This window comes from Musca autumnalis, unplaced genomic scaffold (assembly GCF_047663935.1).
Source record: "Musca autumnalis isolate F117 unplaced genomic scaffold, ASM4766393v1 scaffold_1, whole genome shotgun sequence".
Classification (NCBI taxonomy): Eukaryota; Metazoa; Arthropoda; class Insecta; order Diptera; family Muscidae; genus Musca; species Musca autumnalis.
Genome location: NW_027411644.1, coordinates 309,884,382 through 310,028,560, shown reverse-complemented (window position 1 = coordinate 310,028,560; position 144,179 = coordinate 309,884,382). Strand labels below are relative to the sequence as shown.

At 35.7% G+C, this 144,179-nt stretch overlaps 6 protein-coding genes and 2 long non-coding RNA genes across 14 annotated transcripts in view; 4 read left to right on the top strand and 4 right to left on the bottom strand.

Moving 5' to 3' along the window:
• The window catches only part of LOC141389944 (uncharacterized), a 6,283-nt gene extending 3,529 nt beyond the window's left edge, over nucleotides 1–2,754 (top strand). The window contains exons 4-6 of the mRNA XM_073962225.1: nucleotides 1,782–2,186; nucleotides 2,250–2,581; nucleotides 2,649–2,754. Coding sequence (XP_073818326.1) covers nucleotides 1,782–2,186; nucleotides 2,250–2,581; nucleotides 2,649–2,703 — 792 coding nt within the window. The 3' untranslated portion in view covers nucleotides 2,704–2,754. The remainder of the gene's footprint in view (nucleotides 1–1,781; nucleotides 2,187–2,249; nucleotides 2,582–2,648) is intronic.
• Nucleotides 2,755–10,786: 8,032 nt separating this feature from the next.
• Nucleotides 10,787–23,557, top strand: LOC141391431 (uncharacterized). Its single transcript, XM_073964323.1, has 6 exons — nucleotides 10,787–11,411; nucleotides 11,478–11,608; nucleotides 11,676–11,799; nucleotides 22,576–22,980; nucleotides 23,049–23,380; nucleotides 23,448–23,557. The coding sequence occupies exons 1-6, from the start codon at nucleotides 11,259–11,261 to the stop codon at nucleotides 23,500–23,502; spliced, it is 1,200 nt and encodes a 399-aa protein (XP_073820424.1). The 5' UTR covers nucleotides 10,787–11,258; the 3' UTR covers nucleotides 23,503–23,557.
• Nucleotides 23,558–36,165: 12,608 nt separating this feature from the next.
• On the top strand, nucleotides 36,166–37,469 carry LOC141391430 (uncharacterized). The gene is made up of 2 exons (XM_073964322.1): nucleotides 36,166–36,456; nucleotides 37,295–37,469. Exons 1-2 carry the CDS (start codon nucleotides 36,298–36,300, stop codon nucleotides 37,355–37,357), a joined length of 222 nt encoding a protein of 73 aa, XP_073820423.1. The 5' UTR covers nucleotides 36,166–36,297; the 3' UTR covers nucleotides 37,358–37,469.
• A 28,285-nt stretch (nucleotides 37,470–65,754) lies between these two features.
• LOC141389928 (uncharacterized) lies at nucleotides 65,755–71,492 on the bottom strand. Its single transcript, XM_073962203.1, has 2 exons — nucleotides 69,615–71,492; nucleotides 65,755–66,330 (listed from the first exon to the last, which is right to left on the bottom strand). Exon 1 carries the CDS (start codon nucleotides 71,014–71,016, stop codon nucleotides 69,853–69,855), a length of 1,164 nt encoding a protein of 387 aa, XP_073818304.1. The 5' UTR covers nucleotides 71,017–71,492; the 3' UTR covers nucleotides 65,755–66,330; nucleotides 69,615–69,852.
• Nucleotides 71,493–78,489: 6,997 nt separating this feature from the next.
• kri (uracil phosphoribosyltransferase krishah) lies at nucleotides 78,490–81,419 on the bottom strand. The gene is made up of 3 exons (XM_073964321.1): nucleotides 80,937–81,419; nucleotides 79,189–79,549; nucleotides 78,490–79,120 (listed from the first exon to the last, which is right to left on the bottom strand). Exons 1-3 carry the CDS (start codon nucleotides 81,197–81,199, stop codon nucleotides 78,938–78,940), a joined length of 807 nt encoding a protein of 268 aa, XP_073820422.1. The 5' UTR covers nucleotides 81,200–81,419; the 3' UTR covers nucleotides 78,490–78,937.
• A 12,271-nt stretch (nucleotides 81,420–93,690) lies between these two features.
• On the bottom strand, nucleotides 93,691–95,302 carry LOC141389931 (uncharacterized). Its single transcript, XR_012409231.1, has 3 exons — nucleotides 95,190–95,302; nucleotides 94,024–94,104; nucleotides 93,691–93,803 (listed from the first exon to the last, which is right to left on the bottom strand). It is a non-coding gene; the product is annotated as an uncharacterized lncRNA (long non-coding RNA).
• On the top strand, nucleotides 93,790–141,889 carry DPCoAC (dephosphocoenzyme A carrier). 7 transcript variants are annotated; one of them, XM_073962209.1, is made up of 9 exons: nucleotides 93,790–94,243; nucleotides 94,375–94,609; nucleotides 133,274–133,487; nucleotides 133,558–133,672; nucleotides 133,733–133,921; nucleotides 134,084–134,203; nucleotides 134,278–134,423; nucleotides 140,345–140,531; nucleotides 140,620–141,889. In XM_073962209.1, exons 3-9 carry the CDS (start codon nucleotides 133,280–133,282, stop codon nucleotides 140,786–140,788), a joined length of 1,134 nt encoding a protein of 377 aa, XP_073818310.1. In that variant the 5' UTR covers nucleotides 93,790–94,243; nucleotides 94,375–94,609; nucleotides 133,274–133,279; the 3' UTR covers nucleotides 140,789–141,889. The 7 variants fall into 7 exon arrangements, with proteins under 7 accessions (XP_073818310.1, XP_073818311.1, XP_073818305.1 ...); XM_073962204.1 differs by having other exon boundaries at nucleotides 93,806–94,243; nucleotides 94,375–94,615; XM_073962207.1 differs by having other exon boundaries at nucleotides 94,098–94,243; nucleotides 94,332–94,609.
• Nucleotides 141,890–142,185: 296 nt separating this feature from the next.
• Nucleotides 142,186–143,184, bottom strand: LOC141391428 (uncharacterized). The gene is made up of 3 exons (XR_012409647.1): nucleotides 143,144–143,184; nucleotides 142,788–143,092; nucleotides 142,186–142,440 (listed from the first exon to the last, which is right to left on the bottom strand). It is a non-coding gene; the product is annotated as an uncharacterized lncRNA (long non-coding RNA).
• Nucleotides 143,185–144,179: the final 995 nt, after the last annotated feature.

The following is a 144,179-nucleotide window of genomic DNA, read 5'->3' as shown; positions in this document are numbered from 1 at the left end:
TGCTTATGCTGATGATATAGTCATCTTGGGCCGATCTGTAAAATAAGTAACTGATACCTTTATAAAGGTCGAAGGAGAATCTGCTAAAGTGGGTCTGGCGGTAAACGGTGAGAAGACCAAGTTGATGGTGTCGACGCCCAATGCGTCCATTGAGCTCGGACCGACTGTGGAAGTTGATTCCTATAATATTGAGGTAGTAAAAGACTTCGTCTACATCGGCACCTCCGTAAACGCAACAAACGACATCAGTTGTCAAATAAAAAGAATAATTGTATTGGCCAACAGATGCTACTTTGGTTTAAGTAAGCAATTTAAAAGCAAAGCCACATCTCGTCAAACAAAAATAACGCTCTACAAAACACTGACACTACCCGCTGATGTATGGCTCCGAAGCCTGGGTACTTGCGCAAGCAGACATGGCAGTGCTTGGTGTGTTTGAGAGAAAAATTCTTCGAAAGATCTAAGGACCAATCTGCGTTGACGGTAAATATCGACGTCGCAATAACCACGAGCTGTATCTGCTATACAACGACATCAATATTGTTAAACGTATCGGGATGCAGCGATTGCGTTGGCTAGGCCATATCATCAGAATGAACGATGATGAACCCGCTAAAAAGGCGTATAAATACGGACCGCTTGGCGGTGCACGCAGAACTGGCAGGCCAAGGAATAGATGGCGCAAACAAGTGGATGATGAGATGAAAAGGCGCGGTATTCCAGAGTGCGAAGCAACAAATAGAGAGAAATGGAGATCTTTTCTTAGTTCGGCCTAGGGAACAAATGTTCTGTAATGGGCTAGCTAAGTAAGTAAGTAATATAATATGGATCCACGACAACACTATAAGCGAGAATAATGAATAAATGTTTGTAAAACGTGTTTTCTACGCTTCAAAAACATTCTGTTTCTTAACGTTTGTTAAATATTTTGCCAAATAACAGTTTATTATCGATCTTTTCGGCCGTAGTATGTGTGTTCGTTTACTCAAAATTTGTACAAATTGTTTACTCTACAGTACAATGCAAAAGACCTTAGACGATTACAAGAAGTTACTGAACTTGTACAAGACGATTACAAGAAGTTACTGAACTTGTACAAATTGTTGAGTAAACGAACACACCTATTATTATTCATTTTAATAAATGCGAATAGAAGCTTTGTTCCTGTGTGTTTAATATTTTCGGCATTATTACTATTCATTTTAATAAATGCGAATATGAAAAGTCAAACCCCTTTATAAAAATAATATTTTTGTTGTAATTTCCCCATTGACATAACATATTTAAAATTTTACGATACCACTACCTTGGTAATTGTGCCATGGCAGAACCTGCAACATGGTACAATAATACAGGTAGCATTATCAAGCCAGCTGATGGTAACATAATAGGGGTGTCTTTTTACTTACTAAATGTTGCTGAAACATTTTTTTCAGCAACTTTTCCTTTATACAACTGTCAAAATCTGCAACATTAGTAATAATTATTACTAATTATCACGTAAAAAGACACAGCTAATGTGTCAATTGCATTGAATTGATGTCAAATTTTGACATCTTATGTTACCAACAATTGCCGATGCGGCTACCTGTGTATTTGTACCATGACCTGCAAGAATCTAAAATTTTTTACTACGATAACAAATTTTCCTTAATGTTATCGAAAAAATAGTAAGAATTAGTGGATTCTTGCAGTTGTGGAACAGACCAATAATTTTTTTACTTCTATTCCTATTTTCTGAATTTCTTCTTTAATTATGTATGTCAATATATTTTTTGCAGAATATCGATACATACCTCCTCCTGCGCAGCAATACCATCACACGCCTAATTGCAAATTCGAAACATCTACAAACCTATATCTTTATGTTTTGCAGTGCCCTCATACTACAGGGTAAATATTTATATAATCTCAAAGGATTTTGGTTTTTACAACCAAATAACAAGTTGGCAGATTTTGAAAATACGGAGAACGCAAAATGTCAATTACATCCCGAGAGTAGCTGTCAACAACATCTTTGGTATGGTATGCGTAAGTATTTCTTGCTAGGCCTAACACTGGACCTTATCAAAACAATGATGAGCAAAGTAGATGTAACCAAAACACAATCGAAAATGTGGGGAAAAGTTAGAAATTTTCGTGTACGTTCAATGGCCCTGTTGACAAGCTACATTGGTGTCTATAGGGTAAGTATGCAGCAACAAGGATGATTTCCGTTGATTGCAAGTCACACATCTATGTATTTGCAGTTTACCCATTGTTATTTAAATCGAAAATTCCCACATCAAAAGAATTTAAATCACATTCTATCTGGCTTTCTGTCTGGCATCTGTTATAGTTGTTATCCTCAATCGAATTTATTTAGCTATGCCTTGGTACAGGCCATATTCACCATTTGGAATATTATAAGAATTAACAACTTCAATAGTAAACATCAAGTATTGAAGTATTTACTACGCATACCATTTGGCAAAATTCTTTTTCCCATTGGATTGGCCAATATTGTGCACTACGTCTGCTTAAAACCAGAATACTGCAGCCCTTTGGCAATTGCGATAACAAATGGTGTTACCAATCAATAGTGAGTTTTCCGACCGATTGTTTAAAGGGAAATGTATCTAAACAACATCTTGTTTTTTTCATTTCAGCCCAAATGTTATCAGAAAGGAAGTGGCGCTAATGAAACAGAAAACTGAATTTTAGATATTAAAGAAGTGAATAAAAATGAAATACCATTATAATAAAAATCTCCATTAAATCAAGGACATAGAACAACTACGACGAGACATAATGCATGCAACACAAAAAGTGTTTAAGGAACAATGTATGGAAACATTATCCTTTACAGAAACAATAGGTGTGTCTTTTTACTTACTAAATGTTGCTGAAACATTTTTTCAGCAAATTTTCCTTTATACAACTGTCAAAATCTGCAAAGTTATTAATAATTATTAGAGGTAGTTTACACTATAAATCAATGTCATATGACACGAAATAAAAACATTCCATATCTACCCACGGAGGCAATGTGGAGACGTAATTTTATTATATTTTTGTTGGGGTTGACGCACAAAATCTCCAATATTCCACATATTAGTGAATATTTAACGATGGAAAATTTCATGTAATATGACATTTACATATAGTGTAAACTACATGACATCAGCTGTTCTGTATATTAGAATACCCAAAGTGACAACATACATGTGAAAAAGCAGATGGTCTGATGGCTGCCTAATTATTAAGTCAAAAAACACAGCTATTGCATGTTGCAAGTAATTTACAATCGCAATCAAGAAGGAAAATTTCAAGTTATATTCAAGGATCTATTCAAGAAGAATTCTATGTCAATTGGATCGTTAAATTCGGTTAAATACGTACAAAACCTATAAAAGAACAAACTGTTATTTAAACATGTTGTAAAATGACATTATTTTAAATTCAAAAGACATTCACTGATAAATGATAGCATAAAAATGTCCAATCTTGTTATATGTACATATGTATGTCCGTGTTTAGACACACGGAAAAGTAAATTCAGTTTTTAGGCAATAGGGGGTAGGAAAGAGTATTGAGGAGCTCTTTCCTCTCCGCTCTCTCCCAAAAACTCAATTTACTTTCCCGAGAAATTTGCGTGTCTAAACACGGACTATGTCTTTGATACATGTGTTCTACTTTTTTTCACCACACACTCTTTGGGTATACGGCCGTATTTAGGTACGTCCCGGTCATGATACAATAAGAAGGTAGCATTATCAGCCCAGCTGGAGCCCAGCTGATGGTAACATAATGTGTCAGTTGCATTGAATTTATGTCAAATTTTGACATCTTATGTTACCAAAAACGGCAGTTGCTTCTACCTTCTTATTGTATCATGGTCCCGGTCCACACTAGAGTGACTTCATTGAAAAAATTGCATGAAATTATGCGTCTCTAGATCGACTTCCAAAGTAGAGTAAAATCATAAAATTGCTGTAGTGGGGAATTCGATTTAAGAACGCCTAATTTCATGCAATTTTTTAATAAAATTCATGATAGTGTGGACCGGGACTATTGGCCTTAACTTTCAGAAAATACCAGAGATGGGAGTCCGAAATTACAAATTATGTTACCTTCATTATACCCTCCACCATATGGAGGGTATAATGTATATATATTATTGATCAGCATAAAATTCTATGTCGATTTAACCGTGTCCGTCCGTCCGTCTGTCTGTTGAAATCAAGATACAGCTCGCAATTTTAAAGATAGAGAGTCAATATTTGGTACAGTAGTTCTTATTACTTGCAGTATGGTTGGTATTGAAAATGGGATACATCGGTATTCGTTTTGATATAGCCCCCATAGAACGGTACCTCCCGATATTCGGTATTTTGGAGGTTTTAGCTTCATTATCCCACCAAAATGGATGAAATTTGGTATTTAGTTATCGTTGGGTGTATAGAACTTTGCACCTGAAATTTGTTGGTATAGGTTAGGCCTGCTCACACACATACCCAGTCAGCATTTTTTGAAAATTTTAATCAAATTCGAGTCTTTTTTGATCCGACTGCACGATTAAAAAGCTAGAATATGAGCTCATTTTCTGATCATAAATGACTCCTTTGTCGGTAGGAAAACATAACCTCAGGCGACTCTTCTAAACAAATCACAAATGAGTCTTTTTCGAGTCGTATTTCAATCATTTATTGGTGTTTTGTTGATTAATTTCGGACCCTTTTTCGAGTCTTTTTAGAGTCATGTTTATAATCATCTTTAGGGAGTCATTTATGAGTCTTTTTGTTAGACGAAATAAATTAAAAAAATTTTCTTTTTATTCTTCTTTGTTTCTTTCCTTTGTTTTATAGTCTTTTCTGCTTTGTTATGTCTTTTAATTATCCTTTATGTTGCTTTGTGGTTAGTATACTGCTTCTTCATTTCACTTGGCAAAACCTGTTGTGTTGTGTTTGTCTGTACCTTTAATATTATACGTTACATTTATATCAAAATTTTGTAGAAAGTGTATATGAGAATTTTATTTTTTTATTTACAACCAAATAAAAATAAAACAAAGCAATCAGTTTTTAATCACCTAACTGTTCAAAATATGATCAGAGTATACATAATTATAATCACTTTTCAAACACCTGTATGACCCTTTTTTGATTAAGCATTTTTCAATCTTCCAGATGATCAAAATGTGACAATAAATAACAAAAAATTGTCACATTTTAAACACCTCAATGATTTATTTGTGATTGCTACACATTTGTTGTTGTATTTTAAATTGAACTCTTTTTAATCATTACAGGGAGTCACTTTCGAGTCCCTTTCTGATCACACAAGCGACTTAATCAATTTTTGATCACCAAAAGGACTCTAAAAAGACTCCTCAATGTGATTTTTGAAAAAACAGTCTTCTAAATGCTATCTGGGTACAAATAACTTTTGTTATTGTGTTGGTTTTGAAATACACAAATTTCAATGTTTTCATTTTGCCTCTGTAGACTGTGAGAAATATTGTACAAGTTTTTTTATTTTATGTTTCAAACATTAAAGTAGAAGAATTATTTTATTCTGACCAAATATGACTGTTGATGTTATAATTTGTTGCGCCAAAGTGCCATGACATACCAAACACTATAATTTGCCGTAATAATTTTCGGAAAATAAAAATTCGTATTCAGTATCTTCATTCATTTTTTCAGTGTATGCATATAAATTCATAGACAAATTCGAAAACAGAACCTTCCTCATTGAATGTTCAATAGAGACTGATTGGTAATTTTGAAAATATTCAAAACAAAAACAAAAGCTCTCTTTTTAAATTGTATGTGTGAGCAAATTGACATACACCGACAGGCCAAGTGCGCACTTTGAGCAGCCTTGGTATAGGTTCACGCCTTCATATAGCCCCCATAGAACGGTACCTCCCGAGCTTCGGTATTTTGAAGGTTTTAGGTTCATTATCACACCAAAATGTTGAAATTTGGTAATTAGGCGGAGCTAACTAATTATTCCATTCTCTTTCAATTTAATTTTGGTGGAGGGTATAAAAAGTTCGCTCCGGCCGAACTGAATGTTTTCTTACTTGTTTATTCTATCGGAATCAGTAACAAAACTACTGAAAACGATAGGGAACAAAATATTCCACCATTCTGATTACAAAAATGACTTAAAAATCGAAAAATTTGGAAATTAGTGACAGTCACTTTATGGCCCGTTCTTACATCTTGTCTTTAAAGTCCATTTTTGTTATACCTTACTTTAAGAAAAGTAAGGAATGAAGTTCGCATTACAAGGGATTTGTTATTACATCTTTTTCGTTCGCAATCATTTTCTTTCGACATAGTGAAACAGGCCTTAATTCTGCGTGGGTGTTTAGAATGATAATTAATAAATCTCCCTGAGGAAGTTTTGTCTTCTCTTAGAACAACAGCATCAAAGTATGGTAGTTGGAGGTCTGATTCACATTCCATTGTAAATCGTATATGCTTTTGTACATGTTCAGTGTTTTCAGTGTATTATCTATTTGATCTTTCTTTATTATGCAAAATAAGTCATCAACATATTTTATTAATATCCTTGGTTTAACAGGTAGCATTTTCATCGTTTCATCTAGTAACTCTTCCAACACGATATCGGCAATAATTGGTGAGCCCATTGGCATCCCAAGCCCAAATTCTCATTGCCGACAACAAAGACGACGTTCCCCTTGTTTGCGGAGGCAATTAAAGAAAAAAAAAAACCAAAAAGAAAAACAAGACAACAGCAGCATCAATTTCGTTGTAATAAAAATAATTAATCCTTTATTTAAGAAATATTGCTCGTATAAACAATATCTGTACCTTTTGTTTACAAAGTTGTTGTGGACGAATATCCAATAGTAGGTGGACGACTCTTTATTTAGCAAGAGAGAGAATAAAACAAACGATGGACACTGCAAAGTGGCGCCAATTTTTAGTACATTCTCATTAGAATTTGACATCTTTCACTTTGTGCGAAAACACAAAGTTGCACTTCTGCTAAATGGTCAAGTTCTAACAGAAGAAATGAAACATCATAATTTGAGAAGTGAATAGAACTATTTGTAATTAAACACCCTTTATTGAATAGCTCTGTTCCTTTACGTGCAAGAATCTTCAAGTTTTACCACTTTTTACTCGAAAAGCGTTCCTTTACTTTAGACACCAAACAATTCATATGGGAGCAGTTTACAACTTTTACTACATTTGCCGGTTTTACCACTTTCAAAAGTAAAGGAACAGACCAAATGTAATCGCTGAGGGAGAAGAGTTAGACTCCTGTTATACTATGTTTACATTTACGAAATCCACTCGATTTCAACTGTCAATTCCATTGCTCAAACGTCAAATGAAATCGAATCGATTTCAGATGAGTTTTCATTTGACGTATACGCAAAGGAATTGACAGTTGAAATCGAGTGGATTTCGTAAATGTAAACATTGTATTAATTCAGACATTGGACAATAAAGAAACTCAAGAGAAAGTTAGAATAAACTTTATTACACTCATGAATGATCACATGAAAAACACAACGATGAGCAAAACATATCGATTCATACTGGGTACTGTAGGACAAACGACCAAATGTTTAAAACAACATAAAGAAAATACTAATACTAAATTCGGACAAAGGGGGAAAAACTGTAGCGATGCTAAAAACAGACTGTGAGTCAAAAATGAATCAAATTCTAGTGGATACATATATGTACATATAGACGGCTAAGAAAAGATCCAACAACAGGATTGCAAGAAAAGAACAACAGGATGGTGATGAACTTTTTCGAATTAAATGTAATTTCTGAAACGGACAAAAATCGGTTATTACCGATTCCTACCAAATTTTGCAGATGTATTTATATATTTCAAAATAAGCAACCCTGAAGGCAACCCCTTAAATAAATGTTAAGGAGGTATATAATTATGGTCCTTAGTCCATATTTACATTTGGCAAATGTCAGTTTGTCGGTGAGAGAGGGTGCTGAGAGCCAAAGGGTGTTCCATGTGACACAAACTGTCAAAAACATGATAAAAGATTCCATGGAAGATTTCAGCAACGTTTTGCAATTATAAAAATTGGCCATAACTTCTGAACGCATTATGTTTACATTTTGATTCAAATTTGTTCTATTTTAGATGAATTTATGTTTTTCCTGAAAAAAAAAATGTTGGAACGACCATATTATTCAATATCATGGCACAATTACCAAGGTAGTGGTATCACACCAGCTGTTCGAATTTGAAGTGTCAAATCCCTTTATAAAAATTATTTTTGTTGTTATTTCCCCAACAACATAAAGAAAATTTTGAAATAACATATTACAAATATGTCGATGCCACTACATGTTCGATATGCCTTGTTCAATATATATCTTTGACAATTAATTTTCAATAACAACAATGTTTTTTTGTAAATTTGTTAGTTGTTGTAATTCATGCATATACCTTATATAATATTTCATTTAGATATGACTTCATTAGCCGGATTTAGCACATTATCAGATTTTATTTGCTTAATCCAGCCAAAATTTCCCATACAAAAATAAATCCTCGTATTGAGTGGATTTGTTTTAAATCTGGCATAAATCCTCGTATACAACTCTGTTTTTTGCAACATGTTGCTAGAAAATACAACAAGTTGCAAGCTGGCACAAGAAACAAGGTAGATGCATCGGTGAATTGCTACACTAAAAGTAATTTAAAATGTAAAAATTTGTAAACATGGTGGAAAAATTAAATCTGTTTTGATGTACAAAGTTGATTTTAATCAACCAAGACTAATATTTATGATGTCTAAACGATCAAATAATTCGTTTATTTATTTTAGATAGGCAAACTGCGATAAAATAATTCTTTATTTGCTCTCCCTTGTCCCGTATGGGATGTTGTGGAACAATGTTTTTTTTTTTTTTATTTGCTCTTTAGTTAGCATTAGTAGCATAATGTACTAACATTTTCAATATTAAACAATACCTTTGTAATTTGACGTATGTTTTTTGAAACGAATTCAATTTGCAAAAATTCTTTTGACGTTTCACATTCGTTCAGATGGGCTGATGCATCTACCTTGGTAATTGTGCTATGAACAAAAATCAGCTGACTGCCATTTAAATCCTCCAAAATGTATATCTAAATGCAATGAGATTTGTACTGGATTTATTTAATCCTCGACTGAATTTATGGCTAGTCTAATAGGTCATTTAGACATGACATCATTAGCCGGATTTAGCGCAATATCAGGTTTTATTTGCTAAATCAGGCCAAAATCTACCAGATTTCCCATACAAAAATAAATCCTCGTATTGAGTTGATTTGTTTTAAATCCGGCATAAATCCTCGTATACAACTCTGTTTTTTGCAACATGTTGCTAGAAAATACAAAAAGTTGCAAGCTGGCACAAGAAACAAGGTAGATGCATCGGTGAATTGCTACAATAAAAATAATTCAAAATGTCAAAATTTGTAAACAAGGCGGAGAAATTTAATTTGTTTTGATGCGCAAAGTTGATTTTAATCAAACAAGACTAATATTTACGATGTCTAAACGATAAAATAATTCCTTATTTATTTTAGTTATCTTTTTTTAGCATAATGTGCTATCATTTTCAATATTAAACAATAAATTAGTAATTTGGCGCATGTTTTTTGAGACGAATTCAATTTACAACAACTTCTTTTGACGTTTCAAATTCGATCAGATGGGCTGATGCATCTACCTTGATAATTGTGCTATGAACAAAAATCAGCTGACTGCCAGTTAAATCCTCCAAAAGGTGTATCTAAATGCAATGTGATTTGTAACGGATTTATTAAATCCAGTCGAGGATTTATGGCTAGTCTAAATGACCTATAAATGAGCTATAAAGTTGTCTTGACTGCCACTAACGAAGCTATTGGTGTGTCTTTTTACTTACTAAATGTTGCTGAAACAATTTTTTCAGCAACTTTTCCTTTATACAACTGTCAAAATCTGCAACATTAGTAATAATTATTACAAATTATCGAGTACGCAGACACACTTAATTATTACAGATTATCGAGTACGCAGACGCACTTTATATTAGCAGCCTGTTTTTGTAAAAAAATATTTTTCAAACGTATCGTTCGTACAATGGCACAATTACCCAGGTAGTGGCATCGTAAATTTTTGAATATGTTATGTCAAATATTTCTTTATGTTGTTGGGGCTATTACAACAAAAATAATTTTTTTATAAAGGGATTTGACTTTTCATATTCGAACAGCTGGTGTGATGCAACCTGGGTAATTGTGCCATGGTTCGTACTCATTATCCATTATGTTAATTTTTAAAATTTTTTTAATTGTTCGCATTGAAAAATTTGTTCCTTGTGGCAATCCCAAAAAAAAATTTTCAATATACAGACAAATTTTGAAAACAATTTTCAAAAAATGTCAAAATATATTTTGGAAGATGATGATATTTGAACCGTATGGCGGATTTTGTAAATGTATGAGTATCTAAAAATTTCTCCAGATCAATTTCCCATCATATGTATGGTTTGCATTTACGATATCCACTCGATTTCAACTGTCAAATGCATAGTTCAAACGTCAAATGAAATCTCATCTGGATTTCATTTGACGTTTAACCTATGGATTTGACAGTTGAAATCGAGTGGATTTCGTAAATGTAAATTTAGCAATATGCAGCAACAAACAACACAATTTTGAGCTCAAAACGTTGGGCCTCTTTCTATCGTCTTTTTCAGACGTTTTCGTTTTTATTTTTTCGTTATGAAAACCAAATATATGAGGGAAATAAAAAGTTTCTTTTGGTTTTCACACACATACAAACAACATTGGATACAAAAACCAAAATGTGTTTTTGTGTGTTACAAAAACGAACGAATCGGAAAATTTGAGTTACAAAACCGGGCTGTAAATTGTAAAAGAAAAGAAAATAAGTAAAATAATGTACTTAATATATTCTACTTGTTTAGTCAGTCCATGCTTCATAAACGCTATTGTTTTACAATGAAAAATTTACATAAATTCCCAGTTTGTGTTTATGAGAGAGAAAGAGTTCCGGAAAATGAAAACGCCTCACCTTACCACAACAAAGAATTGCAAAAATTATAATTTGCTTGTGTAAATCGAAGCTCAACAATATAATTTGTGCAATTTAAGCTTTATATTAGAAATAAAAACAATTTTGAAAAACATGAAAACACTTTTCAGTCTGCGAGCAACCTTTTCCGAGTTCAGCGAAATTAAATATCGCCTACTATCCAAATATGACAGCATTTAGTAAAGTATTTGACGAATATATGCAAACAAAAACATGTCAAAGTTTTCAAATGCATCCGGAGAGTTGTCCTGTACATTGTCTTAAAGATTTTCCACTATATCTGTTATCCAATTTTAAATATTTTGCTCCTGTTTGTTTGGTAAGATTCAAAATTAGTATTGGATGTGCGTGGAAATATATGTCAGTCTGTCTTCTCTTCGATTAGCTGCCATTGTTGATAAAACTGCGTAACATTAACAAAAAGAAGCTACGTCAAACATTGAAATATTATGCAGAGTGCTCATTGACTGGCACTGCTATCGGTTATACAATTAATGTTTTAATTTGCTCTTTAAGGTAATTGATAATCTATGCATTTTATGTAGAAATAATTATTGTTCTTCTTCTTTTTATTAAATTCAAGGTACATTTTCGGTTCTTTCACCTACTATTCATATGTCTATGTACCCTCACTAATCGGTGGCTGCATGTACAATTTGGGTTCTGAACGTGTGAAAAATTTATTTGAAACAAGTGTCTTTCAGTGTGTAAGTATGAAAAGAAGGGTAAAGAAATACACTAAATTAAGGGGTGAAGGGGGAATTTTCCCATGGTACAATAAGTAAGGTAAAACTAGTTCGAAATAACAATAGCAATTCAACCCTACACGTATGCCCGAAAATTTATTAAACATTCGGTTTTGTTTTCACATTCAAATTCAGTTTGATAAATATCTCCTACAAAGGCTCTGTAAAAAATGATTTCATTCCAATACATTTCGAATTTAATTTAAAAATATTTGTCATACTTTTCAAAACAATACACAAACAAATACCGACTTCACATTGACAAAGGTCGGTCACACTTAGAAAAAAATACTTAGCTGGGAGCTCCGCACGGCATATATTATACATATTATGCATAGCTACTGTATCTTTTTCGTCCATATATAATTCCTTCTGAACGGCAAAAATTTGTTTGTCATTCTTTTTATTTTGTTTTCGTTACTTTTATTGCGAACAAACAAAAAAAGGCTGACTTCTGAAACGTACCAACACATTGCAATTTTCATACATATTTCCTCAAGATATTTCAGTTACCCCCTGATGTATTGTTCATTGTAGTTTTTAAGGCGAAGAACGACACTCAACGGACCGATTGTGGTGAGGTCATAAGACAAAGCCATTTTTGAACTACAGTCAAAAGTATCCACTTGAGTTTATTTCATTAAAAACAAGGCATATTTATTCAAGGTAGAAGTGACAATCAGCTGTATTCTTACTTTTTTTGTAAATTTAGTTTTCAAAATGTAATAGGGTCTACTCATGAAATTTGAAACTTCGAAATTAGCTACCATAAAATTCTTCTTTTCACCGTAACCGTGCAATAACAATGATCTACGACAGTTCTGTATGCTTTATTTATTTATTTATTTTATTTCATTCATGTAATAAAAGGTCTATAAGACCATATAAAATATTACACAGCTTAAATCCAATCCTGAGCGTATACAATTTTCTATTACAAATAAAATTTAATTCATTAATAAAAAAAATACTAAGTACGAATGTAATTGAACATCCAAAATTAGTTATCTTGGCCCCTCAACCATAAAACTATTTTAAAAATACTTAAGTAGATGTCTTAGCAAACAATAACTTAAATACAATGTTCAAAATAGTTTGAAGGAATCAATTCTTAACATGCTGCAAAGTATTGAATGAGTTTTTCTTAAATACATTATTAGTATAGGAAAATATTCTGAGTTCGTGGGGCAACACATTCCAACTCCGTGCAACCCGTACTAAAAAGATCTTGCATAAACATCCTTATAAATTCTTGGTATAATCACTTGTGGGTTTCTAGAATAATGGAAAAACAAAAAATTTCTAGCTACAGACGTAGGCTTGTTACTCTTTATTACATTATAAAATACTAAAAGATTTCGGTAAGAAACGAAGTTATTAAAGGAACAACCCAAAAAAGCGCTTAACATGTTCCGAAATGTGGTATCTTATTGGGATGTTATATACGAAACGTACAACTGCATTAATAATTTTCCGTAACCTAGAAAAGTGGATACCGATACAACCAGATACAATTTCAAAACCATATAGAATATTAGACATCAACAAGGCATGAGCTAATTGTTTTTTAGTATGAAGCGGCATATACAAGTTTGATGCATAGATTTTTCTTAACGAAGCCCAAATTTTTCCAGATAAGATATCAATATAGCTTTGTTCCTTTACTTTTTTAATGGTAAGAGTGGTAAAAGAGAAAAGTGTCAAAATTGTTCAAAATTGCTCTCTCATGAACATTTTTACCAGAAAAGTAAACGAACGGAAAAATGGTAGATCCGGCAGCAATGTCAGAAAAAAAAATAAAAAAAAAACAATTTTCGTCTTGTATTTCACAGTTTTTAATTTAGTGTTGTCAGTGTTCGACTTTTTCTTCGGTCAATCGTCAAACAAAAGTCGAAAAATCAGTTCTGCCATTTTCTACCTGCAGAAATTTTGCTGGTAGCCTGTGGTAGAAGAGAAAGCCATTTTTGCTCTCTCTCCCCTCTCACTCTCTTAAAAATTGCTTCCAGTTTTGCCACTTTTCGTGGTTAAGGAACGCTTTGCAGGTTGAAAATGGTAACAAATGGTTAAAATGGTAACCTCAGGTAATTAAAGGAACACAGCTAATATGATGTATAAATGAGAGTTCATTGTCAAGAACAACACCCAATATTTATATTTTGATTCAAATTTGTTCTATTTTAGAGGATTGTTAAAATGTATTTATGTTTTTCCTGAACAAATTTTTTTAACGACCCTATTATTCAATATTTATCTTTGACAATTAATTTTCAATAACAACAATGTTGTTTTTGTAAATTTGTTAGTTGTTGTAATTCATGCATTTACCTTATATGAATATGCCTTGATTAAAAATACGATTTTTATTCTTTTTATATTTTTACATTAGCGTTGTAACTTAAAATTAATAATAAATTTGGCTTGTTTTATTCGACCTTTATAACTGTTTAAAATGAAATAAATTGATCAAGCCCCAAATTTGAAAAACTCAAAACAATACAAAGAGAACAATTCAACATACAAATAAATTAGAACTGGTTTGTCCCGAGCCACCATGGTAGAACAAAGAAAGTAAAGTAAATACTACACAAACAAAGGAATTTTTTTTTGTTTGTAACGTTAGTGTCACCTGTATATTAAAGCAAAAGAAGGAAATGTCTATAAATTATTGGAATTTAAAAAATATTTTTCCACATTTCATTAAACAAAACAAAGAAATGTCTATAAACGGAATTTATAAAACTAATATTTTTTCACATTTGATTGAATATTTTGAAAAACATGAATGAAAACTCGTTACATTTTCAATTTGAAAGTATCCATATCATTCTACTAAATGGATAATTTCACGCAAAAAATAGAAGTCTTGCAAAAATGTTTAAGGTCGCTAAAAATTCATTGAAAAAGGAGAAGCTGTTTCAAACTTTTGTTTTTGAAATCAAAGAAGCACATGTTTATTAGGGCTTTATTTTTTTCAAATTTAACAAAATATCACACATATTAAAAATATTGTACCGCTTCTATAAGAGGTGTTATAGTGTGCGGCACGTTGTTCGGACTTGGAAGAGGCTTCATATCATTGATATATAAAAGTCTTTACGGGAAATAGTTTTTTTCTGAATGATATATTTTTTCCTCAAAAATTTATATCCCTATTATACATCGAAAATAGAAATCAAAATATAAAATGTCGTATGGAATTTGACACTAACATTACAGCCCAGTTCAGTCAGCTGGGTATTGCTCTTACCTTATATTGTTCTACCATGCCGGGCCACATTAAAGCGATTTTAATGAAATTAGGCGTTTTTAGATGGAGTTCCCCTCTACAGAAATCTCATAAAAGTATTCAAATATGGAACTCGACTTAAGAACGCCTAATTTCGTTAAATTATTTCATTGAAATCTCTCTAGTGTGGACCGGGACTTTGTTAACAAAACTAATATATGTACATTTCCCAGATGTAGTAAAATGGTTATTATCTCTGGGTCCTAAGTTTGCATTACCCATAACCAAAGAAAGATTTCCCCTATTCAAATATGTATATTGTACAAGGAGAAGATATTATACATAGCAACCATGGTATAATAAAATGGATGTAGGCCAGTAGTGGGATTCTGTAACTTTTTATTCTACCGAACTTACTTACTTACTTAGTTGGCCCATTACAGAACATTTGTTCCATAGACCGAACTAAGAAAAGATCTCCATTCCTCTCTGTTTTTCGCTTGACTTTTTGGAATACCGCGCCTTTCCATTTCTTCATCCACTTGTGTGCTCCATCGAAGCTTAGGCCTGCCGATTCTGCGTGCACCGCCATGTGGCATGTATTCATACGCCTTTTTAGCGGGTTCATCATCGCTCATTCTCATGATATGGCCTAGCCAACGTAATCTTTGCATCTCGATAAGTTTAACTATATGCATGTCTTTGTATAGCTTATATAGCTCGTGGTTCATACGACGTCGATATTCACCGTCAACGCAAATCGGCCCGTAGATCTTTCGAAGAATTTTCCTCTCAAACACACCAAGCACTGCCTTATCTGCTTGCGCAAGTACCCATTCTTCGGAGCCATACATTAGCACGGGTAGTATCAGCGTTTTGTATAGTGTTATTTTTGTTTGACGAGATGTGGCTTTGTTTTTAAATTGCTTATTTAATCCATAGTAGCATCTGTTGGCCAATACAATTCTTCTTCTTATTTCACAACTGATGTTGTTTGTTGTGTTTATGGCAGTGCCGAGGTAGACGAAGTCTTTCACTACCTCAAAATTATAGTTACCAACTTCTACGGTTGGTCCGAGCTCTATGGACGCTTTGCGCGTCGACACCATCAATTTGGTCTTTTCGCCGTTTACCGCCAGACCCACTTTCGCAGATTCTGCTTCGACCTTCCTAAAGGTATCAGTTACTTCCTTTACTGATCGTCCCATGATGTCTATGTCATCAGCATAGGCAAGTAACATGTGGCTATTGGTGTAAATTGTGCCATTTCTTTTGACATTTGCATCTCGTATTACCTTTTCCAGCAAAATGTTGAATAGGTCACACGAAAGGCTGTCTCCTTGTCTGAAACCTCTTTTGGTACAAAATTCTTCGGAGAGGTTCTTTCCAATTTTAACTGAGGACCTAGTATCAGTTATAGTCATCTTACAAAGCCGGATGAGCTTTGCGGGAATACCAAATTCAGACATTGCATGGAATACCTTTGATCGGAGGGGACTGTCGAATGCTGCTTTATAATCGACAAAAAGGTGAAATGTGTCGATCTGCATCTCTTGGGTCTTCTCTAGGATTTGCCGCAGGGTAAATATCTGGTCAATGGTGGACTTGCCAGGTCTAAAGCCACATTGGTATGGTCCAATTATCGCGTTGACCATAGGCTTTATTCGTTCGCACAGTATCCCTGACACTATCTTATAGGCAATAGGGAGTAGACTTATGCCCCTATAGTTGGAGCATACAGTCTTATCTCCTTTCTTGTGGACGGGACATAGGATGCTCAGGTTCCAATCGTCGGGTACTCGTTCTTCCTGACAGATGGTGCTAACTAGCTGATGCATACACCTTATCAGCGCGTCGCCTCCGGTTTTAAACAGCTCGGCTGGTAAGCCATCGGCACCTGCTGCTTTATTATTCTTCAGCCGGTTGATTGCTGTTTTTACCTCATCTTGGCCGGGTGGTATACATTCTATACCATCTTCTGGGATTGGATCTGCGGTATCATCGTCTTCGCCACTATTGGATACCAGCAGATTGGAGAAATGTTCCTTCCATATCCTGAGCACGCTATCTGTATCTGTTACCAGATTACCTTGCTGGTCTCTACAGGAGGATGTGCCTGTACCAAAGCCATCTGTTTGATGTTTTGACGTTTCTCTTCTCTCCTTTTCTCCCGATATCTCTCTCGTGCGCTACGCGTTGCTACTGATTGTAAAGTAGCTCTACATGCCGCATTTTTATCTTCGGTAGCAGCACGACACTCCTGGTCATACCATGAATTCCTTTGTGGAGGTCTCTGGAATCCAAGTATGGATTTTGCGGCTGTTTGCATGGAGTGGGCAATATTTTGCCATTGTGTTGTTATGTTATCGAGACAAGGAGTGCTCGCGTTAAGCAATTGGGCTAGTTGAGTGGAATATGCTGTGGCTATCTGTTGTGTTTGCAGCCTATCGATGTCCAACTTCCGCGTTGTGTCTGTTCGTGCTTTATTTGCAAGTTTAGACGGGTACGTACCTTTGCTGCAACAAGATAGTGGTCCGAATCAATGTTTGCGCCTCGGAACGATCGTACATCCAACACGCTGGATGAATGTCTTCCATCTATCACAACATGATCAATTTGATTACTTGTTCTTTGATCTGGGGACAGCCAGGTGCCCTTATGAATATCGAGATGATTAAATCTGGTACTGCTAACTACCATGTTTTTTGCAGCTGCAAAGTCTATCAGCCTCATACCATTGTCAGATGTTTCACTGTGGAGACTGAATTTCCCGACTGTTGGGCCAAAGATATTCTCCTTTCCAATTTTGGCATTAAAATCGCCTAGAATGATTTTAATGTCATGGGCAGGGCAACGGTCATATGTTTCTTCTAAGCGCTCGTAAAATATATCTTTGGTCTGTTCGTCCTTTTCTTCAGTGGGAGCATGAGCGCAAATAAAGCTGATGTTGAAGAATTTAGCTTTTATTCGAATTGCAGCAAGTCTTTCATTCACTGGGGTGAAGCTGGATACCAGATGTTTTAGTCTCCGACTAACTACGAATCCGCAACCAAACTCATGCTTTACGTCATGGCAGCTATAATACAGTGCGTCACCTTTAGGTGTTGTTGTGACGCCTTTCCCAATCCATCGTATTTCCTGTATGGCAGTAATATCGGCCTTGTACTTTTCAAGTACGTCTGCCAATGCGAAGACTGCACCTTCTCTATAAAGAGTGCGAACATTCCAGGTGCAGATTCGCAGATCATGGTCCTTAAAACGTTTGCGGGGTTCGTCAACTTTAGAGGGGTTTGTTTTTCTTTTCTTTCGTTTTTTCATAGTAGGCTGTTTTTTCTAGGGGAGGGTTACTAACCCGACGCCCAAACCCAAGTTTTTAACGTTCTTATGGGTGAACGCGCGGCACATGTTAGCTCACTACCTTTAACGGGTGTTAAAGGCAGTTCCCCAGGTGACACCACGGGGAGGTCAGTGTCCACTTGAGATGAAAGAGGGACCAAGATAAATCCTGGGCTTTGCCATGTTAAAACCGGTCAGGACCGTTCCTTGGTATCTTCCATCCCCTACGTCACCCTATTCTACCGAACCGATATCGTTAATTACCGAAAATGTTAGGTTGAAATACCGAATTCAAATTCAAACAATTGAATTACAACAAAATATGGACTCAAGCTGAAATAAACACAAAGATGTAAAATTCTGCAGTCCAACAATAAAAAACGCCAAAAACAATAATAGGCATCAGCATGGCCTTGTTGACCAATGCGTAATGCAAAAACAACTTTCTCGTTGTTTTTACCCCCGCTTATTGAAGCAACATTCCTATGTTTGCATTCTTTGCGAAGCAAAGACGACATAAAAACAGTGGTGGATATGAAATTCCTTAAGTCCAATTTCGTTCCGTTGAATTCGTTTTACGAAATCCTAGAAACAAATGAAGTGTCCCAGTAGGAAATTGAATCTGCGATGACCATTTCATCAACGAAAAATTTCAAAATTGTCTTTAAACAAGACGGTGTCAACAAATTTGTCACTCTTCCATGTGCGATGTGTGAGATTTTGAACGAAAATGTCTTGTAATGTGCCTTGGTACAAGTTAATGTTCATTCTATCATCCATGAAGACAAATTCGCTTACCTTGTCGCTCAACTTATCGTGCACGAGTTTTGCGACATTTGTGAGAAAATGTCGTCGATGATCGCAAAGGGCTGTCGTCGAGCCGTCTTCAATGGATTGGAGACAACTTTGAAGACACATAGCAGACAACTTCCAACTGGGGTATTTACATCTGTTTTTTGCGTCATTTTCTTACACATACATACGGATACAATAACACATACACATGCACACAATAATTTTAATTCCGAAAAGTAAGAATTTCACAACACTAATGTTTACCAACTAACAGCGTGTTTTTGTAAAAATGCTTGCCTGTCACACGAACCGTTCGTACTAAAACGTATACGTTCAAAATTTGGTTCTTGTAAAATTTTACGAACCATTCGTTTTTATCTGAAAGCTTTCGTCTATTTTATGAAAGCTTTTATATTTCAGGGTTTCCATGATACTTATTTTGTGAATTTTGCATAGGCATCTGCACGTAAAATGTGTTACTTGATGGCAACTGCGATAAACTGATGACAAACAAAAAATAAGAAAAAATGTAATCAAATTTCTCCAAAAATAATTGTGATAATATGAAGAAACGGATGTATATATACGCGTGTGCTTCTATGGAAATAAATAAAATTGCATTCCCTTCCAGTTTTCGTGTGTTTTGTGCCATTTATTACTCAAATTATTTAATTTTCATTCAAAACGATGGGTCTTTTCCATTCGTTTATTTTTGACGTATTCGTTCGTCTGATTTTGTTACGAAAACCAAAAAAATTACGAAAATAAAAAGCTTTCATTTGTTTGTCACACGAATACAAACGTCAACCGCTATGAAAACCAAATTGTGTCTTCGTTCATGAAATCGACGAACGAATGGGCAAAATCTTTTTACAAAAACACGCTGTAATTTGACTTAATTCAATATTAAAAAAATATAACTTTTGGATTTTTTTTAACCATTTATTTACACTTTTGTCATCGTTTGAGAATTTTTGTTTCTCTACAACACTCACAAACAAACAAAGACATCATAAAACAGTTGCATTTTTTTGTTAGTGTTTTCGTGCGTTGTTTAGAATAAATCACGCAGCTATCATCATTTATTTTTGTATGTTAAATGACGCAAAATGTTGCCTGTTTTAGCAAATAAATGACAAAACATCCCTAAAACCTGTTTTTCGTGCTAATGTAAAAAGCACATTAGTTCGACTCAAATTGTAGGGTAAACAGCTTTAGGGCCATACAGCAAATTTCTCATTTTGTTTAATTTGCTAGATAGCTTTATTGACCTGTTTATCGACACCGAGTCGGCGAAAAAGGGAACTGATGAAGTTGTTTGGTGACAACTGAAACTATAGTACGATGCGTCTTTTTTGAACACCTGTTTCTATATGAAGGAGTTGCCAGATCGAAGCAAAATTGAACATGTGTTCATAACAGTTTCCAAAACACTTAACTTTTTTCTGTTTATACCGCGCTTTTTGTGCTAAGCTAAGAAGTTTCCGAACTGCCCTCGTATTTCCTACCCTTCGCCCGCAACTAATCAATTTCAAATCCACTTTAAAATATTTTGTTGTTATTCAAACAATTGAATTACAACAAAATATGGACTCAAGCTGAAATAAACACAAAGATATGAAAATTCTTTTATGTCGGTAGACTTAACGACTCCTTTTTTCCGTCGGTAACTAACCGATGATTTTCGATAATTACCGACATAAAAATCGGCAGAATTTGTACACAGAATAGCATTTACCGACAAATATCGTTAACTATCGACATTTGTCGTTAATTCCTCGGTAGAGAGTTACAGAATCCCACTACAGGTATGAAAATCGCTGAAAAATACAACCCTGTAGCCATGGCTTTAAACGTCAATTGACATGGAACAATAATAAAGGTAGACGTATATGCATAGATAGTCGGTTTTACAAAAGCATATGAAATTCACGGTTTATTTTAAAAGTATTAAATAGAGTAAAAAAATAAAAATCACGAGTTATGCTCCAGAATATTATTGCTAGATAAGTGTTCCAAAAATAGCAAAAGTTGTACCCAAAACTTAAGTCAGCGAAAACAATAATGCCATTCTCTTATCTTCTACTTGAAAAGTTTGACTGATCTAACATCGTGATTGCTGGCATCCGATTTGCACATACGGCGACATGTCAGCTAGAAATTTTAAAACAAATTTCAAAAACAAATGTCAATACTTGACAAATCGTTCATTCGCAAGTATTACTGCAATATCAACAACAACAATCAATAATTTTATTTAGCCACGCGAATAAAATTTCTTGTCCTTGTTTTCAATTTTAGAATATAGTGTTAAAACAGTTTTTTGTTGGAAAAATTCACCGATGCATCTACCTTTATAATTGCATAATGTCAACAACAGTAAAAAATGTCAACCCTGCTTTTGACAGAATAGGCCATAACAAGAAAAAATTGTAATCAGCTGTTAGCTGTGGACTACCTTATAGCTCATTTAGACTAGCCGTAAATCCTCAACCGGATTTAATAAATCCAGTTCAAATCTCATTGCATTTAGATATACCTTTGGATGATTTAAATGACAGTCAGCTGATTTTTTTCATAGCACAATTACCAAGGTAAATGCATTAGCCCACCTGATCGAATTTGAAACGTCGAAAGAACGGGAATTGTCGATACATTGACGGATTACATATAGACAAAAAACGGTTTAAAGCATTTTTTTTAATAAACACATTGGGCCACGGGAATGACAAAAAATAGGGACACAACTAATATGTCTCAAAATCATAATTTAGAAAATAAAATTATATTTACGAAATTAAAATAGCCTTTGTTCATTCTTCTAGAATTACTCGGCGTACGTAATTTATATGTATATTTTGAACTATTAATGAATATCAGTGTTTTTTTTTTTTAGCACAAAACGAGTGGGGATACTTCACGGTAATGATTATTTGCACCTTGCGACCAATTTTTTCATATAAATATGTAGAATAATTTTTTTTTTAATTTTCGAGCCTCGTTTAATGACATTTTGTTTTACTTATTCCGTTTCTAAGAAGAGTTTATTTTTTTTTCAATACTTGCTATTATAGCCTATTGCAGGGTTAACCCAGTGGAAACCCAGTGGGTTTGTTAATCCGGTTATATATAAAAATACTACAACATAATAATTTGCTAAAAATCGATGTTCAACGGCCACCAATCTTAATTTGAAGATTTTTGACGATTTGCCAACACCAATTGACATTTTTACGATTTTTATGAGGATTTTCGGTCAAAAATTGTTTGAGTATTTTGCATGTTTTTGATATGCCTAGATCCAAAATTTGAGTCCAATCTGATAAGAAATAAAACACATGCAAAAATGTGAAGTCTGCTAATAATGTATTTTTTTACAGAATATTGATACATTGTTTCTCATGCGTAACAATATTATTACGCGGCTAATTGCAAATTCGAAACATCTACAAACCTGCATATTTATGTGTTGCAGTGCCGTAATACTACAGGGTAAATATGAATATAATCTAAAAGGATTTTGGTTTTTACAACCAAATCCCAAGTTGGTTGATGTTGAAAACACGGAGAACACAAAATGTCAATTACATCCCGAGAGTAGCTGTCAACAACATCTCTGGTATGGTATGCGTAAATATTTCCTGCTAGGGCTAACACTGGACCTTATCAAAACAATGATGAGCAAAGTAGATGTAACCAAGACACAATCGAAAATGTGGGGAAAAATTCGAAATTTTCGTATACGTTCAATGGCCCTGTTGACAAGCTATATGGGTATCTATAGGGTAAGTATGCAGCAAGAAAGATGATTTTCGTTGATTGCAAGTCACACTAATATGATATATATTTGCAGTTTACCCATTGTTATTTAAATCGAAAATTCCCACATCAAAAGAATTTAAATCAAATTCTATCTGGTTTTTTGTCTGGCATCTGTTATAGTTTTTATCCTCAATCTAGTTTATTTAGCTATGCCTTGGTACAGGCCATATTCACCATTTGGAATATTATAAAACTGGAAAAAATCAACAGTGAAAGTCAAGTATGGAAGTATTTGCTACGCATACCCTTTGCCAAAATTTGTTACCCCATAATCTTGGCAAATATTGTGCACAACGTTTGTTTCAATCCACAATACTGCAGTCCCTTGACATTTGCCATAACAAATGGTGTCGCCAATCAATAGTGAGTACGCGACCTTTAATTTAAATGTATCATAACAATTTTTTCTTTTTTTTTTTTTTAATTTCAGCCCAAATTACATAAAAGACAAAGTGGCGATAATGAAACAGAAAGCTGGATTTTAGATACTAAAAAAACGGAAAAACAGTTAATTAAATTGTCAAGAATTTTAATATAAAATGGCTCTTTTCTTAGTGGTGGGATTCGACTATGACACAAATCTTTAAGGCAAGGGAACACTTTTCGTGTAAAAAGCGGTAAAATCTGAAAGACTGTGGCACGTACAACCTAAAGGCCCCGGCACATACGGCGCGTTGAGCGTTGCATTACAACAACCACATGAAAACTTCAAGAACAAACTTGGCATCACTTACACATTTTTCATGTGGTTGTTGTTTTCAACGCACAACGGACCGTATGTATTTGGGTCATAAGTCCCAATTTACATTAGGCGAGTTTACTTGCGACAGTTTGTAGAAGAGACACGTAAGGGGAATGGAAATGGAAAAAATTGCTCTTACCGGCAATCCTCAGGCAATTCATTTTATATTTTTCGTATTTGACATTATTTTCATTGTTGTGAAAACAAATCTTGTCGGAACAGAATTGCCTTTTATAAACGCAAGAGGCAAGCTTAAAAAGGAACGAGAAAAATTGAGCAAAGTAAACTCGCCTAATGTAAATTAGGCTTTGAATATTTTCTTTGGCATTTTATTTTCGATAACAGCAATGTTGTTTTTGTAAAATCGTGAATTGTAGTTTATGCAACTACCTTCTATAAATATACCTTACATCTACCTTGATAGTAGAAGAGTTTTTATTGGATTTCATTCATGGTGAGGTATGCTAATGCCAAGTTTACACTTGCGCTCCAAAATCCACTGGATTTCACGAAATCCTGAAATACACCCCGGTGTTTACACTTATTTTTTGTTGATTTCAAACATATCACAATGATCAAGGTAGATCCATATGCGCAGCTGATCGAACATGAGTTTTCAAAACAAGTTTTTGTAAATTGAATTAATCATCAAAAATATACGACAATATAGAACTTTACAACTTTGTTTGGAAAATTATCGTAAAATCATCTATATATCGTATTAATTGTCTATAGTACTAACAAATGAACAAATAAAAAAATCATTTTATCGTTGAGACATCATAATAATATATTTTGATAGATAAAAGTTGTGCTCAGAACCTGCACAATATTAGTACTTGCAGTAGTTTTCCCGTTTAGTGCTAAAAATGCGTCCCCGTATTCCGAAATCTAGCAAGACTTGCACTTCTCTTTAAACAAAAATAGCGCCGAATAACACCCTCTTCTCCTGTTTTCTACCATACAATTTTGACCTAGTAGTATTGTAGCTGATACGTTGATTTTGACATTTCTGATGGAGTTTTTGCAATTTCCGTAATTTTTCCGTTCCCGTATTTATTAAGAAATTTGTATGGGGAAGCAATTCGCTCTTTTTTCTAACATTACCATTAAAAAAGTACGGGAACACAATGAAAAATAGCATTGTAACAAAGTAATTTAATATTTTTTCACATTGTTTACAAATTTTGATACAAAAAATTTGTTGCAGTAATTGACCATCTACCTTGTTTATTGTTATACGTGAAAAGTGTTGCAACTTTTGGTACTTTTTTAGGCAAAAGCAGGGTTGTATATCATGTGTACTGTGATTTCGAAGTTGATTTCGCTGAAATCACGAAATGAGATGATTCCATTTTTGTATGCGAAATCATGATAAATTTAGCTTGATTCCGCGCGAAATCACGAAACGACGCATAATATAAACTAAGCATAAGATTACATTTACGAAATCCACTCGATTTAAACTGTCAAATCCATAGCTCAAACGGCAAATGAAATATCATCTGGATTTCGTAAATGTAAACCAAGCAGTAGGCCAGGTATGAAAATAAGTGTTGCCGTTTTGGGCATTTCGGCCCAAATTTGGGCCGAATAAAAAATAATTTTTAATTTTTGGGCCGATGGCATGGTAGAACAAATACAAGGTAAAGTTAATACTACAACAAATACAACTCGAACAACAACCACAAAGGAATTTGTTTTTGTTTGTAACGTTACTGCCAGTTGTATTTGTAAACAAAACAAGGAAATGTCTATAAATTATTGGAATTTAAAAAACTAATAATTTTTCACATTTGGTTGAATATTTTGGAAAACATGAATGAAAATTCGTTACATTTTCAATTTTTATGGTTCCACATCATTCCACTAAATGCATAAATTCTCGCAGAAAGTAGAATTCTTGCAGAAAAGTTTGGGGTCGCTGGAAATTCATAGAAAAAGGAGAAGCTGTTTCAATGTTTTGTTTTAGAAATCAAAGAAGCACATGTTTATTAGGGCTTTATTTTTTTTTAAATTTTAACAAAATACCTCACATATTAACAAACGTTGTATCGCCTCTACAAGCGGTGATTTACTGCGTGGCTTATCGTTCGAACTTGGAGGAGGTTACATATCATTGATATGAAGAAGTCTTTCTGGGAAATGGTTTTTTCCGAATGATATATTTTTTTTTTCTCAAAAAATATATGTCCCTAATGTACATCGAAATAGAAATGAATGTATAAAATGTCATATGAAATTTGACACTAACACTACAACCCAGTTCAGTCAGCTGGGTATTGCTGACACCTTTTCTTGTTCTACCATGGGCCGATGGGCGGCCCAAATCCATTTTGTGCCGTTTTCATGCTAATAATTTTGAACAATATTTTATAAAATATCAAACATTACTGCCTGTTTGTCCCAATTTACATTGGGCGAGTTTACTTGCGGCAATTGTCATTTTTTGGAGGGAAGAGGTGAGGCATATGGTAACCCTTTGCCTCTCAGCACCCTCTCTCACCTACAAACTGACAATTGCCGCAAGTAAACTCGCCTAATGTAAATTGGGACTTTCTGTATGTCGAAAGAAAGAATACTACCAAACTCGGGTGTGTTTTTCAAATTTCTTTTGAAGCAAAAGCAATGGTAAAAGTAAACATATTTCGATAACTAAAGTTTGGACGTGTTTCATTCGCACACTTTTTCGTTTCGACATACAGAAACAGACTGTAACAGCCAGTTTCTGTATGTCGAAAGAAGAATGTGTGCGAATGAAACACGCCCGAACTGTAGTTTTCGAAGTAGTTTTACCTTTACCTTTGCTTTTGCTTCAAAACAAAAAACAAATTTGAAAAACACACAAGAGTTTGGACGTGTTTCTTTCGCACACATTCTTCTTTCGACATACAGAAACAGGCTGTTAGTCTTTGGGCTATTATTACATGCTTACTTTTACGATTGGATGGCATCATACTTAAGTATTTGGTAAAGATTCATGCAATGTGTTCATAAATAAAAAAAAATATGTTTTACCTACATATAATTAACAACCTTAAGAATGAATTTCAAGCAGATAGTTCAGGTTTATCCTATCTATATCCGCATGTCAACTCAAATTGTCTTCTTTTATAAAAAAATAAATAAAAAAAATGAAAAAGAGCATCAATCTATTGACATTGACTACAAAAATAAATCGTACCAGCTCGAAACGTCATAAATATTGGTAGGCACAAAAGTAGACAATTACATTTATGCACTCTTATTTAACAGAAAATGAAAAGTTTAAAATACAATTTCATGGTAGAACAAATACAAGGTAAAGTTAATACTACAACAAATACAACTCGAACAACAACCACAAAGGAATTTGTTTTTGTTTGTAAACCTTAGTGTCAACGTAAATGTAAACAAAACAAGGAAATGTCTATAAATTATTGGAATTTAAAAAACTAATAATTTTTCACATTTGATTGAATATTTTGGGAAACATAAATGAAAACTCGTTAGATTTTCAATTTGAATGTTTCCATATCATTCCACTAAATGCATAATTTCTCGCAGAAAGTAGAATACTTGCAAAAATGTTTCGGGTCGCTGGTAATTCATTGAAAAAAGAGAAGATGTTTCAATCATTTGCTTTTGAAAACAAAAAAGCACATGTTTATTAGGGCTTCATTCTTTTCAAGTTTAAGAAAATACCACACATATTAACAAATATTGTACCGCCTCTATAAGCGGTGTTTTAGTGTGCGGCATGTCGTTCGGACCTGGAGGAGGTTACATGTCAATGATATGAAGCCGTCTTTATGGGAAATAGTTTTTTTTTCTGATGAATAAATTTGTTCTTCAAAAATATATATCCCTAATATACATCGAACATAGAAATAAATACATAAAATGTCGAATGGAATTTGACACTAACACTACAACCCAGTTCAGTCAGCTGGGTATTGCTGCTACCTTTTCTTGTTCTACCATGATACAATTTGCTGTTTTGGAGTTTTATATTAAATCAAATCAAAATAATAAGAGAATAGACTATAAATGTGACCCAAATACCCCCCTTTATTACAACTCTTCTTTTGTTATAGTTTGGATTTTGCGTACAGATTTATAGCGTTTCGGCTAACTTAAAGTTGAATGTAATGATTAAAATTGAAGGAGGATCTTCTTTGTATTAACGTTTAGTGTAAAAATTACACTTCTAATGCATCCAAATTGGTTTTTTGCATTTTCAAATTAACCAATAGTAGAAGAATGGATGTAATAATGGCCCTTAAACTACTAAATACAATAACTCCATATAAGGTAAGCTCAAACGAAGTTTTACCTATTATGAAACACGTATTACATTTTCCCAGACTTGTAGAATGTGACCACGATTTAATAGTAACAGATTGGAATTTGCTAAGACTCGGTGAAACTATACTTTCTTTCATCTCAAAAAACACATCTTATAATAACATTGGAATTTTTGTTGTTAAAAAATAGTGCATATTCTTGAGGTAAATGGCTATCTGCGAAACCATCTTTTTGTAAAAACTTTTTGCGGTGCCAACGATAGCTCGAAAACGGATGGGCCGATCATAGTATATTTTTGTAAGCGTTTTAGGAATCTAGTAAAACAGAATATAAAAAAATATATTTTTAAAAAAAATTTGAGCTGTCAAAGTCAAAATTTCGATTTTAATTACGATTTTAATTAAAAAATTGACTGTTTTTGTCAAAAAATTGGTCAAAATAATTTTTTAATCTGTCTCGCTTAAAGGCAAGCTTTTTATGTATTTAATAAGCTCACGTGAATAATATAATAAGGTTATATGAAGATCGGTCAATACGTTTTAGAGCTATCGTTGGCACCGACTTCAAAAACGCCGTTTCGAGAAACACGCACTTAAAGTTTATATGCTACATTCAAATCACAATAAATTGTTGCCTTCCAATCATTATATCTCAGACAATTTTTTGCGACATACTACCTTTACGTAAAAATGGATAATATTTTTTCGATTTTTCTAAAAGTAATAAAAGGTATCTATGAGAAATGTATATATTTTTTTTTCATTTTTAATGTTGGACAGTTTTAAATCGTTTTGGGCCGTTTTTAGGAAAATTTTGGGCCGAAAAAAGTTTTTCGAACGGCAACACTGATGAAAATCGCTGCAAAATACAACCCTGTAGCCATGGCTTAAAACGTCAAATGACATGGAGGAATAATAAAGGCAGAAATTTATGAAATTTAGAACTTCATTGTTTATTTTAAAAGTACCATATAGAGTTATAGTACGTTTATATATAACCGGATTCAACAAACCCACTGGGTATTAAATGTCAATTCCATTACATATACGTCAAACAAATCCTGATAATGAAGGTTAACCCCCCAAAAGGCTCTAATATAAACAGCATATCTATATTAATAAAAGAGTAAAGTGATTGACTGACTGACTGACAGACTGACTGATTGATTCATCAACGCCCAGACGAAACGGCTGAAGCTAGAATCCTGAAATTTTGGGTGTGGATCACTCTTGGTCCGAATGGGTCAGATAAGGCTGGGTTTTTGGAAATTCGAACTGCAAGGGTACGAAAAGTACTAAAAGGTACTAAATATGGTACCGTTTGTATTTGGCGAACCGGTAGAGCTAGAACTTTGAAATTTGGAATGAAGGTCACTGATGGAGTGTAGGAAAGATGTGCAAAAGGGTTCTTAGAAATTCCAACTATAAGTGTACGAAAAGTACTAAAGTGTACTACATTTGGTACCAATTCGTATTTTGTGAATGGATAAAGGTTAAAGGTTGAATTTTGGTATGAGAATCAAGGTGAAAGGGTACGGTTGACATAAGGAGGTGGTTTAGGAAAAGTATACACATGTGTACGAAAAGTACTAATGGTACTAAATTTGGTACAATTATGATTTGGGCGAAGGGATAGAGCTGGAATCCTGAAATTTTGAATTAAGGCTACTGTTGGAGAGTAGAATGGAAGTAGTCTTGAAAATTCGTACTTATGGGTACGAAAAGTACTAAATGGTACTAAATTTGGTACAATTACGATTAGGGCGAACGGATAGAACTGGAATACTGAAATTTAGAATTAAGGCTGCAGTTGGAGGGTAGAATGGAAGTAGTCTTGAAAATTTGTTCTTATGGGTACGAAAAGTACTAAATGGTACTAAATTCTGTACAATTTGGATTTAGGTTGAACGGATAGAGCTGGAATCCTAAAATTTTTAATTAAGGCTACAGTTGGAGTGGAAAATGGAAGTAGTTTTGAAAATTCGTACTTAAGGGTACGAAAAGTACTAAATTTGGTACAATTTGGATTAAGGTTGAACAGATAGAACTGGAATCCTGAAATTTTGAATTAAGGCTACAGTTGGAGGGTAGAATGGAAGTAGTCTTAAAAATTCTTACTTATGGGTACGAAAAGTACTAAATTTGGCACAATTACGATTTGGGCGAACGGATAGAACTGGAAACGGATAGAAACTGAAACTTTGAATTAAGGCTACAGTTGGAGGGTAGAATGGAAACAGTCTTGAAAATTCTTACTTACGGGTACGAAAAGTACTAAATGGTACTAAATTCTGTACAATTTCGATTTAACTTGAATGGATAGAGCTGGAATCCTGAAACTTTTAATTAAGGCTACAGTTGGAGGGTAGAATGGAAGTAGTTTTGAAAATTCGTACTTACGGGTATGAAAAGTACTAAATTGTACTACATTTGGTACAAATAGCTGTATATCTCTGTTTGGTGATATTGTTTCATCATTTTTAGATGACATCTTTTCAGATAAATAGTATGAGGAACCTTTCTGTCGAACATGCTGTCCTTTTAGCTCAGTTCCTTCCATGTCCCTTTGGTTTTGAACTCAAAAAGTAAAACAAAATGAAATTTTCTAAAAAAATGTTTCACCGAAAATTATATGTAGGTTTCCCATATCCAAGAAATCGATATTGTCTATGTAGGTTTCTCATATCCAAGAAATCGATATTGTCACGTTTTCATTGTCCTATATCAGATTTACAAGTAACTGTATGTTTATGTATTTCGGTAAATTTGGCATAATCTATTAACTATATTTGAAATTCGGATGGTTACGCTTCAGAATTATGGCATCATAAATTCATTGTTGGCTAAAGCTAGAATCCTGAAATTTAGAATTATGATTACTCAACAGAATTTACATGTGGAGGTAGGTTTCGAAATTCGTACTTATGTGTATTAAATTGTACTAAATTTGGTACAATAGTGCTGTTGGAGTACAGGATAGATGTAAGGAGTTAGTTTTGGAAATTCGTACTTATGTATACGTTAAGTACTAAATGGTACTAAATTTGGTACAAATTGAATTTTATTGAACAGATATAGCTGAAATCCTTAAAACTTGAACTAAGATTACTGTTGGAAAGGAGAATATGAAGGATTTCGATAGTTTTGGCAATTCCTACTTATGTTTACAGAAAGTATTAAATGGGCCTAATTTGGAATGATGGTCACTTATGGTGTGCAGGAGGGTTTTCTATAAATGTACGGAAAGTACTAAAATGTACTAAATTTGGTACCATTTGGTATTATGTGAACGGATAGAGCTTAAAACTTGAAAATTGGAATGATAATCAAGTATGAGAATTAGTGTTAATATAAGGAGGTGGTTTGTGTACGATAGAGCGTTAACGGATAGAACTGGAATCCTGAAGTTTGGAATTAGGATTACTGTTGTAGTGTAGGTTTGAGATATGGAGGTAGTTTCGGAAATCCGTTGGTGGAACGAATAGAGCTGAAATCCTGAAATTTGGGTTTAAGTTTACTGTTGGAGTGTAGAATTGGGATATGGAGGGAGTTTTGGAAATTCGAACTAAATGGTACTAAATTTGGAACAATTTGAATTTGGGTGAATGCATAGAGGTGATCATTTGGAAATTCGTACTTATGTGTAGGAAAGGTACTAAATGGTGCTATATTTTGTATTGGTTGTAGGGAAAGTTTTTGAAGTATGTACTATATTATTACGAAAGGTACTAAATGGTACACCCAATACAACGATAGTGTGTGGGGTTGAGATATGGAGGTGGCTATGAAAATTTGTACCATAAAGGTACGAAATTAATACATTGTACAACATTTGGTATTAGGTCTTTCTAAAATTCTGAAATTGTGTAAATGCATGCTATAAGTGTACGAAAAATGCAAAGTAGTACAAAATTTGGAATAATTTTGGTATTAGATGAAGGGATACAACTGGGTCACAGGTGATATGTTTCGTTGGTATGAGGAGAAAATTGGAACTATAAGCGTTGAATGGAATATATCTGGAATTCCGACATTTGGTAATATGGTAACTATTGGTGAGTGATGTTGAGATAATGAGGTCGTTTAAGAACTTTAGGTACTATAATCGTACGGAAAGTAACAAATGGTACTAAATTGGGTACAACTTGGATGAAAGGATGAAGCTGGAATTTTGATATTAGGGTCACTACTGGTGCTTAGGTTTAAATAATTTGCAAAAATCACTAAATTTTGTATAGGGTGAAAGGATAACATTTAAATTCAGAAATTTGGTGTGAGTGTCACTGTTGATGTGTTTGGTATTAATACGAACAAATTTGAATTCGAATCGTCTTACGGAAACCCGTCATAAATGTACGAAAAGTACCATTAGTTTAAGGCATGTTAGGAATCGAATTTTGTAATCCATTTTCTATTAATGTGAACTTTTCGCTAACGAAGTAGCGGGCACATGCTAGTAAAAAATAAAATCACTTCAATTATTCTCCAGAATATTATTGCTAGATAATGGTCTGTTCATTTACTTTAAATATTGGTAAAAGTAGCAAAACTTGTGAACTGCTCTCATATCAATTGTTTGCTTATGGGTACCTTAGACGATATGTTTTTTACATATGAGTTGTCACTTTGCATATACATTTTGTATGGCAGAAGTGACAACTCATATGTAAAAAACATACCGTGTAAAGTACCCCTTATACCCCGGTTACACTATTGAAGGTTAACCCACTGGGTTTAATAGATCCAGTGGGTTAATCTTTGCTGGTTACACTTAGCTTTTCGAGGATATAAACTGTCAGCTGATGTTTGTTTACGTATACATACAAAATAACTAATAAAGTCGTGTGTTAGACTTTTACAATTTCTCGTATGAGATATCGTCCCCTCTTTGCTCATATTGGTATATTTTACACACAGGGATACATTTTTGTATCATGGTATCAATCGTACTTTTTGTTAAAAAAGTGTCTAATGAAAAAAAAATAAATAATTTAATGATTTCCAAACAACTTTAGATTTATTAACTCCATAAAATCTCATGCGACCAATCGTAAACGTGTAAAACACGACAAACTATGTTGCAAAAACAGTTGCAACTTTTGGTACTTTTTGAGTAGAGTTGGATTTTTTTGCACAAATACCGAATACAACACTGTATTTTTGGTGGATTTGTGCCGGATTTAAAATAAACCCACCCATGAGAGGATTTAATTTTTGTGTGGCAAATCTGGTCAGATTCTACCATATTAAGCAAATAAATCCTCATGAAGTGGGTTAACCCGGCAAAAAGCTGTAGTGTAACCGTGCTATTACATCAAGTAAAGGAACACTTTTCGAGTAAAAAGTGGTAAAACTTGAAGATTCTTGCACGTAAAGGAACGGAGCTAAGTGTTCCAAAAATAGCAAAAGTTGTACCCAAAACTTAAGACAGCGAAAACAAAATTGCCATTCTCTTATCTTTTGCTTGAAAAGTTTGGCTGATCTAACATTTGATTGCTGGCATCCGATTTGCTGATACGGCGACATTTCAGCTAGAAATTTTACAATATTTTTAATTTTTCCGTTCCGGTACTTTTAGAACAAATTTCAATAAATGTCAATACTGACTGCATATTAAAAAATCAACAATTTTATTTTGCCATGCGAATAAAACTTCTTGTCCTTGTTTTCAATTTTAAGATATTTTGTTAAAGCAGTTTTTTCTTTGGAAAAATTTACCGATGCATCTACCTTTATAAGTACATAATGTCTACACATGGTACAAATACACAGGTAGGCGCATCGGCAATTGTTGGTAACATAAGATGTCAAAATTTGACATCAATTCAATGCAATTGACACATTATGTTACCATCAGCTGGCTTGATAATGCTACCTGTATTATTGTACCATGTGTCTACAACATCAAAAATGTCAACCCTGCTTTTGATAGAATACATGGTACAAATACACAGGTAGCCGCATCGGCAATTGTTGTTAACATAAGGTGTCAAAATTTGACATCAATTCAATGCAGTTGACACATTATGTTACCATCAGCTGGCTTGATAATGCTACCTGTATTATTGTACCATGTGTCTACAACATCAAAAATGTCAACCCTGCTTTTGATAGAATACATGGTACAAATACACAGGTAGCCGCATCGGCAATTGTTGTTAACATAAGGTGTCAAAATTTGACATCAATTCAATGCAGTTGACACATTATGTTACCATCAGCTGGCATGATAATGCTACCTGTATTATTGTACCATGATAGAATAGGTCTGTACGCATGGCACAATTATGCTATGTTTACATTTACGAAATCCACTCGATTTCATCTGTCAAATCCATAGGTTAAACGTCAAATGAAATCCAATGGATTTCAGATGAGATTTCATTTGACGTTTGAGCTATGGAATTGACAGATGAAATCGAGTGGATTTCGTAAATGTAAACTTAGCATTATAGGCTGTTTATATTATAGCCTTTTGCAGGGTTAACCTTCTTTATGAGGATTTGTTTGACGTATATGTAATGGAAGTGACATTTAAAACCCAGTGGGTTTGTTAAATCCGGTTATATATAAACGTACTGTTACCCAGGTAGTGGCATCGTAAAATTTTGAATATGTTATGTCAAAACTTTCTTTATGTTGTTGGTTAAATTACAACAAAAATAATTTTTTTATAAAGGGATTTGACTTTTCATATTCGATCAGCTGGTGTGATACCACTACCTGGTAGTTCTGCCATGTCTGTACGATAACCCAAAAGTTTTTTTACAAATTTGTAAAAACTTTTACAAAATGCTGTTCGATAACAAACGTGTAAAGTAAAAGAGAGCGAATTTGGAGCCAATAGTGAGAGAATTTTGGAGAGCTTTGGAGAGTTTTGTTTAAAAGTTTTTGCAAGGAAAATTTTTCTTGTAAGAACTTGCAAGTTTGATTTAATTTCGAATGTTTTGTGGCGGACTTCTTGGCAAAAACATAAACAAACGTTTGGTTATTAAAATAAATAGAAATAAAAAAGAGAAAATTATTAAATAAATTATGGAAAAGGATAATGTAAATAAAATAACTTATTTTGTAGTTTGTGGTGACTACTTTTTTATTTTATTTATTTATTTATTTAATCTTTTCCCCCAACTTCTTCTTCTTTAAATCACCTGACTTCTTGCAAGTTTTTATAAATTGCTGTTCGGTAACAATCTGCAAATTTTTAGCTTCGAGAGAGTAAAATTGGTGGAGAGACGTTACTGAGAACTTGCAAGTACTTTTTACTTGCGAAGTTATCGTACAAACCTAATAACATGGCACAATAATAGTCTTATGCCAGAATATGAAAATTTTCATTGAAAACTCTTTGTCAATTTCTTCTAAAATTTCATTGACATTCACACACGTATATGAAATCAAATGAAAATTTTGATATTTCCATTGCTTTACATTGGTTTGAGAGTTACGAATTTAAACACAAAGAATAATTTCCGATTACAGAACCTTGTGTACAGAGTTTCACCCCCTTCACACCTCTTGCCTATAAACTCATTTTCATGTACATGAAAATTTTCATAGTCTGGCATAAGACTTACATGTACAGCGGCAAAAACAGCTGGTTATCACACTAGTTGTCACAATTCATTATTGTGAATAAAAACACATACAAAATGTAAACAAGCAATTCACAATAATACATTATTGTGAACAAATATGACGTTTGGTATGATTCATGGTGGAATAAGAAGGTGTTACATCAACTCATACCAAACGTCAAATTTGGTCACAATAATATATTATTGTGAATTGCTTGTTTACATTTTGTATGTGTTTTTATTCACAATAATGAATTTTGACAACTAGTGTGATAACCAGCTGTTTTGCCGCTGTACCTGTATTATGCTTGGTTTACATTTACGAAATCCACTCGATTTCAACTGTCAATTCCATAGGTTGACAGTTGAAATCGAGTGGATTTCATAAATGTAAACTTAGCATTATTGTGCCATGGTATGATTTGATGTAACACCTTCTTATTCCACCATGTAGAATAGCAAATAACAAGAAAAAATTGTAATCAGCTGTTAGCTGTGGCCTACCTATACATTATTGTACCATGGCTCCACTGTTGTCAGTGTTACATGTGAAAAAAAAACAACAACAACCCAAACAAAACCATATGTTTTCGCGTAATCAGCAAAAATTGACGGCAAAACGAAAAAAAAATAAAAACTGTTTAAAAAATTATTAAAGAAATAAAAACAAACAAAATGAAACCTCCAAAGCCAAATCCAAGTTTTGTATCACGTAATCTGGTCACAATTGTAATGGTACCTACAATTATAGCAGCTCATTGGGGTTGGAATGCAATGCAAAATAACCGCTCTTTGGTTCAGGAACATGAACAAATTGATCTTCCTGTGGTGACGGTAAGTTAATTTTAAAGAAGGCCGGCTCTATGACTCCGTGGATCGATATGGTTACCACATTGTCTGAGTACTAAAATGTAAACGTTTTCTTGCAGAAGTCCATACTTCTCAAGATGTGAGTCTTGGCTTAAATTTCCTTTAGCGGCACCTAAGGTAGGGAGACCACATTTTCACTACAGGTAGTCTTGAATCCCCGGTTGAAGGCCGGTTACTTAGAGAAAAATTTACAATTTAAAATAAATTTTGTTTCCATTCCCGAGATTTGCACCTGTCCATAGGAGAGCGTCTTAAATCCCCGGCCAAAGGCCGGCTATTTAGGTCACAATTTACAATTTAAAAGATACCTATTTATTGCACAATAGGGGGTTCGGGGGGACAAGACCAGTAATAACAAATTTTTCATACAACTCGAGTTTAGTAAATATGTGTAACTTAAGTCCAATTTAGGGTCTTTGAGGAAATTTCGAGGCCTTTATCTCGGGGAGTATACATTTCCGGGACAAATGTTATATACCGTTGGAATCAGGACTACCTGTGGTGAAACGTGGTCTTCCTAACTTAGGTGCCGCTAAAGGAATTTTGTTCCCCATTCAATATGTAGAAACGTCGAATGTGGAGAACTCTATTTCCAATCAAAACAAATTAAGCATCCAAGATTACCCCATCATTTGAAACCGTCTGTTAAAAGTTTACCTATTAAATAATTTTTGGCAACTACTCAGGGGACTCAATTCCTGTTTCGTAGTATGACAATAGATTATAGTTGGTCACATGCTTTCATGAATACAATATTATTATCTGTTACATGATGCAAAATAATTTTTATTAATTTTTTCAGTTTGCAAAGTTTGTTATGAGAAAACTAAGTGGAGCTGAGGATGCGACTACTAAGAAGGAATAACTGTTAACTGTGGCAGTGTTTTCTAGTTTTTAAGTTGGTTTTGCAATGTAAATATATAATTTATATGTATATGTTTTATTAGCTAAATAAATTGTAATTCGTTCTAAAAAGATGTGATTAGATTTTGTAACTGAATATTATTTAAAAAGGCCCATTTAGAATTTCAAAACTAAAAAAATTGCAGAAACCGCATTTCAATTTGTCTATGTTATTCCAACTTTCTAAATTAAAACTAATAATACACAAAAAATACAAATCGTCACCTGAAATGCCCAAAGACGTAACCCTCAACGTAACCCTTTGAGAGTTACGTCTTTGGGCATTTCAGGTGACGAAATACACTACCTATGCACATTGGGCCCAATGGCAGGTTTCTGAGGCAAAAAGTCTAGTTTTGAAGTCATATATTTGTATAAATTAGTAACGGGATTAGATTCTTAACACTTTGAGCCACTTAGAAACAAAATCATTTCAACCTGGCAACGCTTCGTGGTCACATACCGAGCTGTCAAAGATATTGCATGTTACTTTGTAAAATTTTATAAAAATTTATCCAACGAAGAACAAATTTGTTTCGCTCGGCAATTAAAAACCGCTGATTTAATAAACAGTTTTTTTAATGGATAAAACGTGTAAAGGTATATAAATTAATATTCTGATTAAGAAATAAAAGAAGTTAGATTTGGTAAGGAATATTTGAAGTAGACTTGTGGTGTATTTTTTGTGTAGTTCGTATTGTAGTTTAAATAGTTTTTGGAATAAAACTCGCGGTATTGCGACGTATTGTCGAAACTATATATATCTGATAGAAGGTAATAGTGAGTACTATATGTGTAAAAAAATTTCATGTCCGTATGGATCCGAATACTTATAGAAAATTACTTACAGATAGCGTGACACTTAAAAATGTGGATATTTTAATTTATTAGACTGGGTTGGGACTGGACGATGCTCAATATGACACAAGTCGCCAAATTTTATAGTAATCTTATCCGAGTTACACCAAGCATTGAAATCTTCAATATTCTAGATCTTTAAATTTAATAACTGGTACTACAAACACCTACTAAATTTCAAGATCTTAACCTGTAATTATAAAGTTTTCAAATAACGGACGCGATCGCGGTTTTCTACTTCCAAAACATAAATTAATGATAGAGGTCACAATTACTATTGTTTTGTATACCAATGCGTCTAATAATCTCTGAGATTTCGCGTTTGGCTAAAACTTGTTGTGGGGGAGGTCCCCCATCCCCTCCATTTTTCGGTATAAAAAGTACCTTACGATCTATTCTCAGACCTTATGAATCTACAAACAAAATTTTATCAAATTCGGTACAACCATTTCAGAAGATTTATATTTCGAACATCATGGTATACCTGAAAAGGTTTCTATATATATGTAGATATATATCTGAACCGATCAGAGCCAAATTTTCAGGACCTGATTCTAACCTGAACAGGATTTACCATATAAAATTTTAAGGCGATCGGATGCAAATTGTGACCTTTGTGGGGCTTAAAAATAAAATCGGATTAAATCGGATGAAACATATACATGAAAACTATATCTATATCTGAACCGATTCTTACCAAATTTTGCAGAAGTACTTTTATGCCCATTAAAAACATTGGAACGAAATTTGGTAGCTCTAGCTGCTTCCAGTGACTTGTTGCCTCAAAAACCTGTCATTGGGCCCAATGTGCTATGCAAGTAATGTCCTGACAATTCTAGTCTTATCCTTTCTAAGTTCAAGTAAGCAGTTCTACGACTCGATATTACCGGAAAGATAAGAAAAGCGGTTTGGCAATTGAGAAATATTAGATCCGTGTAGAAGTTGTAGCAACGCATACATGTTTGTTCGTGTATTATTTCAGTTATCAAGTTCCTATGTATCCAGACTCAAGAATTCTGCCACCTGGACTGGTGGCGTCCATAAAGAATGAGGAGACAGGTGAGTGGGCTTAGCTGGGCAGTTGAATAAATGCAGAGTATCGTGTGGTCCCAATCCACATGCCGGACATATGTTGGGTATCGTGGCGTCAATTCTGGCCCAATACAAATTGAGGCGGCTGCATCGTCCGGATCTTAACTGAGCTAAAACCACTCGTGTTTGCCTTGGCAGCTGGCGTTCTTCTGCTGCGATGGATGGGGGATGGTTTCCAAGTATGGCATTCACACTGTATCTTCGTACTGCTTGCGAAACCATGTTGGTGTGAATGCGATTCAAGCCTGCCTGATAGGCTCGTTGATCTAGCGGTTCTCTTTTATACCTTTGGACCTCTCTCTCTCTCTAGATCATGAAGGTCTCTCCTGACGTGCCTGGGTGAGAGGAGCCTGTCCATTAAATCGTGACAGGGATGCTCACTGCGGTAACACCCAAGCAGGTACTGCATCGATAACATCTTATTTTGCTGACGCAACGGTAAAACCTTAGCCTCCTCATGAAGATGGTCCACTGGTGTCGTGAGGAGGCACCCTGTTGCAGTCCTCAGGGCGGCATTCTGGCAGGTTTGAATCTTCTTCCACTACGATGCGCTAACCTTTGCGGACCACGCTGGCGCCGCATAGCTTACCACAGATCGGCCTATTGCATTGTAGGTGGTCAACAAGGTTTCTTAACAGCACCCCAAGTGCTGCCGGCCAACGACTTGAGAACCTTGTTCCTACTTCTGATCTTATTGCAAATAGCTGTGGCATGCGCGGACGAATTGAACATGCTATCGAACGTTACACCCAGTATTTTAGGGTAGTTAGTGGTCGGAATCAGTGCACCATCGACCAATATGTTCAGTGGGAGCCTCATCTCAGGCGTCCATGTGGTGAACAGCGTGGCTGTGGATTTAGCGGCGGATATTTTCATATTCCTCAGATGGAAGAACTCACTAGGTCAGATATGTAGACATTTAACCTATCACATATGTCATCGACGATAGGACCCGATGCCAAAATCGTACAATCATCAGCATACATCACGATCTCTATGCCGTCTGGAGGGTTTGGAATTTCAGAAAGGTAGAGGTTAAACAGTTCCCTCCTTGGGGAACTCCCTGTTTCACTCTGCGAGTTTTGGACTTCTTGTTTCTGAATTCTACAAATGACTGGCGTCCACACATATAGTTGATTACCCAACGTTTCAAACATGGCTGGAGATTAGTTTTCTCTATATCCTCGAACAGCTTGGCATGGTTGACGGTATCGAAGACCTTCGATAGGCCAAGAGCCACCATGACTGTTCGGTCGCACGGCCTTTTCTGGTTCAGTCCTCTACTGATATGTGTGGATATGGCGTCTAATGCTGTTGTAGTACTATGCATTTTCCGAAATCCATGTTGATTTTGGGCAACTGGAAAACACCTTCTCATCGTGGGGAGGAGTAGCGCCTCTAGGATCTTTGCTACAATGTTCCGGTATCCAAAAGAAAATGATTTTGTTTTGTGCAGCATGTTAACAATTGCTTTGTTCCAGAACCTGCAAGAAGCTACTGTTTTTTACTACGATAGCATTTTTTCCTTTATGTTATCGAAAAAGACAGTAAAAATTAGTAGATTCTTGCAGTACTGGAACAGACCATATCTCTGTTCCAGAACCTGCAAGAAGCTACTATTTTTTACTACGATAACATTTTTTCCTTTATGTTATCGGAAAAAATAGTAAAAATTAGTAGATTCTTGCGGTTCTGGAACAGACCCCATATATTTGAGTGTCAATAGTGCCGTCTGACTGCCGAGAAGCATCACTCTGGCTACCACTTAAATTGAACGGCATCAGTTCCGTATTTGAAAAATTGCTAGAATTCCGCTTAGAAGATGCTGTAGAGCAGATTTAACTGATATACATCGTGCTCGTCGTAAAATTGACCTGTATCAGCTCCAAAGTCTAAAAATTGCTAGAATTCCGTTATGAAGTCGCTTCAGACCTGATTGAACTTATATATACATCGGCCCAAGTGTCCTCTTTAATTTTGGATATATAGATGGTCAAGCTTGTGGAAGTGGCCTTCAATGGGACAAGTCTCCCCTACTTCGATTCATGATCTTAACCACTCTGAAGTTGAGTATCGCTGAAATGTAATCCCTGACCAATGCATAGCCCTAACCGTAAAGGCCTACGTACATAAGCTGTCTTGACTGGTTGCCTTACTTGCTTCTCATAAAAGAATAAAAAAGAAAAGGGCAACCCAGTTCGAAATTTGCTCGGCCTCCTTTATTCTTTTATTTTTATTATGTCAAACATGAAGCAGGAAAGCAAGGCACCCAGGTAAAGCAGCTTATGTACCCAGGCCTTAATATTTTCCCATAGCCTTTGGGCGTTCCTGAATGTTGCTGTCCCTAGATTATCAAGGATTAAGCCGAGATATCTTGCTTATCTGGAAAGGCTCAATGATATAACTAATAAAACCAGTATTGAAAAACCAGCGTGTTTTGCTCCCTTAGACGATTTTAGGCTAAAGGAGTGAGTACATAAGCTGCCTTGCTTGCTTCTGATAAAAGAATAAAAAAGAAAAGAGCAACCAAGTTCGAAATTTGCTCGGCCTTCTTTTATTTTTATTATGTCAGAAATGCAGCAGGAAAGCAAGGCAATCAGGCAAGGCAGCATAGTCCATATTTACATTAGGCAATTTTCCTTGCGGCAATTGTCAGCCTGTAGGTGAGAGAGGGTGTTGAGAGGCAAAGGGTTACCATATGCCTCACCTCCGTCTCCATCAAACTGACAATTGCCGCAAGGAAAATTGCCTAATATAAATATGGACTTATGTACGCAGGCCTTAAAGAGGGTATATACACTTTGATACAACCAAACAATGTGCCTCATTGAAATAATGGGTTTAGACCATTGTTGTCATTTTGACGATTTTTTGGCCCAAAATTTGAAAATGACGATTTTATGACCAGAAATGACGATTTTTCACGTTAGCCAAAATTTCATGAAACTATATTTTAACCAAAATTTAATGAAAGAATTTAAAGAAAACAATATTGCAAACTAGATTTCATTAGCTTTTTTAATGTTCTTAGCAATTTCCAGCCAGATTGGCTATATCTAGGTACATATATAGAATACAGGTATTTTAAACTTTATTGTCTCACATTCGAATTATATGTATCAGTTCAAAATTTTCGTTGAGGATTGTTAATGGATGAAAATCGTATATTTCATTGTGAAAAATGTTTAAGTCCAGCTTTCTACGCTCTTTAAGAGGTAAGTTAGTCAGTCATGACCGAAATACGTGGAGATTGACCATATTCTTAGTATGATATTGTGGTACAATATTTTCCACAACTCCAGGGAATAATAAAGACGTATACAAATGGAAAAGTAACTTGTTATGGCAGAATGTTGAGGATGTCGTCCATTGTGTTGACAGAGGTCGTGATAACGTTTCTGTTCACAGAGCAGAAAATTAGGATTTTTATTTACCAAGGATCCGGAGAACATTTGACATTCGATTAATTGCCGCAAATAGGGATCAATAATTTCGAGCACTTCTACGCGTATTACCATATTTAATGTTTAAGGGATTATCATGGGCCACTTCCAAACCAATATATCCATTGTCTTGGTGATGGCTAAATCATGTGGAAATGAAATTATTAATTTCTTGCTCTAATTCAGCCTGAGGCTATACTCTATCTTACCTGTATTTTTGCCTCCACAGACATCGTCCTTGGTTTCTGCATACCGTAAAAATAGATGGGATACCTTGTTTAACGGGGAACTATTGTGCGGTACGAAGGAAAAATTAAAAGCAGTTCAACTTTCCGAAAATGTGATGTTACAAAACTGAACAAAAGGATTCACTGTCGCTGTCTATATTAGTACATTTGTCATAAATTATACAATAGCATAAAATAAAGGAGACAATACAGTTGATTTGCCTGTTTTAAAATAATACTGAAATTCCTTAAATATTGTTGGTGTTGAAATGATTTTTGATGCGACATCGAACCTGTTACTAACGAAGGTATTATGTTTCTGCTGAAAGTAATACTGAAAGTTCCAGCACTTAAACTATGAAATGAAACTAATGAGGTACTTTAAGTAGAGAATTTTTACAGACAATACATTTTCAAACAAATTCAACCATTTACATAGAAGAAGTAAATTTAAAACAGTGATGTTATTTACACAGTCTTACATAAGTATACGTACGCCCCATAAATCTCGGGTTTTAGAAAAAGTAATGATATTTATGAAATTCCATGTACACAGGTTTATTTCGTCTCACTAATAAACAATATTTAATACAACAAAAGTATATTCCATAATATAAATAACGGTAAATTTTACAAAAACCAAAAAATGATACTTACAAAAGTATACATACGCCCCAAGGAAATATGACTATTATCGTACAATTTATGGAAGTAGCAGCAAAATTTATACATTTTATTGTTTTGGCGAATGTGTCTGGGTGTCCGAGATATATTTTAGAGAGAAAAAAAATAATTTTTGGGTGTTAAGTGCCGTTATTTAATGCCAAACTTCTTGTATAGCTCGTTAAAGCGGACCCTTGCTGATTTCTTTCCGTTTTAGGTATTTGAGTATACAAAAGCCACAATATTAGTGTCAGATTATAGATTTTGAGATCCTAGAAAGCTTTTTAGTTGACCTTGTGCATAACACACCTTCCTGGGTGTCGATAAATTCACATTTTTCTTTAATCAATTGGTGTCCAAGGATTATATAACACCATATTAAAACACAATTCAAGTTCTTCTGTATGTAATTTGAGCCAAGAATTCCGAGGAATCTATTAACTTCCTGAGATATCCTAGGAAAAATGTGAATTTATCGACATCTAGGAAGGTGTGTTATGCACAAGGTCAACTAAAAAGCTTTCTAGGATCTCAAAATCTATAATCTGACACTAATATTGTGGCTTTTGTATACTCAAATACCTAAAACGGAAAGAAATCAGCAAGGGTCCGCTTTAACGAGCTATACAAGAAGTTTGGCATTGAATAACGGCACTTAACACCCAAAAATTATTTTTTTTCTCTCTAAAATATATCTCGGACACCCAGACACATTCGCCAAAACAATAAAATGTATAAATTTTGCTGCTACCTCCATAAATTGTACGATAATCGTCATATTTCCTTGGGGCGTATGTATACTTTTGTAAGTATCATTTTTTGGTTTTTGTAAAATTTACCGTTATTTATATTATGGAATATACTTTTGTTGTATTAAATATTGTTTATTAGTGAGACGAAATAAACCTGTGTACTTGGAATTTCATAAATATCATTACTTTTTCTAAAACCCGAGATTTATGGGGCGTACGTATATTTATGTAAGAATGTGTACATCGAAAATCATACAAGTTATAACAGAAACCAGCCATTTAATCTTTCATCCGCTGAATATAATGAGAGGAATAGATATCTTCAGTGTTATACAACAAATTAGAGCAACAAACCAGAATAATATTGTTTATGCGTTCATACTTTTGAAGTGATGAAATTATGCAATGTTTTGCTATTTGTAACCTTGTAACTTCATTGGTGTCAATTCAGTGAACACTTATTTAAGGTTCAAAAATGTACAAATTACGTCATAATGTAAATGTGCATTGTACAAATATAAATGCAAAATTCGCTCATTTATCCAAACATATTGGCTACCATAATTGCTGTTGAGGTATTTTTGTTTCACAAGTATTTAAAAGCCTTTGAGAGTTAGGAAACCCACTATTATTGCAATATTAGCCAATTTAGAAAATAATTAACATATTATAACCAGCCAATATACATAAAGCTTTTATAATTTTGAGATAGTTTCTTACGAAATATACTCACAAATTCAAATTTAGTAATGTTATTAATTATTTACAATTAATCAGAACAACGGGTAGTTCATCAATACATTCCACAAATGAACTGTATACATTCCACAATAACTGTTCTGAAACAGGCATTCCTCAAAATGAAAATGTATTTATTCAAAACTAATACATGGTTTTATCAGACTTCTTACACCAGCAACGAAAACAAAAAACTGTAAACGGGAAAGCACGAAAAAGTCCGTATGGAAACTTATCTTGTCATCCGATGAACATAGAGGATTTTTTGTATCATCATGTCAACCAAGAAATAGGACGTTTGGTAACTGTTTGTACGCAAAGTATATATATAACGTAAGTGAATGTACAACGTAAATTAATGCTTGTAGAAACAACTATTCTATTCAGAGTAATAATTCTCACAGGGAATTTGTCCTCCTTAAAGAAAAGATGTAAATCCAAGGATTCATTATATTGTAATACTGCGTTATATCTCCTCTTAGAGTACTTAAATTGTTCGAACGTAAAATTTATTGGCAAACGGCCTGTTAACTGATGACCAAAATCCTCGATGGTGAAATGAGTGGAGCATGTTGCCAACCGAACATTTTCATCATTTTCTAACATGTACAGCAATTGTTTGATACATGCAATAAAGCATGCTCTTCCTGGACAGGCTACTCTGTCAAAAATGTAAGAAAACTATTTAAAACAGATATTTTTCCTCCGACAAAATGCCTATTTTCTTTGAATATAAGATTCATCAAAGGTATTGATTGTGTAATAACTTCTATTGCAGCATTTATTGATGGATTATTGTTTGTATTAATTCTTCTTAATTCCTGAATAACAGTATCACTCAAAACTTGTTGGTATTTTTCGATAGAAACATACTTATATTGATAATAGTCTTTTAAATACATTGTGGTTGTAACGGACTTTATTTTATCTGAATCGGCCATGACATTGGAATAATATACGTTTTTAGTAAGCAATGCTTTTATGAAGTTGTGAAACTGATGGATTATATCGAATGCGTACCGCATTCTGTAGCCGGTACTACCTCTAAAGCTTCCACAGTTAAAATGGTAGGACGCAATAATTGTACATGAATCGGTGCGCAATCACACACCATTAGCACGACTTGTGCATTTAAATTTGTTGCCGCATTGTATATTGTGGCCAAAATTTGTGCAAGTCCGTCCCTAGTATTGTTTGCCATAGCATCAATACCAATAAAAATTTTCCAATCACTGTGAAGGCCACTTAATAGAAATATATAAGCTTCTTTGCGATTCTGACATCTGAAGCCATCAAAAGAAAGCACGCATAGCCCTTTCATGTTCGGGTTTTTGCGCTAAAATGTTAGTATAAGTATAAGTTCTGTTACTCTGTCGTTGAAAGACAGTAGAACATTTGAGAATTGTCTTTCTAACATTTCAACTGGTGGGAGATCAAATGGCTGCATATTCTGTTTTGCGATGTATTTTTTTCTTGATGTTAATAGGAGTAGCATCATTGATTTTATTTCTTCTTCACTGTAACTAGAAAGAATGTTCGAAGAATTAATGTTTGCGCAAATTCTACCACCACTATGTATTTGTACCTCTTGCGCAGATTCTGCATCCTCGGTTGCAACTTCGGATGCAGAATCTGCATCCTCTGCTGCGGAAGCTGCAACTTCGACTGCAGATTCTGCATGCTCTGCTGCAGGATGCAGAATCTACAACCACTGCTGCATGTACTGCAACCTCGGGTGCTCGCGCATAGTTATGTTCATTATAAATAAGGGAAATGTCAACATTACTTGTTTCAGCAGAAACATAATCTTGATAGAACTCCAAAAAGTCTTCTTGAAAAATCGTTTCAGGACTTCTCATATAAGGTAATTCTTCATTATTTATTTCTATGCCGTTATCCTCAGCATAGACAACTGGCATTTCAATATGATTGTGTCCTTCATTATTTATGTGTTGAGAAATTTCTGGCAAAGTTGGGACAGCGCCATAGATAACCTTTTTTGTTATTTTAGAAATATCAACATTACGAAAATGCCTTGAACAAATGTTTTTAAATTGATTTTCCCGATGTACGGTGCCATATTTGTCCATTAACAATGGTATCCACTCTTTTTTTACTTTATGCATAGTCCCATATTGCATTGGCTCTTTGGACACGCAATTTGAGACGCAGCAAGAGCGGTATGTTCCCTGTTGAATATAAATAATGTTATAACATTTGTTTCAATTTTATCTACAGTGAATCACAGTCAAAAGTATCCACTTCAGTTTCTTTCATTAAAACTGCGATTGCTAAGAATTCATTCCTTTTTATATTTTTACATTAGTGTCTTAACTTAAATATAATAAAATAAAATTAACGAAATTCAGGTAAATTTAGATAAAAATGGTTAAACAACATCGATTTCTACCTCACAGTGAAAAGTATGCACTCTAAAAGTTTCATGAAACAAAAAGGATTTTTTAGTGTTTCAGCCCTTGGTATGACTTCCTTTCTTAACCTTTGCAGCTTTTAACCTTTTTGGCAAAGATTTAACTAAGTTTTCGGGGCAAAAAATATCGGAATTTCTCCCCATTCTTCTTGCAAGGCATATTTCAGGGTTCCTACAGTCAACCAAAAAAGTCTACATACACCCTATAAATCTCGGGTTTTAAGGGTAAGGAAGCATTTTTATGAAAATCCAAGTTCATAGTTCTATTTCATATCCCTAATAAACGATACTACATACAACAAAAATATATTCCATAATACGAATAACGGTAAATTCTATAAAAATTAAAAAAACAATAGGGAAAAAGTGTACATACACCCAATGAAATATTAAGATTACCGTAAAATTTATGAAATAAGCAATAAAAATGTTACATTTTATTGCTTTATAGAATGTCTCTCGTTGTTTATGATATATTTTAGACAAAATAGGAACATATTTGTGGATTAATTGCCGTTATTTAATGTCAGACTTCGCGTATAGCTCGTTAAGGTGGAACCTTGCAGATTTCTTTGAGTTTTTCAGTCTAGTAGTTTATGAAACCCCAGAAAATACAGTGGGACTAATAATTTTAGGATCCAAGAGCGCTATGAAGTTTTTCTTGTGGATAATATATGCTCCTGAGCTTCGCTAAGTATACGAACACCTGAGTTTTCTCATAAATTTTATAGTTTTACAACATTCCAAGGGGCACATTACATGAAGAAGCGTACGAATTACCTTGTAATAAGGTCTGATACAATCCTCGAGCATCCAGTGAATCAGCAATTTAAAAGTATCAGACATTTATAGCGCTTCAAGTGACCCTAACGATCATAATACGAGAGCATACTAGTTAACAGTGTAAATTTCATACAAATTTCATGCACTCTTTGGTGGTGTTTTTATTTTGATGCTTTGGAAACTTTAGGAGCGGGTTTGTATAATAATGTTGTACATTTCTGATTGAGTTAAGGTCCAAAAATTTATTACAAGGTAATTCCAAGGTTCTTGCTTGTAATTTGACCCTTGGAATGCTGTGAAAACTGTAAAATTTATGAAAAACTCAGGAATTCGCATATTTAGCAAAGCTCAGGAGCATATATTATTCATAAGAACAACTTCAAAGCGCTCTAGGATCTCAAAATAATTAGTCCCACTCTATTTCCTGGGGTTTCATAAACAACCAGACTGAAAAACTCAATGAAATCTGCAAGGGTCCGCCTTAACGACCTATACGCGAAGTCTGACCTTAAAAAACGTCAATTAAAGTACAAATATGTTCCTATTTTGTCTAAAATATATCATAGACAACCACAGACATTCGATAAAGCAATAAAATGTAAAATTTGTATTGCTTAATCCATAAATTTTACGGTAATCATAATATTGGGTGTATGTACACTTTTTCCCTATTAATTTTTTAATTTTGATAGAATTTACCATTATTCGTATTATGGAATACATTTTTGTTGTATGTAATATCGTTTATTAGGGATATGAAATAGAACTATGTACTTGGATTTTCATAAAAATGCTTCCTTACCCTTAAAACTCGAGATTTATAGGGTGTGTGTAGACTTTTTTGGTTGACTGTGTACTTTAGATGTTACGATTTTTTTATAGTTTTCTCCAAAATACTCCATAAAGTATCTATAGGATTCAAATCCGGGGATCGGGGAGGTGTTTGAATCACTTTTGGCCAGTTACATAGCATCCATTTTGAAAAAATACATATATGATTTGTGCTTACTAAAAACGTATATTATTCCAATGTCATGACCGATTCAGATAAAGTCAGTTACAACCACAATGTATTTAAAAGACTATTATCAATACAAGTATGTTTCTATCGAAAAATACCAACAAGTTTTGAGTGATACTGTTTTTCAGGAATTAAGAAGAATTAAGACAAACAATAATCCATCAATAAATTCTGCAAAAGAGGTTATTACACAATCAATACCTTTGATGAATCTTATATTCAGGGAAAATATCTGTTTTAAATAGTTTCCTTACATTTTTGTCAGACGTAGCTTGTCCAGGAACAGAATGCTTTATTGCATGTGTCAAACAATTGCTGTACATGTTAGAAAATTATGAAAATGTTCGGTTGGCAACATGCTCCACTCATTTCACCATCGAGGATTTTGGTCATCAGATAACAGGCCGTTTGCCACTAAATTTTACGTTCGAACAATTTAAGTACTCTAAGAGGAGATATAACGCAGTATTACAATATAATGAATCCTTGGATTTACGTCTTTTCTTTAAAGAGGACAAATTCCCTGTATGAATTATTCCTCTGAATAGAAGAGCTGTTTCTTCAAGCATTAATTTAAGTTGTATATTCACTTACGTTATATATACACTTTGCGTACAAAAAGGTTGACACGATGATACAAAAAATCCTCTATGTTCATCGGATGAGATGATAAGTTTCCATACGGACTTTTTCGTGCTTTCCCGTTTACAGCAATGTTTTTGTTGCTATCAAGCATTTTATTCATGAAAGAATGTCTGGTGTAAGAAGTCTGATAAAATCATGTATTACTTTCGAATAAATACATTTTAATTTTGTGGAATGCCTGTTTCAGAACAGTTATTGCATTTAAAATAACTTCATTCGTGGAATGTATAGATGAACTACCCGTTGTTCTGATCAATTGTAAATAATTGATAACATTACTAAATTTGAATTTGTGAGTATATTCATAAGAAACTATCTCAAAATTATAAAAGCTTTATGTATGTATATTGGCTGGTTATAATATTTCCATTATTTTCTAAATTGGCTAATATTGCAATAATATTAGGTTTCCTAACTGTCAAAGGCTTTTAAAAACTTGTGAAACAAATATACACTCCGGTTCATCTGAATAGAACCAGCCAATATTTGTCTGCAAATACCGTTATATCTGCCGAAAGGAGAGGAATTGTAAATTATAATTTTGTGGACATGTAGAGTATATAGTAGCTGATATTTTCAATACCTAACATGTTTCACATATGCGTCATAACGGTACTTTTTACTCGCTTTATGAAAAAATGTCAAAATATTAGCATTTTTTAATGGTTCACCAGGATAGAACCACCCTAAGAATTTACACAAATCCTTTGTTAGATGTGGTAAACTTTAACTTTATAATTATAAATAAATGCCGTGAGTGTTAATTGCTATCAAATATTGTGCAAAAAATTGTATTAGGGTCTTGAAATTTGATGAAAATCGATGCTTAAAGCACCAAAAAATATTTTTATGAAGAAATCGGTAGAAACAATTTATAAAGACAAAATTTTATACTGAATTATGTTCAAAATTTTCTATACTACAATAAAATTACAAAAAGTCACATTTGATAGGTTTATGAGTCCGAAACAGAGGAAATATAGTAATGATAACTCAACATTCCACCTTTCCAATCCAAAATTTGTTATTTTATCTCAGGAAAGTGAATGCAAATCGATGAGTTCCACCCAGTTTCGTTGGCTGTGGACATCTACAGGTCCAAAAAATAAAGAAAATTCCACCGCCGAACGCTCCATGTCAGCATCCCCTTGTGCCCCTTGGAATATTGTAAAAACTATAACATTTATGAGAAAACTCAGGAGTTCGTATATTTAGCGAAGCTCAGGAGCATATATTATCCACAAGAAAAACTTCATAGCGCTCTTGGATCCTAAAATTATTAGTCCCACTGTATTTTCTGGGGTTTCATAAACTACTAGACTGAAAAACTCAAAGAAATCTGAAAGGTTCCACCTTAACGAGCTATACGCGAAGTCTGACATTAAATAACGGCAATTAATCCACAAATATGTTCCTATTTTGTCTAAAATATATCATAAACAACGAGAGACATTCGATAAAGTAATAAAATGTAAAATTTTTATTGCTTATTTCATAAATTTTACGGTAATCTTAATATTTCATTGGGTGTATGTGTACACTTTTTCCCTATTATTTTTTAATTTTTATAGAATTTACCGTTATTCGTATTATGGAATATATGTTTTATGTAATATCGTTTATTAGGGATATGAAATAGAACTATGTACTTGGATTTTCATAAAAATGCTTCCTTACCCTTAAAACCCGAGATTTATGGGGTGTATGTAGACTTTTTTGGTTGACTGTAGGAACCCTGAAATATGCCTTGCAAGTAGAATGGGGAGAAATTCCGATATTTTGCCCCGAAAACTTAGTTAAATCTTTGCCAAAAAGGTTAAAAGTTGCAAAGGATAAGAAAGGAAGTCATACCAAGGGCTGAAACCCTAAAAAATCCTTTTTGTGTCATGAAACTTTTAGAGTGCATACTTTTCATTGTGAGGTAGAAATCGATGTTTAACCATTTTTATTTTTTATCTAAATTTACCTGAATTTCGTTAATTTTATTTTATTATATTTAAGTTAAGACACTAATGTAAAAATATAAAAAGGAATGAAATCGCTATCATTAACGAATTCTTAGCAATCGCAGTTTTAATGAAAGAAACTGAAGTGGATACTTTTGACTGTGATTCACTGTAGATAAAATTGAAACAAATGTTATAACATTAGCTGTGTTCCCGAACTAAAAAGTTTTTACAATTTTTACGACTTTTACACATTTTACTCGAAAAAGCGTTCCCGTACACAAAAAAGTTGTAAAATGTTCACTTCTCTTTAAACAAAAATGGCGCTGAATGACGCTCTCTTTAAAAACTTTTTACACGACAAATTTGGGCGAGTAAAAAAATAGTAACATGGTTGCCGGCGTCTGATTGGCTGATACGCCGACTTTGACATTTGTTCCAGTTTTTTTGACGTATTTTCCATTTTTCCGTTCCCGAACTATTTCAAAAAACTTGTATGTGAGAACAAATTTTTTGCAGTTCTCTCTTTTACGAGTTTTACTATTAAAAAGTACGGGAACAAAGCTATTATTTATATTCAACAGGGAACATACCGCTCTTGCTGCGTCTCAAATTGCGTCTCCAAAGAGCCAATGCAATATGGGACTATGCATAAAGTAAAAAAAGAGTGGATACCATTGTTAATGGACAAATATGGCACCGTACATCGGGAAAATCAGTTTAAAAGCATTTGTTCAAGGCATTTTCGTAATGTTGATATTTCCCAAATTTAAAAAAAGGTTATCTATGGCGCTGTCCCAACTTTGCCAGAAATTTCTCAACACATAAATAATGAAAGACACAATATTGAAATGCCAGTTGTCTATGCTGAGGATAACGGCATAGAAATAAATAATGAAGAATTACCTTATATGAGAAGTCCTGAAACGATTTTTCAAGAAGACTTTTTGAAGTTCTATCAAGATTATGTTTCTGCTGAAACAAGTAATGTTGACATTTCCCTTATTTATAATGAACATTACTATGCGCGAGCACCCGAGGTTGCAGTACATGCAGCAGTGGTTGCAGATTCTGCATCCTGCAGCAGAGCATGCAGAATCTGCAGCCGAAGTTGCGGATTCTGCAGTCGAAGTTGCAGCTTCCGCAGCAGAGGATGCAGATTTTGCATCCGAAGTTGCAGAATCTGCGCAAGAGGTACAAATACATAGTGGTGGTAGAATTTGCGCAAACATTAATTCTTCGAACATTCTTTCTAGTAACAGTGAAGAAGAAATAAAATCAATGATGCTAATCCTATTAACATCAAGAAAAAAATACATCGCAAAACAGAATATGCAGCCATTTCATCTCCCACCAGTTGAAATGTTAGAAAGACAATTCTCAAATGTTCTACTGTCTTTCAACGACAGAGTAACAGAACTTATACGAAACATTTTAGCGCAAAAACCCGAACATGAAAGGGCTATGCGTGCTTTCTTTTGATGGCTTCAGATGTCAGAATCGCAAAGAAGCTTATACAGTATGCAAAGTTCATATTCGTACACCCCTAAAAAATTAATAAAATCGTTATTAATTCCATATTTTATGTGCAAATATGAAATAATTGATAGAAATTACCATAACGAAGAAAGATTCAAGAATAACAAAACAAATTTTTAATTTATTCCGTCATTTAGATATAGATGGCGCCTGTGTGTGTGGCAAAGTTCGTATTCGTACACCTATAAGCAATATATATTTGCAGTTTTTAAGGATATTCAAAGCAAAATATCGCAAATTTTTGTTCTTTTCTTCTTTTGGAATGCCTCTGATATAGAAATATGTAAAAATAACGGTAATTTTATTAAAATTTTTGCATGAATAAAAAGTCGGACGAATATTTTAAATACTTAAGCAAAATGTGCTAGATATGAATTACTATTGCGATTTATTCCCGAATTTTGGACGAAAATAGCTAATCACCCTTATTACGGTTGGCGTTGTCGTATCCAAAATTGCAAGCTGACGTGTCGTAACGTCTAATTGGTATTATGTATGCTTTTGTACAAAAAAGCAAAAATTTCAATTTTTAAAGAATTCTTTTGGTAACTAACATTATTAGAATTATTAGTAGATCATTTTTAAACTTTTAATTCAGAAGAAAAACTAACCCTACAGTTTTTACAATCAAAATAAGTGTTTGGCGTAGACGTTTTTGTGGTCGTTGGCGTAGTCGTTGTCGTAGGTATATTTTTTGGTACCACGTAACATTTACGACAACGACAATTTTTTCTCATACAAAATTTAAAAAATTTATATTTTTTTAATTGTAAAACAATTCGTTTGAAATCATCTTTTGAGCAAGAACTAAGAAATTTACATTGCTTCAATCGTTATATGAGGACTCTAACAGATTTTCAATAGAAAGTTTGTCATCTGATAAAGACACGAAATTTATCTTATGAAAATGAATCAAAGTAGTAAAATAAGTATTTATTATAGTTATTTTCCAAAATATCTTAATAACCATTGCCAAAAAATTCTTTTGAAATTAATTTGTTTTTATTTTTATATGCTGTCGTTTACAAAATCGGTCACGACTTTTTCCTCGTATTTCAACGCCATACGTAATACCAATTTGTCGTGATACGCCAAACGTAATACCGATTTGTCGTATCAAAAAAAAAATGTTGTATTTAAACCAAGAAATTCGTTTTGGGAATAACAAATGTATTTCTTTCGATTTTTTTAGGATATAAAATGCTATAAAAGACAAAAAATTTCGTTGTATATAATTTTTCATCATATAAAAATGTATCTTACGACTACGCCTACGTCTACGCCTACGACAACGTCTACGACTACGCCAACCGTAATAAGGGTGAATAGTAGTCCTTCTGTAATAATATTTGAGGTCTAATATGAAAATAAATGTGGTCGGCGTTTGGAAATGCAAAGAAACGTAATCCGGGCTTAGGTAAAGTAAACACATTTTTGGTATTTACTTGGTGAAAATCGCAAGTTTCGTTTTATATTTGACATTAAATGTATTGAGGTTTTAGAATACGGTTTCTAAAATCATTTTATGTCAAGACATATCGGAAATTACGAGGAATAATAAATTTTTCAGGAAGAAAATTTCCCCATATATAATGCATTTTTTCAAAAGGTTACCCCACGTTCTTTCCTGGACAATTTACTTCATTCTTTTGACATTTCTGTACTCATTTTGTATCCTTCGGTAAAGAAATATAATTTTCAAGAAGTAAAAACCATTATTTTCGCAATTTTGGAAGCCATAACTCTCGTTCAAAGTAAGCGTAGAATTTCAGTCGTACGCAGACAGTATGTAGACTTGTACAGTTTCATTTTTCTTCATAATTTCTCACAGTTTTCGACATAAAATGATTTGCGAAACCGTATTCTAAAACTTCAATACTTTTTATGTCAAATATAAACCCAAACTTGCGATTTTTACAAGTAAAAAACCAAAAATGTGTTTACTTTAGCTAAGCCCGGATTACGTTTTCTTGCATTTCGAAACGCTAACAACATTTATTTTCATATTAGACCTCGAATATTGTTACAGAAAGGACTGCTATTCGCTATTTTCGTCAAAAATTCGGGAATAAATTGCAATAGTTAATCATATCTAGCACATTTTTCTTAAGTATTTCAAATATTCGTCCGACTTTTTATTCATGCAAAATTTTTTATAAAATTACCGTTTTTACATATTTCTATATCAGAGGCATTCCAAAAGAAGAAAAGAACAAAAATTTTCGGTATTTTGCTTTGAAAATCCTTAAAAACTCCAAATATATAGTGCTTATAGGTGTACGAATACGAACTTTGCCACCCACACAGGCGCCATCTATACCTAAATGACGGAATAAATTAAAAATTTGTTTTATTATTCTTAAATCTTTCATCGTTATGATAATTCCTATCAATTATTTCATATTTGCACATAAAATATGGAATTAATAACGATTTTATTCGTTTTTTAGGGGTGTAGGAATATGAACTTTGCATACTGTATATTTCTATTAAGTGGCCTTCACAGTGATTGGAAAATTTTTATTGGTATTGATGCTATGGCAAACAATACTAGGGACGGACTTGCACAAATTTTGGCCACAATATACAATGCGGCAACAAATTTAAATGCACAAGTCGTGCTAACGGTGTGTGATTGCGCACCGATTCATGTAAAATTATTGCGTCCTACCATTTTAACTGTGGAAGCTTTAGAGGTAGTACCGGCTACAGAATGCGGTACGCATTCGATATAATCCATCAGTTTCACAACTTCATAAAAACATTGCTTACTAAAAACGTATATTATTCCAATGTCATGGCCGATTCAGATAAAATAAAGTCAGTTACAACCACAATGTATTTAAAAGACAATTATCAATACAAGTATGTTTCTATCGAAAAACACCAACAAGTTTTGAGTGATACTGTTATTCAGGAATTAAGAAGAATTAAGACAAACAATAATCCATCAATAAATTCTGCAATAGAGGTTATTACACAATCAATACCTTTGATGAATCTTATATTCAGGGAAAATATCTGTTTTAAATAGTTTCCTTACATTTTTGACAGACGTAGCCTGTCCAGGAACATAAGGCTTTATTGCATGTGTCAAACAATTGCTGTACATGTTAGAAAATTATGAAAATGTTCGGTTGGCAACATGCTCCACTCATTTCACCATCGAGGATTTTGGTCATCAGATAACAGGCCGTTTGCCACTAAATTTTACGTTCGAACAATTTAAGTACTCTAAGAGGAGATATAACTGAGTATTACAATATAATGAATCCTTGGATTTACGTCTTTTCTTTAAGGAGGACAAATTCCCTGTATGAATTATTCCTCTGAATAGAAGAGCTGTTTCTTCAAGCATTAATTTACGTTGTATATTCACTTACGTTATATATACACTTTGCGTACAAAAAGGTTGACACGATGATACAAAAAATCCTCTATGTTCATCGGATGAGAAGATAAGTTTCCATACGGACTTTTTCGTGCTTTCCCGTTTACAGCAATGTTTTTGTTGCTGTCAAGCATTTTATTCATGAAAGAATGTCTGGTGTAAGAAATCTGATAAAATCATGTATTACTTTCGAATAAATACATTTTCATTTTGTGGAATGCCTGTTTCAGAACAGTTATTGCATTTAAAATAGCTTCATTTGTGGAATGTATTGATGAACTACCCGTTGTTCTGATTAATTGTAAATAATTGATAACATTACTAAATTTGAATTTGTGAGTTATTTCATAAGAAACTATCTCAAAATTATAAAAGCTTTAGGTATATTGGCTGGTTATAATATGTTCATTATTTTCTAAATTGGCTAATATTGCAATAATAGTGGGTTTCCTAACTGCCAAAGGCTTTTAAAAACTTGTGAAACAAATATACCTCGCAATTTGAAATTTCTGATCACTTCCCAAAAAGAAAGGAAATACGAAACAAATTCCGCCGTAAATCAAAGTGTTCAAAAATGGAATTCGTTATTCAAGAATTGATTAACGCAATTTTAAACGAAATTGCGTTAGCGGCTGCAGCTGCCTACCAAGGTAAGAAAGTTTTAATATTTTTACATAGATATTTAAGTGATATAATAAGGGATTTCACACATATAAAGGGAAGCAAAAGCAACCTTTTGTAGAACGTGTGAAATACTTTTTTATAACCTACAAGTTGCTACAAGTTGTTGTTGCCAATTCGGAATGATCTCATGCCAGAAAAGGATAAAATGGGGACTATATCAAAACAAAAATTAAATAAAAAATTCAAGTGATTTGCACCGAATAATAAGGTTAAAAATTTCAAAATATCGAAAATCGGGCGGTACCGTTATACATATAGGGCTATATCAAAACGTGATTTAATCCGTTTAATCCGTCCATTTTCAGTACCAAGTAATAGAAACGAGTGTACCAAACTATAAAGCTCTATCTATGGAATTTTCTGTAAGCTGCAGGAATCGTCTGTACCTCTACCGAAGGCAAGTTCCAAAATTTATCCGCTTCTATTGTAAAGCGTGGCCTAAATGAAGTAGAAAATCTGTTAAGTTCAACTGGGCCGAATTTGTATGCCGTTCGGAAAAACTATAAGTTTTAAGAAAAAAAGTTATTTTATAAAAAATGCTTCAAAATGAAAATAAAACTGAATTAAATAAGAAAATTTTAAATTTTCAAAAAAAATCTGAAATTTTCCTTGCGCAATTGTCAGCACCGTTGCGCCACTATCATTTGCGACCCTATATAAAGTATATATATTCTTGATCAGCGTAAAATTCTGAGTCGATCTGTGCACTTCCGTCCGTTTGTGGTAATCACTCTGAGGATGCAGTGGTCGCAGCACTTCTCCCCCAAAAAAATTGTTTATATAGGTCCACGTTTTGGTATAGGCCCCCAATAACCATGCCTCTCGTTTTTCGGTATTTTGAGAGTTTTAGCTACAAGTTGTAGTTGGGTGTTGTTTCAAATCTGTAAAACTGTCTAAAACTAAAATATAAAAAAATATAATAATAATAATAAAATAAATAATAATAATAATTTTATTGTCTTTTCTAGGATAAAGAAAATGTTGAAAATGCTGCCAATAACAAAAAAATAAAGGTGGACAAAAGTTAGGTATGAAATTGGATTATTTTTTATTAACATACATATATATTTATAGCATTTTATTTTACAGCTAAAATGCTAAAATTTAACAAAAAACTACAAAAAGACATTAAGCCAAAAAATGGCTTAATGACTATAAATGAATTAAAGGCGGTTTCGGCGTTGTGGGAAGTGCGAGTTGGATCAATATTCCCAAATCGCTTCTCTGCTAGTGTTGTAGCCAACATATGAGGCAGAAGGCAACAGCGCTCAAGAGGCGAAAGACCTGGTTTGTGACCGGGTTTTACGGGATTACTTTCTGACCAAAATCTCCCAGTCCAAAGAGGAGGGGGCAATGCCAATGGCAAACATGGCGTACTATGCCCTCTACAAACTCCATTGGGAGTGGGAGAATTCGGGGATTGTAATGCCCAAACATTCAACGCAATCCATTCTGCCTCCAAACTGGCAGAGTATACTACCTGCCAGTTTATTGTACAGGGTAAGTATATACTTCGACTTCCCACTATTGTACTACAAATTTGTTCTTTTCTTTTTAGATGCGCAGTGACATCCAATTCACGGAATTCTTATCAAAGTTCCAACATTTTTGCAAACTAACGGTTGGCAACGAGATATTCGAAGCGCAATCGCTTTCGAAAAAAATGCACGCCACATGGCTGCAGCAAAAGCGTGCAACAAAATGTTTAATACCACCTTTACCGAAGGATAAATATACATAGCGATTATGAATCTTCACGTAGGGAGCTGCTCACAAGTGAGTTGCAGTTCACTTTCACCTGCTCGAGCTATTACGATTGGGCAGGGAGGAGCACAAAAAGTGAACAAGGGTTGACAAGTCGGAAAATGGAAAATAATGGCGCGACTTGTGAACCCTTGAAATAATAATTTGTGTTACCATACCGTCATTTTTTGCAAAAATAACTTTGGGATTATTAAATTCTTATTTTTTGCATAAAAAGTAAATAAATTTTCAAATTAATAAACATTTCTAGCAAGAAAAATGTCGGTTATTAAAAATCCACTGTAAAAGAACATGAATATTGGTAAAAGAAAATACAACATTGAAACAACATGGCAACATCTGTAACAGCTGTTCTTTTGTTTTGACAGATATGTGAAAATTGTTTATTTACACTGAAGAATTCGTGAAATTTATTGGAAAATCGTAAAAAAGTGAACAAATGTCGTTTAAAAACGTCATTAAATGGCTAAAATAAGTAAATGTTTAATGTTGCATTTTGGGTGATAACAGAAATGGCAAGTTCTGAGGAATACCAAGGAAATGGAGTGGAAGCTGTACCAGCGATGTTAGGACATCACAGGAGATCAATGATTGGTTCAAATGAGGTTCAGCATTTAGCCAATTCCAAGAATTGTAAATACAATTCGTGAAACATCCGATATTTTCTCCAGTATAAGAACCAATTCTTGAATGCTAAGTATAATTCCTAATGCTTTCTTCAACACTTAAACCAATTTAATGAATTTTAAATACAATTTCAATAAATTTCAATTGTAATTCCAATTTTTTTTGTTCATGGCATATAACAACCGGTACTTAAAATACTATTCCAGGAAATTGCTTGGTGTAGATACCATTCCACTGGGTTATCGACGATGACGTGATTAAGATCTCAAAATGGTTTGGATCTTTTTGGGGCAACGGTCTGGACTTATATTCCATTAAAATATTTGATTCTATTCAAGCTTGAGGGCAAGTGATTGGACATGTCATATTTTTAGCACCAGCACCCATTTTTTCCAAGACTGCGACCCCAAAAGTTCCAAATCGTGTCTCTAGGAACAACAATCGCAGACATGGGTTGCTCCAGATTGGGTCCTTGTATATTTGTGAACCGCTTTATACAGAATGCACCTTTTTGATCTGTCCATACCTGAAAACGGGGAACGCTTTAGTTACAGTACTTGCTTGGGCGTTACCGTGAGAGCCATCACAATCACCATCTAGTAGGTTGGCCCGACACACTAGGTCCATCAAGAATGATCTTCACTTTCTAGAGAGAAAAGCCCAACGATACAGGAGAGAACCCCTTGCTCAACAAGCATTTCAAGTAGGTTTGTATAGCTTTCACATAGTCGCAGTTTCTAATGTAAACAAATATAGTGTGAATAAAGTCCACCACAAACCAGAGTAGTTTTTGCTCAACTATACTCGGGATATTGCAGTCGTCTAAATTCTTATAGGGCAAATGTTGATGGCACCATGCATAGCACTCTTCGTCTTTTAAAGGTGCGATGCCAAACCTAGTCATTTAACTTCAGTGGATAGTTACATCCCATTCTTGGAAATGAAGTTAGACCCAATTTTGTACCAAATTCTGAAAGAATTCAGAGATTCAGACCGAATTCGTAAAGAACTCTGAAAAAATGTTAGCGGTAAATGTCCTAATATTTGTTTTTGTCGAAAACATATTGCGATTAAAAATATAAAGAAACTCTTATCACAATAAGGTAGAATCTATTCCATTTCCAATATTTCAACCATCTTTGATGGTCATCCTCAGGGATTGGCTTTCAAAAACAAGAACATTTGTTTTATGCAACTATAAACAATATGGTAGAAATTTATAATAACAATGATATTTCTTTCTTTTTATAAGAATAAAAACAAAAAAATTTTAATTCTTAAGTTGACCTCAAGCCAAAATTAAAACCAAAGAAAAAAGCGTCCAAAGGTCAACAATAATTATTTTTTGTTGCTTTCAACCTAAAATACAATTAATTATCATTACAGATACAAAATATTCGTATTTTTTAAAATAAATGACCACACTTAAATTTTTTGTTCAACTCACTTTGATTTCGGTAGTGAGAAATTTCAGCACAAATTTGCCTCTTTTTCTCACTTTTTTTACATTTGTAATAGCTAATTTTCTCACGAACGTGAGTTTTGCTTACCCTCTTGTTGTTTATAATAAGGGAAGAGTGAGAACATAACAGCACTCACGGCGATATGATGTTTATAATAGGGGAGGAGGCGAGAAAGAGAAAACTCACGGTGAGATGCCGTTCATAATTGGGCTGATAATCCTTCGTTTTTTTATTATTATTAACATTTTTTGCACCTTATAATATTAATTTAATATATTAAAACATTGTTTGCATAAAACTATTATATTAATATATAATAATATAATTAACATAATTAATTTAATTTTTATAACATATTCCACAGCACTTGAAATTAAAAATGAATTGAATTTTATTTCTTTTCAACATAGTTTACTAAATGGTACTTGATTTGGGTGAGAAGATGTCAATATTATGAGATGGTAAAAGTCAATTGTGGAATATAACTGTGAACTTCGAATAGAATATCTGAATTACAAATAAAATAGAATTTCTGAATTGCAATTAAAATATGTGAATTCCAAACGGAAATTCTGAATTGCAAATAAAATTTCTTAATTTCAAATAGAATTTCTGAATTCCAATTGCTATTTTTGAATTATAGTTGAAAATGGTGTAGAAGTATTTTGGCTGCGCTTTCTGATATAAACACCAAGACTACCCAGTTGGAGAAGAAAAAAAAACACCTGAAAAGTTTATAAGACTTACTTACCTACTTTGGTCTACCATAACAATCGGTTTTAATAATATCCCTGTTCAGTAGAGACACATCACTAGTTACTCTGAAGACATGAAGAAGGACATAGCGTTATTTTTTGATAAAAGAGTAGACAAAACAATGGGAGATTTGTACAGTGGTTGGAGTTGATCAGTATATAGTCAACAAAAAAAGTCTACATACACCCTATAAATCTCGAGTTTTAAGGGTAAGGAAACATTTTTATGAAAATCCAAGTACATAGTTCTATTTCGTATCCCTAAGAAACAAAAATAAAAACAACAAAAATATATTCCATAATACGAATAACGGTAAATTCTATAAAAATTAAAAAATTAATAGAGAAAAAGTGTACATACACCCCACTGAAATATTGATATTACCGTAAAATTTATTTAATAAGCAATACAAATTTTAAATTTTATTGCTTTATCGAACGTCTTTGGTTGTCCATGATATCTTTTAAAGAAAATAGGAACATATTTGTGGATTAATTGTCGTCATTCAAGGTCAGACTTGGCGTATAGCTGGTTAATGCGGACCCTTGCAGATTTTATTGAGCTTTTCAGTCTGGTGCTTTATAAAACCCCAGCAAATATAGTGGTACTAATAATTTTGAGATCCTAGAGCGCTTTAAAAGTTGTCATTGCGGAAAATACATGCTCCTGAGCTTCGCTAAATATACGAATTCCTGATTTTTCTCATAGAGTTCATAGGTTTCACAGCATTCCAAGGGGTTAATTACATGCAGAAGCCTTGGAATTACCTTAAAATAATGGGCCGATTCCGTACAGCGAGGCGAGTCGTGTCGCGTTGCCAGTTGCAATTTTTCCATTACGTATGGCAAAAGTCGCACGACGACGTCAAATTTTGTCGCCGTAATGTTCATTTTCCGGCGACAACAAATTAGCTGTCGCCGTTCATTTTTACTAACGAATAAAAAAAAATAAAAATAACTTGTTATCGACGATTATTTTCTATCGCTGTACGTAGTGCATTTTTTAAATTTTGTCACAGAGACGATAGACGACGCGACATGACTCGCCTCGCTGTACGGAATCGGCCCATAAGGCTGACATAATTGTCGAGCCTTAACTCAATCAGAAATGTACGACATTGTTCTACAAACGCGCTCCTAAAGCTTCCAAAGCATCAAAATAAAAGCACAACCAAAGTATGCATGAAACTTGTATGAAATTTACACTCTTAGCTACTTTGCTCTCCTATTATGATCGTTAGGGTCACTGAAAGCGCTATTAATGTCCGATAATTTTACATTGCCAATTCTATGGATGCTCGAGGATTGTACTAGACCTTATTACAAGGTAATTCCAAGGCTTCTGCATGCAATTTGGCCCTTGCAATGCTGTGAAACCTATAAACTCTAAGAGAAAAGTCAGGAAGTCGTACATTTTACGAAATTCAGGAGCATATAATGTCCACAAGGACAACTTCAAAGCGCTCTAGTATCTCAAAATTATCAGTCCCACTGCATTATCTGGGGGTTTTATAAAGTAACAAACTGAAAAACTCAAAGAAAACTGCAAAAGTCTGATTTCACGAGCTATATTCGAAATTTGACCTTAAATAACGGTAATTAATCCACAAATATGTTCCTATTTTGTCAAAAATATATCGTGGACAGCCTAAGAAGTTCGATAAAGCAATAAAATTTAAAATTTGTATAGATTAGTCCATAAATTTTACGGCAATATCAATATTTCAGTGGGGTGTATGTACACTTTTTCTCCATTATTTTTTTTTTAATTTTTATAGAATTTACCGTTATTCGTATTATGGAATATATTTTTGTTGTATTTAATTTTGTTTATTAGGAATATGAAATAGAACTATGTACTTGGATTTTCATAAAATGTTTCCTTACCCTTTAAACTCGAGATTTATAGGGTGTATGTAGACTTTTTTGGTTGACTTTATTTCGTTTTTTAATTTAAAATGAAAATCTCAAAAATTTGCGTTACTACCCACCCTTTTATTGAACAGGTGCGATATGATAGCCACTGAACTCTCTCTAAATAAATAAAGTTCGCCTTTTCGATAAATAATATTTTAATTTTAATGTTTTTAATATAATTTAATTGTACATATATGTAATTACTATGCCTAATTGTTAATATATATCGGGTCATTGAAATATTTGAAATACTATATTTCACACTCGAATCTTATAAAATATTAAAATTACAACTACGACAAACTACAATAAAAAAAATGTACAATAGTTATCTATGTTCATACACACGGATGTATGTTTGCTTATTTTTTTCGAAACTGTATAAAAATGGTCAACTTAAGCGAGAATTGCATAATTATATTGTTTTTTTTTTTCTTTTTAAGTTACAGATATGTGCCACATAGGGTGTCCAAAAAACCGGTTTTTTGAAACAAAACGTTTTTCGGTTAACCGAAATTTTCGATTTTTTCAAAAACCGGTTTTCGGTTATTAACATTTTCAAAAACCGGTTAACCGGTTTAAACCGGTTTTTTAAATAACTGTAAAATTGCTTATATTTTATAAAAATTGGATTAAAAATAGGTGGAAAGGGGATACTTTATTTATCCCCTTCCGCCTATTTTTGACTTTGTTATATAATTATCTCATAAAATCCATGATATCTGACATTCAACCTTGAAATTGTTATTAGATTGAAATTGTGCTTTAAGAATAGTATAAACTGTTTCTAATATAAAATTATATACCAAAGGACCAAATTTACAATTTACGTCGTCTTGTTTTGTAAGCTTCATATTATTGTGAAATGTCGAAATCAAACATACATACATTTTATTATTATTATTAAATACAGTCAAACTTCTCTATAACGTAGATCTTGGGGACGAAAATGTATATGTTATAAAGCACCTTCATGATAAATAGATGATTTTTCTTTGAAAATTCATATTTTTGGTATAAAGAAGAATCTGTTGTTGGGAATTTTTTCTTTCGACTATATGTGCAGGTTTTGCCTAAATAGGCCGATCATTGACGTCATCAGAAAATCGTTCTTTGAGTAATGAAAATATTGGACTAAATATTCGTTTTAAATTGTAATTACAACAATACATTCTGAATATTATTTAATTTTTAGGACACTGTGCGTCAAAAAGGAATACTCGTGCCCTCAGAGAGAGCTTCTCTCCACTCACACCATTAAAGCTCCCTGAAGTATGCAACAAAAATAACCTGCTGAAAGCTGCTTTAGGACCATTTTATACAAAATACTTTTCACTTTTAAACACATTTGGCATCTAGAAATTTGCCGTATTTTATGTTAGTTGAGTCTATTTTACTTTCAAGAGTAATATTGTAATGAAATAATGAACATTTTACTATTTTTAAAAAACCGGTTAACCGACACAAATAACCGGTTTTTTCGGTTAACCGAAAATCACGATTTTGATAAAAACCGGTTTCGGTTTTTAACGAAAACCCGGGTAACCGGTTAACCGGTTTCGGTTTTGGACACCCTAGTGCCACAGACATCTGTAGCTATATAAAGTAAATGTTTTATACTTTATTTCTATATAGCAAATATTTTTAAATAACGAAAAATACATATGTGTGTCCGTATGTATATAAATATCTATTAAAGTTAAATTCTTTATCAGTACATTAAAATATGTTTATTCATTAATTGTTATTTGTATTAATATCGACTTTTACATGTAGTTCAAGTACACAACAAACTACTTAAAATACATTTAGATATACAGATAAAAACTAGTATGTATTATTAATATGTATGTACAGAGTATTTATTGCTAACTTAATGTAGAATTTTAATTATAAAATTTTAAAATATATTTATATAATTTGTTTGTGTGTGAAGACATTCCTCCTTTCATATTTTAGATCTAAATGGTATTATCCATTACATACAAGTACGTTTGTAAAGAGACATCTACATATGCGCTTATGTATGTATACACACATACACATCTGTATAATAAATGATATTTTTAAAATATGATTTATTACTAAAAAATATATTCGTTGGAGATTTATTGAGAGATACGACGAGTAGTACTACGGATCAAACGATGAAGCCTGACTTTTCTTGGATGATATATGTATAACTAAAACAGACAACTGTAAATAAAAGAACATCAAAATAAGTTATTTATTGAAATTGCGGACAAGGAAATTTGTAATTATGCCTCAATGTATATATATAAAAAAAAAAACAAAAAAAAAAAATAGTCTTCTTTGCCGAAAGTCTAATACTCTCAGCTTGTGAAACCCCGTAACATTAGTAGCCAACCTATCGCGTATTTTCTGAGGCACACATCACCTCTCACTTCACACCTCAAGCATTTTGTTCACCCCATTTAGTCCTATTTTTGCGAAATTCTTGGAGCTAAGATTCATTAGGGTGTTTAAAAAGAAGAGTACATCCTAGTCCGTCCATAAAATACTCGAAAAATAAGCGTAAATGGGGTGATGAACAAATTGCTTGAGGCGCGAAGTGAGAGGTGAAGTGTGTCTCAAAACATACCCGTATACGTATTGGTGGTTATTCTGCATGTAAATTCTTCTCACTTGCTTGTTTAATCTTAAACGGCGGAAAGGCAAAACAACACAAGGGATATTTTCGTTCCCTAACGATTTGAAGTAGGTGGTCGAGCAACGAAGGTATGTATCACAATAGTCGCAAATAAAACCCAACTTTTCATTTCTGCAATTTTAATTATAATGACGAATATAAGGGCTTTGGTTGGGGACTTTCCTAAAGCAAAGTCTGATTATAAAAGTAGCAACTCCCACATTTACAATGATAGGCATGGACTTGCTCATGAAGACATTGAGCCGATCAGCTGATCTTCCTTTCTATTAAAACTTTAGAAATCCTGCTGGACCTTGGGATCAGGGCCAAGCTTTCGAATGCTGTTATAATCTGGTATAAGTGGTTATAAGTTCCGCTCAACACCCTACATCAAAGGCAAATCAGTCGAAACAGCACTAACTGAGGTCCATCCACAATTCACTCATAAATTTTGGTGTTCCCTCTTCACTGGTGTACTGGATTGACGGAATGTTTAGCAGCAGGATAATTAACCCCAAAGTCGGTGAGATTTTCATTCGGAAGTGTCTCACACCACAAAGTAGCCTTCTATCGCCACACGACAATGGCCTTTGAGTGAAGCCATCAAAGGAAAGTCAAAATATTCAACAATCAATGTTTAATGGACACACATGGGACACCTAGGGGCTCTCTTTAAAAGTCAAGTACATCAGCATTAATCAGGACTGCCAATAAACGGCAATTCCACGGCAGCCGGTTCTATGAATCGTGTTCTTTTTTACCATGGGAGTGACAATTTATCTGGGAATGCCTGCTCCGATATTAGTTAGCTTTTAGAGGGCAATAACTGTATCGTGCTAGGGGACTTCAATACAAATAATGAGCTTTTACATTCCGTGCTAGGTAAAGACCAAAGGAGATTGCCACAGCTCGTCATATATTACCAATGTGGCACCATGTTTTATAATTGACGTATCCTGCCAACCCGTCATTTCCTTTCGCCTCCGTAAATAGACCACCCGACTTCATAACCTCTGAACGCCGTACTTTTTCCAAACCATGGTAAAGCTGATTGGCAAGGATTCAGTGAATTTACCAACCACCGCTTCAGACAGCCGTTCATTTCCTCAGATCCTAGGATAGCTGATAGAACTTTCCGGGATATCATCGCTGCCACAGCCGCTCGCTACATACCCAAAATCAGACCATATTTCCCACCACATTTGACGGGAAAGGATTAGGTAGATTATTAAATCGCTTTCGAATCCGGGAAAGAAGGATGATAGAAAGACTGTTACTTTCAACGTGGTGATAGTAACTGACCCGAAGAGGTGTGCGTATAAGAAGAGAACACCGCAGACTTGGATAACATTTGCACTGATGCCGTCCCGCAGGCAGTACGCAGCTTCAGTGTGAATGCCGTATTTTGAGACCACCCCCCATCCATAGAAGAACGCCAACTGTCAAGGAAAACACGAGTGGTGTTAACACAGTTCAGATCCGGGCGATGCAGCCGCCTCAATTCATATTGGGTCCCCGAATTGATGCCACAATACCCAACATAAGCCCTGCATGCGGATTGCGACCACACAACATGCTGCATTTGTTTAGCTGCCCAGCTAACCCCTCTTACCTATCTCCTGGAAGCAGTTTAGATTGCAGAATTTTTTAGTCTGGATACAGAGAAATAGGGTGGGGCGATTTGAACACCATCACGGGCGCCTGGATTTTCTGATTATTGGGATTGTACTAAGCAAAAAAGTCCACTAGACGATATGTCTACGGTGAAAATCGAGCCCCCGGATTTTGACTTGAAGTTTTTTTCAATGTTTTTTGGATATTTTGGCATATATGTAACAGCCAAACCACTGAGATTTTCGATCCAACACAAAGACAAAAATTGTAGCCAAGACAATAATTAAGAACTCTCTAGTACATAGCAAAAGCTTTGGAACGCTCCTTCAAGCAGTTATGGCCCCGAGAATGTGCACATTTTTCGGAAAATATCGATAAATTGCCCTGTGCTACAAAATTTGACTCAAAGTCAGTGGGTGGAAATTTCCTTTTGGAGATGAAAGGCCCTTGGTGAGTGTACTAAGAACGCAAAGGGACATTTTCAGGATAGGCCTAGTTTCTGAGATATGGCTTGGCCAAAATATCCTTGAAAAAATTTCAAGTCAAAATCCGGGGGCTCGATTTTCACCGTAGACATATGGTCTAGTGGACTTTTTTGCTCAGTACAATCCCAAGAATCAGAAACTCCAGGCGCCCACTATCACTTTTTTCCTTCCATATAAATCGCCCCCGGCCTAACTAATACACGAACGTAACATATTTGCTTTGCTACAACAACAAAAACCAATTAATGTCTCTGCTATCCATAAAGCAATCTGAATAAGATCAATGTCCTCCAAATGGGAAGGAGATAATATGCTAATGAAAAAGAAACAGAGACAACCGAGTATTATTATTCACTGTCCTATGCACCACACTTGCAGAAGCAGAAGACCTGTTACAACCAAAGATGACAACGGTTCTGAGGTAAAAATCTCTACAGACCTAGGGTCTAGTTATTTTTGTTGGAAGTAAGGACTTGTACCGTCGTAATATGTATTCGTATGCCTTGCGATTTTAAATACATATTTTTTCCGTTTTCAATGGACATCAAACACAATAAGGAGTTGACCGTTGATGGGTCATAGCTTTGAACTTGATCCAAGTCCATCTTATAACAGATGATATTGAAAAGAAAGAAAAAGGTATGATATTACGACACCAACAAACCTACATTCATAAAGATGTACAAAAGTTTCAAATTAATTTAAGTTTCCCATTTCAAATTTGAACTTACCTTAATTCCTAATTGGCAGAACGAACATCAACTTCCATAGCAGCATTTAAACGCCCGACGTTAGGCAATAATGACTAAACCACTCCAAAAGCGATAATGATGTTGTTGGAGTTATTACAGCGGATTGGTCAGGTTGTTCCTGCTGGTGACGAAGATGGTTAATGTTGTTCGTTTGTTTGTGTTGTTGCAATACCGTTGCTGCTGTTGTTTTCCTAATTATTTGTGGCGGCTTCATTTCCTACTGTGACAAATGCGAATTGACACTCAAGTTATCCAGCTGACCATTGAACAGAACATCCGATATTAACTTCTCCGCAATGATACGCTGATGTGTGTTCATGACACGCAACTTGCTAGCCACATTTATGCCAATGGCATCAAACTCATCTTCATTGCGTCCACTGCCTCCAACGCTGTTGCCTGTCGTTGTTGTCGTATACGCCGTTGCTGAACCAAATAATGGTTGAAGGTGTTCGCGCGCAATTTGTATGGTCGGCACTTGCTGATGGAGTTGCGTAAGTTGGGCCGTAGCACCGTTTGCCTGCTGTTGTTGTTGCTGCTGGAGTTGTTGTTGGATTTGATGTTGTTGTTCCAACGAATTGACGGCCTGTTGGATTTCACGTTGGGAATTCGAATCGAGCGATGTAATTTCGAGTACCTTAACGGCCGTTGTATGTTGCGGTTGGGTTTGAGTGTGCAATTGTTGAGCGGTAGCATGATGATGATGGTGGTGATGTTGTTGTTGCTGATGATGGTGTAACGGTGGCGGCTCATGTTGGACATGCTGCTGCTGCTGCTGTTGATGATGGTGCATTTTGTGATCTTCACTTTTGACAATGGACACGGGAACAACTTCACCATTACTGGTGGATACTGTTGTAATGGTTGTTGTTAAATTGGGATCTTGTTGTAAATCTGTCTGCGATGCTGAATGGGCACTGCCAGCCTCCATATGTTGTTCATCCTCAAACTCCATAGAATCATCATCTTCAAAGGCCAACGTAAGGGAACGTTTGGGCGCCTTAACATCTGAACCACTGCTACTGCCACCAATAGATGTGATGGCGCGTTTTAATCCCTGGTCAGCTATGAATGACAACTTATCGTAATACCACAAACGCGTTACATAGTTTTGTTTGGAATGCAGTTTCCTATACTCGCGACGAAACGCTGAGCGCAAGGAGTTTATTTTACGCACTACCATGTTTCTGTCAGGATTTGGTTCGACCTCCTTCAGTTTTTCCACTAACTTATCATAAGCCTTGTTGCGTACAGTGTTGTTGCTATAGTCTGGATGTTTTGGTTGCCACAAGCATTCCTCGGTCTGGTATTGTTCAATGAATTCACCTAGCCAGTGACGAGAATAACTTCGCAGATCGTTCAACTGACTTACATTGGCCATTTCTTCCCAAGAAATTTTGTGATTGACTTTAGCGAGAACAAACAATTGGTAATAAATTCTTAGTGCCGACAAAACAAATTTTCCTTTAATACATGCAACTAACACACAGTTTTTTGCTTGCTTTGGTTGGTTGCTACTTGCTAGCTTGTTTTTGTTCCGTAAAGTAAATTTTCGTTCTATACAACAAAACCCAGCCAAATAACACAACAGCAACAAAGACGAACGCAGAATATTTTTCGATTCTCCTTTCGCGCAATCACTGTCGTTATTATTTATGTTTTGGCGACGCACTTTCTTCCATACAATTTAGATTGTTTCACACAACATTTTTTTTTATTATTTAATAAAATAATTTTTACTTCTTTGTATATTTTTTCATTTTTTAGCTTTCAACTCAAACGTCGTTCAAACGTGTCGTTTCGTGTTGTGTTTTTTTCTTCTTCTTTCTGCTCGCTTCTTTCTATGCATCTCACTTTGGCCAGGGCAGTGACAACATATAGCTATCTCACTCTTACGTTTGTGGCGTGAAATGATTACTCAGGCGATTCGGATAATCGGTTATAAAATAATAATGCCAAGTTTACACTTGCGCTCCAAAATCCACTGGATTTCACGAAATCCTGAAATACACCCCGGTGTTTACACTTATTTTTGTTGTTGTTGATTTCAAACATATCACAATAATCAAGGTAGATGCATATGCGCAGCTGATCGAACATGAATTTTCAAAACAAGTTGCTGAAAATTGAATTAGTCATCAAAAATATACGACAATATAGAACATTACAACTTTATTTCGAAAATTATCGTAAAATTATCTATATATCGTATTGTGCATAGTACTAACAAATGAAAAAATAAAAAATTATTTTATCGTTGAGACATCATAACAATACATTTTGATAGATATTAGCTGTGCTCAAACCCGCAAAATATTACTACTTGCAGTAGTTTTCCCGTTTAGTGCTAAAAATACCATCCCGAACTCAGAATTCTAGCAATACTTGTACTTCTCTTTAAACATAAATAGCGCCGAATAACACCCTCTTCTCCTGTTTTCTGCCATACAATTTTGGCGTAGTAGAAACATGTTGCTTGGCATCTAAATACGATAGCTGATACGTTGATTTTGACGTTTTTGCAATTTCGGTCATTTTTCCGTTACCCTATTTTTTTAAGAAATATGTATGAGGATACAATTTTTGACAATTCGCTCTTTTTTTCTAACATTACCATTAAAAAGTACGGGAACACAATGAAAAAAAGCATTGTAAGAAAGTTATTTAATATTTTTTTTTCAAATTGTTTACAAATTTTGATACTAAAATTTTTTGTTGCACATTGTTTACAAATGTTGATACTAAAATTTTTTGTTGCAGCATTTGACCATCTACCTTGTTTATTACGATACGTGAAAAGTGTTGCAACTTTTTAGTAGAGTTGTATAGTTCATGAACGAGCTAGTTCAATTGAACGATTCATTGAATAGAGCGTATGAACTAGATCAGTCGATATAGTTCATTATAGTTCAATAGTTCACTGAACTATAATCAGTCGGCGACCGTACGTTAAACGAACGAACGATTCACAATCTAGTTCAACACGTCGTTCATATACATATACATAAAGTTACGCCGTCGTCAGTGTTAAGTGATGCCTTCGTAATGTGATGAGTTTGTTTACGTTTTGAATCAAGGTACAATGAATAGCTGTTCGAAAATGAAGATTTCTTCAAAAACACAACAAATTCCAAATATTCCGATATTGAATGTGCCTTGTTCTGGATAGAAAAAAATTAAAAAGAAACACACACGCACAAAGCTTTTTCGCATTGACAGTTTCTACACACACACAACATAAGATTTTTGCTATTGTTTGTTTCTATTTGGTGTATGTATGCGTTTGATTGAACGGTTATGATCCGAATGAATGAACTGGATAGTGAACTATGAACTAGATTACTGAACTAGTTCAGTCAAAAGAGCTGAACTATTGAACTAGATCTTTCAAATGAACTTGATTGTACAACTCTAATGGGTACTTTACACGGTGTGTTTTTTACATATGAGTTGTCACTTCTCCAATACAAAATATATATGCAAAGTGACAACTCATATGTAAAAAACATATCGTGTAAAGTACCCATAACCTGTAATTGGGCCATGGACTTGAACATATGAATTTTCCAAAAACATATGATAATAGTTCCATATTTTGGTTACAGATGGCTAAGCAACTTACTGAAATTGATAACAGCAATAGGTCTGTACGATATTGTAGAAATTCGTACAAATATTTACTGAATGCTGTTCGATAACAAAATTATCCATCAAAAGAGAGCGAGTTTGGAGAGATTTCTGGAGAGTTTTGTGACTGATAACTTGAAAATTTTTGCGGGACAAATTTTCCCAGCAAAAGCAAGTCTGATCAGATGACTTTTAATCACCTGTTCAAAGTTGTCAAAAGTATAAAATATTCAAATAACATAATCGTAAATATTAATCAGATTGAAAATGTTTACTGAATGTTGTCATTTTTTTAATTTTTTTCCTTTGAAAGTGTATAAAATGCAAGGACGAACCTAATAATACCAACTGATGTCTTCATTTGCTGTCAAAACATTTTTTAAATCAAAAATAACAAATATTACTCTTTTATAAAGAATATCTGTGTACAACATCTTTAAGCTTCGCGATGAATATTTTACCGTTTTCTTCTACATATTTTGGATACTTCGCGCAAAAAATTTTATAGCAAATGAAGACTACGGTTTGAATTCGCCTTTTGCTTCACCTTGTTAAATTCGCCTTGCACAATTTATACAGTTGGACACAAAGCCCACCTGATTGTTATGTTTGTTAGGCCATGTTTATATTATAGCCTTTTGCAGGGTTAACCTTCTTAATGAGGATTTATTTGACGTATACGCAAAGGAATTGACATTTGAAAAATTTCAAAAAAATTGCTCTGTTTCAGAACCAAGAAGCTACTATTTTTTACTACGATAACATTTTTTTCTTTATGTTATCGGAAAAAATAGTAAAAGTTAGTAGATTCTTTCAGTTCTGGAACAGACCATATATAAATGTGCCTTGGACGTTTCTATGAAAATGTGAAACGAAAAGTTTTATAATGTCATGTTCACACGAGCGTTTCAATTACATTGTTCGCCGGTCGAACGACGTACTCGAATTAACCCGTTTCCACTACATCATTCGTAATTAACAATAACATAAACAAAATTGCCTTCATTTTTGTTTCCTTGTTTTTACGAAAATTTGAACCGAAAACACATAAAACATACATTAAATGAATAGGAAAAGCAATAGACTTTCCTTCAAACGCATCTTCTATATTTAACTAAACACATTTTATTCATTTTTTCCATAAATTCTGAATAATTTTGTATTTTCAATATATTTTTATATGTTTCTATTTTCAAAATTATGCCTGTGAAGTTATATTGGAAATTATATTGGAAAAATTAATTTTTAGCAAAGGCGCAAACCATTCACAGGGTGACTCAGAGAAAACATATTTAACTAAAATTGGAGAACAAATTGAATCGCAAATTATGGTCATAACTATTAAAATAACGGTAAAGTATAAACAGTTCTGAACAAAATGAATGAAGGAGGCATAAATACGTGTTTAATATATATCAAAGAGCTGTATTGAAAAAGACACTGAACAGAACAGCCCATTGTGCCAAAACTATAAAAGATGGGCGGACGAAACTTGGCTTAAATTAAAGGCCTCTTGAATAGCTATCAGCCCATATATAGGTTTTATCCGAAATCAATTTCAGAGATCTGCATTTTTGCGATCTACCTTGGGCCCACCTATGAAAAAGACACTAAACAGAACAGCCCATTGTGCAAAAACTATAAAAGATGGGCGGACGAAACTTGGCTTTAATTAAAGGCCTCTTGAATAGCTATCAGCCCATATATAGGTTTTATCCGAAATCAATTTCAGAGATCTGCATTTTGCGATCTACCTTGGGCCCACCTATGAAATATATACTGAACATAATAGCCCACTGTTCCAAAACTATAAAATATGGGCGGACGAAACTTGGCTTAAATTAAAGGCCTCTTGAATAGCTATCAGCCCATATATAGGTTTTATCCGAAATCAATTTCAGAGATCTGCATTTTTGCGATCTACCTTGGGCCCACCTATGAAAAAGACACTAAACAGAACAGCCCATTGTGCAAAAACTATAAAAGATGGGCGGACGAAACTTGGGTTAAATTAAAGGCCTCTTGAATAGCTATCAGCCCATGTATAGATTTTATCCGAAATCAATTTCAGAGATCTGCATTTTGCGATCTACCTTGGGCCCACCTATGAAATATATACTGAACATAATAGCCCATTGTGCAAAAACTATAAAAGATGGGCGGACGAAACTTGGCTTAAATTAAAGGTCTCTTGAATAGCTATCAGCCCATGTATAGATTTTAGTGTCTTTTTCATAGGTGGGCCCAAGGTAGATCGCAAAAATGCAGATCTCTGAAATTGATTTCGGATAAAACCTATATATGGGCTGATAGCTATTCAAGAGGCCTTTAATTTAAGCCAAGTTTCGTCCGCCCATCTTTTATAGTTTTGGCACAGTGGTTTATTATGTTCAGTATATATTTCATAGGTGGGCCCAAGGTAGATCGCAAAATGCAGATCTCTGAAATTTATTTCGGATAAAATCTATACATGGGCTGATAGCTATTCAAGAGGCCTTTAATTTAAGCCAAGTTTCGTCCGCCCATCTTTTATAGTTTTTGCACAATGGGCTGTTCTGTTTAGTGTCTTTTTCATAGGTGGGCCCAAGGTAGATCGCAAAAATGCAGATCTCTGAAATTGATTTCGGATAAAACCTATATATGGGCTGATAGCTATTCAAGAGGCTTTTAATTTAAGCCAAGTTTCGTCCGCCCATCTTTTATAGTTTTGGCACAATGGGCTGTTCTGTTCAGTGTCTTTTTCAATACAGCTCTTTGATATATATTAAACACGTATTTATGCCTCCTTCATTCATTTTGTTCAGAATTGTTTATACTTTACCGTTATTTTAATAGTTATGACCATAAATTATAATTTGCGATCAAATTTGTTCTCCAATTTTAGTTAAATATGTTTTCTCTGAGTCACCCTGTGAATGGTTTGCGCCTTTGCTAAAAATTAATTTTTCCAATATAACTTCACAGGCATTTCAAAATTAAAGAGAGAGAGACATGTCAAAACAATGTTTGTGTATGCAGACTTTCAGTTATTTGTTTCCTTTTTGGTTCTGATTTTTTACGCGATTTTGAACTAATGGACAAGAAATGTGTGTGGAATTAAGAAGGAAACACAACCAACTTCCTTCTGCATCTATATAAAATGTTTAGTTCATTAATTTTCATTCATCTTTTTTCCTTCTTTCTAAAAATTTTTGTGTTTTCAACAAATTTTTCAATCTTGAATTTAGACATGTCATAATTAATTTTTTCGATAAATTCTCTCATTTGTTAGGGATGGGACCATGATACAATAAGAAAGGTAGCATTATCAGCCCAGCTGAAGCCCAGCATTGCAATTGCATTGAATTTATGTCAAATTTTGACATCTTATGTTACCAAAAACGGCAGTTGCTGCTACCTCCTTATTGTATCATGGATGGGACATTCTTTTCCGTCGTTCAGAGAGTATTTCTAATCGAACAACGTAGTTCGTTCATAGAATTTTGTGTGGGGAAATAAGTAATTTATTCGTAGTTATGGGTCGAACAACGAAAAGAGAACGAACGACGTACCGTGGAAACGGGCTATAAGGGTTTGTTTACACTATTTCTGACCATAACATGGTACAAATACACAGGTAGCCGCATCGGCAATTTTTGGTAACATAAGATGTAAAAATTTGACATCAATTAAATGCAATTGACACATTATGTTACCATCAGCTGGCATGATAATGCTACCTGTATTATTGTACCATGGACCATAATTATATGGTATATATTCTTGATCAGGCTAAAATTCTAAGACAATTTAGCCATGTCCGTCTGTCTGTTATAATCACTCTAGCGTCCGCAATAATTGAGATAGAACGCTAAAATTTTGCACCCTACTGTATTTTTTTTCCATAGGCAGATCCAATTCAAAGATGGGTGTCAACGTTTTGGTATAGCTTCCATATAACGGTATCACCCGATTTAATACGTTCGCGGACGTGAATGCTATAGCATTCATTTTCATGGTGACGTAGAATGGCGTGAATGCTATAGCATGTGGGTTAATGTTAGAAATTTGTCATGTTTAACTTAAATTCTTTATACCATTGATATATCAGACTATAATGTGAAGTTAAAATCAAATATTATCCTAAACGTATCTTGTTTTAGTAATATTATGATTTTTGTACCTAAATTCAAGGTACCTTCTTCAATTAACCGCTAGAATAGGTTACTTTTTGTGAATTTTAAAATCATTTTTGATTATTCAATAGAAAACATTTTCCTTTTTGCATACTGTTGATAATTAAGGAAGAATTATGGTAAATTCCAGTTTTAGAGTCCGTTGGAGAATGTTCAATATCGATGGCGAAGCTACCCCATGGGTGGGGAGGCTTCGCCACTTTTTAGACATTTTGTAAATTTTCAAAAAAAATATTTTAAAAACATAATTATAATCATTTATATACCAAAACTTATAGTCAAGATATGCTAATATTTGTACCAAAAATAATATTTGAAAAAAACTTTAACGGTGCCGGTATGAGAGCATTTTAAACAAAAACGTGGCGAAGGCGCCCCATGTTACCATATATCCATAATATAATAAATAAAAAATTGTAATAATATTAATAATTAATTAATAAATACACAAAAATTAGTTTCGAAAAAATTGGGTGTAATTTTTTGCACCTCTTTGAGTTCTTTTTGCGACCGCGAACGTGTTAATGTATTTTGAGAATTTTATCTACATTTTATGACCCAACATTTCCCCCCAAATTTGCTTCAATGTTTGGCGCCCAATTCTAAATATTCACTAGTGTCCAGTCACATTATGCAAGGTTAGTTACCATAGAATGAAATGAATGAAATTCTTGTCAGACTATGATTATTAGCCATTGCCTCATTTAGTTTGGTTAGGGGTAGTTTACACTATATGTAAATGTCATATGACATGAAATTTTCCATCATTATATAGGCGCTAATATGTGCAATATTGGGGACTTTTCTTACGCCATTTTCTTTGTGCGTCCACACCAGCAAAAATTTAATAAAATTACGTCTCCATATTGCTTGCGTGGGTAGATATGGAATGTTTTTATTTCGTGTCATATGACATTTACATATAGTGTAAACTACCCCTTAGAGTTGAGCGACAACCAAAACGAAATTATATACGTAGGTGGTACGACTTAGCTAATATTGACTATCATCCTTGCAAAGTAACAATTTAGAAATGTAACTCAAAAACTAGATTTTAGAATAAATTGCAATAATTTATTTTTGTTTCTTTGTTTTCTTTTTCGGTCTTGTAATAAAAAATAAACTATCCCGGTTGAAAATTATGTGAAAATTATAACAAATATCTCATTTTAATATAAATAAATCGTCATTATTCAATTGATAAAAAATTGTTGTGTGTATATACAAATAGTAGTGTTGAATACAACTTTGACAAAAATACCAATTAAATGACTATTATTACTAGTAGAAGAAATGAAACAAGACCAAACAGTCAATATAGTAGTTAGTGGGTTTCTTCTTGTTGTTGTTTGTTTTACTTAAAGCTAATGGTTTGCAATAATTTATATATTTGTGACATTATAACTTGGCAGAAAGCTTATTCGAACAGGCGAGCACAATTTGAAATGGCCAGCCAACAATGGAGGAAGCCATACGTTCTCTTTCTTTTTGCAGCTTCTTTTAATCGGTGCCAAAATATTTTTGACCAAAATGATTTGGTGCAACGGGGTGTAATTCGGATGTGAGTATTTTCAAACGTGGAAATGTACGAACAAGACAAGTTGCAGCCAAGGGAGTGCAAAAGAGATTAGACAGAATGATACTACTTTCGGGTACACCGTGTTCTTTAAGGACATTGACAGCCTAAAAGAAGCAACAAATAAATATTAACAACAAATTTAGTTAGTGTTTAATTTTCAAGATCCTCATACCTGTAATACTGTGTTACCCGTCGACATTATCGGGTACATAAGTAAAATTTGCCGACGAGCAATGTCATCGGGAAAACGTGCATACACCACACGAGCTGTGTGAGTATCTGAATCAGATTCAACCAAAATTTTACCAATTCTTATGGAACGACAGCAATCACGTAAACCCTGTTCCATAGCCTCGCCGGACCGTATAATGGAAACACCACAATTGCCAGATTGATATTTTAAACCATTGTAAATGGCACCAGTTGGTGTTTCAACGCTGCAATCGGAATATGGCAATTGATTTAAGGACTCTTCAATGACTAGACGTATAAGACGATCGGCATAAAATTTAAAATCACTTCTTGTGGTGTTTCTGAAAGAGACAAAGAAATACACATATGAATCAGAAATGTGAAAATAAATGAAGTATTAACATTAAAATTTATTTACAATACTCGAGTGTAGGACCGGTAGAGGTTCCATTTTTACTCACTACACTCAGGGTATGTGGAGCAAGTTGAATGTAGTGGCTGGTTTTGAAACTTTTTCCACAGAAAGTTTTCAAAAATTACATTTTTGTCAAAAATAGCCCGCCTGCGGCCGCGATTTAAGACTTTCTTCTATGGACAGATGCTAAACAGGGCTAACACGAAATACGGACTTCCAAAACATGATAAACATATTGGCGTGATCAGCATTCCAAGATCTACCTGTGGACAAGTACATTCATCTTATGCCGTTTTTTCTACTTTATATTTTTATGAATTATATTATGAAATGTCAACAAAAGCATCGACATTTTGCCATTTACATTTCCAAATTAATGGTGATGACAAATTAACGATAATATCGATAGTAATCGATTTTTTGAAATGAAATATCGAAAATATCTAATGTTGGGCATATCGATAGTCTGCCAGCTCTAATCACAAACTATTGGTCTGTTCCAGAACTGCAAGAATCTACTAATTTTTACTATTTTTTCCGATAACATAAATGAAAAAATGTTATCGTAGTAAAAAATAGTAGCTTCTTGCAGGTTCTGGAACAGAGCATATGTTGGAGGCAAAGGGACCTGGACGTGCGCTAGATCGATTTCCTGTCGAAACAAGCCATTCTTGATTTCTATTAAAGGATCTATTAGACTTCCATGAAAGACCACGTAGTCTCCTCCAACCAGCCTTCTATCAAATAGTTTTATCTAAAAATTTTAATAGCAACGAAATGATTTCTTCCGAGTCTATCATAAACTATTTTTTATACTGATGACCTGCTTCAATGTGTTGACTTGACCTTGGCCTTCAATGCTTCAGAACTATTGAATAATTTATTGAATAAATTAACATATATTTAATATCGTTGGCCCAATGTTTAAGCCTTATATACATTACTTAAAATTATGTCCTTTCATACGTAATCCCAGCATTTCGCACTGGTCTTAAACACTTTTAGAGTCTGGCCGCTGGCTGTGATATTATAAGAATTCAGGTCCTTGATACGATATGGAATACATCACAAGACCTGATTTTTAATTGTATAAATGTGTTTTCTATGGTTGACCGACATACATACACACATACATAAATATAAATCGAACCCACAAACTAAAATGATACGTGGAATCTTTGGAATCTTCACTCAAGTTCGTTCGTTTGTATGTATGTTTTGTTTTTATGTCAATTAACCTATATAAACTTTTTTCAAAACAAAATCATCTCCCTCGTCTCTCTCTCTCTTACTCAAAAGAAGAAAATACTTACTTATCCCTTATGATTGTTAATAGCTCGTGAACTTGTGGATTACATTGTAATATTTTGAAATTGGGTCCATATTCACGTAGTATTTCCTCCTGTGACGTTACAGCAGGTATCGGCAAATTATCATTGGCAACATTTTCCGTTCCCGAACCCACCTCCATCAACAATCCTTGTTGCGTTTGTGTTGTTGTTGTGGTATTGTTAGCATCGTCACTTGCGGCATTTTTATTCTCTGTATTGGTTAAATTCTCAGTAGATGCACACATTTTTTGTTGTTTGTAAATTTCAAAAACAATGAACGACTCGATATGCGACGATTCCCGTTCTATTAAGTACTCGTCCGGTTAGTTATAAAATGAACTTTTTGTTTTATTTAGTTTCTTCTTTCTATTTATTTACAAACTCATGGAATTAAGTACGGCCACAGCTGATTTAAATTGAAGAAAACGTGATGAATTGACTTGCGGTGAAAAGTTAAATACGGCTACTGCGCGTAACCTTTTACGTCATACGCCCGACAAAAGAAAGTTGTCATTTTCCTACCTGTACACAGTGTTGCCAGTATTGGGGATTTCTCCCCAAACTAGGAAAAAATTTTAAAACATGGGGAACAAAATTTAGGATTATCCCAGCAAAATTTGACGGAAGGGGTTCTTTGCGATGACGTGATTTCATGTCATCTTTTGCATTGGTTCAAAGGAAGTCGTGAAACATCCGATCTTTTCATTAGGATTTGAACCAATGCAAAGGAAGTCGTGAAAGATCCGATCTTTTCATCAGCATTTGTACCCATTCCATCGATCCAATAGAGATGACGTTTGTGTTTTTAGCTCTGTTCCAGAACTAAAAAGTTTTTACAATTTTTACCACTTTTACACATTTTGCGTTCCCGTACACAAAATTTATATGAAAATCGTTTACGACTTTTACAACTTTTACGACTTTTACCACTTTATAAAGTACGGGAACAGGTCATTTATTTATACACCTGTTTATTTTCATTTTGGTATGTTCCAGTACTGCAAAAATCTACTAATTTTTACTATTTTTTCCGATAACATAAAGGAAAAATTTTTATCGTAGTAAAAATAAGTAGATTCTTGCAGTTTCTGGAACAGACCAAAGTTGTTAGAACTGTCGTCGTGATGTTGTCTTACATTTCCTGCATATCAAACAACTAAAAATTCTAAACAATTGGTATTATATGAAGCTCGAAATGTCTGCAATAAAAATGAAGTCCCAACCATCGAGCTAAAAATAGAATTGGACTGCACACATTGCTATTTTAAAAGTTCCCTTGTCTGTCTAAATCTGACATAGAATGAAATCAATTAAATCTCGCTTCTTGGAATTAAAAAAAAGTCCGAAACGAAAAGGAACAAGAATCTGAAAATAAAGAAGAAACGACTTTTGGAAAGAAACAATTAAAAATAAATTGATTAAGCATAAATGGTATTTTCCATAAAAAGTCTCTCCTCCCCGTTCGTTACATTTTGTTCTTAGAGATCCCTAAAGGAAGCCGGGTTGTAGATCCCTACATACATATTTTCGTCACTAAACAAAAGAGTATAAATTACCAAAATGTTGTTATAAAATACATAACAAAATTATAAAATAAAAGTAATTTACGAAATAAAAATACTTAAAGGAGTGCATTTGGAGTCCATGTCGAAATCTGAACTGGTGATGGGAAGATAATTGAAAAAACCTTTTGTAAGATGAAAGAATATCAGTTGCGGAGAACGGAGGAAGTAATCTTTTGCGTTGCAGCGGTGGAGATTACATTGCAATTTTGGATGTAAACTTTTGAAAAACTAAACTGATAAATTAATTGTAGTTATTTCATGAATTCGTTTGAATTAATAAAGAGTTTTGTTTTTCATGAAAACCATACATATTTCAATACAGCATTTCCATTTTCCAAACAATACATGAAAATTTCATGCCAAGGGGTTGGTGAAAATGACATGCCAAAGCATTGGTTAAAATGACATGTCAAAGCATGGGTGAAAATGACGTGTCAAAGCATTGGTGAAAATGACATGTCAAATCATTGGTGGAAATGACATGCCAAAGCATTGGTGGAAATGACATGTCAACGCATTGGTTAAAATGACATGCTTAGGATCCAGAAAAGAACGTCATCTTTTGGGGTCCACGCTCATATAAAATTCATCGATGAAGATGCTAAAAAGATGACATGCTAGATCACTTGCACCCATGATTGAATGTCATCTTTGGCATCGAACATTTTGCTGGGTATTTAATGAAAAAAAAACAAAAACATCATTGTGATTTAAAGTTCAAAGAAATTTATACGCGAAGGGATAGGTAGTTGAAATCCACTCGATTTCATAATTGTAAACGTAATACAACATTACAAACAAGAACAAATTTCTATGTGGTTGTTGTTGAGTTGTATTTGTTGTAGTATTTACTTTAAGCGGTTTTTCCACGATCTGCTTTTTATATATTTATGCATAGCAACTGTCACTTTTTCTCGCCCATATGCAATTCCATCTGCACGGCAAAATTTTATTTTTCATTAGTTTTCTGTTGTTTTCGTCATGGTATAAGTAAAGAGGTAGATTTAAATGAAAACATATACGTGGATTTCGTAAATGTAAACCAAGCTTTATGCTAAGTTTACATTCACGAAATCCATTCGATTTCAACTGTCAAATCCATAGGTTAAACGTCAAATGAAATCCAAGGATTTCAGATGAGATTTCATTTGACGTTTGAGATATGGAATTGACAGTTGAAATCGAGTGGATTTCGTAAATGTAAACTTAGCATTATGATTTCACAACAGAGTTATGAAAAATGCACTTCGATTTTATAAGCAGTTGCTGTAGAGATCCCTACAGAAAAAAAGTTGGTTAATCCCTACACATTTCTTCAAAAGATAAGCAAGAGTGCTGGGTATAAACGTACTATTAGCTAACCTTTCTTAAGGGTTGTTTACACCATCTATCAATGTCGTATGAGATGTCAAATTTTCTACCTGCGAATGTTGTACACATATTGTGACCACTATGAAAATTGTCATCTATCAAAATGATTTGGCAACTCATATGTAAATTTTTCATTTAGGGAGCGCTCTATTTGGTACGGCATTCTCGTATGTAAACATAAATTTATCAGCTGTTTTCTGGCATTCTCAAAAAAAAAATTGAAAAACAAAATCTTTTAAATAAGGAAATGGAAAGTTATGTATATTTAAGTCTTTAGAAAAGTAAATAAAGGGTGTTTATAATGTTATTTTCAGATCGATGGGTCGAAAGGAGCAGTGTTGGAAATTATTGCTTTGTGGCAAAACATGAATGCCTCTATAATCCCAAAAACCTATTCTACCACAACAAACATATTCATTTTCCTTCAACCAAAATTAAAAATTTGCGCAAATTTGTAACTCAACAATAAATGTAAACAATGACAAAAACAGCTGTTTTTATATTTATAGGTTATGTCATACGAAAATAAGACTTGTAGGTATGAACGCACAAATTGAAAGTTGTATGGATGACGTCAATTTTGACAAACATAGAGAATGTCGAATGGGTGAAAGAAATGACAGCTCATATGACATTGATAGATGGTGTAAACAGCCCGTTAGGCCGTCATCAGACCATCTGCTTTTTCACATGTATGACATCAGCTGTTCTGTATATTAGAGGTAATTTACACGAGGAAACAATGTTTCCTCTAAAACGTGTGTTCCGTTTTGATTCTCATTCGTAATTGCATTTTCAGGGTTGCGCTGTTTAACAAGCGTAGACGTACGTTTTTACATTAAGTTACCAAAAATGATTATCTACCTATTGTACATGAATATTCAAAAAACAATTCTTTGGAAAACTACAAAAACAGGTAAAAAGAAAGGGTTAATAATATAAATAACCATTCATGAACAATTCCGTAAAAAGTATGACACATGAGGGTAAAAATACCTGTATTACCTGTAGTAAATTGTTAAAAAATGGGTATCAATTCATGAAGTAGTGAAATACCTTACTATAACAATTACAAGAAACATTTTTTTACAACACAAAATAAATAAATTATTATGAAATTATTATTTATTTCTTGCACATATCCATCCAAAAGTGCCTTTTGTACGTTTTTGTACAATCATTTCTACATTTGTTCCCAACACTGACCAATTTTGCGAATGAGAATCAAAACGGAACACACGTTTTAGAGGAAACAAGGAAACATTGTTTCCTCGTGTAAATTACCTCTTAGTATACCTAAAGTGACAACATACATGTGAAAAAGCAGATGGTCTGATGGCCGCCTTATTAAACCATGGTTTGTACTTCTTTATTTTTAACTAATCCCAGCAATTAGTTTGCATCCGCGGATGCAGTTGAATCACTACAAGTGTACAGTACATTTGCCGTTGGAGTACATATTTTTCTATGAATTCACTTATGAATTTTACAAGGGAGCGCACAGCTAGGATGCACTCCGTTTTCGATCCAACTCACAGCTTTTGAGGTAGTCGTTTGGATTGAATTTAAAGCCTCTCTTCGGATGGCATTTTTAATGAATCTAAAGATGCAGTAAAAATGCAAGCTATTGCGAAATATCCCAGAATAAATAAAATGAATTTTTTATTTTTGTAAAACAAGAATACAAAGAACTTTATTATATAAACACAAATTAAAAAAGTTTCCATTAAATTCAATCAAATTTGAGTGTACTTCCTCCCTTCTCTATTTAATCCAAGCGCATCTGATTGTCTTTCATCATCCTGAAGTTGTTTTATGTTGCCTTCCCACCACTAGTTCAGCTATCGACATGGACTCCAACTCCACTCCATTAAAAATTTCCGACTCGTGAATTACCGCAAAAATGTTCGCAACATAAGTTGTTATTTCTTTATTTTATAACAAATTCTTCGAAATGTATACACTCTTGTTTATCTTTTGAAAAAATGTGTAGGGATCAACCAACTGTTTTTTTCTGTAGGGATCTCTACAGCAACTGCTTATAAAATGTATCGAACGGAGTGCATTTTTCATAACTCTGTTGGACTACACCGAAAGATGTGTGGAATACTTAGAATTTTAGACATTCTTTTTTGTATCTGGAAAAAGACTGCGACAAATTTTGTAGGGATTAACATAATCTGCCTTATATGATCTATTCTTATAGGGATTTTTACGCGAGTGCTTCTAAAATGTATCGAACGGAGGAAATTTTTCATAACTCCGTGTGGATTGTATCGAAAGACGTAGTGAAATCATAACTCTGCATTGGACTACTTATCCTTGGTCACACTAGATGGTTTCATTGAAACAATTTCGTGAAATCCAGGGTTCCTAGGTCGATTTCCATACTAGAGTAAAATCATGAAGTTGCTGTAGTGAGGAACTCGATTTAAGAATCCCTAAAAGTTTCAATGAAACCACTCTAGTGTGACCTTCCACCTTCCAAACTTTTTCCTCGGTCTTTGGTTCTAAAGGTGTGAACAGAATGAAATACGCCGCTTTTTTCACGCTCAGTTTCATGTCAAAGATTAAAGGCCAAGTACTACCTAATTCAAATGCTGCCTAATTAATTTGAATTAGGTAGTACTTTGACTTAAAGGGGTGAGTACATAAGCTGCCTCGCCTGCTTACCTTGCTTGCTTCTGATAAAAGAATAAAAAAGAAAAGGGCAATCCAGTTCGAAATTTGCTCGGCCTCCTTTATTCTTTTATGGGTCTATCTTGTATTGCCACTAAACTTGAGTTGCGTTGTCAGTTGTCTGCGCGACTGAGACGAAATGTTGTACCATTATTGTCAACTCAACTGGGTGGTCGATAAACATGTTATCGATCAGTGTTTTTTCAAACTCGTGACCTCTATTCGCCAAAAAAAAAAAAAACATTTTAAAAATAATTGCGCTTTGGATAACTCTTTTGTGTATTCTGGACAATATTTTAATATTTTGGCTGAGTTTTCCAGCAAATTTGGAAAACAGCCCAAGATTGGAATATAACCTGCCCATTGAATCTTCGGATCGTCAAGTTTTATTTGCTGTCCCAAAAAAGATAAGTTCGGTGGAATTATTTTTTGATGATGAATGGACATTGAAGTACAGGACATTGCATCTATTAGAAGAAATTTGAGGGACAAGTCGAATCCATTGGAATTGCCATCTGCACTGTAAGCTGATGATCATGTGGAAAGATTTGTATAATCAGTAAATTGTTTCAGGTTTAAGGCGTATTATCGATTGCCAAAGGATGCCGTAGTTTACGTTGTGGAAACGTTAAAGACTTCAAAGTAAGTTACAGATCAACAGCAATACCCCCACTTTTAAAAGTGTGCGCAGCGTTGCAATTCTTTGAGGACGGAAGTTTCCAAAAGTCCCATGGCAATCATTTCAACAATTGCATGGCTCAATCTACATTGTCGAGAGTATTGAAGGAAATCGTCCACTTGATAGAGGACAAATTGTGTGTTTCGAAGTTGACAGAGGAGGAAAAAAGGCAAAATAAAAACCATTTTTATCCAAAAACGAAATTCCTTGGTGTAGTTGGCTATATAGATGGAGCACATGTGCACATTATGGTCCAAAGGAGGATGTTCGTCATTTGTACTTAAACTGAACCTACTGTATTTGTCACCAAATTCATTTGCAAAAGATTTGCTGCTGTCCGCTCCAAAGGCGATAAATTCACTTATTGTGATGGACCACCACCAGTGTCGTTGAAGTTTATTTTATTTTGAGGCATTTTCTTTTTCAACTTTGGTTTAAAGTGAATCCAGGCTCTGCCACTCCTTCAGGTATTCGTGTTGGAGGTTCATGGCTGTTTAAACTGTCCGAAATGGACCTCCACGCTTCATCCGCTGTGGCTTGGGTTTCACCAAAACTCCCGAACTTCTCGGGCTAAGTTTGGATTTTCACTCAGTTTATCAATTAATATTTCGAACTGTTGGTTTGCGTTAATTTCACCATATTAATACACAAAATTAATTAATGATGCAAAGAATCAATAATTGTTAACAAAATGTTTATTTTTCCTTCTATTTTACTTCTTGTTTCTTCAAAAATGTTCACTGCAACTTAAAATTGGTGGTTGCTGAAAAACAGCCGCTTCGTGAACTGAGATTCGCAACTTCAGTTGAGAGTTTCCATACGTGGATCAATTTTGACAACTGGCAACGCCACTCAACGATAGTTGTTATCGATGATCGACCCCTTATTTTTATTATGTCAGAAGTGAAGCAGGAAAGCAAGGCAATCAGGCAAGGCAGCTTATGAACGCAGGCCTTTAGTATTTTACATGAGACTGAGCGTGATAAAGCGGCGTATTTCATTGTGTTTTTACCTTAAGCCGCCCGGCTTTCTTGCTTAGCCCACTTAGCGCCGAGAATTTTTTTTTCCGAGAAAACTTAAAATTTTTTATGAAAATTTTTCTCTAAAACGTATAGTTTTCCTGCAATCGGGCCTTCTTTTAAAAGTTCCAAAAACTTTGGAGAGTAATATAGGTGTATCCTTACATGCCAATCCCATGGTTTTTGATTGAGAAAATACTCTTACTATATTCCTAACAAATCCCTGACTTTAACATTTTTGCATGGTTTAATAAGAACCCTGTAGGAAATGTCAATAGTGAATCTATACTGACTTACTACTGACATTGTCTACAGTACTACTGACAAACTGTAGACAACTAATGTAATTTCCTATAGACATTTTGTATGAACGTGTCATTCGAAAGTCAGTACTGACAATGGAACTAGTATGTCAATAGTAAGTCAGTAGTTCCTGGGGAACCATGTGTTGACATTGGAGGTAGTGAGTCAGTATAGACATTGGAGGTAGTAAGTCAGTATAGACATTGGAGGTAGTAAGTCAGTATAGACATTGGAGGTAGTGAGTCAATAGTACCAGATTTTCAATACTAAACTTTTCAGCTTATTTGGAACTTTTCATAGATAAAACAGCTAAATAGTACCTTTAATAAGAATATGAAGCTACACATTTGTTTAAATACTATATTTCATTAAAGAATAAAACAAATAATATTGAAAATGCTAAAAATGTACAAATTGCGTATTACAGTATTTTTATCTTTTTAAATGGCTAAGCCAAAGATACCACATAAGTAAAAATTAGTAAATAAAGACAATTTTTTCAAGGCTGCCTAAACATTTTAACATATAAATAATGAAAAACGTTTTTGTTTTATTTTCTTGGCCAAGTCGCACCAGTGACTTATCTGCTTAAAATAGGTCTTCTTCTGTTGCACTTAACGTTTTATCGGGCGATTCGCTGAATATTGATATAACATCTAGGAATTGAAAAGAATAAACATGTATGTATAAATAAACATAAACAATATGTCCTTAAATTTGCTTGCCTATTACAGCTGTATAACATTGGAAAAATCTCACAATCGATTTTTGCCAAATAATTCTTCAACATTGTAATTCATTATTATGTTTAGTTGCATTCAGCATTTCCAGCGAGACGGGACAATATATACATCAGGCTCCACAATCTTCTCTAAAGGTTTCACATAATGTCTAATACCCCGTTTATATATAACCGGATTTAACAAACCGACTGGGTTTTAAATGTCAATTCCATTGCTTATATTTCAAACAAATCCTCTCAAAGAAGGTTAACCCTGCAAAAAGTTCTAATATAAACAGCATATAATTGTCGAAATTTCACCACAAATGTTGTAAGTCGCCTCAGAATTCGTACTATAGAATTGTTTATTTTTCCCATGTCTTTAATATTTTCTTTTGCTCATACTTGTTATTGAAATTATACGCTTTAAGTTTTCACGATATTTTATTGATTTTCACAAAAACACTTTTTTCACCAACCGCAAAAATTATTTTACGCCAAACAATTAAGAAAATTATAAAAGATGCTTCGTTGGGCTGTCATCTGTCAATATACACAATGCTTCTTCTTATTAAGGTAAAGGTATCAATAGTTGACAACCTGGTGACAAAGTGTTGACTTTGTCACCATATTAGTAGACAAAGTGGCGACATGTCAACACATGACCCCACACTTCCTACAGGGAAAGGTTAGCTAAAGCTTTCTGTCAATTTAAATTTTTTCTTTCGACTGTTCCTAAAACGACAAAACAATATACACAATCTTTGTATGTGTGTGTGCTGTTTGAATAATATGCCAAACAATTTTAAAAACAATCGAATTCAATGGTTTTTAAATTCGTGTTTAGACTATTAGTATGGAAGAAATTTGTCAGCTTATCATTGAAACAAACATTTTATCATATCCGAAACTCGATTATGTGGAGAAACCTTGGCCCTTCATTCATTTTTCGTGTTTTTTATAAAATGCTCAAAAGTGGTATTGTAAACAATCCCACTTGTTGCTTTTGTGTTTACCAATTTTGATGTTTTAGGAATTCAGGAAAAACGAGGGTTTTATAGATTTTTTTCATTTAAATCTACCTCTTTAATTATACCATGCATTTTTGATTAAATTTTTATCGCATATTTAAATTTTTCATAAAAAGTCGAAAGTTACAAAAAAGTCGATTTTTTTTTGAACAACTTGGGTTTTTGGCCAAATGCGTGGAAATGCGTAGGTCAAATTAGGCGTTATCAGCGTGAACTTACAGATAACAGATAATGCTATAACAAAAAGCAAAAAACCCCACAAAAATATTCGAATAAACCAGAGTTTAACGACAATTTTGCCAACCATTTTTTGTGGCGTTTAAACGACCAGTGGCTTTATCTGGGTTAATTCATTTCTGGTAGAAGATCAAAGATCAAGTTCGACCTAATTGAAATGTGGTTCTGACATTACTTTATTCCTTTACCAGAAATGAAATTAACAAGAAAGCCGATGCCTTCCTACTTCATTTCTGACATAACAGAAAAAAAAGGATAAAGAAGAAAAGGGCAACCCATGGTTTAATAAGAAAGGTTAGCCAAAGCTTCCTGTTAATTTAAATTTTTTCTTTCGACTATTCCTAAAACGTCAAAACAATATACACAATCTTTGTATGTGTGTGTGTGCTGTTTGAATAATATGCCAAACAATTTTAAAAACAATCGAATTCAATGGTTTTTAAATTCGTGTTTAGACTATTAGTATGGAAGAAATTTGTCAGCTTATCATTGAAACAAACATTTTATCATATCCGAAACTCGATTATGTGGAGAAACCTTGGCCCTTCATTCATTTTTCGTGTTTTTTATAAAATGCTCAAAAGTGGTATTGTAAACAATCCCACTTGTTGCTTTTGTGTTTACCAATTTTGATGTTTTAGGAATTCAGGAAAAACGAGGGTTTTATAGATTTTTTTCATTTAAATCTACCTCTTTAATTATACCATGCATTTTTGATTAAATTTTTATCGCATATTTAAATTTTTCATCAAAAGTCGAAAATTACAAAAAAGTCGATTTTTTTTTTTTTTTGAACAACTTGGGTTTTTGGCCAAATGCGTGGAAATGCGTAGGTCAAATTAGGCGTTATCAGCGTGAACTTACAGATAACAGATAATGCTATAACAAAAAGCAAAAAACCCCACAAAAATATTCGAATAAACCAGAGTTTAACGACAATTTTGCCAACCATTTTTTGTGGCGTTTAAACGACCAGTGGCTTTATCTGGGTTAATTCATTTCTGGTAGAAGATCAAAGATCAAGTTCGACCTAATTGAAATGTGGTTCTGACATTACTTTATTCCTTTACCAGAAATGAAATTAACAAGAAAGCCGATGCCTTCCTACTTCATTTCTGACATAACAGAAAAAAAGGATAAAGAAGAAAAGGGCAACCCATGGTTTAATAAGAAAGGTTAGCCAAAGCTTCCTGTTAATTTAAATTTTTTCTTTCGACTATTCCTAAAACGTCAAAACAATATACACAATCTTTGTATGTGTTTGTGCTGTTTGAATAATATGCCAAACAATTTTAAAAACAATCGAATTCAATGGTTTTTAAATTCGTGTTTAGACTATTAGTATGGAAGAAATTTGTCAGCTTATCATTGAAACAAACATTTTATCATATCCGAAACTCGATTATGTGGAGAAACCTTGACCCTTCATTCATTTTTCGTGTTTTTTATAAAATGCTCAAAAGTGGTATTGTAAACAATCCCACTTGTTGCTTTTGTGTTTACCAATTTTGATGTTTTAGGAATTCAGGAAAAACAAGGGTTTTATAGATTTTTTTCATTTAAATCTACCTCTTTACTTATACCATGGGGCAACCTACTTCGAAATTGGCGCGGCCTTCTTTATTCTTTTATTTTATGTTATGCCAGAAATGAAGCAGGAATGTCAGGCCTTAAAGGTAGAAACAAAATGAAATACGCCGCTTTTCCACGCACAGTTTCATGTAAAATACTAAAGGCCAAGTACTACCTAATTCAAATGAATTAGGCAGCTATTGAATTAGGTAGTACTTGGCCTTTAATCTTTTACATGAAACTGATAGTCTGTTCCAGAACCTGCAAGAAGCTACTATTTTTTACTACGATAACATTTTTTCCTTTATGTTATCGGAAAAAATAGTAGAAATTAGTAGATTCTTGCAGTTCTGGAACAGACCATGAGCGTGAAAAAACGGCTTATTTCATTCTGTTCACACCCTAAAGGCCTACGTACACAAGCTGCCTTGCCTAGTTGCCTTGCTTGCTTCTGATATAAGAATAAAAAAGAAAAGGGCAACCCAGTTCGAAATTTGCTCTGCCTCCTTTATTCTTTTATTTTTATTATGTCAAAAATGAAGCAGGAAAGCAAGGCAACCAGGCAAAGCAGCTTATGTACCCAGGGGCTCAATTATTTTTCTATGAAAATGTGAAATGAAAACTTTTATAAAGGAGAAACTGTCAAATGAAAAAATATAAAGGAAATATTTTTCATTTCAAATTTTCATAGAACAAGAATCCAGCCCCAGGCCTTGATGGTAGAAACACAATGACTTTGTTGCTTGCTTCACGCTCAATTTTAAATGAATAAAGCCCAAGTTCTACCTAATTCAAATGGGATCCTGCATTTATTTATTCTTTTACACAAGTTGAGGCTTGAATAAACATGAATTTCTCATTGTGTTCTCACCTTATAGGCCTGGCGAGGCAGCTTATTTACCTAGGCTTTAAAGGCCTGCGTACATAATCTGCCTTGCCTGCTTACCTTGCTTACTTTTGATCATGACACAATTACCCAGGTAGTGGCATCGTAAAATTTGGAATATGTAAAGCAAGGCAATCAGGCAGAGCAGCTTATGGACGCAGGCCTGAATGTCCAATTTACATGAGCAACTTTTTCGTCATTTGGAGCTGTTTCGTCATTTATTTACTAAAACAGGCAACATTTTGCGTTATTTACCATACAAAAATAAATCACGATAGCTGCGTCATTTATTCTAAACAACGCACGAAAACACCATACTATTATAAGTAGCCCTGTTTTTTTTTTGTCATAAACTACCAAAAAATGCAACTGTTTTAAGATGTCTTTGTTTGTTTGTGTGTGTTGTAGAAAAACAAAAATACTCAAACGATGACAAAAGTGAAAATAAATGTGTAAAAAACTTGCAAAAATTATGCTTTTTTTGTTTTTAGAATTAATTTAAGTTATTCGATACACATTTGTGTTGTGAAATTCCTATTTCTATGAATAAATATATTGTGTGCGTGTGTTTGTGTTATTGTATAAGTGTATATGTGCGTAAGCAAATGACGCAAAAAACAGATGTAAATACCCTTCATTCGATTCTAGAATTTCGTAAAACGAAATCATTTAATGTGCATATGTAAATTGGACTTAACTTTTTTTAGTTTTACAATAATCAAGTTCTATGTATGTTAATTTTCTCTCAGTGTATACGTTACTTGACATTTATGTAGTACGTGAACTCTGGCAGAAATAAAAGAATAAAAACAAAACAACAAAAACAAATTACTTAATATTAGTTTTTCATTCAAGTTAAAACTTATGATTTAATAGGGAAATAATCATAATACGAACTAAATAAATTAATAATAATGCTTGTTAAAGAATTCTACATTTATTTTCCATATTTCTGTATCAAAATGCATTAATTTGCTTATCATACACTTCCCACATTCCCATATACCTGTCTTTCTTGTAGGGTTGCCATATCGCCATATCGGACGAATCACCATATGATGAGATGGTGATGGTAACATCATATTTTCTAGAAGGGAAAGAATGGAAGAATTGAAATAATTACGCGATTTTTTAGTGTCATTTCGATATTTAGATTAAAACGGTGAAGGTGTTTGCGCCGCAATAAACAAAATAACGACAATTGAATCGAGACGACGTGTGTGAATGTATGTTAAATAACAAATAATTTATGATGTGTATGGCAATTAATGAATAAAAACATCAGTACAACAAAATCTATTGAAAATTCTCTAGCTCTCATTGCCTCCTCTTCTCTATTGTGTATTGCAAAAAATAGTGTGAAATAAATAAAAATTGCTGCAATTTTCTAAAAATAAGGCCGAAGGTATCAGTGTGAAAATTGTTTATATTACAACAAATAGTAAAACTGTTTGTGTACTAAATTCTACGCGACGCTCGTTGGATTGTCTTAAAACTTAGCGCACAAAGTTTGCTATCAAAAATCAAAATAGTGGCTCCAAAGTCCAAGCAATTCTTTACAATTAACCATCTTTCCTCTTCAAAATTAAAGGGTAGGGGTAAGCACTATAATATTTGCATAATTTATATTTGTGTTCATTTAACTTTAACTTATATAATTGAATTATCTAAAAGAATAATAATATAGAAAAAATCTCTGAAGCAACAACAATCGGCCGTAAAATTTTTGTTGTGGGGGCAAATCATTTGTGCTTTTATCTGTGCCAATGTCTGGTGTATGTGTAGCGGCCCCCCATATGTACTTTAGTATGTGTGTACGTGTGTTTCGCCGACTGTCTCTGTGTTGTTTTTGTTTTGTTTTACTGTGCCCCCCTACAACACAAAACAAACGAGAAGTATGTTTTGATAAGAAAAAAAAAAAACAATAAGGCAAGAACCTTTTCTTAAAGACGGTTTGTTGTTGTTTGTAAGTACATAATGTCAGTAGCCAACAAAAGACTAAAAATTATTCTTATTAGATAATAGCGATAGACGGAAATATGATGGAATACAGTGAAAATTGATTAGACCAACAGTTTTGTGTGTCATCTTTTTGGCCCAATATGTGCTGCCAAAGGCGCTGATGGAGCATGTTAAGTTTAGAACAGCTATGAACAGGGAATTGTAACTTACCCCGTGTTGTTGTTGTTGTAGCAGGATGAAACCTATGTAGGAGCATAGGTTTAATGCTGGGTTGGCATCCGCTGGCCGAAACACTATGGTTTCATGGTGAAACTATGAATGTATGTTCGAGAAATGGAAGTTGTGTAAGAGCAAGCGTAAGGGTGCATTCATAATAGAGTTGTACAATCTAGTTCATTTGAAAGATCTAGTTCAATAGCTCAGCTCTTTAAACTGAACTAGGTCAGTAATCTAGTTCATAGTTCACTATCCAGTTCAATCATTCGGATAAAAATCGTTCTCCGGCTCTTAATCGGTCGTTTGATGAAAACGCATACATATATACACCAAATACAAACAAACAAAAGACTAATATGTATAATTTAACTACTCGATAACAAAAATATTATATTTACACAGTTTTATTGCATTCTTAAAGAAAGATTAATTTAATTAATGCTTCATTTTGGTGCCTGGCAAAAAATCTTATGTTGTGTGTGTAGAAATTGTCATTGCGAAAAAGCTTTGTGCGTGTGTGTTTCTTTTTATGTTTTCACTTTTTTCTATCCAAAAAGGCAGATTCATTAGGTAATGGATTCGACATATTGTAATATGTTATGTCTCTATGTTTTTGTAGAAATCTTCATTTTCGGACAGCTATTCCATGTATGTACATTGATCCAAAACGTAAACAAACTGATCACATTACAAAGGCATCCCTTAACATAGACGACGCCGTCACTTTATGTATTTGTGAACGACTTGTTGAACTAGATTGTGAATCGTTCGTTGATTGTACGGTCACCGACTGATTATAGTTCAGTGAACTATTGAACTATAATGAACTATATCGACTGATCTAGTTCATACGCTCTTTTCAATGAATCGTTCAATTGAACTAGTTCGTTCATGAACTATACAACTCTATTTCATAACTAGTTTTGGAGCATTATCTATATTTTGAAACAAGTGTGATTTATAGACTCATATTGGTTTTGTTCTCTCTGTAGATCAATAAGATCCTCCCTAATGCTCCTAAAGTGATGATGCTCTTGAGATGAGATTCGAAAACAACAGGCTAGTAAACACCTGAAACAATGCAACATTGGTACGAGAAAAAAGAATGATAGAACGGCGGTTGCTTTCAACGGCGTGACAGGGTCAGATACGAAGAGATGCGCGTATTATTTTTAACTGAAGTTTATACACCTTTTTCAGATGTAATTCGAAACGTTTTAGTTGTAATTCGTAACATTTCATTTGTAATTCGTAACATTTCATTTGTAATTCGAATTTTTCCATTTGTAATTCAAAATATTCAATTTGTAATTCAAAATATTCCATTTGTAATTCGAATTATTCCATTTGAAATTTTAATTATTCCATTTGTATTTCGAATTATTTCATTTGTAATTCGAATTATTTTATTTGAAATTACACATGAGACCATTCGAATTACAAATAGAATAATTCGAATTACAAATGGAATAATTCGAATTACTAATGGAATATTTCAAATTTCCAATGAAATAATTAGAATTACAAATGGAATAATTCGAATTACAAATGGAATAATTCAAATTTCAAATGGAATAATTCGAATTACAAATGGAATTCCCGAATCACAAATGAAATATTACGAATTACGAATAGAATTCTTGAATTACATATAAAATAATTCGAATTACATCTGAAAAAGTTGTAGGGCACTCCTACAGTGACGGGACGAAGATGAGTGTGCTACGCCATACAAGAACCCTCACAGCACCACCTCAATGTGGGTGGTGCAATGTTGCAGCCATCATCCGAAACGCGAAATCATCCAAAGATTTGGGCTGGATCAATCTATCCTTAGCCAGTCATAAAGTTGTTGTTGTTGTAGAGCATAGTCAGCGTGGAAAGTTTGAAAGGTGGCCCCGCTACTAAAGCCCGGCAAGGATGCCAGCAGAGTTGAATCGTACCGGCGGATCTCCCGTCTCGTCGCCAGTAGCAAAGTTCCTAAAGGCAATACACCTTCCAAAATGAGAAGCAATTTCCAAGGTGTCAAAAGCACCACAGCCATTACACGTTGCATCCACACATATCAGTCGAGGACTGAACCAGAACATGCCGTGCCGGGCTCTTGACCTATCCAAGGTATTCGTTACCGTCAACCATGCCGTATTTAAAACGTTTGATAATAAACTATATGTGTGGAAGCCAGTCGTTTGTAGAATTCAGAAATATTAAGTCCAAATCCCTTAGAGTAAAACAGATATTTCCCCGGGTGGGTGATAATCTCCGGAACTGCTGTAAGCCTTACCTTTCTGAAATTCCACAACCTCCATACAGTATAGTTTTCGGAATGTTTATGAACATAAATTAGATTTCAAATTGGAATATTTAATTTTTTGCAAACACGCGAAGATATATTCAGATTTTGCTAAAAAAATATTTTATATAACCACTACCTAATAGGTAATCACTTTGGGCCCCCCTACGAAACAATGGGGAGGGGTTCGTCGACAGGATATTTTTTCTGGATATGCATCTAAAAGCGTTATTTCGATGAGGCCAGCTTTCTTCGTATCAAAGTATATATACCCCCTTTAGCCTAAAGACTGAGGGTATAACAAGTTGAAAATATTGTGGCTAAGTATATAGTTTGAAATTTATACATGTTGTGTGGATTATTTTGAACGTACATTTCCCGTGACTTTTCTCACTCTCTCGTTTAAGTTCAAACGGTAGAGATACAAAACTCAATGGGGAATTTAAGTTCAGAATAAGTTTGTTAGTCTTTGTGGACTACATATATTGTAAATTTCTATAGCTGTTTTATAGACAGACATCATTCTTTTCTCTATGTTTTCCTTTTGCTATCTTACGTCTTTATACGACATTGACTATCAATTGTAAGTGCAACGACCAATTGAGTTTTTTTTCAATTGCAAAAAATACTTCTATAACTGAGATTGTACTACGCCGCTGTTTGTATTCACTACAAAACAACTTTTTTTACCGGCAAACAAATTATAAACAACATTTAATTCTCACACTCACACAACTAACATACAACCAACCAGCCAATCTGGGGAAATTGTAAAAAAATAGTCATTTTCTCGTTATTGTGATTCAAGTGGCGAGGCTTAAAAATAACAACGCATTTTATTTGTTTGTAAATATTCAAATAGACAGACATTAAATGAACTTGCATCATTACAAACATTCATACATACGTACGTTAACTTATAAAACTAGTCTAGTTATGAAGGTGAATTCTATTCTAAAAATAACAACACATCTTCTGGAAACCTTATAGTAAATGAATAAAACAAGAAAACTGGTTATCTGTTTACATTTCTAGAGTGCATGGAGGTTTGTGAGATGCTGAGAGAAATGGGTTCACATTATGTTTTTTTGACAGTGAAATGCTTTCATAATTGTGTCAGATAATGTACGTTATTGTTGTTGTTGGTAGATTAGAAGATTAAAATTTAGAATAGAATGGAACAAACAAGTTGTTGAATGTTTGATACGTTTTTTTTTTAAATTTTTGAAAAATAAAGAAAACAAGTTTTTGAACATTCATCAGTTTAAATAATTTGAATTTCAAATGAGTTTAGAACAAATAAGAAATGAAAAGTTTTGAATTTGAAATGCATTTTCTTTGGAGTACATTAATAAAGTTTAATAAAAACAATAACATAAGTTGTGGGCCTAAACGCACTATTTGCAGGTCGCTATTTTAAAAAGAAAATTAATTTCCGTAGTTGGCAAAGAAGTTTTTGAAGTTACCAGCTTCAATGTTTGGGCTTTTGTGACTTTTCGCTGAAAGACCCAATAAAAACAATAGTAGAAATGGGGCATTAGTTTGTCTTTTATAGAACATCTGTTCTATAAACCAAAATAAGAAAAGATTCAATTTCCTCTCTGTATGTTGCTTTGCTGTTTCAATTTGGAATACCACGTTTTTCGATATTGTCTTCCACTTGTTTGCTCCATCGAAGCCTTGGCCTGCCAGTTTTGCGTGTACCGACCATGTAGCCCGTATTTTTACACATTTTAAGGCGGTTCATCATCGCTTATTCATTGTTATGACATGGCCTAGCCAAAGCAATCGTCGAATCTCGATACGTTTAATTATACTGAGGTCGTAGTATTGCAGATACAGTTCGTGGTCTATACGACGTCCATATTCACCGTCAACGCCCGTAGATCTTTCAACGAATTTTCTCTCAAACACTCCAAGCACTGCTATACCAGTTTGCAAAAGTAAACACGATTCGAAATTATACCTTAGCACAGGTAGTATCAGTGTTTTGTAAAGCGTTATTTTTGTTTGACGATATGTGGCTTTGTTTTTAAAAAGCTTATTTAAGCCAAAGTAGCATCTCGTGAAATTTGCAAAAGCATGTATTTTAGTCATATGTATTATATTCAATCAAAAAACTAATTGTGACTTTTTTGGAGATACGACTTCGGGCATTTATGGTAACGATCTGTTGGCCAATACCATTCTTCTTATATTATTATATTGCCGAAGAAGACGAAATATTCTTGGTCTTGTCGCTGTTTACCACCGGACCCAAATTCTCCTTCGACCTTCTTAAAGGTATCAGTTACATATTTTACTGACCATGATGTCCATATCGACAGCATAAGCAAATAACATGCGGGAAATGGCGTAAATTGTGTCATTTCTTTTGATGTTTGCATCTCAAATAAAATTGACCAGCAGAATGTTGAAGAGATTACATGAAACAAAACATGGTTCGGAATACCGTAAAAACGTAGGGGACTGTTGAAGGTTGATTTATATTCAACAAAAAGATGGCAGGTTAGGTTGTAGCATACGCAGTTGCCGTAAATTGTTAGCAGGAACTGCACTCGGATACCATCCGTACAATGTGTTCGTCCTGAAATTAGGGCTGCAGGGTCAGTACAGGAAAAATATGAGAGTGATCCCATTTCATACTCCTCAAACAGGCTGTGTATTTTGACTGACAAGTCTTATACCGACGGAGATGGTTGTTTCAGTCTCTTGCACATCCTCACATAGCCTCCAATTACTCAATGTTGTTTTGCTCCCTCTTGTTTGTCATAGATCTGATGCCGCACTGACCAGTAATAACCCCTATAGCGATTCTGATTTACGAAGTGAGAGAAGGGACGCAGTTCTACGCCCTGAGATTGCCGGCTAGATTGTCTTTGGTAAGGTTTTCTCCGCGTTGAGCTTACTGAATTTGTTGAGGAAGAAGCAGGGCGGTGGCTTGACACAGTCCTCCACCCTAAGGTTCGATGATTGGGAGACTCGTCTTGCTAGTTCATCAACTATCTCATTTCCCTCAACATTGCAGTGGCCTGGTAACAAACAAAACTAAGCAACTGTGTTACAAGTTTTTATGACACACCTACACCTTTGATCAGACTTAGATTTAATAGCCTGACTATCCACGTAAGGGGTAGTTTACACTATATGTAAATGTCATATGACATGAAATTTTCCATCATTATATAGTCGCTAATATGTGCAATATTGGTGATTTTCCTTACGCCATTTACTCTGTGCGTCCAAAAAATGTAATAAAATGACGCCTCCACATTGCCTGCGTGGGTAGATATGGAATGTTTTTATTTCGTGTCATATGACATTGATAGGTAGTGTAAACCACCTCTAAACAGTGGATATCCAGGCTTTCCACACTGCAAAGACTTCTGCCTGAAAAACACAACAATTTCCGTTCATAATGCACCCTACATCCAGGGCCTTCTTCCATCTTCAATCAATCGGTGACAATTGATAGACTATCGGGAAGTGGTCTGCCCTGTTCCCTCCTATCAGGGATTATTACATCGGCTATGACAAAGTGCAGGATTGGTGAAATGTGTCAGTTTCATCTCCCCTGTCTCTTAGACTAATCCGACTAACTATCTGCTGTAGAACGCTAGCATTTCCATTGACGTGAAAAACGCCACTGGATTGGCTCTTTAAGCCTCAAAGCACACCGTAGTCCTTGATACTGTACTAGAATATCCAGAGTTGGATATTCAGTAGCATTCAGGGCTACCTGAGGTGTTCTTTTTTTGCTGCTCCAGTAATGAGAACTGACGCAGCTCTTTCCACAGTAGGTAACGTGGACATATTAGAATTATTGCTTAGGGCCTGTCGCCAGACGAGGCAACCATTGCTCAAGATGGGACACACAACTGTCCTATACAGCCAGTGTAATCCCCGTGGTCTGAGACTCCTACGTTTGTCTATGGATTTTTTGTAGGAATAGAGTAATTAGGCCCCTCTTGGTGCGCTCCTCCGTGTTCCTTTTCCGATGGTCTTGGACCACTCCCAAGTATTTCGCATCCGTAGAGAGGCACGCCATCCAAGATTCAAATTCAGCAATATTTATTTTTCTGGTGAATAGTACTAGCTACGTCTTCACAGGGTTTACACCAAGACCATATTGATAAGCCCAGTGAGAGTGTTTAGGACCAATCCCAGCTATTTCGCCTCCTAAGAGAGATTTACCTTCACGCCATCCAAGATTGGTGGCACAAATTCAGCAATATTTTTTTTCTGGTGAATAGTACTAGATACGTCTTCACAGGGTTGACACGAAGACCATAATGATAATCCCAATGAGTGTGTTTTATTAGCACACGCTGCATCAGATCAGATAGCGTTAACAACAATTTTCCACTAATTATAAAATATCGACGTCATCTCCATATGCATCTATCTAAATACTAATCTGTCAAATTCCAGGAGCCAATGCATCAATAGGCGGCCTGTGAAGACATACCCGGCTAAAGACGTAATAAAGGCCTTAACCAATATCCTCTTTTATTTTCGGACAGTGAGCGGCAACTTTCTACGCAATTTTTTTTTCATTTTGTCATGATCTGAATTCCTACAGGTCCCCTTTCTGCCTCTAAATCCCTCATGATACTTCGCGTTTGTTTAATTGCAACAAATCTAAGCCATGAATTCGATTTAGTCTTCATGTACCCAAACGTCAACTCCAGAGGCTAATATGGTGCAACTGAAATAAAAAAAAAAATCCACTACTCTGGTGCGTTCGATAGGTCTTGTGTAAGTGTCATATCGGTGAGAGCGTTTATTGTGTTTTGCGCTTTTCTTGCCCTCAGGGCAAAAGAAGGAATTCCAAAAACTTTGCCTTCGCTTAGACTCTTAAATGTCGCATATTTGCGTTTTTTTTATTTCCTCGGACAGAGCAGAGTTTCTCTGGTCGTCTGGTGTCGTCTGTCTTATAATTTCCCTCTGTTCAGCCGGACTTGCTGTAGGCGTTGTTAACTTGGGCCTTCTATTGGAAATTATTCCTGATAGTATAATTATTGTTCTTAAAGTACTCTCTCTGTCCCTTTTTGAGGACGACAACTGAGTGATGGCATCGACAATTCCATTCATGATGTCACGCCATTTGGCTTTATTATAATTCATGAATGAGAGCTTTTCCGGTTCCACAAAGTTGCTACGCATCAAAATACGTGTTTGTCATTATCTAAGGACAGGAGCGACGATCTGATTATAGTTATTTCGAGGGAGCTGTACAGTGAGCTATGATTTGTGTGGGGAAATCGTTTTTAATCAGCAAGAATTCCGAAGAATCTTTTTGTTGGGCTATTGAATTGCCACGGCCGGTCAGTGGGTAACTGGAAAAAAGAGTTTATGATGAGCATTATCGTTAGAGCTTTGTTTTTTCCTTGCAGTGTGGAGGTTTTTGTAAAGATGTTTCCAGTTTACTATGTCTTGAGCCGCAGCTTTGACTGTTACATAACCCCCAACAGCCACAGCTGCGACTCAAGCCGGAGTAAACTGGAAAAATCTTTGCAAAAACCTCTACACTGCAAGGTAAAAGAGGTTCAGAATAAGCAATTGACGCGTTGCTTGTAAACGCTCGCAAATTGTATCTTGGGTCTGCTCACCCATGTCTTCTCTCGGGGCATGGGCGCATATAAGACTGATATGGAAGAATTTACTTTTGTCGATAGTCTTCCAACCACCTCTAGTTCTTCATATGATTATCCCCTGATTAATAAATATTCTTTCATAACCGAAAACAAAGTTTTACAAACAAAATTTTACGGCACTGATCTGTACCGTTTTTCAAACCTCAATGATATTGTCTCTTGCTAAACTATAACAATGTTAATTTAGTCTCTTTCCTTGTTGATAATTTGGACTTTGCACTCTGGAGGGAAATTAAATAAATAACATTTTTCGAACGCAGCAACAAGCTGCCAGTCGGTTAATAAGTGGAACCATTTCTGTATCATTTTGTATATGTAGATTTGTTGGTTTTTATACGAATATTGGTTGGTTTGCTGTCCATCTATCCCGTCATCAACAACAATTCGACATGGTTAAGAATTATACGTGACCAGATGACAACAATTTGGCAAATAAACAAAACAGAAAACGAGCGTTAAGACTAAGAATATGCAAATGAAAAAGAGGAGAGAACAAAGGAAAGACATAAAAACATGTATAGAGTATAGTAATTGTCAGAATAACATTGTTTACATTTCCTTATTAATTCAAAAATTGAGTTAAGGTAGAGTTACATTAGGCAAATATTTGCTTCAGCGACCGGCAGTGTGCGCTTACTGAAAGCAAGTGAGCATAAATTCAATGTATTATTAACAATCACTTGATCTCAGTAAGCGCAAAATGCCGGTCGCTGGAGCAAATATTTGCCTAATGTGACCTTACCTTTAGACTTTTGTTTGCAGGCACCACTTGTTGAAATTACACCCAAAGAATTGTGGGTTATTTCAAAGAAGATTTTTATACCCTCAGCATTTATGCATACGGGCAAAATGTGCCTCATCGAAATAATGGTTTTAGGCCCCAAGTATGTTTGGACGAAATGTGTTTCAGACAATTTGGAGTTGATTTAGCCACGTCCGTCTGTCTGTATGGCTGGAGCGCACGATAACTCTCGAACGAATCAACCGATTCGGTCCAAAATTTGGCTTTCGTAATATTTTGTCCAAACTTAGTTTAAGTTCGAAGATGGGTTATATCGGTCCACTCCTTCCGATACCTCCCCTACAAAACTTCGGAAATGTTCGGAAAATTTGTGCACACGATAACTCTTGAAGGGAGTAACCGATTTGGTCCATACTTAGCACATCATGAAATTACTACTATATTTAGATGAGGTTCCAATATTGAACCTTCTTAATCGGTCAACTCCTTCAACACAAAATTTCGGAAAAGTACAGTTTAGGACCTGATATCGAATCGCTTTGATTTTTGTTGTGGCAACTTATATTCATTGTCCCCTATACGACGGTACAAGTTTCATTAAGGGCAAGTCCATACTTCCTGAGAAAATAGCCTGATAGGTGCAAAAACCCCCTATGACACCGTGTGTAGTGCTTGGAGCGCAAGATAACTCTCGAACGTGTTTACCGATTCGGTCCAAAATTTGGCCTTCGCAATATTTTGTTCAAAAGTGTTCAGAAAAATTGTGCGTACTATAACTCTTGAAGGTAGTGACCGATTCGGTCCATACTTTACACATCCTAATATATCTACCAAATGTATATCTGGTTCAAATACCTCCCACACAAAATTTTGGATAAGTTCACTTTAGGACCTGTTCTGGAATCACTTTGATTTTTATTGAATCAACTTTCATTCTCTCGCTAAAATGGTACACGCGATATCTTATAAATAGAGCAACCCAGTTAAGGGTCTGTTCGAGGACTCCTTGAATATGTTTACCTAGTGGTCCTGTTTACAGCGATATCATGTTTTTCGTGGGCAAGTACATGCTTCCTGATATAATGGTCCAAAACCTCTGAATTAAATGGGGACCAACTGAAACGACAGGTGGTAGCGATATCTATCGAATGACACCCAAGTCAGCACCCCTTTTCAAAATGGACTATGTCGGTCCATTCCTTTAGATACCTTCCCCTCAAAACTTTTTTAACTTCCATATTTTTATCGGCTCATAAGCCCAACATTTTGAAAACCCCTTAATAGGTTTTTTGAAAAAAGAGTTTCAATTCACACAGGCTGAGAGTATGTATCTGTCGGCAAAGCCGACGGATCCTTTTTTACTTGTTTTTATTAAGGTGTTACATCTTATTAACGGTGACCAGCATTCCGATGAAGTGGGACATTTTGAAACAAAATATTTGAAGATATTTAAAGATTACTTATACATACATAAAAAGATGCAATAAAATAGTACATATTTTTCAGAATTTCAAGTGGCACAACCCCTTTATATAGACATATCAATATTTTGGATAATTAGGTACTTAGGTATCAAGAAATATGTAATTTATGTTTTTATAATCCAAATTGTCTCTAAAAGCTATTTATGGGCTGTTTGTGTATGTCGATAAGAAAATGAATGCAGAAGCAAAGGAAATAATATTTCCAAAACTAAAGTTTGGATGTGTTTCAGCGCACACATTTTCTTTTCGAAATTCATAAACAGGGGGTCAATTGAACCATATTTTTTCTGTGAGCGTTAAATACTCCCTTTGTTTACAATCGCAATTCACAACAACTGCTTTTATTTTAGCAATATATGTATTATGTACACAGATACATAGTTGTAGATTATATATTTACTTTTTTGTTATCAAACATTCTATCAAGATTATTTGGAGTACTCAAATTGCTATAGGCGACAAGTGTCAAGATTTAGGCAAAACAATCTTATTCTTATTTGTAAGTAAATAAAGCTATAGACACTGGTATAAAGTCCAGAGATAATGGAAATGTTTTTATATGTGTTTTATATAAAAATAGACTAAATAGCTGCAGGTTTTACCTACTGAAGGAACATTTAATTAACGGTGAAAAATGCAAATGTATATATGGTTAGAATGGACGTAGAGAAAATCTGATTAGACAGAAACTTGTTTTATCACAAAATAAAACGAACTAGGCCCAGAAAATTTTGCATATCTTGACATATTTGAATAAAATGAGCATATGCAAAACCATATTCAAGGATTTGTGGCGTAAGTATCCCACCGAAATGGCTGAAATTTGGTATTAAATCTTCGTTTGGGGTATAAAACTTTCCACTTGAAATTTGTTGGTATAGGTCCACGTCTTCATAGAACGGTACCTCCCTATTTCCGGTATTTTGATGGTTGTGGCCTCAATATCCCTTCGAAACGGCTGAAATTTGCTATTAAGTCTTCCTTATCGGTATAGGTCCACGTCTTCATATAACCCCCATACAACGGCACTTCTCGATTTCCGGTTATTTTATGGTTGTGGCCACAATATCCCTCCGAAATGGCTGAAATTTGCTTTTAAATCTTCCTTGTCGGTATAGGTCCACGTCTTCATATAACCCCCATAGAACGGTATATCCCGATTTCCGGTATTTTGAAGGTTGTGACTGGTTATACCTTTCTCTACTTTATTGACTTATCTGAAGAGAATTTAAAGCAAAAAAATTGTACACACACATATTTTTGTACCTATTATTGAAATACTTGTTGCATAAGAAAATATGTAAAATGCATAAATTTTGCATATGCAAATATTTTTTTTGCTTATGCAAAATTTGTACATTTTGCATAATTTTGCATATATCACATGTTTTGATTGCAATTTAATTACTTTACTTACTAAGATGGCTTTTATACTAAACATAACGTCTTGTTCCATAAGCCGAACTAAGAATAGATTTCCAAACGCACTGATCTTTTGCTTTACTTCTCCAATTTTGGATGCTATGTTTTGTGATATCTTCTTCAACTTGGTCTTTCCATCGGAGTTATGGCCTTCCCCTGCGGCGTATAACGTCGAGTGGCTCGTATTCAAATGCCTTTATGGCGGGGGCATCTTTATCCATCCTGCTGACATGGCCAAGCTAACGCAATCGTTGTAGTTCGAAACGTTTTACTATATCGATGTCGGTCGGCTGGTATAGCTCGTGGTTCATAAGACGTCGGTATTCACCGTCAACGAATATTGGTCCATAAATCTTTCAAAGAATTTTTCTCTCAAACACACCAAGTTCTGCCTTATCTACTTTCGCAAGTACCCATGCTTCCGATCCATACATAAGAAGTACGGGTAGTATCAGTGTCTGGTAGATGTAAGTTTCGTTTGTCGAGAGGTGGTTTTACTTTTAAACTGTTTACTCAGACCAAAGTAGCATCTGTTGGCCAATATTATTCTTCTTTTGATTTCAAAACTGATGTTGTTCGTTTTATATATGGCGGTGCCGAGGTAAATAAAGTCGTTTACTACCTCAAAATTGTAGTTCTGAATATCAACAGTTGGTCCGAGTCTACTGGACGTCTTGCGTGTTGATACCATAAACTATGTCTTATCGCCGTTGACTGTCAGACCCACTTTGGCAGACTCTTTTTAAATTTTCGCAAAGGTGGATCGAGTTGATCGACCTGTTATATCTATATCGTCTGCGTAGGCCAGTAACATTATATCCTTATTGTATATAGTGCTATTTTTATCTCTATCGGTATATACATTCGCTTCTCGTATGACCTTTTCCAATAGAATGTTAAATAGGTCACACTATAGACTGTCATCTTGCCTGAAACCTCGTTTTGTTTCAAAAGGTTCTGAGAGGTTCTTTCGTACTTTAACAGCTGATCTTGTATTAGCCAATGTCATTATGCTTAATCTTATAAGTTTTGCAGGGATACCAAACTCAGACATGGCTTGAAAGGCCATTATTGACCATGGGTTTTAAACGTTCACACAGTACATTCGACAGCACTTTGTATGCGATTGTGTACGAGACATAGGAGACTGTGGATCCAATCGTTGGGTATGCTCTCTTCCTGCCAAATTTCGGTAATTAACTGCATACTGGGTGCCACCGTGGTGCAATGGTATGCACGCCCGCCTTGCACGCAGAAGGTCGGGGGTTCGATTCCCCGGCCAGGCAACATCAAACATTTTTCAACGGTGGCAAAATACCCCCCAGTAATGTTGGCGACGTTTCCTGAGTATTTCAGCCTTGAAAAACTTCTCCATAAGTGGTGACACGCCGTTCGGACTCGGCGATAAACAGTAGGTCCCATATCTTACTTACTTACTTAGCTGGCCCATTACAGAACATTTGTTCTATAGGCCGAACTAAGAAGAGATCTCCATTCCTCTCTATTTGTTGCTTTGCTCTCTGGAATACCGCGCCTTGTCATCTCATCATCCACTTGTTTGCGCCATCTATTCCTTGGCCTGCCAATTCTGCGTGCACCGCCATGTGGCATGTATTCATACGCCTTTTTAGTGGGTTCATCATCGCTCATTCTTTTGATATGGCCTAGCCAACGCAATCGCTGCATCTCGATACGTTTAACAATATTGATGTCGTTGTATAGCAGATACAGCTCGTGGTTCATGCGACGTCGATATTCACCGTCAACGCAGATTGGTCCGTAGATCTTTCGAAGAATTTTTCTCTCAAACACACCAAGCACTGCCATGTCTGCTTGCGCAAGTACCCAGGCTTCGGAGCCATACATCAGCACGGGTAGTATCAGTGTTTTGTAGAGCGTTATTTTTGTTTGACGAGATGTGGCTTTGTTTTTAAACTGCTTACTTAATCCAAAGTAGCATCTGTTGGCCAATACAATTCTTCTTTTTATTTCACAACTGATGTCGTTTGTTGTGTTGACGGAGGTGCCGAGGTAGACGAAGTCTTTTACTACCTCAATATTATAGGAACCAACTTCCACAGTCGGTCCGAGCTCAATGGACGCATTGCGCGTCGACACCATCAACTTGGTCTTCTCACCGTTTACCGCCAGACCCACTTTAGCAGATTCTCCTTCGACCTTTATAAAGGTATCAGTTACTTCTTTTACTGATCGACCCATGATGTCTATATCATCAGCATAAGCAAGTAACATGTGACTATTGGTGTAGATTGTGCCACTTCTTTTGACGTTTGCCTCTCGTATAACCTTTTCTAGCAGGATGTTGAAGAGGTCACACGAAAGGCTGTCTCCTTGTCTGAAACCTCTTTTGGTACCAAACTCTTCGGAGAGGTTCTTTCCTATTTTAACTGAGGACCTCGTGTCAGTTAAAGTCATTTTACAAAGCCGGATGAGCTTTGCGGGAATACCAAATTCAGACATGGCTTGGAATACCTTTGAGCGCAGCGGACTGTCGAAGGCTGCTTTATAATCGACAAAAAGGTGGTAGGTGTCGATCTGCATCTCTTGGGTCTTCTCCAGGATTTGCCGCAGGGTAAATATCTGGTCAATGGTGGACTTGCCAGGTCTAAAGCCGCATTGGTATGGTCCAATAATCTCGTTGACCATTGGCTTTAGTCGTTCGCACAATATCCCTGACACGATCTTGTAGGCAATAGGGAGTAGACTTATGCCCCTATAGTTAGAGCATACAGTCTTATCTCCCTTCTTGTGGACGGGGCACAGGATACTCAGGTTCCAATCGTCGGGTACTCGTTCTTCCTGCCAGATGGTGCTAACTAGCTGATGAATACACCTTATCAGCGTGTCGCCTCCGGTTTTGAACAGCTCGGCTGGTAAGCCATCGGCCCCTGCTGCCTTATTATTCTTCAGCCGATTTATTGCTGTCTTTACCTCATCTTGGCTGGGCGGTATACATTCAATACCATCTTCTGGGATTGGGACTGTGGTATCTTCGTCGTCTTCGCTGCTATTGGATACCAACAGATTTGAAAAATGTTCTTTCCATATCCTGAGTACACTATCTGTATCAGTTACCAAATTACCTTGCTGGTCTCTACAGGAGGATGTGCCTGTACCAAAGCCATCAGTTTGATGCTTGACTCTTTGGTAGAATTTTCGGACTTCATTCTGGCTCCTGTACATCTCGATTTTTTCACACTCCCGCTTTTCCATCTCTCTCTTTTTCCTGCGGAAAAGACGTTTCTCCTCTCTCCTTTTCTCCCTGTATCTCTCTCGTGCGCTACGCGTTGCTACGGATTGTAAAGTAGCCTTATATGCCGCATTTTTCTCTTCGGTGGCAGCACGACACTCCTCATCATACCATGGATTCCTTGGTGGAAGTCTCTGGTATCCAAGTATGGATTTTGCGGCTGTTTGCATGGAGTGGGCAATGCTTTGCCATTGCGCTGATATGTTATCGGGATGAGGAGGGCTTTGATTAAGCAATTGGGCTAGTTGAGTGGAATATGCTGTGGCTATCTGTTGTGATTGCAGCTTACCGATGTCTAACTTTCGTGTTGTGTCTGTTCGTACTTTGTTTGCTACGTTTAAGCGGGTGCGTACCTTTGCTGCAACAAGGTAGTGGTCCGAATCAATGTTTGCGCCTCGGAACGATCGTACATCCAACACGCTCGATGAATGTCTTCCATCTATCACAACATGATCAATTTGGTTTCTTGTTTTCTGATCTGGAGACAGCCAGGTGCCCTTATGAATATCGAGATGATTAAATCTGGTACTGCTAACTACCATGTTTTTTGCAGCTGCAAAGTCTATCAGTCTCATACCATTGTCAGATGTTTCACTGTGGAGACTGAATTTCCCGACTGTTGGGCCAAAGATATTCTCCTTTCCAATTTTGGCATTAAAATCGCCTAGAATGATTTTAATGTCATGGGCAGGGCAACGGTCATATGTTTCTTCTAAGCGCTCGTAAAATATATCTTTGGTCTGTTCATCCTTTTCTTCAGTGGGAGCATGAGCGCAAATAAAGCTGATGTTGAAGAATTTAGCTTTTATTCGAATTGCAGCAAGTCTTTCATTCACTGGAGTGAAGCTGGATACAAGATGTTTTAGTCTCCGACTAACTACGAATCCACAACCAAACTCATGCTTTACGTCATGGCAGCTATAATACAGTGCGTCACCTTTAGGTGTTGTTGTGACGCCTTTCCCAATCCATCGTATTTCCTGTATGGCAGTAATATCGGTCTTGTACTTTTCAAGTACGTCTGCCAATGCGAAGACTGCACATTCTCTATAAAGAGTGCGAACATTCCAGGTGCAGATTCGCAGATCATGGTCCTTAAAACGTTTGCGGGGTTCGTCAACTTTAGAGGGGTTTGTTTTTCTTTTCTTTCGTTTTTTCATAGTAGGCTGTTTTTTCTAGGGGAGGGTTACTAACCCGACGCCCAAACCCAAGTTTTTAACGTTCTTATGGGTGAACGCGCGGCACATGTTAGCTCACTACCTTTAACGGGTGTTAAAGGCAGTTCCCCAGGTGACACCACGGGGAGGTCAGTGTCCACTTGGGATGAAAGAGGGACCAAGATAAATCCTGGGCTTTGCCATGTTAAAACCGGTCAGGACCGTTCCTTGGTATCTTCCATCCCCTACGTCACCCATCATATCATTGAGCTAAATATGAATCGGGGTGCACTCATTGATATGAGAGAAGTCTCCCTTGTCCCGTATGGGATGTTGTGGAACAATGTTTTTGTTATACTCTTTATCAGCATTTCGCCACCGGTCTTAAACAGTTAGGCGGGCATCCCATCAGCTCCTGCTGCTTTATTGTTTTTCAGCCGATTAATTGCTGTCATGACCTCGCTTTGGCTAGGTGGAAGATATTCAACGTCGTCGTTTGTGATTGGTTCTGGTTTATATTCATCGGTTACCAGATTCATGATCTTTGTAGGAGAATGTGCCTGCACCATACCCTTCAGTCTGGTGTTTTAAACTCCGGTAAAATTTGCGGACTTCATTCTGACTCCTGAACATCTCGAGTTTCTCACGCTTACGTTTTTCTTGCTCTTTCTTTTTTCTTCTGAAAATACGCTTCTCCTCTTCTCCCGATATTTTTCTTTCAGGCTTCATGTTGCTACTGAATGCAGGATTGCTCTGTATGCCGCGATTTAATTAGAAGCCAAAAAAAATTGCCAGTTCCAAAATTTGACATGAATCGGACCAAAAATAGGGGTTATTTCCGCTGTATAGCCCAATAAATTTTCTTTAAAAATAGTACATAGTTTTGTGACAAATGAGCGTCTGCGAAAGAATCTTTTTTATTAATGCGGTTTAAGGTGTTCACTCTATATCGAAAACGAATTGGCCGATCATCCCTATCAACCAATTCCGTTGTGCCGCATGCTGGGCAGATGTTTTGCACAGTGTGATCGATCCTTGCCCTATAGGAATTCAGACGACTGCAACATCCCGAGCGTAGTTGAGTCGTGGCACCTGACACTCCTCAGCTACTATAGATGGTGGATGTTCTCCGAGGACCACATTCCCACGATAGCTGCTTATGGCATCTGTGACTGCAACTGTGTGAATGCTATTTAAACCTGCTTGATTGTTTATCTAGGGATTCTCTTTTTTAACGTTGGACCTCTCTTCATAGATCATGAAGAACCCTCCTGACAAGTCTGGGTGGCAGTGTCCTATCCACCTTATGGTAATTAGGATGAAACTTACGGTAACACCCGTGTAAGTATTGTAAAGAGAGCATGCCGTACTGGAAGAATCTTCGTCTCCCTATGCAGATGGTCCACTGATGTCATGAAGAGGAACCGTATTGCAGTTCTCAGGGCGGCAATTATGGGGTAAATATGGAGACATCCCGTTGAAAAGACTTAACACCCATAATAGTACAGAAGCTTTCATTAACAATTTAAAAAAATATGACACCTTTGTTTAATTAATAGGAAATGAACAAACCTGGGTGCCACCGTGGTGCAAACAGGTTTTTAACCACTTGTACCACTTATGTTGTGCTTATAACCTAGAGTACATCTATTTATCAGCGGTTTGTATACGTTCAGCAACTCTACCTCGGCAGCTCTACACCTGCCTGTTGCCCCCATACATTCCATTCACGTGTCATTAGAGCCAGGCTCAAGCGAGATGGGTTTCTATCAAACCAACTGGTGCAATAGGAAACCTAATCCCCCACCACCATTTATAGTGCGTTCCTTCCTCTGTACGTTGTAACAATCACAACGCTGTATGCTGCAGTTGTTATTGAGCTTGGTTTCCTGCACCGCCACGGTCATTATATTTTTCCGACTCATGAAATCCACTATTTTCTCGATCTTACATCGGAGTTCATTGGAATTATATTGCAAAAAGGATGCATTTTTAGGGATTGGAATAACGTCGGTTGGTACGGCTGCTGTTAGGGGGCTGCGGGAGAGTCGCGTATTCTGAGATTCAACCACTCCTGGAATCTACTGCATCTCACCGAAGAGGTGGATTCGGGACCATAATAAATTGGCCCTGGGTTTTCCTTCCAAAAACAGAAAACCGATACAAATACAACAAGTATAAACTGATGAGGCAGCCGCTGACCGGAACACGGTTGTTGTGTGGTTCCGGGACAATCCGGTATCGAAGAACTCGCTGCCATGAAATTCAAATTCAAAAATCCCACCACAAGCTGTATTTTTCTAATAAATCCGACAGTCGACAGCCAAAAAGGTTCATCATATATCTCAAGTAAATTACATTGTTTAAAAGTAGAACAAAATATCTTAAAACAATTTATGATTTGGTGCGTGTGTGTACTTAATTTACACAGATTTATTTACAATGTTTCGAATTAGCAACAACATCTCAACGTGGTCATAAGCTTTATTATCTTTTACAAAAACTACAAATCTTTCTAAGCATCAACAGAGATAACGAAAAAACATTTGATTAGGTTAAATTATAAAACTAAGTCTTATCACTCACCGGCTTTTTAATAATTTGATAAGATAACTGAATGAATGTTTCAAATAAAAACGAAATCTTTGTTATACAACAAAAAATATTTAATTATATCATAAAAATTGTGCCGCAAAACAGTAGCGATATTTTGTTACTTTTGCTCATGTCCAAAAAAAATGTATGTGACCCATTAACATTGACACACATTATCCATAAAAATCGAGAAAGTTTAATTCATTATTTACACTCTTTCGGAAAACTAAATATTTAATTGCGGAAATGTTTATAATCAATTATTTTGCAATATAGCTATGAAAATTGCATATATTTTTGCAATTTCTGTTCACAGAGGACAATAACCACACCTAATTGATGGCTAATGTAATGACGTGAATTCATTCTTCTTGGCAGACAAGTGTCTTACCCCTACCGCTCAACAATTGTTTATTACATACTGAGTTCATTATCAAGATCTTGATTTGCAATGGAAAATTTAGAAAATGGCAATGATGCTTTGTTTTTCTATACAACTCAATAAGAAAACAATGTTTCTTTCTTGTTCATGGTCGACGTTTTCTGTCGCAATTTAAAATTTTACAATCAATTTTTTATGAGTACTAACAACTTGTCGCCGTATTTGTTTTTATATAACGCACTGTGGTACATAAATGTAGAAGAATTTGAATATATGATTGTTGTGGTTATAGCTGCAACATGTATTTTTGATCGTATCATGCCAGCGTAAAATTTAAGATATGGTGATTTGGTGCTGAATTTTGTTCAAGAAGTTATTGGTTTCATTATAAAACATTAACTGATTTTTATAACTCAGAATTTAGGCTAAATAGGGTATATACACTTCGATACGACTAAAAATTATGCCTCATCGATATAATGGTTAGAATGGTTTTAGACTCTAAGTATGTTTGGATGAAATCCGTTTCAGACAATTTGGAGTTGGTTTAGCCTAGTTCGTCCGTCTACCTGGTAATATTACTTCCAGGCATACATCAGGTTCAATATGGACTAATGCCATGTTTCACTAAGACGATTCGAAAACAAATTAGTTTTTTGAAAAAAAATCTATTTGCCTGACATTGCAAATATCACATGCAATTTTTTAGCGTTTATGAGAGATCGGAGGTGAAGGTAGCCCCCTTCCTCCCTTCTTAACCATAAGCTCAAAACATTTTCACAGTCTGGCACAAGACTTACCTATAAAGCTGGGTACACATTGTCAGTTTTGAATGACAGCTTTGTTGTTGCTTGCTAGTGTGGCCGTTCATTTTTGTCATTCATCATGCAACCACAAAATATTTTGTGGTTGCTGGACGGTTGAACAGTTATCGATAATTGCAAAAAATCGTCATTCAAAACTGACAATGTGTACTGTACTTAACACAAAACGATTTAAGAAATCAACCCCAACATTCAAATGTTCTTTGCATTCACAAGCAAATCAATAAGATTTTCAATCCTACTCCACAACGACTTTGATTTTAAGTAATTCGAAATGACACCGCGTGACTTTTCTTTGTTTCCGACCCTACAAAAGATTTTTCACTTTTGTTTTTTTTTTTACGAGGGCAGTTCGGAAACTTCTTAGCCTAGCACAAAAAGTGCGGTATAAACAGAAAAAAGTTAAGTGTTTTGGAAACTTCCATCTCTGTTATGAACACATGTTAAATTTTGTTTCGATCTGGCAACTCCGCAATCAAAAAAGACGCATCCGCAATTTGTTTACAATGGAAAAATTAGAAATGCGTTCTGTCATTAAATATTTATATAAAAAAGGTTTATCGGGACAAGAAATTCATAATGATATGGTGAATGTGTTAGGTGAAAGTGCTCATTCATATGCAACAGTAAAAAAATGGGTTGTTGGGACGTCCAAAAACAGCAACAACAACAGAAATTGTAGCCAAAGTGCATGATATGGTATTAAATGATCGACGAATAAAAGTGCGTGAAATTGCTAATATCATGGGCATCTCAAATGATCGAGTCCATTTAATTTTGCATGAAGAACTACAGATGAAAAAGCTTTCTGCAAGATGTGTTCTCAAGCTTGTTTGGATCGTTTTAAGCGAAATAAAATGGATTTTAAGCGTCGTTTCATAACTGTTGATGAGACATGGATCCACCACTATACTCCAGAGACAAAAGAACAATCCAAACAATGGACTGAAGCTGGAGGAAGTGCCCCAAAGAAGGCAAAAACAATTCAATCGGCTGGTAAGGTTATGGCAACGGTTTTTTGGGACTTCAAAGGTATTTTATTGATTGACTATCTGCAAAAGGGTAAAACAATAAATTCAGAGTAATATTGCAACCTTTTGGATCAATTAAATTTACAATTTCGAGAAAAACGTCCTGGCTTACAACACAAAAAAAAAAATCATCAAGACAACGCACAAGAGTGTTTTAACAATGGCTAAAATCAACGAATTAAAGTACGAGTTGCTTGACCACCCACCTTATTCTCCTGATTTAGCTCCCAGTGAAATTTACTTGTTCCCAAATTTAATTTTTTTTTTAATTTTTATTTGACAGTAACCTAGCCCATAGGGCCATGAGCGGTTTCAAAAACAGCTATACAATAACTACTCTCAGATACTTATATCTAACAATATTTCTTAGCATATCATGAATAGAATTAAACATAAATAAAAGCAAAAGCATGTAAATTAAGAAATGAAAATATATAACAAAATAATCATTAATAGAAAAAAATCCTTTGCTGGCAAGCGTTTTACCTCAAAAGAAGATGCAATTACAGTTGTAAACCACTATTTTGAAGACCTTGAGGAAAACTATTTTAATCAAGGGATATAATTGCTAGAAAAGCGTTGGGCTAAGTGTATTGAAGTTTCAGGAGATTATATTGAAAAATGAAATATTTTTGAAAAACTAACTATTCTCTTTCATTGATAGGTTAAGAAGTTTCCGAACCGTCCTCGTATCAGACATGTAACCTCTGAAGGCCAAATACATTAGAGAAGTGTGGCATGTGATATCAGGTGAATTCATCGAATCATCGTCAATGTGATATACTTCCCTCCTTTTCGATGTACAGGCTAAATCAACATATAATTACCCTGACAACAAAATATCCACTTGTTCAATGATAATGGGGGTTATCATTAATGAAATTTCCCCGTGAGTTTTGTCTTTCCGCCGTTGCAACTTAAGAGAGAAAGTGAAAAAAATCACGGGGAAATGCCGTTCATGATAACCCCCAATATTTCCGATATCAACTCACTCCTCTTATAGAGGAGCTGTTTTAATGCTAATGAGGCAACAACAGAACAATATTCCGAACCCAGAATATATTTCTAAAGCGTGGCTGGTGTTGTATCCCAGCAAAATTTGAAGGAAGCGGTTCTATGCGATGATGTGATTTCATGTCATCTTTTGAATTGGTTTCAAACGAAGTCGTGAAAGATCCGATCTTTTCATTAGCATTTGAACCCATGCAAAGTAAGCCGTGAAAGATCCGATCTTTTCATCAACATTTGAACCTATTCCTTCGATCCAATAGATATGATGTTTGTGTTTTTATACCCTCAGAATTTATGCTAACGAGGGTATATACACTTTCATACGGGCAAAATGTGCCTCATCGAAATAATGGTTTTAGACCATAAGTATGTTTGGACGAAATGTGTTTCAGACAATTTGGAGTCGATTTAGCAATGTCCGTCCGTCTGCCTGTCTGTCCGTCTGTCTGGCTGGCTGGTGCGCACGATAACTCTCGAACAGATGAACCGATTTGGTCCAAAAGTTGGCTATCGCAATATTTTGTCCAAACTTAGTTTAAGTTCGAAGATGGGTTATATAGGTCCACTCCTTCCGGTAGCTCACCCACAAAAGTTCGAAAATGTTTGGAAAATTTGTGCGCACGATAACTCTTGAACGGAATAACCGACTTGGTCCATACATAGCACATCGTGATATTTCTACCAAACTTAGATGAGGTTCCAATATGGAACCAATCGGTCCCCGCCTTCAGGTACCTCCCACACAAATTTTCAGAAAAGTTCAGTTTAGGACATGCTCTCGAATCGCTTTGATTTTTTTTTGCAACAACTCGTATTCACTGCCCCCCATACAACGGTACAAGTTTCGTGAGGGGCAAGTCCATACTTCCTGAGAAAATAGCCTAAAAGTTGCAAAGAGCCCCTATGACACCGAGTGTAGTGGTTGGAGAGCAAGATAACTCTCGAACGGATTTGCAGATTCGGTCCAAAATTTGGCCTTCGTAATATTTTGTCCAACCATAGTTTAAATTCGAAGATAAGCCATATCGGTCCACTCCTTCAGGTACCTCTCCCACAAAAGTTGAAAAATGTTCGGAAAAATTGTGCGCACGATAACTTTTGAAGGGAGTGACCGATGTAATCCATACTTTGCACATCCTAATATATCTACCAGATATAGATCAGGTTCGAATATTTACTATATTTGTCTCCTCCTTCTCGTACCTCTCACACAAAATTTCGGATAAGTTCATTTTAAGACCTGCTCTCCAATCACTTTGATTTGTGTTGAAGCTATTTGCATTCGCTACCTACATTAGAGGGTAAAACAGCCCGTTTAACTTCTAAAACGGCCCATATCGGTCCTCCCTAAGGGTACCTCCCCCACAAGAGTTCAACATTTGTGTCTTTTTTGTCGGCAAGTTCAGATGTCCAAAAAGGGCCACAAAATTCAGAAGAGACCTTAAATACATTCGATCTGTCCGTAGGTGAAAGTTTCACTTCACATTGGCTGAGGGTATATATCCGTCGGCAAAGCCGACTGAAACTTTTTTACTTGTTTTATTTATCTAAATATATTTTAAGCTATATAAGGTTTATTATTCACAATAGGCTTGATGTTGTCGGAGACTCGAAATCACTACCAAAGTTGTTAAAACTTTCGTCGTGATGTTGTCTTACATTTCCTGTATATCATACAAGTACGACTTCTAAACAATTGGTGTTGTACCTACATAGCTCGAAACGTCGTTCAGACACTGCAATAAGAAGGAAGTCCCAATTATCGAGCTATTAATAGAACTTTATCTTTTCTAAATCTGGTATAGAATGAAACCAATCAAATCTCGCTTCTCGAAATTTGAAAAAGTCCGAAAAGCAAAGGAACAAGAATCTGAAAAGAAAGGAATAACGACTTTTGGAAAGAAAATGTTTTAACGTAAAAATAAATTAATAAAGGCCTGGAGCTGGGGCTCTTTTCTGTTTCTATGAAAATGTGAAATGAAAAATTTTATAAAGGAAATAAAATTCAAATGAAAAAAAAATTATAAAGAAAATATTTTTCATTTCAAATTTTCATATAACTAGAATCCAGGCCAGGGAAGAAATGATATCGCTACGTAGGGATCTACAAATCGATTTGGTTTTTAGGGATCTCTAGAGAATCATATGTAAGGAGAGGAGGGACTTTTTCAGGAAAATATCATTTATGCGCAAAGGTCTGAGTACATAAGCTGCCTCGCCTGCTTGCCTTGTTCCCTGCTTCATTTCTGGCATGACAAAAATAGAAGAATAAAGAAGTCCGGGCCAATTTCGAACAAGGTTGCTCTTTTCTTCTTTATTCTTTTATCAGAAGCAAGCAGGCGAGGCAGCTCCTGTACTCAGACCTTTACGCATAAATGATATTTTCCTGAAAAAGTCCCTCCTCTCCTTACATATGATTCTCTAGAGATCCCTAAAAACCAAATCGATTTGTAGATCCCTACGTAGCGATATCTTTCTTCCCGAAATGAAAAAGTATAAATTTCCAAAAAGGAGAGAAGGTAGAATCCCTAGATAATCAATCCTATTAGGCAGGATTGAATACCATTCACTCTAATAAATGCGGTCCTCGGAGTACATCCTCCATCTATCGCAACTGGGGAACGTCACAATAAAGCAGAGTAGTTTTGGCTCAACTACTATTACTATTACTACTACAAACTATTGACGCATACCCAATCCTAGAGCTGGAGATTGAGCCAGAGTTAGGTCAAGTTGAGAAAAGAAAACCAATAATTCTACAAGGTTTTTTTGCGGAGGAGGAGGTACTTAATGGAATGAACCGACTTGGTCCATTGTGGAAGTGGATCTTATTTTGGGAGTCATATCATTTCGATAGAACTCGCGGCCACTAGTCATTTCAGTGGGTCATCGTATAACTTTTGGACCAGTATGCCAAGAAGCATGGACTTGCCCACGGAAAACATAATATAGCTTTAAACATTACCAAAACGAACAGCATCGGTATACATTTCAAAAGGATCTTCCAACAGATCCTAAGCTGCACTTAAACACAAATTTTGAACTTCTGTGAGGTACCCTAAGCATTTTAGAAGTTAAACTAAATTTTGACAAAATATTAGGAGATCCAATGTTTGGACCAAATTGGTTGCCCCCGTTCAATAGATATCGTGCATACTATTTTAGTGAATTTTTTTTATATATTTGGGGGAAGTACCGGAAGTTGTGGACAGGTATTAACCATCTTCGAACAGATACTAAGTTTGGACAAAATTTAAGCCAAATGTGTTATCGTGCTCTCATATAAAGTCATAGGGGTTTTTAGAACTTTCGGGCTGTTTTCTCAAGAAGTGTGGACTTGCCCCTAACTATTACCGCCTTGATTGAGGCTGCGAATGCAAGTTGCTTCAACAAAAATCAAGGTGATTCGAGAGCTGTAGTGCTCATTTTTTGTGTTACCGACAATATCGGTAAGATTAAAATGCTTATAAATTCAGTAATTACCGATGTTTTTCGGTAAGTTAGCGACGAATAAAAAGTAGTCGAAAAATTTTTACCGATAGCATGAGTGTTGTCAACTTTTATTTGAACTTTTCATTCATAATTTCGCGTTTTAATTTTACCGATTTTTGTCGTTAACTCAAAAAATGTGTTAGAGAATCTACTGGTCTTAAAGTGAACTTATCCGAAAATTTGTGTGGGAGGTACCCGTGGGATTGGACTAATATACTCCATATTCGAACCTGATCTATATCTGGTATATATATTAGGATGTCTATAGTATGGACCAAATCGGCCATAAGGAGTTATCGTGCGCACAATTTTTCCCAACATTTTTTAACTTTTGTGGGGGAGGTACTTGAAGGAGTGGGCCGATATGGCTGATCGTCCAACCTAAACTAAGTTTGAATAAAATATTACGAAGGCAAAATTTTGGACCGAATCGGCAGATCCGTTCGAGAGTTACCACTGCACACGGTGTCATAGGGGTTTTTTGCAACGTTCAGGTTATTTTCGCAGGAAGTATGGACTTGCCCCTGATGAAACTTGTACCGTCGTAAGGGGGCAGTGAATACAAGTCGTTGCAACAAAAATCAATGCTATTCGCGAGCAGGTCTTAAACTGAACTTTTCCGAAATTTTGTGTGGGAGGTACCCGAAGAAGTGGACGGATTGAACCTTATCTAAGTCTGGCAGAAGTTTCATGATGTTCAAAGTATGGACCAAATCGGCTACTCCCTTCAAAAGTTATCGTGCGCACAAATTTTCCGAACATTTTGTGGGGGAGGTCCCGGAAGGAGTGGACCGATATAACCCATCTTCGAACTTAACGAGGGTATATACCATTTCATACGGCCAAAAAGTTAGACCCCAAGTATGTTTGGACGAAATACGTTTCAGACTATTTGGAGTTGATTTAGCCATATCCTTCCGTCTTTCTGGCTGGTGCGCAGGATGACCATCGAACGGATCAGCTGATGTATTTCAAATATAGGGTATAGCAATATTTTGTCCAAACTATTTTGTCCTCTGGTACCTTCCCCACAAAAGTTCAACAATTTTCGCTTAAATGGTGCGCACGATAACTTTCGGAGGGAGTAACCGGATTGGTCATATGGTAATATTACTTCTAGGCAGGCATAGATAAGGTTTGAATATGGACTAAATCGGTGTACTCCTTCGTGTACCTTTCAGACAAAATGTAGAAAAATTACAGTTCAATAGCTCGTCTCGATCGTTTTGAAATTGCTGCAACAAGTTCTTCTTGTGGGCCCTGTTACGAAGGTGCATTTTTTTTCGTGGCAAGTCCATACTTCCTGAGATAATGGTCCAAAAGCTCCAAAAAAGCCTGCCGGCCGGCACAATCTAAACTGGAGATAACCCTCTAAGGGACCCGATTTGGTCCAAACGTTGTACATCATATTATTTCTAAAGACTCGGATTGTGTCCGATAACACTCGATCGGATAAACCGATTTGGTTCAAATGTTAGGTATCGTAATAAGTTGTCCAAACTTTAAGGTCGAAGATAGGCCTTATCGGTTCACACCTTCTAGATCTCCCATACTTCCTGAGACAATGGCTCCAAACTAAATTGGAGATAACCCTAAGTGGGTTTTAAAGACTCATATTATGTCCGAATATTTACTACATCGGTTCACTCTTGCGAGTATCTCCCACATAAAGTTTGGAAAGGGTACAACTTTAGGAGTCCTCTGGAATCGTTTTTAATTTTTTGGTCCTAGTTACGACGGTAAAGTTTTTTTCGGTTGCAGACGTCAGAAGTATTGTGTTTCTTCTTTTCTTTAGGTCCGAGGTTGTGGGACCCTGGGGTATATCTCTGTCGGCACTTGTGGCTGATACTTTCTTACTTGTTTATCAATTTTTTTGTGTAGTTAGCACTAGTGAGGATATCACGTTCCCCACCCCTTTATCTAAACCCTATTTCTTTCTAATTTCTTTTTTTGTGTTCAATCCCAAGTTTTTTTAACCTCTTTTTACTTTAATCCATATTTTTGCAAATTTACAAAAGCATTTAGCAAATGTACTTAACAAAAAAGCCCCCCGCTATTTACGCTTGAGGGCATTGCATTGTTTTTCGATTAACACATTTATTGGCTACTTTAAAGTCTATTTTAAAGTTTCGTTGTTGATAAAACGTTACCGTTCAATTAGTATTGCGAATATAATAAGGACTGACTTATCATGGAGCGGTTAGTTGTCTGTATAGGTAGTGAGCTATAGGTATATATTTCAAAATGAATAAATAAATCACAATATATGCAGCGTAACAAAGAAATGGTTTTGGAATTCCAAAGGTTAGTAACTGTAGACTGGCTTGTTTTTTTTGCAATGCGATTGATTAATTAATTTTTCTTTATTTCCATTCGATGGGGGTTTGGTGAATAATCAGAAGTAATTGAGAAAAAGTTCAGTATTATTGGATTATTGATAACGTTGTTTATTGTTGAAAACCGTTATATGTTTGCTTTAATATTTTTATATGTGGATTTAGAGATTATACTTAATATGATCTTTGCCCCCTAAAAGGTGTTGTAACTTTGTGTGTGTGGTTATCAAAATATAAACTACCGACCGGTAAAATTGTCAAGAATTTTGCATAATGATGGCGATGGTTCCCAAATATTGTTGACAGCTAAATATTGTTTGTAGACATTTCAATGCCGCTTTTTTTAAAAAAGTTGTTTGTTGCTCTTGTTTTTATATGTTTTACGCACGTGAAAGTGTTTATTTTTAGTATTACGAATGTGACACCTCCTCCTATACTGCTGCACACACATATACACATACCCATGTCTGTTTATCTGTAGCCTCCAATGCGGGGGTGTTTAAATGAATTAAAATATTATATTTTCTTCCTTGGCTAAGGTCCAACCAATTATTTTTCCCAAAAGAATCATTTTAATTTTTTTTCCTGGCGAAATAGCATTTGAATATTTTTAATTTTAGTAAATATTAGACCTGGTGCCCCACCTAATGCATATTTTTTTATTTTCTCTTCAGATTATATAGTTTTTAGATTATTGGGGAAGTTCGCATGATCACATTTTTTAATAAACTTTTTTTTTCAAATCTTTTCTTCATTTATTAGAACCCAAAAAGTATTACAAATTCGTTTGTTTTTCGCTCTTCAGCTACACTACGTGAATATTAATTAACACATGTGTTGTTATTGTTTTTAAGACGAGGGTCGATCTACACCTTAACGAATGTAAATAAAAAAATTTATTATAATTTGCATAATTGTATTTTCATTCGACGCCGCCATATACCTACCGGTTTTCAAATTTGTTTACAATAGCAACATCAGCACCTACAACAGAGGCAGGTTGATGTCACCACACGACGGATGATTTGTTTACATTGCCATGTTAAATTAAGTGCAATTGCAAACAACAAAACCAACAACAACAATTGCAAAAAGTACATTTAAGTCAGAATGTTTTGCAAAACGTGTTGTTTTGTTGTTGTGAAATGAAATGTTCATATTTCAAATCTAATGGATTGATTGCAATTTATTAAATTATAAAATGTGGGTACATATTTTTATTTCAAGATGTTGTTTGTTTGTAAAAATATCTTATAAATGTGATGTCAAAATATCAGGGATGGGAAGTCATAATATATGTATAAACTTTAATGCTATGAATCAACAGCTGAAGAAAGTAAACTAAAAACAAGTCAAAAAGTATCAGTCGCCTTTGCCAACAGAGATATACCCTCAGCCCATGTGAATTGAAACACTTTTTGGGCATTTGAAATTGCCGACAAAAATGTGGATTAGGATTAAAGTTCAAAAGTATTGCGGAGGAGGTACTTAAAGGAATGGACCGATAAAGTCCATTATCGAAGTGAATATTATTTTTGGAATCATAACTTTTCTATAGATATCGATCCTATTAGTCATTTCAGTGGTTCATCGTATAACTTTTGGACCAGTATACCAGGAAGCATGGACTTGTCCACGGAAAACATAATATTGCTGTAAACAGGACAATATCGCACATGCATTTCCAAAGGATTTTCGAACAGACCTTAAACTGCACTTGGACACAAATGTTGAACTTTTGTGGGGGAGTTAACCTAAGGAGAGGACCGATATGGGCCATTGTGGAAGATTAACTAAATTTGGACAAAATGTTAGGAGATCCAAAGTTTAGACCAAATTGGTTAAACCGTTCAAGAGACATTGTGCATACCATTTTAGACACATTTTTGGTGGAAGTACCGGAAGCTGTGGACCGGTATTGCCCATCTTCGCACTGAAACTGAAGTTTGGACAAAATATGACGAAGGCCAAATTTTTGACCAAATCGGTTGGTCAGTTCGAGAATTATCGTGCTCTCCAGCCACTACATTTGGAGTCGTAGGGGTTATTACACCTTTCGGGCTGTTTTCTCAAAATGTATGTACTTATCCTAAAAAACTTTTACCGTCGAAATTGAGGCAGCGGATGCAAGTTGTTTCAACAAAAATCAAAGCGATTCGGAATCAGGTCTTAAAGTGAACTTTTGTGTGATAGGTACCCGAAGGAGTGGACAAATAAAGTCCATATTCGAAACTGATCTATATCTGGTTGTTATATTTGGATATGTAAATTATGGACCAAACCCCTTCAAGAGTTATCGTGCGCACATTTTTGAGCTTTGTGGAGGAGGTACCTGAAGGAATGGACTGACATGACTTGTCTTCAAACTTAAACTATGTTTGGACAAAATATTACGAAAGCCAAATTTTGGACAGAATCGGCAATTCCGTTCGAGATTTATCTTGCACTCTAACCACAACACACTGTATCATAGGGGTTTTTTGCACCTTTCAGTCTATTTTCTCAGGAAGTATGGGCTTGTCCTTGATGAAACTTGTACCGTCGGACAGAGGGGAAATTTGTGTTAAAAGTTGATTAAAAGCCCTAGAAAGCTCATTTATAGTCCGATTGATATAAAATTTTGCACAAAGCATATCTTCTGTATAAGGATTAATCCTATAGAAAATAATGAAAATCGGTCCAGATTTGGATGAAGCTTCCATATATATTCGCATCTGATATGAGATAAAAATGCACCAAAATCACTGAAATTTGACACATGCAACCTGAACTAGCCTACAAAAACATTGAACCAATTTTCAAACAAATCGGTACAGATGTATATATAGTCCCATATACATATCGTCACCATAAATGCCGGAAGACGTAACCGACATGGAAATCGAAATTCGTTTTTTAATGGAATCTGATATATTAAGCTAAAATACATGCTCTGGCAAAATTTCAAGCTTCTACGTTTAAAAATAACGATCCTATTCAAGAAATGCCAATAGACGTAACAGCATACTGTAATTTTCATAGAACACAAAAGGCGTAACCCACATTATTTCAAAACTAAACAGCAGTACAAACAATGTATTCTTTGATTTTTGGAGCAATTATAATGCCGAGGCAGGGCTTATTGAGTTAATGTATAATTTCCACGGAGCGGATTCGGTTAACCGGTTATTTGACCTGAAAGTCCAGGTTCAAAACCCGGTTCTACTGAACCGATTTCTACAAAACGTTTCAAATCATGCTTGATCTTGCACAGAAATTTAACACTGATATCTGGCTAGCCGTTTGCAAAATATGGTCCCAGTAGTTATTTTAGTTTTTGTGCAACAATCTTTTTAGTTGGGGAAGTCAAATTTCATTCGCCAACTTAAAACGAGTTTTTCTTGAAATGTGTCACTCTTTGAGTAAATGAGCGATATGGAAAACAATATGTTAACCGAACAAAAGGAAGGAAAGGTTATTCGGAAGGCAATGCTCGTCTCGATATTGTTCATTTCTCCAAGAGAAAGAACGAACGGAAATATTCAAAATTTGAGGCGTTGATACGAAAACGTGTATATGCTTAAAATTCACGTCGTTCTAGTACAACGATGTATTCTTTAAAGACGGATACGATTAGGCTGTAAGTTTGCAAAATATGGTCTTGTCAACCAACCCATGGTTTAATAGAGATCAATTGATTGTAGTAATCAAATAGGTCCAGAGGAAAACGCAATTTTTTTGTATTGGTTTACTTATACAAAAAGACAGGAGATCCTACAGTCACTGCGAGCATTGCCTTTTGATCCTAGCAGTATAATCTTTTTTAAAACTGATATCAAAGACGACTACAGTGGATCCTTCTCAGATGTACACACAAAGGCTAAAAGTTTCAAAAAAGAAATTTCAACACCTGCAAGACTTAAAACCCTTAATTCCAAGTGATTGTCATTACTTTTAGGACAACATTCCTTATGACAAATCAAAGTTACATTTAAACTGTTACAGATCACTTAATTTATATGAACTATATTTTGTCCATAAATTGACTTATATACAACAATAAATATAATATTCCAGATTTAGTATTGTCTAATACAATTGATTTATAAGTAATTATAGTGTTGGTTGGAATAGACCGTTTACCTAATTGTGGTCCATTGAAATATCAACATCAAGATTGGGAATTGAACCCAACATCGTCAGATTGCTAGTTTAAAGTTCGCTTAACCGCGTAGGCCAATAAACCAGTTCTAATTTGTTTATTATTGTTCATTTATACTAGTTTCTTCAAATTTATACTCAATAAATTGTGGGTTACGTCTTTTAGAATTTCAGAAAAATACAATACCAAAAGACGTAACCCACACAGCTTCTAACATTCTGGAAAAAATTTTAATTTTTTTCCAAAAATATATTTCTTCTCTGTCTTAAAACACGATACTAAAAATTTTCGATATTTTATAACACCGTTTTCATTTTATAACGTTTTTTGCTTCTCCTGTAAAGTTTTATTTTTGTGGGTTACGTCTTCCGGCATTTATGGTGACGAAATATTCATTGGATTGCAAGGTCTTGATTTCGAATTTGAGTTCATCAGTCTTTTACGTTTATAAACTCAGCCTGCCCGTATTGGTCAATATATTTTTCAAGGAATATCTTCTATTAAACTCATACTTGTTAGATTGGGTAGTATGAGATGCAGTTTCAAATAAGTAGAAGATGTTGTTGTTGTTGTAGCAACGCATATAACTTCGTTCGTGTATTATTTCAGTTATCAAATTCCTTGGTATCCAGACTCAAGAATTCTGCAACCTGGACTGGTTGCGTCCATAAAGAATGAGGAGACAGGTGAGTGGGGTTAGCTGAGCAGTTGAATAAATGCAGAGTATCGTGTGGTCCCAATCCACATGTGCTGACGCACCGTTAAAACCTTCGCCTCCTCATGAAGATAGTCCACTGGTGTCATGAGGAGGCACCCTGTTGCAGTCCTCAGGGCGGTATTCTGGCAGGTTTGAATCGTCTTTCACTGTGATGCGCTAACGTTTGCAGACCACGCTGGCGCCGCATAGTTTACCACAGACCGGCCTATTGCATTGTAGGTGGTCAACAAGGTTTCTTTATCAGCACCCCAAGTGCTGCCGGCCAGCGACTTGAGAATCTTGTTCTTACTTCTGATCTTATTGCAAATAGCTGTGGCATGCGCGGATGACTTGAAGATGCTATCGAACGTTACACCCAGTATTTTAGGGTAGTTAGTGGTTGGAATCAGTGCACCATCGACCAATATGTTCAGTGGGAGCCTCATCTCAGCCGTCCATGTGGTGAACAGCGTGGCTGTGGATTTAGTGGCGGATATTTTCATATTCCTCAGATGGAAGAACTGCACTAGGTCAGCTATGTAGACATTTAGCCTATCACATATGTCATCGACGATAGGACCCGACGCCAAGATGTACAATCATCCGCATACATCAGGATCTCTATGCCGTCTGGAGGGTGTGGAATTTTAGAAAGGTAGAGGTTAAACAGTTCCGGAGATATCACCCCTCCTTGGGGAACTCCCTGTTTCACTCTACGGGTTTTGGACTTCTTGTTTCTGAATTCTACAAACGACTGGCGTCCACACATATAGTTGATTACCCAACATTTCAAACATGGCTGGAGATTAGTTTTCTCTATATCCTCGAAAAGCACCAAGAGCCACCCTGACTGTTCGGTCGCACGGCCTTTTCTGTTTCAGTCCTCTACTGATATGTGTGGATATGGCGTCTAATGCTGTTGTAGTACTATGCATTTTCCGAAATCCATGTTGATGTTGGGCAACTGGAAAACACCTTCTCATCGTGGGGTGGAGTAGCGCCTCTAGGATCTTTGTTACTGGCGACAGGAGTGAAATCGGCCTGTACGATTCACCTCTGCTGGCATCCTTGCCAGGCTTCAGTAGCGGGACCACCCTGCCAACTTTCCAGGCATCCGGTACAACATGGGTGGCTAACGATAGGTTGAGAACACTTGTTAAATACTCAACTCCAGGTTCATCCAGCTGCTTAAGCATTACCATCGATATTCGGTGCGGGCCCAACGCTTTGGATGATTTAGCGTTTCGGATGGCATCTGCAACATTGCTCGTCGTAAATTGTGATGGTACCTTCTCGGCTGGAAGAGCTCTTCTTATACGGCGTAGCACACTTCTCTTCGCCCTATCACTTTCGGGGTGCTCTATGAACTGCCGGTTAAAATAACACGCGCACCTCTTTGGGTCAGTTACTGTCACGCCGTTGAAAGTAACAGCCGTTCCGCCATCCTTCCTTTTCGGACTCGAGAGTGATTTAACCGTTGCCCACAATTTACTTATTTCTGCACCAATGTTGCATTGCTTCAGATGGTCTAGCCACTTTTCTGCTTATATTCGCCCACTAGCCTGTTGACTTCAAGAGTACGTTCTCTAACTCTTGGGTCTTCGGGGTTCGTACGACGAAGCTCATCACGTTCATTTGCTGGTCCCGTCGCCTCTGCTGGGAAATTTGGTCTTATTTCGGGTATTCGACCAGCAGGTATGTAGCGAGCGGCTGCTTTAGTGATGATGTCTCGGAAAGTTCTCTCAGCTACCCGAGGATCTGAGGGGGTGGGCAATTGTCTGAAGCGGTGATTGGTAAATTCTCTGAAACCTTGCCAATCAGCTTTCCCATGGTTCAGGAAAGTACGGCGTTCAGAGGTTATGAATTCGGGTGGTCTGTTTACGGAGACGATGATAGGGAGGTGGTCCGAACTAAGGGGTAGTTTACACTATATGTAAATGTCATATGACACGAAATAAAAATAGTCCATATCTAGGAGGCAATCTGGAGACGTAGTTTTTTTACATTTTTGCTGGTGTGGACGCACAGAGTAAATGACGTAAGGAAAATCTCCAATATTGCACAAATTAGCGAATATATAACTATGGGAAATTTCATGTCATATGACATTTACATATAGTGTAAACTACCCCTAAGGGAAATGACGGATTGCCAGGATACGTCATTTATCAGACCTGGTGCCACAATTGTGATATCTGGCGAGCTGTGGCAGTTTCCTCTAATCCTCGTAGGAGCGTCTTTATTCACCGCGCAAAGCGTGGAGCTATCGATTTGCTCTGCAAGCGCTGTCAAAACTCATGATGAGCATTGAAGTCCCCTAGCACCAGACGGTTATTGCCCTCTAAAAGCGAACTAATATCAGGCATATAACGCCGGGCACAGCTATTCATCGGCGGTATGTACACATTAAGCAGCTCTACCTCGGCAGTACCACACTTTACTGCTACCACCATAAACTCCATGTATGGGTCACTAGAGCCAAGCTCAAGCGAGATAGGTCTGTACTGGACAGACTGGTGTATTAGGAAGGCAAGTCCTCCTCCTCCACTTCTTGTGCGATCCTTCCGCAAAACGTTGTAACCATCGCAACGTAAGCTACAGGCGGCGGTGAGCTTTGTTTCCTGGATCGCGGCGACCATGATGTTTTTCCGACTCATAAAGTCCACAATTTCACTGACCTTATTGCGGAGACCGTTGCAATTGAATTGCAGGAATGATGCATTTCCGGGCCGTTGAACAACAACATGTGGTGTTAGATGCTGCATTTGTTGTTATTGTTGGGGAGACTGCGGGAGCGTCTCGTATTCCGACGACGACGTAAAAGACGCACTGGGTGATTTGCTGACGCAGCAAGCATCAACATACCTGTCGCTGTAATCCCGGGTGCTACTAAGGTCAGAGCACCCACGAAAATTCACCCATTCCATACATCCATTACATCTCACCATTGTTGACATGTGGTGGATGCGGATCTGGCAAACGGAACAGATCCATACTGGCCCGGGGTTCATTTCTATCCCGGCACGGGACACGAACACAAATACATAATTGTTGAGGTGACGGACCCTGGTCGAAGATTCCTCCGAGTCAATCCGGTGCATAGAACCGGCCGTCGCGGGATTGAGTTTTTGTTGTAGCTGCGGCTGTTTCTACATGTATGTGTATGTCTTCATTTTATTGATTCGGCTCTGCCTACCTACAAGTTACGAAAGGACGCCACCAGGATAAGATTAGTAGAAAGTGAGAGTGGAGTTAGATGAGTTGGGTTGTTTAAATAGGTGCAGCGTATTATGCGGACCGGTGGCGCATGCAGGGAAGATGTTCTGCGTTGTGCCATCAATCCTCACCCAATAAGAATTGAGGCGGCTACCAAATCTTAGTTCTACCAACACGACTCTCGTTTGCATTGGCAGCTGTGGCGCTGTCCACTGCTACGGATGGTGGGTGATCTTCGAGGACAACATTCACTCTATAGGCTCCTAAAGCCTCTGCGACTGCATCAGTATGAATATCTCTCAACCCTGCCTGATAAGCTTGTTGATTTAGAGGTTATCTTTTGTATTTCTGGTCCTCCCTCTCCAGATCACGAAGATCCTTCCTGACTCCAAGTAAATATTGCATCGACAACAACCTGTTGTGCCGACGCACCTGCAGGATCTTAGACTCCTCATGCAAATGGTCCACTGAAGACATAAAGAGACCCTGTTGCTGTTTTGGCTGGTTTGCAAGTTATCCCATTGCATATCACTTACGTTGGCAAACCACACTGGCGCCGCATAGCTTACCACAGACCGACCTATAGTGTTACATAAGGTTAACAAGTAAAAAAGTATCAGTCGTCTTTGTTGACACAGGAGAGAGTTGACGTGCGCTGGTTGGCCATCGACAGGTTGAGAACTTGATTGCTACCCTCATACACTCCATGTATGGGTCATTAGAGCCAGGCTCAAGCCAGATAGGCCTGTATTGAACAAACTGGTGCAAAAGGAAAGCTAAACCTCACCTCCACTTCTGGTGTGATCCTTCCTCAGTACGTTGTGACAATCACAACGTTTGTTGAGCTTCCTGCACCGTCGAGACCACGATATTCTTACCACTCATGAAGTCCACTATTTCCTCGATATTACCTCGGAGTTCAAAGCAATTAAATTGAACAACAACGGCTAGTGTTAAGTTCTGCGTATGCGGCTGCTGGGAAGAGGAATAATCTGACGACGACGACTCACTGGGGGTTGTGTTCACGCAGTAAGCAGCAACATAGTCCCTGTCGTAGTCCCTCGAATGGACAAGTCCAGAACAACCCCTTCAATGCAATTGAAGGGGTCCAAAGTTCCAAGAGAACTCTTAGATCAACAAACCTATCAATCGGGCTTAAATAGCATTCAACACAGATGCAGTCGCTGATGTCATAAACAACTATCGTGGGAATGCGCTCCTCGGAGTACATATATTCTACGATGAACCAGAGTAGTTTTGGCTCAACTAAGCCAAATTCCCATAGGGCAAGGATCGATGACACGTGCAAAACATGTGCCCAGCATCAACTGCCTGCCGAACCTAATCATTTAACCTCAGTAAATCTGTGGGGACATCTCATTGAAACAGCCACATTCCTAGAACTGGAGATAGAATCAGAGCCAGTTGATGAAACAAACCACAGTAGTTTTATCACGCCTATAGGGCACGCCCAATTTCCTACTTCCCTGCCAAACCTAATCAATAAACTCCAGGTCTGTGTGGCTACATGCCATCGAAGCAGCCAGTAAGCAGAGGAATGAAAGTACAAACATATAATAAAAACACAATTACAACAACAACAAAGCACAATAGTTTTGGCTCAACTACGCTCGAAATGGTGCAGCCGTCTGAATTTCTATAGGGCAAGGATCGATAACGCAGTGCAAAACATCTGCCCAGCATGCGGCACAGGCCCGCACGACACACTGCACCTTTCCAACTGCCCTGTCAAACCTACTCAACTAACTGCAGTAGTTCCGTGGTTACATTCCATCGAAACAACTACATTTCTAGAACTGGACAAAATACCCAGAACCAAGTTGGCGCGATCCCGCGTTTTAAGTCGCCCGCCGTGGAGTCAATCAGCCACATTCCCTTGTCAGATGTTATACTATTTCAAAATGTTACATTAAAATGTTCGTTTTACATAGAGAAGTGACATAGAGAATGCAATTGGTTACAAGAATATTTCGCCTAAAAGTATGCTACGTTGTTTATTAAATGTGAGTTTGCCTTGGCAAGTTATTTGGCAAAAAATTGTTCCATTAATACAAAACAATTTAATTGAATAAAAATAAGTCTTACTTATGTATATATGTAACTCCTCCATTATCCCTTTAAATATATATTTTAATATTAATTAGGAGGGTTGGCGTTTTTAATTTGGGATGACGACTTCTATTTTGTTTTTCAAAATAGTCAGGCTTAATCCCATAGTCGTTGTTTTTAATATTAATTGTAAAAATATATAAAATATCCATTATAAAAACACGTCTTATCTTTCGTATTTTCTCTTTTCTTTTTAGTCTCCAATGAGCCATCTTTTGGAGAAACCAAATATTGCGATGCCCATTAAGACTACTAGTGGTCAGCTATCAACAACAGCAGCCGCCGCCGTAACAGTTACCACCAATGCCAATTTAAATGCCACCAATACAGCAACAACAACAGCAGCTAACACAACCTCCAAACAAAATGAAAGCACATTTTCCACTCAGGAAAAAACAAAAGATGTTAAGGGTAAGATCCGCACATTGGATGATATAGGCAACCATTAAGAATTTGAATAATGTGTTTCTCTTACACCCAGCTAGTACAAATTTTGATGCCGTCGTGACGAGTTTAACAGCCGGTGCGGCGGCTGGAGCATTAGCCAAAACAGTTATTGCGCCTTTGGATAGGACGAAAATAAACTTTCAAATAAAGTAAGTCTGCCCAACTAATATATTTTTAACTAATTTTGTAATACTTTGTTTCAATTTCAGCAAATCTGCAAGATATTCCTTAAACGGTGCCATTGTATTCCTCAAACAAACCTATGCCAAAGAAGGTGTATTGGCATTATGGCGTGGTAATTCTGCTACCATGGCTCGCATTGTGCCTTATGCTGCAATACAATTTACAGCCCACGAACAATGGCGTAAAATTCTGTCGGTCGACAAAGATGGCACAGAGTAGGTTGAGACAAAAAACAATGAAAAAACAAATTCCCAACCAAAGTATATCCACACTTTTAAGTTTTCAAAGTTTTTTCCATGTCTTATTTGGTAAACTAATCCAAATTCTTAACATTTTTTCTTTACATTCTTTCAAAATTTTGGCTGTGTTGTGCACAGTACCAAAGCAAGGCGTTTTATTGCCGGTTCATTGGCGGGTATTACATCACAGTCCTTGACCTATCCTTTGGATTTGGCAAGGGCTCGTATGGCTGTTACAGACAAATACACAGGCTACAAGTAAGGACCATCTAATTATCCCCTTGGTATATTAAGTTGTTTTATGTGGAGTTGCTGTTTTTGTTTACTTACAGAACATTGCGTCAGGTATTTGTTAAAATTTGGATAGAAGAAGGACCACGAACGCTGTACAGAGGTTATTGGGCAACTGTTTTGGGTGTAATCCCATATGCTGGCACATCATTCTTCACCTACGAAACATTAAAACGTGAATACACGGGTAAGTAAAAATGGTACACAAAGTTGTTTTTCTTGGGAAATCAAGTAAAAAAGTATCAGTCGGCGTTGTCGACAGAGATATACCCTCAGCCTATGTGAATTGAAACTTTCATCTACGAACAGATCGAATGTATTTAGGTCTTTTCAGAATTCTGTGGCCCTTTTTGGACATTTGAACTTGCCGACAAAAATGTGGATTAGGACTAAAGGTCAAAAGTGTTGCGGAGGAGGTATTTGAAGGAATGGACCCGGCACAGTCCATTATGGAAGTGGATCTTATTTTAGTAGTCATATCTTTTCGATAGATATCGCGCCCACTAGTCATTTCAGTGGGTCATCGTATAACTTTTGGACCGGTATGCTAGGAAGCATGGACTTATCCACGGAAAACATAATATTGCTGTAAACAGAACCACAGCCAATAGCATCTGCATACATTTCCAAAGGATCTTCGAACAGACCCTAAACTGCACTTAGACACAAATGTTGAAGTTTTGTGGGGGAGTTACCCTAAGGAGAGGACCGATATGGACCATTTTAGAAGTTAAATTAAATTTGGGCAAAATATTAGAAGATTCAAAGTTTGGACTAAATTGGTTGCCCCGTTTAAGAGATATCGTGCATACCATATTAGTGACATTTTTTAGTTTCAGTTCGAACTGAAACTAAGTTTGGCCAAAATATGACGGTTGATCAGTTCGAGAGTTATCATGCTCTCCAGCCACTACATATGGACTTGCCCCTGAAAAAACTTTTGCCGTCGTAATGGAGGCAACGAATGCAAGTTGCTTCAAAAAGATCAAAGTGATTCGAGAGCATGTATTAAAGTGAACTTATCCGAAAATTTGTGTGGGAGCTACCCGAAGGCGTGGACAAATATAGTCCATATTCCAACCTGATTTATATCTGGGAGATATATTAGGATATGTAAAGTATGGACCAAATCGGTCACTCCCTTCAAGAGTTATAGTGCGCACAATTTTTCCGAACATTTTTCCAACAATTTTGTGGATGAGGTACCTGAACCGGAGTGGACCGATATGGCATTTCTTCGAACTTAGGCTATGTTTGGACAAAACATTACAAAATCCAAATTTTGGACCGAATCGGTTGATCCGTTCGAAAGTTATCTTGCGCTCCACACGGTGTCATAGGGATTTTTTTGCACCTTTCAGGCTATTTTCTCAGGAAGAATGGACTTGCCCCTGATGAAACTTGTACCGTCGTATGGGGGACAGTGAATACAGGTTGATACAACAAAAATCAAAGCGATTCGAGAACAGGTCCCAAACTGAACTATTCCAAAATTGTGTGTGGGAGGTACCCGCAGGAGTGGACCATATTGGAACCTTATCTAAGTCTGGCAGAAATTTCAAGATGTACAAAGTATGGACCAATTCGGTTACTCCCATCAAGAATTATCGTACGCACAAATTTTCCGAACATTTTCGAACTTTTGTGGGGAAAGTACTGGAAGGAGTGGACCGATATAACCCATCCTCGAACTTAAACTAAGTTTGGACAAAATATTACGTAAGCCAAATTTTGGACCGAATCGGTTGATCCGTTCGAGAGTTATCGTGCGCTCCAGGCAGACGGACGAACATGGCTAAATCAACTCCAAATTGTCTGAAACGGATTTCGTCCAAACATACTTGAGGTCTAAAACCATTATTTCGATGATGCACATTTTGCCCGTTTGAAAGTGTATATACCCTGTTAGCATAAATGCTGAGGGTATAATAAATGGGATTTAATAATGGGCAATGCTTCTGACAACTGGCGTTCTTCTTCTGCGATGCATGGATATGGCCTTAGAGTATGAAACTGCATCAGTTTAAATACAATCCGAACCTGACTGATAGGTCCGTTGATCTACAGGTTCCTGTTCTAATATTTGTCCTCTCTTTGGAACATAAAAAGGGAGAAACCTGTCCACAAAATTGTGACAGTGATGAAGAACATGTCGTTAGGCTTATGCACCCGTAAAATCCTCCTCATGGCCCTCCTCGTAAACATTGTTGTTGTAACTCCATTGTTATACGGTCGAACTTCTTTATAACAAACTTGGGTTTTCGGTTAGCAATGTGGCTGCATCAATAGATTGTAACACCAAAGTTATTGGTGTTAGTTGAACAGGTTATGCAGAGTAGTTGAAAAGGTTCCACGGTGTCTTGGGAGCCTGTACATAGTTGAGCAAAACTACTTTAGTTTGTATTGGCAGCTGACATTCTTCAGCTACGATGGATAGGGATGTAGTTCGAGAACCTCAGTTCGCACGGAATGTGGCCGTTTCGATGGGGTGTAACCACACATCTACTACAAGTGTGTTTTGCTAGCCTGTATCGCATGCTGGGCAGATGCTTTGCACCCCGAGCGTCATTGAGCCACAACTACTCTGGTTTGTCGTGTCAGCTTACGCTCCTCGGCTGCGATAGAGAGGAATGTTTTCCTAGTACCAATTGTTTATTGCATCTGCAACTGCATTCGAACCTGCATGATAGGCTTGTTGATGGGATGTAACCACAGATCTACTGGAGTTAGTTGACTTGGTTTGGCATGACAGTTGAAAAGGTGCAGTGTGTCGTGCGGGTCTGTGCCGCATGCTGGGCAGATGTTTTGGACGGTTTCATCGATCCTTGCCCTACAGGAATTCAGACGGCTGCACCATCCAGAGCGTAATTGTGCCAAGACTACTCTGTTGTTGTGGTTGTATCACAGAAACCCACGTGGAAGCATAGGTTTGATGCTGGGTTGGCTGCCGCTGGCCGAAACATGGCTGGTTTCGGGTCAATCCGGTACGAAAGTATCCGCTATCGTGGGATCGCCAAGACTACTCTGGTTTGTTGTGGCAGCTGACTCTCCTCAGCTGCGATAGATGGTAGATGTTCTCCGAGGACCGCATTCACACGACAGTTGTTTATAGTACCTGCGACTGCATCCGTGTGAATGTTATTTATTCCTCCGTGATACGTTTGTTGATCTAGGGGTTCTCTTAACGTTGGCATGTCGGGATGGGTGTCTTATCGAACATATGGTGATTAGGATGGCCCTCATGATAACACCAGAGTAAATACTACAAAGAAAGAATGCCATTGTGTTGCTGTACTGGGAAAACTCTTTGTCTCCTCATGTAGATGGTCCGCTGTGATGTGGTGAACAGAGTGGCGGCAGATTAAGTGACTGATATTTGCATATTCCTCGCGTGGAAAAATGTGTGAGATCACTTCAATAGAAGTTCAGTCTATCACAAATGACATCAGGGAAGCTATCTGATGCCAAGATCGTACAATTATCCGCATACTTAAAGATCTCAATACCGTATGGAGCGGAGTGGAATACAGTTCCGGAGATATCATACCTACCTTGGGGAACTCCGTGTTTCATTATACGGGCTTGGACTTCTTATTACTGAATTCCACGTACTACTGGCGTTAACACATATAATTGATTACCCAAGGTTTTAAATTTGGTCGGAGGGTTGTCTGCTTGATGTCCTCAATTACTTGACAGTATCAAAGGCTTTTGATAATTCAAGCGTCACCATCACTGTTATATAACACGGCTTGCTTTGGTGAGTCCTCGACTAATATGTGTGGAGATGACGTGTAGCGCTGTTGTCTTGCTGTGTGCTTCTTATGGAACCTATGCTGATGATCGACAACTGAATAGCTATTTCTGGCGCTGGGGAGGTTTAAAGTCTCAAGGGTCTTTGCTACGGGCGACAAAAGCGAAATCGGTCTGTACAATTCATTTTTGCTGGCAAACTTGCCCGAATTTAGTAGCAGAAACACCCTGCCCATTTTCCAGACTTCGGGAACGATGTGGGTGTCTAGCGACAATTTGAGAACTTTAGTGAGATATTCGGCACCGACGCATCCAGTTGTTTTAGCATTACCATGAGATTCCATCAGAGCTCAACTCTTTAGATGACTTAGTGTTCGTGATGATATTCGCAATATCGTCCGTTATAAATTGTGGGGGTTCATCCTCGGCAAGAAGGGATCTAAGGGACGTGGTTCTCTTCTCTACGTCCTTTCAATCTCGGTTTGCTCGAATTCTTCCTGGGTTCGAGAGTGACTTAACCGTTGTTTACAATTCACTTATTCCGGCTCCAATGTTGCAATTCATCAGATGATTTAGCAACTTATTTCGCTAATGCTCAGCGAACCAACCTTTTAACATCCAGTGTCAGCTCCCTGACTCTGGGGTCACTGGTGTTGGCACGACGAAGCTCATGACGCTCATTTGCAAGTCCCACCGTTTCTGCTGAGAAATTTGGTATATAGAAAGCGGCTGCAATTTTGATGATGTCCCGGAACATCCTTTCTGCTAATCGAACATCAGAAGGGGTGGGCAGTTATCTAAAGCAATGATTGCCCTCTGAAACTAGACCAATTTGCTTTCCCATGATTGACGAAAGTGTGGCGTTCAGAGGGGATGAAATCGGACGGACTGTTGATGAACACAATTATGGGTAGATGGTCTAATCCAAGGAAAATGACGGGTGCCATTTGTCAGACCAGGTGACACGATGATTATGTCTGGCGAAATGTGACACTCTCCGCTAATTCTGGTAGGGCCTTCCTCATTGACCGTGCAAAACATAGAGTTATGAATGAGCCGAGCCAACGCTTCTTTGCTCATTACCTAGGACGGAACTCATGATGAGCATTAAAGTCCCCTAAGACCAGACGGTTATGACCCTCCAAAAGCGGGCTAATGTTGGGCCTATAACCTGGAGTACAGCTATTTATCGATGGGATGTTGCGTTCAGCAACTTTACCTCGGCAGTTCCACACCTGCCTGCTACCCCCATACATTCCAAAGCCAGGCTCAAGCGAGATAAATGTGTATTGAACAGACTGGTGAAATAGGGGGATTAGCTTCCCCACATCTACTTCTGGTGCAATCATTGAACCCTCACAACGATGTAAGCTGCAGTTGTTGTTGTAACATATACAGGTAGATATTGTATCGGGAGAAAAGAAAATAGAAAATTTGAAATTAATAGGTGGACATCTAAGCATCCACATCCAGTCCTAGGAAATGTGCTGCTTCAACTGGATGTGTCCAAAGTGACTCCGGCATCAGGTCAGTCGGAAGTACAGGACACGCGAAGAGGTGCCGTGTGATGTGTGGAGATTAGCCACATTTTGGGCATGAGTCTGCCATCTCAGGATTCAGCAGGGAGAGGTAACTGTTTAGGTACCTAGAGATGCCAGACCGAAGTTGTGACAGTATTGATCTGGTCTTTCTAGGTAGCACCCTCTCATCCTCGCTTATGGGAGGTGGCCTTCCACCGAGCACAACAATGCTCGTGTATGAGGAGCTATGGTTGTCCACGGTCGTTGTGTGAACCTGTTTGAGAGCGCTTTGATTATCATCATTTGATGGATTATGGGGGATTGGGGGAATGTTAGGGAGTTCCTTACGAAAATCTGATAGGCTGGTGTCTTTCGGATGGTGGTCTGTTGCAGCTCACATGGTTGGGGTGGTCAAGTTTTTGGCATTTAATTGTGTGTTGCCCTGTTAGCAGGGTACAGTGTGGATTCACCGGGAGAAGCTTAGCTTCATGGTGGAGGTGGTCTTTGGGTGCCTTGGAGTGGCACCCTGTTGGGCAGTGTTTTGGACCGTTTGTAGGTTCTTCCACTGCGTATCGCTGATTCCTGGTGTCCATATAGGGGCTGCATAGTCTAGAAGGGGACGACCTATGGCTTTATAAGTGGTCCGGATGGTCTCCTTGTCTTTCACCCATATGCTGCCCGAAAGAGCTTTGAGGATTTTTGTACTATAGTTGATTTTTCCTCTTTTATTAAATGTCTTCAATAGTTGAAGAACACCTCTCCTAAAATATTTATGACATTAAAAGTGTTCCATTATAAGGTATTTATTAAATTTTATCCTCCATTGTTTTTCTAGAAATGACTGGTAATAGTAAACTAAATACTCTAACATCACTGGCATTTGGTGCGGCAGCTGGCGCTGTGGGCCAAACATCAAGCTATCCATTGGACATTGTTCGAAGACGTATGCAAACAATGGGTGTAACCAAAGATGGACATAACAAATATCCCAGCATATATGTGACGTTAAAGACCATTTATAGGTAAGCACCTAGAGGATTCTTTAAAATTAAAGCAACTATTTTTTATTATTTTTTTTTTTAATATTTCGCTTTCTTATATCATTTACAGAGAGGAAGGTATTAAAAATGGCTTTTATAAGGGTTTAAGTATGAACTGGATCAAGGGTCCCATAGCTGTGGGTATTAGCTTCTCGACATATGACTTCATCAAGGAATTGCTGCGCGATTTATTTCACTTGAAACGGGGACGGGAGGGTATCAGCACTCATAGTAATTAATATGCAAATCTATAACTACTACTACTTATTATACACGTCCGCCATAAAGTTCATTTGCCCAATCTATTACTATGTACTATTATTATTGTAATTTTGTTGTTGATTTATTAGTTTTTAAGAAACAAGAAAAAATACCTAAGTAAAACAAACTAAACTTTAAAAGTTTTCTTTTGTAAAATTATGTCTTCTTAGTTAGTCAATTAACTTTTTTTTATCTTTCTTTCTTCCCATTTGTCTTAACAAAATCATTTGAAAAATGTCGTTAGTTAGGAGAAAAACTCCTAGGTAAATTTGTTTCACATCTTTCAAAGTCCTTTTCTCTTTAGAAACAATTCTTTTAAGTTGTGTATATATTGTTTTATTTCTTGTCCCAGTTTCCCCGCCCCTTTTTATTAGTTAAATAAATTGTCATTTTGTACCTTAGCATTGGAGATTCATTTAAAATATGTTGTAATTTTTTGATCACCTCACCATCCATCTGCAGCATTCACACATTCACCAAGCCACCACGCACAATGTGAGACAATAATATTTCAAAATTTTTTATTATCCTCATTTTGTATTTACAAAAAAATAACATTTACAAAAAAAAAAAAAAACAAAAACGAGAAAAGAAGAACTTATCCCGAAATTGTAAACATTTTCATGTTTTTTGATCATGAATTTACACATGCAAATAAATACACATATACATACATAGATTTACATGATATTTCGAAATTCTAAGAATTTATTAATGCTATTTTATAAACCATATTTGTAACGGTTTATATTATTAGCTGCAAAAAACAATATGGAAATATAATTTATGATTAGAATAGAAAAAGAGTTTTTCGACTTTAACAATACCAACATCAACTTCTACTACTACTACTATTACAACAACCACTACTACAACTACTACATAACCTATATTTCGCAAAGAAGTGAAAAATATTGTCTATTATATAATTGTGATTGATAAAAATATGATTTTTTATTATTACTATTTAACTATATATAGGATATATTAGTATCTGTAAAACAACAAAACCAACAAAATAAACGTGTGCTTAAATTGTAAATAATAATAAAAAACAAATTGTTATTAAATATATAAAATGTTTGCAGTTTATTTATAAAAAGTTGAAATGTAATGAATTGTTGTATGTATATAGCAAAAATTATAATTTCAAAATTCACAACATTTAGGTTAGGTTGAAAGTTAGATCAAATTTTTTGTCATTTTAGGAATTCGGTGTTCTTGACAAAACCTCTTAAATTTGTTAACTCGTTTGACTTGATTTGGTTATGTTTCTGAATTGTGTCGTTGCACAGGAGCTGTTCCATCGATATACATGTCTCTGGTCATACACGTACATACATGCCTCCACATGCACACAGCCCCCAGTGAGACGTCGTTAGATTACCCGACTCCCACGCAGTCCCCCAACAGCAGAGCCAACGCAGCAATTAACACCATTCCTTGCCGTTCCAATACCCTGAAAATGTGTCTCTTTTGCAATTTAATTGCAATGGAATCCGAGGTAAGATCAAAGAAATAGTGCACATTATGAATCAGAACAATATCATGGTCGCGCCGTTGCAGGAAACAAAACTCAACAACAACTGCATCTTACAGTGTTGTGATGTTGAAAGAAAAATTGTTGATGCTGTTCAAAAAAAAAAAAAAAAATAATAATAATTTAGAAAATTTCATAGCGTGTGTGTGAAAAAACAAAATCCTCAGGCGCATAGCCTGATACAGAAGACGAAGGAGGCATATTGCGAAACTTTGTTTCTTTTGCAGCCTTAAGTTTTGCTGATACGGTTCGAGTAGGAAGACCGTAAAATAACTGCCAGAGTCGGCGTTAATTTATTTTTCCTAGCACAAATCAACTGCTATTTGCATGAGTTCATCAGGATAATCCTTCCTCCTTGCTTTTTGCCTATCCCCATTCCCTGTTGTATTTCGCTTCCTCTGCGTCCTGACTATAGCTTCCTGCAGCAATGCACTTACATGTTCCTGATCCTGAAGCTCTGGTTGGTGGTGGTGAACGTCTGGTTGTGGCTGGTGAACCTATGGTTGTGGCTAGCGAAGCTCTGGTTGTGACTGGCGATGCTGATGGGTGGTGAACCTCTGATGGTGGCTGGTGATGCTCTGGTTGTGGCTGGCGAAGCTGGTGGGTGGTGAACCTCTGGTTGTGGCTGGTGAACCTATGGTTTTGGCTGGTGAAGCTCTGGTGGTGGTTCGTGAAGCTCTGGTTGTGGGCCTACCGCAGGTGGGGATGAATGCATTGTCACGTGTCTAGAAAATTTGCAGAACTTTTATTTTTTTATTAAAAAATTAATAAGAACCTAATAAAATGTACTTACCTCTTGTATAGGTATTTTCCTACGTATGGATGTTGTTGTCCTCGTAAGCACTCCATTAATGGTTTCAGTTCTTCGTTTAACTTCTGAAATGATAGATGATATAGAATCTTTTATATTCCAACAGATATTACCCTAAATTTTTAAAAAAGTTTAAAATGCGATTATTTCAAAACGGAAAATGGGTATGGAACACTTAAGCATGACACCGAAGAAATTGGCAAATCGATTACAAAATATTCGATTAGTCTATGCAACATGTCGATTGTTTAAAGTCGACCCAGATCCCAGACACGAAATCTGGAAGAAGTGGAGTCGTCGTACCCAAGGCGGCAGATGGGCCACGCCGATTCGACGTAAATTAAATTATAGGTCGATTCCGTATTGCGAGGCGAGTCATGTCGCGTCGTCTATTGTCTCTGTGACAAAATTTAAAAAATGCACTACGTAAAGCGTTGGAAAATAGTCGTCGATAACAAGTTATCGGTGATGTAGCGGAGCGTTGTTTGTTTTATGGGCCGATTCCGTACAGCGAGGCGAGTCATGTCGCGTCGTCTATCGTCTCTGTGACAAAATTTAAAAAATGTACTACGTACAGCGATAGAAAATAATCGTCGATAACAAGTTATTTTTATTTTATTTTTATTCGTTAGTAAAAATGTACGGCGACAGCTAATTTGTTGTCGCCGGAAAATGAACATTTCGGCGACAAAATTTGACGACGTCAGGCGATATTGCCATACGGAATCGAAAAATTGCATTTGGCGACGCGACACGACTCGCTGTACGGAATCGGCCCATTAATTTCAATAAATTAGAAAAAAATATCAGAACAAGTTGTACACAAAAGTTATAGTTTTCTAAAATGATAAGCTCAGTGGAACTATTTTTTGATGATAGTGAAGAAGATATAGTTAACGTAGCATCTATCAGATGACACTTAAGAGATAAATCTAATCCTTTTGAGTTTGTTTGGTTTCCAACATTCATCAAAATATTTGTTAATTTCATAGTGGTGGCATTAAAAATGACTTCAGAA

What these genes read in the sequence shown, in the direction of transcription:
- LOC141391431 (XM_073964323.1), top strand. Translation starts at nt 11,259, where the DNA reads ATGACAGCATTTAGTAAAGTATTTGACGAATATATGCAAACAAAAACA. An exon ending in GTTTTAATTTGCTCTTTAAG is followed by an intron (nt 11,609 to 11,675) that starts GTAATTGATAAT and finishes ATTAAATTCAAG; the next exon opens with GTACATTTTCGGTTCTTTCA. An exon ending in AAACAAGTGTCTTTCAGTGT is followed by an intron (nt 11,800 to 22,575) that starts GTAAGTATGAAA and finishes ATTTTTTTACAG; the next exon opens with AATATTGATACATTGTTTCT.
- LOC141391430 (XM_073964322.1), top strand. Translation starts at nt 36,298, where the DNA reads ATGAAACCTCCAAAGCCAAATCCAAGTTTTGTATCACGTAATCTGGTC. An exon ending in TTGATCTTCCTGTGGTGACG is followed by an intron (nt 36,457 to 37,294) that starts GTAAGTTAATTT and finishes TAATTTTTTCAG; the next exon opens with TTTGCAAAGTTTGTTATGAG.
- LOC141389928 (XM_073962203.1), bottom strand. Translation starts at nt 71,016, where the DNA reads ATGGCCAATGTAAGTCAGTTGAACGATCTGCGAAGTTATTCTCGTCAC.
- kri (XM_073964321.1), bottom strand. Translation starts at nt 81,199, where the DNA reads ATGTGTGCATCTACTGAGAATTTAACCAATACAGAGAATAAAAATGCC. An exon ending in TTAACAATCATAAGGGATAA is followed by an intron (nt 79,550 to 80,936) that starts GTAAGTATTTTC and finishes TGTCTCTTTCAG; the next exon opens with AAACACCACAAGAAGTGATT. An exon ending in CGGGTAACACAGTATTACAG is followed by an intron (nt 79,121 to 79,188) that starts GTATGAGGATCT and finishes TGCTTCTTTTAG; the next exon opens with GCTGTCAATGTCCTTAAAGA.
- DPCoAC (XM_073962209.1), top strand. Translation starts at nt 133,280, where the DNA reads ATGAGCCATCTTTTGGAGAAACCAAATATTGCGATGCCCATTAAGACT. An exon ending in AAAATAAACTTTCAAATAAA is followed by an intron (nt 133,673 to 133,732) that starts GTAAGTCTGCCC and finishes TTTCAATTTCAG; the next exon opens with CAAATCTGCAAGATATTCCT. An exon ending in ACGTTAAAGACCATTTATAG is followed by an intron (nt 140,532 to 140,619) that starts GTAAGCACCTAG and finishes TATCATTTACAG; the next exon opens with AGAGGAAGGTATTAAAAATG.